General features: G+C 49.7%; 2 protein-coding genes and 1 long non-coding RNA gene across 5 annotated transcripts; 2 read left to right on the forward strand and 1 right to left on the reverse strand.

Annotated features, from left to right (window-relative positions):
• The first annotated feature begins 772 nt into the window (after nt 1-772).
• On the forward strand, nt 773-14,783 carry SSUH2 (ssu-2 homolog). 3 transcript variants are annotated; one of them, XM_054838252.1, is made up of 11 exons: nt 773-1,053; nt 1,666-1,747; nt 4,012-4,141; nt 5,087-5,147; nt 5,785-5,909; nt 6,536-6,598; nt 7,525-7,610; nt 9,093-9,185; nt 10,288-10,393; nt 12,265-12,372; nt 14,329-14,783. In XM_054838252.1, the coding sequence occupies exons 1-11, from the start codon at nt 897-899 to the stop codon at nt 14,473-14,475; spliced, it is 1,158 nt and encodes a 385-aa protein (XP_054694227.1). In that variant the 5' UTR covers nt 773-896; the 3' UTR covers nt 14,476-14,783. The 3 variants fall into 3 exon arrangements, with proteins under 3 accessions (XP_054694227.1, XP_054694229.1, XP_054694228.1); XM_054838254.1 differs by lacking the exon at nt 5,785-5,909 and having other exon boundaries at nt 7,525-7,594; XM_054838253.1 differs by lacking the exons at nt 773-1,053; nt 5,087-5,147 and having other exon boundaries at nt 1,072-1,747.
• Nucleotides 14,784-38,907: 24,124 nt separating this feature from the next.
• Nucleotides 38,908-72,296, reverse strand: LMCD1 (LIM and cysteine rich domains 1). Its single transcript, XM_054838335.1, has 6 exons — nt 72,185-72,296; nt 54,689-54,777; nt 52,510-52,765; nt 47,172-47,510; nt 41,404-41,619; nt 38,908-40,946 (listed from the first exon to the last, which is right to left on the reverse strand). Exons 1-6 carry the CDS (start codon nt 72,209-72,211, stop codon nt 40,788-40,790), a joined length of 1,086 nt encoding a protein of 361 aa, XP_054694310.1. The 5' UTR covers nt 72,212-72,296; the 3' UTR covers nt 38,908-40,787.
• Nucleotides 72,297-84,376: 12,080 nt separating this feature from the next.
• On the forward strand, nt 84,377-92,048 carry LOC129211567 (uncharacterized). Its single transcript, XR_008578871.1, has 4 exons — nt 84,377-84,451; nt 84,529-84,642; nt 88,072-88,168; nt 89,026-92,048. It is a non-coding gene; the product is annotated as an uncharacterized LOC129211567 (long non-coding RNA).
• Nucleotides 92,049-142,355: the final 50,307 nt, after the last annotated feature.

Raw genomic sequence — 142,355 nt, forward strand, 5'->3', positions numbered from 1 at the left:
TCTGTTCAGTCTAGACATGACTGAGATAATTGCAGTGAAGGCATCTTACTGATTTATTTTTCACAAGGAAGTTCTCTGTAGTGCTTATCCTCGCCAATAGCTGGAAACCTGTGGTCCTTCAGCTCAAGGACAGCCTTGTCTTCTCCTGCATGAGGGATGTGACATTTCAAATGAAGCATATAGTTTCTTATTTTCATAGGAAGAAATAACGGAGAGATTAATTTAGCTTCCCAGAAGAAAGGAGCATGTTCTCAGAAGAAAAGTCTAGTAAATCAAGTTGATGGATGACTACCCTCAGCCTCTCTCCGTGCCAGTCAGACTGCGTGTTGTTGCCAGGCTGGTGTTTTCCAGCTCCTCCACGCGCTCTTTTCTTGCACAGGCTGAATTTTCTTAATCAGCTACTGTGATATGAAAGGTCGCTGGATAAAAGGCTTAATAGAAAGAATTGTTTCTGTATGAAGCATCAGGAGGAGCAGTTGCTACCAGTGGTTATTTTTAGAGCGGTACCTAAGGAGGCAAACACCTGATGTCCCGAGCAGAGGCTTTGCTGCTCAGTGGAAGGAGCTGCCGCCTTTCACCTCCGTTCCCGTCCCGTTCAAGATGTACACGCGTGCAATTTTGGGCTCTCCAGCTCCAACTCCCCACCCGCCAGCAGAGACTGGGGCTGGGGGCAGTTCCCGGTGCCCCTGTCCCGCCGCGGGTGCAGCCGGTGTCCCCAGCCGGGGGCTGCCAACCCCCGCCGGGTCCTCAGCTCCGCGGCTCGGAACGGCCCGGCCCTCCCGGGCACGGAGGGAGCTGAGGACCTGCAGGGCTGCGTCCCCTACACAGGGTGTCAGTGTTGTTCCACTCCGGCGCAGGGACGGAGCTGGGAAGGACAGCAACTCCTCCGGCTACGCATGGCCCGGGGACACCCGCCTGGTCCCTGCGGGCACTCTCCAACCTCGAGGCTTCCTTGTCCCTGGGCTACAGGTGACCCGGAGCCGAGATGTCCCCCGACGCCCTCTGCACCCCTGGGACAGCCGGGTGACGGCAAGTGGAGTGTCCAGGGCAGAGGTACGTGCATGGCAGCGACCTCGTCTTTCTGACAGCTTGCACCCCTGTAACTTTTCTGACAGTGAGCAAACACCAGCAGCTGCCTAACCCACGGGGGTGCCACGCAAGGTGCACGGTCCCGTGAAACTCTCCCTCTTGTACACCGCAGCTACTGCAATGGGCACGTGCCTGTCCAGCTCGCAGACTCCTTTTACGCCCTGGGCTGCTGCTCCTGGCCTGCTTCTCCTGCAGACAGATAGGTTTTGGAAAGCAATTGGCTCTGACACCTGGCTGTGCTTCTCTCTGCTTGGAAAGTCATCAAGACCTCCGCTGAGTGGGGAGCTGGGACTGCTGCACTGCCCTGAGCAAAGCAGCAGGGTCAGCACTGCGGGCACAGGCGTGGGCACGGCTGCCCGACTCACCTGGGAGCCATCCCAGTGCTTTGCTGGAACGCCACTGGGATGAGCTGGGTCGGCAGCAAGTTCTGGCTGAGGCGTAGGGGATGTTTGGTGCAAGGCAAGCTGCTGACGCAGGAGTGGCTTTAGCTGCTGGAGCTGACCCTTCCTGCAGTTTGAGCAAAATCTGCCTTGGGTTTAAACTGGGCTTGAATTCCTCATCTGCCCTTTCCCGTAGGAGCAAAGCCCCTGCCACCACCTTTGGACCTGGTGGGCGAGCCCGGGGAGCAGAGGAGCAGGGTTCCCTTCGTGCAGCACAGGTAAGCAGCTGTGGGGCAAGCGTGTTTGTGCACCTCTCTTGAAAGCAGCTGAGCGCAGCCCCAGGGCAGGAGGTGAGCCCTTGTGCCAGCCCCCCACGCTGGCTGCGGTCCCAGGACCCCAGGATGGCAGAAAGGCAGCCCCCACCGCAGGCATCGGCAACCTGCGGCGCGCTCAGGGCTGGTCCTGGGGGCAGACGTGGACCTCCATGTCACCAACATCGCTGGCATCGTCCTTGTGCCACCTCTTGCCGTTGGTGCCAACCTGAGGTGGGTGCCAACAGCTGCCGTCCCTGTAGCGGGCGTCCTGCGGTGCCATCCCTCCGCGCTGGGCAGCGAATGTGGGGAGAAGGTGGACGGGTGTTTTGTGGAGCCAGCAGTGCGGAGAAGCAGCAGGGCTGGCTTGTGTGTGGGAGAGCATCGGGGCAGGGGTAGAAACTGAATTTGCGGCTGCGGGGCTGCCTTCCCCACAGCCCAGCGTCCCCAGCAGCAGGTCTGTTAAAATTTCCTCTGTCAGGGCACGACCAGAGCATCTCCTCAGTGGCAGGGCCCAAGCTCTTGAGTCTTTGGAATATAAGTACCACGTGGGTTTTGTGCTGGTCCTTCTCTCGGAGATCAGGTTATTCTGTCTCTTATGTATTGCTTATTGTCTTTGTTTCTCTCCTGATTTTCATCTTGAATTTAAAAAGAAACCTCAAAAGCAAAACAAACACCTTTTTCCTTTGCACATGGAGAAAAAGAAAAAAGCAGCACAGCTCAAAAAGCAACATTTGATCCCAAGTAGTAAAGGATGGCAGGAGTCTGCTCCTGCTTGTTTTCTTTGTTTACCCATGGTTCAGAGTGGGTATCTGGTGGTACTACATGTCTCAGCCTTAACATGAGGGGAAAAAATGACTGCGGGACAGTGATCTGCCTAAACATCTCCTAAACACAGACTTGAAAGAACAGGAAAGTGAATAAACAAATATGGGAGCTTTGAATTTGCTCAACGCCTATTTGTTAGAGAAACAAGCGTCTGTCAAAAAAGAGGAAGGGAATGTGAGGGTTCAGGGATGCTTGTTACGAGCAGATGTGTGTGACCTTTCCTTTGGCTAGCGGTGCTCAGGGGGGAGTGCTGAGTGCCGTGCCGGTGTCAGGGATGCTGCGGGTGGGCGATGGGGCCGGGGGAGCGCTGGCTGCTGGCTGCTGCCCGGCCAAGCCGCCCTCCTTCCCCGCGCTACCAAACCCAGGTAGCTGTAGGAGCTGTGAGATCGGCTCTTGCTCTTTATCGAGGAGGGTTTTCTTAATCTCAGCTGTCACCCTCCTGACAGGGAGGGTTCTTCGTGAATGTTGTCTGGGGTCATAACAAAACGCTCGCCAGCTCCCTCGGCTCTGAGGAAAGGATTCATTGCTGATTATTCCGACGGAGCAAATGCTGACATTATCTCTTCTGTTGCCACTTACTTCATGGTATTTTAATATGTTTTCCAAACATGTTTTAAATCAGAGAGATTAAAAATTACGTATGTCACAGTGAGGACAGACGGAACTGTCTCAGGCTTGGGCAGTTGCCGTAGGTTTTTCTCTCTTACTTACAAAGATGACTGATGAGGATTTTTGAGGAACCACCCCTGAGAACCAGCTCTATTAAGCTCACTTTTTCCCTTTTCTCATCATTTTTCTCTGTCCCTGTTGGCAGGGGAGGTGGGAGTGCCCTGCGCTGCCCGTGGCACCTCCAGGGACCTGCCACCCCAGCCACGCTCGGGCAGAGCTGCTGCAGGGTGCCAAGGGGGCACGGGATGTGCTTGGGGCACGAGTTACCTTTCTGCTGTTGTTCCTGTTAACTGGGAACAGAAAACAGTGAGGTGCAGAATAACCAGGTCCTTGGGTCCAGAAAAAGAGAGTGCAGGTTCTAATCCCGTGAGCTGACAGGGAAGCTGCTGATTTGCAGCTTGCCAAGACACAACGATGTTTCAAACCAGCTCTCCTTTGCCCAGGCTGCTGAAGGCGAGGGTTTACAGGCACGCACACGTACACACACACACGCTTATTTTAGACCGCTCTTTAATACTGACCTGATTGATATTGCATGAAGATATCTTTTGGAATGCAAATCTCTTGTTCTTTTGTAATGAGAAAGATGCCAGCAGTGATTGTGCAAAAGGTGGGTGCTCCCAAATGGGCTCTACTTCACTTTTTTGCAGTAGGCTGAATACATGGAATGTTTCCAGCTAATTCTTTAGGAGCAGTAAGAGTGGAAAACCTGTTTTGTTCCCGTTGCCTCCCAGCGTGCCCCCGATGACAGAGGCGGCGGCCAGGCGAGCCCTCCTGCACTTCGTGGCCTCCCGATGCTGCTACGGGAGCAGAGCCGCAGGAGAGCTGGCCATCCGGCGGCTGCGGCAGCTGGGGACGTACCGAGTGAGTACCCCAGACCTGGCGACTTGGGCCCCCCTTCTGCGCAGCTGGGATACCTTCCAATTACGCAGCGACGCTGGGCCACAAAGAACCACCCATTCATTAAATTAAATGGCTTTCATCCTACTTTAAACACAGACGTGTAAGTGCTTTCCAAGGAAAGTCTGCCTGAGAGCTGACTGTGGCTTTTACAGCTGAAAGGTCCGCCGTCCCTTGCAGTAAAGCACCGCCTCGGCCAAGCCCCTGCAAACCTTCTCTGGGAGCCTGGCTTGGGCAAGAGAGCCCTTTCCCGACCAAAGCCCAGGAACCTGCCCTGCAGCTCGGTACCGTGGGCTCAGGCAAGTGCAGAGCGACCATGTGTTCCCCCCAGCTGCGAATCTGTGCTGGTAATGTTTAATTCCACAGAAAACATGTGGGCTTGGTTCCCTATTGTCGTTCCTCTCACTGAGAATAGTTCTTGTGGATCTGGTGCTTGGCTGCGGTTAGCCTCTGGATCTGGAGTCGGTCCTGGTTTGGGGAGTCGATGCCCAACAAACCGAAACGGCGGGTTCTGTGCCAGGGTTCGGTGCTGGTGCTGCTGTGCCCCCCCCCCCCCCCTTTCTTGGAAGAGATAATGAAAGAGCCTTGAGGAGCAGGGTGCTGGGAGTGCCCTTTGACGGGCAGCTGCTGCTCTACGCTAGTGTTTGTTCCACTTCTGAGATTATTCAGATTACTCACAAACATTATTTGGGCCTTTCCTAAAAAATAAGCTACAGGATTCTCCAAATAATTCCAGAACTCACTTTTGCTGTGAAAACGCCAACCAATTTTTCTTATGCAAGTTGTACTCAGAGACGCAAGAGTCTGGGAATGTTCCTGAGCCCCGTTATTAGCAAGTCCCGGTTCAAATTTAAATGCCTGCTTTGTGCAAGTTGTCTTTGTGGTGAGCGCCTGATTTTTCTCTTCTAGTATCGACTGGAGACGTTCAGTGAGTCGAGGTTAAGCGAGTGGGCGTTCGAGCCCTTCACCAGTAAGTGACTGCCCCGTGTCCCACTGGAACGGCTCTCGTGGGACATGCCCACGCGTTGGAGCTAGGGTTTGCAGCAGCGCTCGCCATGCAGGGCTCGCGTGGCTCCTGGAGGTGGCTTGAGCCTGGTTTAATGTGCATCAGGCTTATCTGATCCCTTGTGGCCGTTTGCACTCTGCAGGGCCCGTGAAACTGGGGCAAAATGCTCTTCTCTGCAGGCTGTTTGCATTCCCCGCGCTGGGGGAGGCTTTGCCGTGTGCCCTGGCCGTCCTTTCCCTGCCTCTGCGGCTGTAATTTCCTACCAAGTGCCACGTGTACTCAAAGCTTGATTTGGGATGGGCACCTGCACACAGTCGAGCTCTTTACCAACCCGCTGAGGTCTGTGGGGGACCCCCCCCCGGTTTTTGGGTGCACTGGCCCGGGGGGGGAGGGCTGGGGGGACACGGGGGCTGTGCCGTGGTGGCAGGGGGATGCTCAGCACCTCAGGGTGCCCATGGCGTGGACCATAGGGTGGGTCCCTGGTGCGACCCCCACACGGGGTTGGGGAGCGATGCTGGCCGGTCCCCAGCAGCACCAGGAGCCGGCCAACGTCCGAGAACCACCTCCAGCAAGGTGGGTAAGACACGGTCCCCTCCTGCAGAGCCTGGAGCGGCCAGACCCCCCCGGGATGCCTCCCCGGACCCCTGGGACATGGAGGTGGGGGCCCCCCTGCTCTTCCAGGGCCAGACGCGGCGCTGCCGGGTGCCCCGCTCGGCGCTCGTCAGGGTGAGTCCTCGCTGGCTGTCAGCCGCTCGCGGGACCCCCTTCCCCGGCCGATGGCCCCCAGCCAGGGCAGCGTCCCTTCCCCGGGACCCTCGGCTCCTCGAGATGGTGACGGGCACCTCGCTATGGTTCTCCTTTTCTTGGGCTTTTCCTCATTAAATGCCAGGTAAAATAGTCAGAGATCCCTTCTTCCTGGTGTTTTCTTCCTCCGGAAGTTTGAGGACAGATTTTGCTGCAGCCGTTTCAAGAAACAGCACTGGAAAATCTTTCCTCTTTCGTTAATTTTTTTTTTCCAGCATTAGCAGAACATTTGTTTGCATGACAGTTCCCATTTAGCTTTTGACAAGCTCTATAGCTGGTCAATTTATTTTACTTTTTAAGTGATATGATGAATAAAGAAAAAAAATTACTTTCTTTTGCCAGCACTGCATAGACATTTGCCTTTGTTAAATAATTATTATTTATGACTCCTTTAATGGTTGTACAGCGCAATTTTATGGTGTTTGATTCCGCCCCTTTAGGACCAGAATTTTATCACTGAATTTTGATGCAGGAAGAGTGCATGTGCATAATATGAGATATCCGAAATGCCTGGACAACTCTGTGCATGAATAATCTTCTGCTTTCAGGACTGTCACAGGTGCCATGGTCACGGCCGGGCCAAGTGCGGGGTGTGCCACGGGGCAGGTCGGGTAAGGAGCTGGGAAACCTTCACCGGGCAGCCTGCAGTTCCTGTTCCTTTAAGTCTGGGCTTCATCTGCGAAATTACGTCTCGTGCTGTCCTATTGCTGCACTTACTGTGAGGGCTGAAGTCTGAGGGGAAGTTCTGGTTTACTCCCTGTGCCGCCCTGCATCCCAAAGCTGCTCCTGCGCAGTCCAGTTCCCGGCTGATGTTCCTGGGGTCTCTGCAGAGATGCGGATGGGGTTGTCAAAATCCTGCCCAGAGAGCAAAGATGTCTTACCCCATCCTCCCTTGGTAGCCTACGTGTTATAGCGGTGAGAGGGCCAGGAGGATTTGCCACTGCGCTGTTGAAATGAGGTCAGACCTTGGGCGTGAGGGACAGCAGACTGTTTGCTGTCTTTCGGGTATGCTCAGTTCTGTGTTCGGGGTTTCCGAAGGGAAGAGGAGGCTTAACCCAGGGGTGCGAGTGCAGCTGCAAATCTGGCCTCCTGTCTTTATCTGTTCTTCTGCACAAATATTCCCAAAGACAGCCAAAGGATATACTGTTATTGCACTAAAATTACCACTTAATTAATCTGATTAAATATGAATAGTTAAATAGAAGAAGTCTACTACTAACTATGTTAATAAATAACAGTAAAAAATCATGTTAAAAACCATAAAAATCAGTAAAAAAGACATTTTGGCTGAGATTGTGAGTCCAGTTTGCATCACGGCTGAGTTTGACTGGAACACCCAATTAATCCAGAGTCACAATTTATGAGCTATTTTGTGCATTCTTTTCATTTGCCGTGTATATACTCAGCATATACCTTTCTCTGCAAGCCTGAGTTAGCAATTATTCTGATAACACGCATAAAAGCTTTTGATTTATAAACCTGACGTGTTTTTATTCTGGCAGTCACCACCTATTTGAATTCTTTGGTGTATTTGTAGACGAGGTGTGTAACGTGCAAGGGATCCCGACGGAGGCTAAAGCAGCAGAAGAGATGCCAGCTTTGTTCAGGTACAGGTCGCAAAAGGTACGGTGGGCTCCTCTGCGCATCGCTTAGCGTGGCTCTGCTCGGACCGGCCGTGTCGCTTCCCTCAGGTGGCACGGTTAGTGGGAACCAGTCATCCCAGTCCCACTGGCACTGGATCTGCCCGAAGGAGGAAAATACTGGAAAGCTGGTAGAGGGAAAAAAGCCCTTAATCCAGCGTGTTTGAGCCGCAACAGCTCCACTTGCCTGCTGCTGGCAGAGGTTGCAGTGCAGAGCTGGGCGTGCTCTCCGTGCCTGTCTGCTTTTTTTGTTTTCTACCATGAAGATCACCTAACAGATAAAGCAGTGCAGCAGTAGCTTTATTCTCTGGAAAAAATGGTTAGAAATAGCCATTTCTGCCTCTGACTTTTAAATGAACTTCCACTTTAATATCTGTTATTCACTCTGTGTACCCCACTCAGCATTCAGAAACCAGGCTGGTACCCCAAACTCATGAGAGAAGCTCTTAAGCATTTGGAAAATAGCAATTTTTTGGCTCTCCTTTCTTCCATTTTTTTTTACCTTTCTGTTTCAAGACTGTTGCATTTCCCAGCAGGAGAACGTGTGAGGTTTTCCCATGAAAGCAGAAGTTCTCAGACCTTCAGGAGCTGTGGCAGAAAAGAGGCTTCGAGTCTCTCCGGGTCCATGTTCCAGCTCCCATCCCAAGTCCTGGTGGGCTCAGCTCGGTCAGAGCACGGGGAGCGGGTGGTGGGACGGGGTTAGAAGGACCCGGCCCGGGATGTCAGCAGCAAACTTTGGAGCTGCTCTGAGGTCTGGTTCCCGCGGCGCCTGGTCGGGGTTCGGCAGGTTTCATGGCCGGTGCAGCCTGGAGAATTATACCCACCCTCTGTTTTTTTCCAAACATGAAACTTAACAGGCCTAAAAATGATCTTTAAGTGACAAAAAAAGAGAAGGCACTGTTCTAAAACTGTTTTGTTTATGTGGCTCCATTAAGTTTAAAATAACAGAGATGGTATCGTGCATAATCATGGCAGTCATTTTAAAGCATGAATCCACTGGGGCTAATGATGGCTTGAAGAGCCTTAATGAATCAGTTGTTAACTGCTGCTAATCTGTGTTGCATTGATGCAATCAAAATGCTCCATGCATAAGCATATGCCTCCTGCATCTGTTAGAAGCACAGGCGGCAGCATCTTCAAAGTGACACTCGCCTTCTTACCGTTGTGTGGGGAAATTGTGATTATCCTTAATTAGATGTACAAATACATTCTTTGACTAATTCCACACTTACAAATAGATTTGAGGCTGGCGTTAGTCATTTGTTTTTCCCAGCAAATACACTGTATCCCTTGAGTCACAGACCAGGGGAAGACGCGTGCGGTGCCCGTGCTGTCATTGACTCCTGGGCTGCTGACCCAGCTGAGCTACGCCAACGGGCTGCAATGAATCACCTTCAGGTCCGCAGGCTCTGAAAGCGGGCAGCGCTGAGAGTCCTGTTTAAAATCCTCATTGTTGCATCCAAAGGTGCAATACCTGTTCTGGCCGGGGCAGCAAGACCTGTGCAACCTGTCACGGAGAGAAAAAGCTCCAGCATTTCAAGCAGCTGGTGATAACCTGGTAAGCAGCATGGGTAGAAGTTCAGAGCTGTGACTTTTATTCCTTATTTTACTGCAAGGCTCGGGAGCTCAGCTGTGCTCCCTAAGGGGGAGCTGAGAGCGCGTTTCTCTCCTTTGGCCAGGCAGAAACAGGGGCTTAGAGGGGCAGCTTTCGTCCTTAATGGGACCCACAGGGCGTGGTGGGAGCTGAAGTGGGTTCGCAGAGGCAGAGGACTGTCCGAGGTCACATGAAAAAGCACAGAAAGTCGGAAATGGAGACGGAGCGGCTGAGCCTCTGCCTGGGACGAGCGTGCCCAGCCCCAAAGCCCCGGCAGCCAGGAGCAGTGTGGGGCAGTGGCCGCGCTCCTTTTTTTGGGTTTGGTGATGACCCAAGGCTGCTGGCTGTGGCGTTGCTCTGGCATTTCCCATTTGGGAGCTGTAGTGCCGGGGAGAACAGATGAAGCTGAAAAAGATCTTAGCTTTGAGGTTTAGCTGAAAGCATTGCCTGCCCTGCTGGGTGCTTCCTGAGCACTTTCCCGTTTTCGTACAAAATGCCTTCAGTTACCCTGTGTGAAGACGTTCATTTTTCAAAACACCATCTCTGTCCATCCTGAGAGATGGAAACTGCCCCCGCCATGCCCGCCACGCTGGTGGGACTGCTGGGGAGCCCCAGGGCTACACTACCCCGACAGCACAGCTCTGCCAGATGAGACCTTCACCTCCTTTGGAGGCCATCATCATCATTAACCATGCCCGTGTCCTACAAGTAACAGAGCAAAATGTTCACTATGATGGGAGGCGTGGCTTTGGAAAGGGAATATAAGACCTCTCCTGCTGCAAAGGAGTTAATAGGTGTAGGAGGCTCTGAAAGCCATAAGGCAAGGTGATCACCATGAAGGTCTGATTTCAGGATTATTCATGCAAGAGTCATCCATGGTTGTTGCATATACAAGGTTATTAAGAAACTAATGGGGGAGTGCACAAAGGTTAGGCAGGCATGACTATTGTCCTCAGAAACCAGGGACCATTCAAGCATAGCTCAGGCATTTAGAAAGAGCCCGGAGATAGCTCGGTGCCCTACAACCAGCTTCGGATCATTCGGTCGTTTCCCCTCTCTCTTGCAGGAAGAACAATGTCTTTGAATTTGTTTCTGAGCATCACCTGAACTTCCCAGGAGAGCTGCTCAGCAAAGTCAGTGGAGAGAATATATTTAAAGATGAAAACGTGATGGTGAGTGCAACTTGTGGGGCCGGAGGGGATCCCTCCCGGAGCGGCTGTGAACGAGGGGTGTGTGAAATGGGTTCTGCCAGTGGCTGCTCTCGACACAGCCATAACCAGAGCCTTCTCCTGCAGCGGAGCTGCTGAGTTCCTGTTCACGGGACTCAGCTTTTCTCGCTTCTACAGTCAGGAGGAACGTAGGGAGCAATGCGATTATGAAATCCAGCAAAAGTGGGTCATCTTTCGTCAGCAGCTACTGGGAGATCACAACTTTGCTGCTCCGTGCAGGGGGACCGTGGGGCCAGGGAGCTGTCAGACTGGAGCAGAAATGCTGCGGCAGGAGCAGGGGTACCCGCAGGTGACCTGTGCGGTCTGACAGTGCAGCACCAGGACCGGAGCAACGAGGTGGCTTCGGTTGCCCCTAGGTAGTGCAGAGCATCCTCGGCTTCCTCTGAGGAACTGAGAGTTGTTGGGTTTTCTGCCTGACCAAATGTGGCCAACCCGTGCTGCAGCAGTCAGTGCCCGACCGCCCCAGGTTACTTTCGGTGGCTGTGGCCAGACTAGCAGAAATCCCACCCGAGTTGTTCTCCGCAGCTCTCCAGCAATACTGGGAGACCTGCAGCTGCACATCCATCCCTCGGGCTTTTCATATCGTCCCCTGCACATTTGCCACTGCCTGCACAGCGTCAGCGCCGTCAGCTGCGGGCTTTGCAGGGAGAGGACATGGGAGGGCAGCTCTTGGCCCTTGCCGGAGCGCCTGCGTGGCATTGCCGTCAACCAGCAAAGCCACCGGCCCGCAGAGCTGCCAGGAGCTCATCCCGCAGGCAGGAGCTGATCCTGCCAGCTTTGGAGCCACGGTCCAGCGCAGAGGTGCTGCTGCTGGCTGGGGCTGCTCGCTGGGCTGCTGTGGGGACAAGTCGTTCGTCAGTGCTGGACATCTCTTCTCCAGCTCCCGTGGTACAGGGCTCCCAGAGGGAATCTGCCTCCGTATACCTGTAAAAGCCTGAGCCAAACCAGTCGGGAAACGGCTGAGACGCAGTGCTCTCCTACAGCCAATGCCATTTCTGTACGGCTCAGTCCTCAGCTTGAGGGTTTTTTAAATGCGAATGCAAGTGAGGATTTAACTGTGCCACTTTATTATTTATTAGTTGTTTTGCAGTAACCTGTAGAAACTTTAGTCACGTACCAAGACGGGGAGATAGGCACCGTCCAAGCACGGAGCAGCTCTCCCCCAGAGAGCTATTACTCAGCGTCATGCATCTGCAGTGAAGACTTTGCATCTGGTGTTGCAGAATCCCTTTGGGATTTGAATGATGCTTCAGCATCTGAGTCACTCTCCAGCGAATGCTTTAGATCTGAAGTCCTATGGGCATTAAGATCAGTGGGGCTCTCACATAAATGGCTGTCGCTCCTGGCTATGCAAGAAGTAGCTGCACTCGTGAGTAGTTCTGCTTTGCCCACAAGCCCGGTATTTCTTCTGTAAATTGTCCACGTGCTGGGGGAAAACAGAGAGGCTTTAAAAACCTTTCAAATCGAACAGTGCTGCGCTGCTGGAAGAAGGTGACGGTGAGTCCTGTTGGGGCACAGAGTCTCAGTGTCACCCAGTGCCAGTTTTTAACCAAAGCCGCAGCCTCTCCCGGTGCTGTCCTGCTCCAGTGGCAGCACTGACCTCTGGCCGGAGGCACGGTCCCTGTTTTGGACACTTGTACCTTTTGCTGGGGTGGGAGGGACACGCCTTTGGCACTCTGAGCTTGGCATTTACTCTGTATGGTGCCATTATATCCCAGGTCTTTCCTTGCGCGTGCCAGCATCGAGTGAAAGGAATGCGTTTGTGCCAGACAAACGGGGTCTCTTTTTCGCACGGTTGGGTTTATTTCTTGCAGGTGTACCCCATCATCGACTTTCCCGATCCCGAGATCTCCCTGGCCTCGCAGCGAGCCATCGCAGAGCACAGCGCAGCCTTTGCCACGTCCTCCCGCATCCTCCGGCAGGTAAGGGGGAGCCGGGAGCGGAGCCGCCCGCGCGTCCCCCTGTCCGCTGCGCACCCCTGCGCCCGGGGGTCGGCTAATGATGGCTCGTTAGTGCGCTCAGTTAGACACAATAAGATGTTCAGAATAGTAACCGGTTTCATTTTTTATTTAGAGGTGATCTTTAGCAAATGAAAAAGAAATTCTAATTATCAAAGAAATCTTACGTATCAAGTGAAATACCAGGGAAATAATTTTTTAGAAATGTATTGAAAGATAAAGGTGATTGGTTATTATTTTTCCTGTTACCTTTTCAAAGCCCTCGCAAGCATTATTTAGTACCACTATTTTTGTCTTAGAAGCTAATTTTGAATAAACATTAGGATTCCACTCCATCTGAATCTCGCTAGAGTGTTGTAATCTCTGGTGTTGCTATTATAAATGTGATTGCAAATGCAAAAGTTTAGCTAGAACATACTGTCTTTTCACCCACAGGAAAGACGAGGTTTCACGTTAAAAATGCAAGTGAATGGAAAGACCAAAATAAACTTAAAGGGAGATGTTTTGATTTTCCATGTGGTCTGTCAAAACCAGCTCTTTGGCAAATTTCTGCCTTCCAACTTAATTCCAGCCTATAATTTCCACTTCTCAGCATCAAAGGCAGTTTGTGCACTAGATTGCTGCACACCAGCCAAAGCATCCTCTAGCTGTATGGGAAAGCAGGTGCTGAAAACCTCCCGCCCTGCCAAACGCCCGGCACCACATGGTATTTGTGCCGATCCGGGTTGCCTTCTGCCGGCGCTTTTCCCACCGTTGAATTTTTCATCCCCTCCGCTTGTCGTTGGCTGAAGTTCTTCTGCTTAATAATCAGCATCTTTTGGAAAAAGCTGGAGGGGGGAGGTATAAATCTCTTCTTGGCTTGGCTGACACTATTCTAGTTTCTTACGACGTTGGCCGTGTGTTGGAGGTAAATATCAGTTTACCACAGGTACCCTCTGGGGGTAGAGGGGCTGGAGCCCGGCAGGCTTTGCTGGGCTCACTGGGCTTTATTTAAAATGGAGACTGTGGGTGTAATTGCAAGAGGAGGTGAGAGCCAGGGCGGGCGCCTGCCCCTCGGCTCCGTGCGCGGTCGCTGCTGCTGCTCCGTGATGCTGCGGTTGTCCCGGCCGCTCGGGGCTCTGCTCCGGTCCTGGCTGATCACGGGTGAAGAATTCACCAAAACTTGGGTCTGGTGGGTGTTAGGGAAAGGCAGGAATTGCAAACTCTTTCTGCAGAGGAAAGGAAGGAGCAAAGCAGGGCTCTCCATGAGGAGAGAAGGTGCCACTGCAGCACGGATACCAGCCTATCTCCTGTAACTCAGCCATGAATAATAATCACCAGGTAAGTGGAGATGAAAGCAGCTTCCTTCCCCCTCAGACAGGGAAGGGAGCAGAGCCGCAGGAGTTAAATCTGCAGCAATTTCTGCTGCAGTAACACAGCACAGTGCGGCCGTCACCAACATCCCTTCCTGCTTCCAGGGGACGGCGGTGTCCACAAAGGTGGCGATTCACCCCCGCCGCCAGCGTTGGCTGGTGCACAGCCAGACTCCCGCGGCTGCCCCGAGATCTCGGGGCAAGGACAGGGAACCGCGTTCACACACAGACCTCCACCACGCGTGAGACGGGGGCATAGGCAACACACTGAGGACTGGAAACAGGGGCTTAAAGGATTTAAGGAATTAGCTTAAATAGCTATAAACGCAGTAGAAATGGTCTAGTGTACAAGGGCCAAAACATGCCAGCTGCTGCTAGGAAATTTTTTGATGGCTGTAGCGATGGGCTGGTTGATCTCCATCAGATTTTCTTTTCCCCTTCACAAAGCAGCAGCTTTCTCAGACCTGCGGGGCCGGTGGCTAAAAGCTTGGACGTGTTGGTCTAAGGCGAGATACAGCGTCTGCTCCACACTGCTTATTTAATTTGAGCTTTTCCTTTCCTTCCCCAGCGTCAAACAATTGAGTTAATCCCCATCACAGAAGTTCACTACCAGTATTCAGGGAAGCCTTACCTCTACTACATCTATGGGCTCGAAAACAAGGTGTATGCGCTGGACTACCCCGAGCGGTGCTGCTGCGGCTGCACCATCGTCTGAGACTCGGCGCAGGGAGAACCGCGCGGTTACGGCAGCAATCGCCCAGCGAACCCCTGCGCCGGCCGGGACTCGGGATGCTCCAGGACCTTTCCCACCGTGCTGGCTGTGCTTGCGTCTGCAGCAGAGGACTGCAAACAGAATGGAAAAGGGGAAGAAAACCATGACACCTCTCCCTCCAAACCACTGGTATCTCAGAGCTGGGACCAGGATCAGGCCTTTGGGTAAAGATTTCCCCCGTGGATGTTTTCCTGTCTTGTTGCAATGCCGTATCATTAAAGTGATGCACATTGACAGAGCCGTTTTCGGTCCAGCTATGCGGTTTGTGACCGGTGCCTTTCTTTCCCCATTTTATTTGTTGGTTTTCCCAAGTTTACTACATAATCTATGATGATATATTTCAAAATCTATCCAATTAGCAAATCTAACGTTAAAGGATTTCATTTTAAAATACCCAGTAATACCATCTGAGGGGTGGTCGTACCAATATGAAAATTATCGTCTAGGACTGAAAGGCTCTTGCGGGGTACGTGCTGCGTGCGATGCCCTGGGCGGCTGCAGGGATGCAGAGAGCAGGAGCTTGGGGGCGGATGTGGGGTCACCCCGTGCCTCAGGCTGGGGGACACAAGCTGTGCCCCTGGGGACGGGACCCCCTCCCAGGCCCCATCTGGACAAGGGACATGGGCTCTGGTGCCTGCAGGAGGCAGTTCTGCTGCGTCCTCCCCTTTCTCTTCTTTGTCACCGATCTTGCAACATCTCTCTCAGCAAAGCCTGGAGGAGAACCTCGGCTCGCTTTGGGGTTAAGGCTGATTTAGTTGTAGTGCAAACACTTGTGTTTGCAGCGTAGAGCTTGAGGAGATGAAGCAAACAGACCCTAAAAAGTTCAGAAATGTGCAAGCAAACAGACACCAACACTTGTACTTAAAAACAAACCAAAGAACCCTCCTCAGCTGCCCCGTGATTTTTTTACATAGTTCTGGTGCTGTTTGGGGCCTTACGGAGGGGTTTTGCATGGGTGGTATTGGCAGCCCCCAACAGACTGCTGCATCCCGCGGGCTGTGCTCGCCTGCCGCCCAGCGCTCCTGTCATTCAGCGTGGCTGAGTTGGGAGGTTTTCCCTGCACCATCCACGTGCAGAAACGGCTCCGGGGGCTGGGAAAGCTTTAAAAGATAAAGAGCTATATGTCAGCTTGGGTGGGGATTGTGAGGGGTGAGAGTAAGGAGAAAAGGACTGGGAAAAGACATGTAGCAGCCAGCAAATTTTAAACAATTGAGTTGAAAATTACTTTGTAAAGGAAGTGTTTTCTAATGCTATTTCTAAAATGAAAAAAAAAAAAAAAAAAGGTTTCTGCTAACGTGTAAACAGAGAAGATGAGAGGGAGAGAGGAGCTTTGCTGATTTTGCTGTGGGGGGAGACACAGGCAGAGCCCCCCCCGGCACAGAGCGATGCTCTCCTGCATCAGCCCCGCACCGAGGCTGCCCCCAGGGTGTCTCCGAGCCCCCAGGCTGGGGGTGCTGGGGTGTCAGCTTAGAGCTGGTTTCAGCCCATCGCCCACCCAGTTTTACCGGGGGATTTTGCCAGCGGGAGCTCTGTGCCCACGTGCTCCGAGGCCTCGCTTGGGCAGGATGCTGAGAGCCACGGGCAAACGGGAACGGAGCAGCAGGGCAGTGCGGCAGATGTGCCCCTGTGCAGCCTGCTCGCTGGGGTGGGGGGCTCCGAGGGGCCTCTGCCACGGCCGCCCAGCGCTCTGCGGCACGAGGGAACCCGGGCACTAACGGCCTTCTCATGAAAACACGTATTTTAAAGGGGTTTTTGGATGGCTAATTCTGGACTGGCTCTTTACCCTATGCATGGCCATATAAGTGTGCCCCAGAACAACACCCAAACTGTTCCTATCAAAAGTTTCTTCAATCTTTAAAAATCCACAAGGATGTCATTTCTGTTTTGGGCAAACCCTTCACTTCAGAGCTTCGAGACTCCAGAGCACAAAGGAGGTAAGAGCGGGTTTCCCTAGACAGCACTGCAGGATGCACATGTAAAGTTGTTCCTTCCTATCTATCTATCTATCTATATATAAAAGCATATACATATAAGTGTGTGCACTCACATATAGATATATATGCATTTTCTATAGCCAGGTGCAGTGGAGCAGGCCAGCACATACATCAAGCACGCTGCCCGCCTGGCAGTGACGGATCGTTTTAGGCACATGCATCTAATGCAGTTTTAGTCCAGCCTTACTCGGGTTAAACAAGTCCCTGACCTGCATAAGGCTGAAAAATGACCCGAGGAGCTGATCCTGCAGCTCATTGTACGGGTGGCCCAGGCAGCGCAGGGCAGTGGGTGCCGGTGTTGGTGCTGGCGTCCCCCGGAAAGAGCTGCAGGACCCAAGGAACCACCAGCCCTGGCCATTGGTTCTACGTTCCTATGATTCCATGCAGAGCCCATGCTGATCGCACGCAGGAGCTTCGCTGGAGTCTCTGCAGCCACAGCCAGGGCGCGGGTTTGTCTTGTTTGAAGGGTTAAACCCAGCTGAGAGCTGAGCTGTGGCCCCTGCTCCCACCACGGCTCCAGCACCCCAGAGTTCAGCCTGCAGCTGGGCACCAAAACCCATGGGGAGACCGAAACCGCTGCACATCGGCATAGACACGGCACCACTTGGTGCACACACACAAGGTAAATCGCTGAGAAGACCAACAAGAACAAAAGAGCACAGCAGGAGCTGGAAACGGCTCCCATACGTCAGGGGTTAGGGCTGGCAGGCGAAAAGGGGGATACGGGGGGGTGCTGGAGCTCAGCCTCGGGGTGCTGCAGGCACAGGGTGCGGGGCTGGGACCGGGAGATGGGGCAGTGGCGGGCTGGCTCCTCGGGGAGCCATCCTGCCCTACGGTGACCGGCTAGTGGGGAAATGCACCCGGCAGCCATCCCCAGGCAGGGTCCCGTCCTCTGCGGAGGGCTGGACCGGAGGCTGCCGGAGGGTACCTTGCCATTTGAGAAGACCACACAACACCATCAGGGCAAAGAGGAAAGGAAGGAGGGTGTTTTTCTTCTGAGCCACCAACAGAGAAGGACCAGACAGTTTGGATAAGCTTTAGAAGCAATCCAAATAGCCTAAATAATCATCAGGCCAGATTCCTTCTGGACGGAGCAGTTGCTAGTGGTTGTTCAGAAACAAATACAAACCCCACTTCACTCTCATCGACTCATTCTTGAAGCACGAGATAAACTTCATCCTCTCTGCTGCGGCTGCCAGGGCGGAAGAGGCCAAACAGTGGGCTCCTGACAAACAGCGCCCGGATCGCGCCGCGGCAGCCGACGGGCAGAGGTTCGGCTGGTCGGACACGCTCCGTCTGCAACGGCCCCGCGCTGCCGCAGAATGACTCGCCGTAGAAGTGATCTCGGAGCCTTCGGCTCGCTGCTTTCTGCTGAGGGCTCAAACCTGCCTGCGTCCCCGTGCTCGGGGAACGGCTGCGGCCACCGCTGCCTTACCTGGGCGGCACAGGAGGGTGCAGCGGGAGCAGCCAGAGGCTGGGGGGGGGCAGCGGGGCCATCAGCCCTTCCACGTGCTGGGCGCCCGTCCCTCTGCTCACCCGTTACCCAGCCGGGGGGGACGAGCATCCCTGGGTGACGGCACATGTGGGAGCAAGGGACCGACACCCAACATCGGGTGCCGTCCCCCCCCGTGACCGCCTTGGGGTGGGAGTCCTGCCATCCCTGGCGTTTTTTTAATAGAACTTCAGCTATATTTAGATCAAAAATAAATACATTCTTGGCTGGAGCACACTTTTCAATGCTTGATGAATGAGCAGGCCCTCTTTCACAGGAAACTACAAAATTCCTGGGGCGATGGCTTGCCCCTGCCAGGGCGAAGGGAAGCAGAGCTCTGCGCTCCGCTCTGCTCCGCCTGCCAGCCTGTGCTCAGCATCTTCCCTAGCAGAGAGGATGGTCGTTACTGTTATTAATAACCGCACTATGATGTTTATTATTAATGCTGCATGGGAATGAGGAAAGAAACTTGATGATGCTGACATCCTTATCCTGTGTTTTAAAGCAAGCGAAGCTTTGTAAGGCCCTGCCGGGTGCGGGCAGAGCACCCAGGCCTGGCCGGGCTGTCGGAGGTGCTGTTTGGGCTCAGCACCTAAGGGTGGCCATCTTCAGCTGTCCCTTCCCCTCGTGTTCCCCAGCACCACAGCTGGGGGGTTCGGGGGGCCTTGGCTAGTCCCCTGGTATCTCCTTCTGGACCTGCTGCCCAGAATTCGCCCAGCCTGCTCCCGAGCACACGCGCCCTGTGCAGCCGCCCGGGGTAGCAGCCGCCACGGGCGCAGGCTGCGGCTTGAGCACAAGGTTTGCTTGAGCCGATTCTTTCTTCAGCCGCTGCAGCACGCGTCTGAGTAACCCCTCGGTGGGGGCCCCGTCTGCGATGAAGGGAAAAACTCTGCCGGGTGAGTCCAAAGCTTCCCCCCCCGCCTTCCCTGCCCCCCAAGTCTTTGAGGGTTTATAGAACAAGTTCGATCTTTTGCAATTTCATCTGATACATGGGACAAATTGGTCACAGCAGTCACGCTTTCAGCTCACACCCTTCTGTGCTGTGACAGGGCAGAGCAGCATCGCAGAGGACAGCAGCTGATGGATTCACGGTGGGTTTGGCCCCCCCCCTCCCTGCAGCCCCCTCCCTGTGTTTTTGCTTCCAGCACCTTTAAAATAACATTTCTTCTATCCGCTAGAGCAGGTTCATTGCTTTACGTTGAAAAGCCAAAAGCATACTGAAGAAACTCTTCAAAAACCAATATCTTCTCAGGAAAAAAATATTCTCCCTGCATCGATCTGTCCATCGTCTCAGCACCGAGGCTGCTCGCACGCTGACCTCCCGGCACAGCCCGCTTCTGCGGAGAGCGCTGCACGGGTTAGGCTGCTGCTTCTCTCATCGTTCCGGGTCCCGGAGGGTTTTTTCCAGTGTCTGGGGCTCCACGTTCTCAACATGGTAATATCATATCTGTGTTTTGTGCTTGCTGATCATCAGTCAAACTCCCATTTTAGGACATATTTTCACTAAACCGCTGCCCTTATTTGGCCTTTTCCTCTCTGCGATTCCGGTGACATCACCCAGCAAGCAGTCGATCAAACAGCTATCGCCCAGCGAGTCCCCGCGCAGCAGGACAAGGAGCTGCTGAGGCGGGGGCACGGGGCCAGCACCCCCTCCCGGCAGGGACCTGGGGGTGGCGGGGCACCCCGAGCGGCGGGGCGGGGGGGGGGGGGGGGGGGCTGTGTTTGAAGGGAGCGTGCTCCACGCACCAAGACTGGGATGCACCGGGGCTCTGCTGCCGGTACCCGGCGAGCGTGCGAGTCCTGCCAGCGCGTGTGTAAATGACAAAGGACCACGCGACCCGCCGAGCCCCCGCTCACACACATCGCCATCAGACACGGCGTGTCACCGAGCACGCAGGGGACGTGGGCACCGCGTCAGCGCCGCTTCTCGTGGCAGAGCAGCAGCTCGGCTGGCCCGCAGCAGCGCCCGGCGATGGAGCGTTGGCTCCGGCTCTGCGGGCTGCAGCGAGATGGGTTTTTTCCACGTCGGTAATTTTCCTCTCCCTGCCTGCCCCGCGGCCCTGGCCCATCTGGCAGCAATATCGACTGGTGACGAGACCGAGTCAATTGGTGGCAGCTCTGCGGTACATTAGAGGTGCTATTTCCTCCGGTACGAGCCAGACATCTTTTGCCCTTGGAATAACAATAAACCAGTTTCACAGCTTCCATGAAGGTTTCTGTTCTAAATCCCGCTCCCCCCAAACCCCGGGTTTTACCAAGTAACCCACACGTACAACGTCAGACCGTTTCCAGCCCGGTTTTCTTTCACTGTCCCACTCACCAAGCATCGTAGCTGGCGACCGCTCGGCAGCTGGTTGTTCTTGCCTGCCGGCTCTGGCTGGAAGGGCAACACCGGTCCCGAAAATGTGCGACAGCGAGACCGGCACCTTAGCTGTCGATTATTCACCGCAGGGAACGAGGCGTTCTCCCACTGGGACGGGCTATGAAACTGCTACCCAAGTGCTGCCGTTGGGTGTTTGCAGGCAGCGGGGCTGTTCTCCGTGCCGGTGCTCCCAGCTCTACCGCCCGGCAGATGTGACGCTGCGCCGGGGCGGCTGCCTGCCCAGCACCGGGACGGCACGGCTGGGATGGCATGGGATGACCGGCTTTATTTCCCTGGGATGGCATGGGACGACCGGCTTTATTTCCCTGGGATGGCATGGGATGACCGGCTTTATTTCCCTGGGATGCCTTGGGACGACCGGCTTTATTTCCCTACTCCGGAACTTTCTTCCTGCCACGTCAGAAATTCACAGCCCAACTCTGTAAATCGCCTTTTGGCTGAAACCCCACTATAAAAAAATCCTGTGCCAAGAGCTAATTAGAAATAGAAAGAAGATTAATTTTGAAAAATCAGATTAAGTGGGATATTTCTGGGCTAGGGATATTTCCCGATTGCATAAACCCAAACAAAACAAAACCGCATATTAATGACTCCTAAGAGATAAACCAATTTATTTTGCTACATTTAAGAATTAATCTGAGTCATTTTATTACAAGAAGTGGTTTTGCCAGCTCGTGCTGCTGGTATTTCCGGCAATAAACTGGCTGAGGACTGCTCAGTTTGGGATGTCCATCACCACCGGCTGGGACCGGGCAGCACAGCGCCCATCGCTCTCGGATGCTCCTTCACTCCCGCCTCAGGAAACGCTATGTTTTAGTGCCAGGTACCTTGTGGGCGACGAACCGGCTCGGGGAGGTGTCCTGCGGGGAAAGGGAGCAGGACAGCCTTGGGGTCAGGGTCAGCTTTTGGGTGGGGATGTGGAGCTGCTGCAGGTGCCACCAGAGCCCAAACAGGACTCTGCCAGGGAGACAACAAGGAAGATAAAGCACATTTTCTAATGTAAGCTGCTCCGACCGTTTATAATGAGAACTTAGAGAGCAGAAAAACATTTTAAAAAAAAAAATCCATATTTGGGGCAATATTCACAAAGCAGCAGCAAGAAATGCAGTAATCGCTGCGGTAAGTCCGTGGGTGTTGGGTCCCCTTGACTTCTTGCATCTATTTTTGACATGGAGCAGCTCAGATGGTGAAGACATCAGCTCGCCACGCTCGCCCTGCTCTATGAAAAAACAAGGAAATACCTCTGCCATGCGCACACGGGAAGGAAAAAAGCCCTTATAAATGAATGTAAGGCTCAGCACAGGAAACCCTGCTGCCTCTCCCCCCAGGAGGCAGCTCTGCGGGCGAACGTGCTGGGGCTGGGGCTTTCTGTGTCGCTGCTCAGAGCAAAGCGGAGCACAGAGCAGCACAGCAGTGCACCGGCCAGGGAGCCTCCTGCAGAATATGCCGGGCTCCACGGAGGGTCCCGCAGCTCCCCTGGGCTGTTTCATTTCTAAGGAGATGCTAAAGATGCTGGGCATCCGCTCGCGTGGTAATGCGCGCAGGGCAGAGCCGCGCTCGTGGGTTACCTGCCGTGGGTTATCTGCCGTGGGTTACCTGCTGTGGGTTATCTGCCGTGGGTCACCCGCCGTGGGTTACCTGCTGTGGGTTATCTGCCGTGGGTTACCCGCCGTGGGTTACCCGCCGTGGGTTACCTGCCGTGGGTTATCTGCCGTGGTTTACCTGCCATGGGTTACCTGCCGTGGGTTACCCACTGCAGCAGGCTGCTCCTGCAGCGGTTTCCCTGCCGGGGCTCGGGGCAGGACCTGAACACGGGGCTCTGCGTAGGAAACAAATCTGCAGAGCCCAGCTGCTGTGCAGTTCAAGCCCTTGTAGCAAATACTAGTTGTAGGCTTGCAGTTCCTGGGGAGCACCGGCTTGTCCTGCCGGCTCCGTTGGGCTGCGAGGGCGGAGGCGTCCTCACAGAGCCACCGGGCTTTCTCCACCACGCCTGCTAAATCAGGGGAACGCAACAGAAAGACCTAACCTTTAATATTGTGCCAGGAAAACACTAATTAGGCACATTCTGTAACCAACGGCATGCAGCATTATCAGGCCTTTTTTTTTTTTTTCCTTTTTCTGTTCAGTCCCGGCCGTGTCACTGTGTTTCCCCGGACAGATGACATGTTTGCTCCCTGGGAGCTCGTACGGTCTGAGCGCTGTCAAAGCACAGCCTAGCAGAGAAGCGATTTTATCTTTTGCTCTCTGCTATTTTTGCTCCTTCAGGGCCGCCCTTGCAACAGAAGAGTAATTAGTAATTGGGCAGCAGCTCAAAAGAGGTTGTGTGATCATCTGCGGAGCTCCTCGCTTTCTCAGACGAGCAAATGTTTCTAACTCTTTATTGTGTGTAGTTCTTGGGTTCAAAATGACTACAAATTAGTTCCAGGGCTTGCTATCATAACGAAGTATGTTTTTAAGGACAAGAAAATACATTAATTGGTTTAGGCACTAAGAACATACGAAATAAATTGAATTTCATTTTGGGATTAAGGAGGAAAATCTAGGGAGGCTCCAAGGCAAATTTGAGAAAACATGATAGCTGCAGTTAATTGAAGTGTTTCAACCGCATTTTTTTCTTAACGGTTTGAAATTAGTTTCCCAGAATCGGGATCTCTCTGAGAGAGCTGTGATTCGGGCTCACACACATCACTTTACATTCGGTACTCCCAGACTAACTGGAATTTTGCATTCAGCTGCCCTTAAATGCAGGGCCAGGATGCGCGGGTCACTGTCAGCGCTTTATTTTTACCGGGCTTTTCTGCTCGTTCCCTTCCTTTCCAGTTCTCCGCTGGCTTTTTCCCAGCCGAACAACCTGGCGGCAGTGCTGGCGCAGGGACGCCGACCCCCTTCAGCGACCAGCGCCCGGGGCTGGGGGGCTGCGCCAGGGGCTGGGGGGGGCCAGGAGCACCCGGCGCACTGTGAGCACCCGGGGTGCTGCTTGCCCCTGGCCGGGGGGGGCTCATGGGGGCACGCACAGGCATCGGAACTGCTCGGGCCGCCGTGCAGTCACGGCTCCGGTTTCTTTGCTTCCATTTGTTTCGAATTCATAGAAAAATAACAGCGCCGAGATGTCCTGAGCGGGGCCCGCGGCTCCCAGCAGCACCCACCTGCAGCGGGCGGGTGGCCGGATACAAAGCCCCGCGTGGCTGCAAACCGTGGGACGCGCGCCGGGTGCTGGCGGCCGCTGCGGTGGGCTGGCACGTCGTCCCTCTGCTCCCACCCAGAGCGCGGTGCAATTTCAGTGATGCTTCAGCACCGCTTTCAGACGTGGCTTCTGCGCTAGCTGACGTTACCAGGGAAAGATTTATGAGCTGTATGAAATAATCATAAAAATTTCTATTTTATTCTAAGCCACTCAAAGGAAAAGAACTCCCTTCTGCATTAAAACAAACAGAACAAAGGAAACGCTGGGATCTTGTTCATCCTCAGAGGCACACGGTGTAACAGCACTCCTATAAAGTTAGTGCAAAACGAGGAACCTGCCTCTGGAGCAGGCCTTGGCAGGTTGCAAATTCTGTTTTATGCAGTAAATCAGAAAAAAAAAAATTCCTTTCATCACTATAACTGACATTTACTCAGCCGACATTAAAAAGTGCAGTTAAAAATGAGAAAGTCGAAATCCAGCTGAAAGTTACCCGGAGCCCGGGAAGTGCTGTGAACGGTCGTGCGGTCCCAGAGCCGCTTCTTGTGAAAAGTGTGAGAGCAGCAACGGCACACCATCGCGCTGGAGCCAGAGCGGAGGATAAGCTGCGTGAAATAACAACGTCTGATGAAATCTGGTGCAAGCTGGACCCACTCGAGGGCACCCACAAACTCACCAGCAATCTTCAGCGCTGTGCAACGGGGCTGGGGTTGGTGCCATCACCTGCGTGAGGTTTGTACGCTGCCCGGCCCCGGGACGCTCTTGGAGGGCAGCGCAGGCAGATCCCTGCCCAGACCCCAGACCTGGCCACCGAAGCACAGCGGGCACCCACCCTTGGCAGCCTCCAAAAACTCCGCTGTGGCCAAACGCAGCCCCCCCTGGCTCGGGACGGGTGCTGGGGCAGCCGCGCTCTCCTTTCCCACCGCTGTCCCCACCGCTCCTGGGCTCGTTGTGCTGCCCATACGCAGCACCTCGCTGCCTCCCTGCTTTCACGCAGATACCGGTCGCCTTTCACCCACTGGGGACGGTTGGCCTCTGCATGCATATTCAGAATTATCTGTGCAAGCAAATATGGGGGTGAGCTCTGAGGCAGGAGAAAGGCTTAAATTAATCAGTCTTTCAGCTGTGCCAAGGGAAGCAGAAGCACGGCTTACAGGGGAAGGTGGCGATGAGCAAACACCGAGCACGACCCTAAACCTCCGGTGAAGGGCAGGAGGAGGTGACGGGACACTGCTGAGATCTTCCAGCATCACCCCTGTACCGTGGAGATCAGGGTGAAAGGCGGAGCGGTCCCTGGGGTGCTTCCCATGCGCCCTGCGGGGACCCCCGGGGACCTGGGACCCCCATGGTTGGGAAGCCCACCTGCCCTTGGAGCGGGGGCGGCTGGGGACACCGACGGAGCCGCCAGAGCTGGAGGTTTCTGGGATTCGGGCAGAAGCCCCAGGAAAAGCTATTTGCAGCTGTCTCGTGCAGCTTTTTGCTGAAAGCAGTCAAAACAACAAGACAACTAAAAACCTCGCGCTCCGAGTGAGGGGCTGGTGTTCCCGCACAGATGTCGCACGCTCCGCTTTCTGCCGGCCGGCAGCGGGCTGCGTGAGCAAGCTGGGGGCTCTCCGTAGGGTCCGCGGTCAGCAGTTAATACCGAGGGGCTCGTTGCCTGCGGCCGTACTCAGCCCTTTGAAAAATGTATGTGATCAGAGGCCCGAAGCGATGCCACGGCTTCCTGTTACAACCAAATGCATCTGGTCTGGGTTTTCGGATTTATGCCCTGATCCCCGCCATGAGGGGCTGGCGCTTTGCCAACCCATTGTTTCTCAGTTGGAAACAGATGGTACGGGCTGAAAAATGCGATTGCGTTCAAACCCAATCCAACGCGTTTAACGGCAACCTGCTGGCCAGATGCATTTTTAGAGATCGGCCCCTCTGCCACCCGACGCCCTGTCCCCTGGGTGGTGGCCATGCTGTGGGCTTGGGGACAAGGCGCAGACCGACGGGCCAGCAGCACCCATCCCTGGTCTGGCCTCGTGTTCCCGGGGCAGGCAGACCCCGCGCTGGAAATCCATAATTTAATTTTTCAGAGCCTGATTTACCTCTGCCTGGAGTTTTTCTTCAAACGAAGGGAAATCGAGAACCAAAGGTGGTCTGAGAACTTAATTCTGACGGGACACTTACACCTTCTTGGAAGAGGATAAATGGATTAATTCTCACGTTCATGGCAGCCTCTCTAAGTCAGCTTGTTGGTGACTAAGAAACCATAAAACCAGCTACTTCAGGGAAGACAGTTATGCTGATACAACGTTTTCATCACAAGTGGTCGAACCTTGGAGTTTTGCAGGAGCTACTGATATTTCAAAATTTGTCCTGATAAAGAAAAAAAAAAGACGACGTTTTTCCCCAGGTAACAACACTTGTAGGAAAACCCTTGACTAATCCTGGCTTGCTTTTGGCGAAAGATCCTGGGGCAAACTTTCTGGTGCTGTAAATAGATATTCTGCCCTAAATCCTCTGTGCTTTGCCATGAAAAGTGTTGACTGCAGTCTCCATCTCGCCAGGACTTGTGCTTGCAACAGCCCTGACTCTGTCTCCAGGCTGTTTGCAGCCTCCAAACCCAGAACTCCTTACGCCGGGCAGAGCTTTCCCTGCCGCTACTCCACTGGCTGCAGCAAGTTCCCGCGGGGGGATGCAACCCAGGGAGGTTAATCAAAGGGTACGTTCGTGCTCCTTCAAAGCGCAGACGTGGCACACGAGGGGCTATTGGCTGGCGTATGACGACCAGAAATCTGACGCAAAAATCTAAATGCCATGCCTTGCTGAAGTGTTTAGAGCCAGACCAGGAAAAAAAAAAAAAAAAGAATATAAAAGGAAAGAAAGGTTTCCTCTTGGAGATTTAAGAGCAGGCTGCTGCCTCAGACAGATCAGTTACGTTCAAACTGCCCACAGGGTATGAAAGCTGAAAGGACAGGATCTCTGGAAAAAGGAAACCAAAACCAAACGAAATGGGGCCACTGGGGCCGTCTGAGGTGCTCGACTGCACCCGAGTCCTTCCCATGGGAAAAAGCGTTGCTGTGACACTGCCTCGATTTCCAGGGGTACCGAAAAGAGGGTCCTCTTTAAGAGCAGCTTTGCTTCCTACCCTGAACAAACAGCTGTGTCACAGTATTATGGGCTGGGCGTTTCAAACAGGAACCGGCAGGGAGCTGGGAGGGTGCCGGCAGCTGAGCGCTGGCTCCATCCCACCGGCCCCAGTGCGCTGGAGAATGGGCGCGAGCTGGGGAGAGCTGGTGCGGGTTGCGTGCCACCGGCTGGCACGCGGGTGCATGTGGCAGTTGCCATGGTTACTGGAAAGCATGTACCATTCGTTGAACTTTTATGGTCTAAATATTGTGCCTGACGGGCAAGTAAATTCCTGTACATTCCAAACAAAGCAGTTTCCTCGCTGGTTGCTTTCAGCTGTAAACATAGGATTTGATTTGTCTAAACTTTTATCCTTTTGGGGGGGGAAAAGTCTCAAAGGATAAGGTATTTGTAACTTTTTCAGTTTGTTTGTTCTAAAAAAAAATCAAAGGGCTCTTCTTTTGGCTGGTGCACGTCAACATGCCCATCCCTGGCACGCCGAGGAGGGCAAACGTGGGCACCGGGGCTGGAGCTAGGGCGGCTTCCGAAACCACCGGCAGCTCCTTAGGGTCTGCCAGCGGCCTCTCCTCAGGGACTGATTTCCTGGGGGTTGGATTATTCCCTCTTCATTCACATTTGGTGGTGCCTTGGGGGTTTGCCGAGTTGCCGGTGTAGCTGAGTTTTATCAAGAGCGTTGGCATTTCCCCGGGCAGCCCCTCACCGCGCTGCAGCAGGGCGGCAAAGAGCAGGTGACGGGTGTTGGTGTCCCTTTGCTTTCAACCAACACGACGTGTTGAAACAAAGCCTCACCCAGGGCCGTGCACATGGCTGTGACCGGGGCGCACCCGGGGGTGGGTGGCGGGGGGGCTGCTCCCGGGGTCCAGCCTGGAGCAGCCAGCTGGGATGCCCGGCTCGCCGGTGCAAGGGGCTGCTGGCGACCGAGGGGCAAGCACGCTGCCCGCTGAGCGAAGGCAGGTCTGTGGGTGGGGGAATCCCCGCACGGGGCCACAGCCACGCGGCTGGAGGAAGCCCCCCCGCTCCCGTGCTTTAGGGAAGGCGGCAGGCGACCTGTGCGGCTTGGGAGGGGTCAGGAACAGCCGTGGCTGGAAACCTGGCAGGGCAGCAGGTGGGGGATTGCAGTGCCTCCAAAAATCGAATCCAAGCCTAGGATTGCCCCTACCAGCTTTTCCCCCCGCTGTATGTAATAACGCAGGCGCGTGTCGGGAGCCAGCGAGCCCAACTGGCTGCGAGTGGTTCAGCTCTGCGGTTAGCATCCTGCGCAGACCCAGCCTCTGAGCGAGGGCTTTAACCCCCGGGCAGCCTGCTCCGCGGTCAGCGGCACGGACGGGTGCACGGTGCTGTGAGCAAGCCCACCGAGCCGCGGGTCACACTGCTGAGCACACGCTGGAGCCCGGTCAGCAGCCTCGGCCGTGGCGCGTGGTCCTCCGAAGGCACCAGGCTCCCCGGCAGCTGGGGGTGGCAGAACAGTAAGCCCCGCTGGAGCACTTGATCTCCCCTGAAAAGCCCCTGGAAAGTGGGTAAATGTCTCTAAGGGTTCAAATTCACATTTCTCGACCTGCAAACAGTAAGGTGGACTCTTACGAAAAATGCTAATGTCACCTAGAGCAAACCCAGGAACAATGAGAAGTATTTTTAGCGTGGCTGCGTAGAAGAATTATTGTGGGAAGCCGATGCCAGGACAGATCCTGAGTGCTGCGGGTCGGCGCAGCTCTGCTGCAGCCCCGAGGACCCCGCTGCGATGGCGGGTTTGGATGAGCTGCAGTGGAAGCCCTCAGACAGAGACACGGTCTCACAGAGGCATCCGTTGTCAGAAGGGCTTTTCTTCCTCCCTGCTCCCAATCTTTCCTTTTGGATAGTTTATGGCCAAGCTCTGCATTAAAGAGGTGTCTTAGAGATCTAGCATCTGGCCAGGAGAGACGGTGTTCCTGATGCTGATATGTCAGGGTAACACCTCCACATCCTTTGGGCAGTGTTAATATTTGGACAGTGTTAAAATATAACCGGAGTTTCTTAGTTTAGATTAATGCCCTGGCTGCGCCCCAGTCCTGGCCAACCTGCGAGACACCGCCTGGATTTCCTCCCGCTCCTAAAGCAGCGCAGGGCTTAGGGCTCGACATTGGCACTCCGTGTTTAAACAAAATACACATTAATATCTGCGGAAGTAATGCCTGAGGAATAGCTGCAGGAGCAGACATGATTAAGGGCTGTGGAGAAAAACAATTAAGCTGATCAGCCAAAATATTAGCAAAGCGACTCTGCAAATACCATTTTTTTTCCTCTCTCAAAAATAAAGGAGCCTGAGGTTGCTGGGAGCTGCGCTCTGAATATTCGTGGGGTATTACTGGTCCTCAGGCAGCACTGATTTGTGCTGAGGATAAGGAAGGCCACCAAGTGTTAACCTTTGCAATTTAGTCTTTCATTTCCTGCATTAGTACGCTATGGAAAAAGCCGAAAGTGGCGGTCATGGTGCATTAGTCCTGATAACGGCTGCGTGAAATCAGGCTCAACTCCCTTGTTCGCCCGCAGAGAGGAAGCCTGGCCCGAGTCTGGGGAGGAGAGGAGGATTTTCTCATAGCCGAGAGCACCACCGGGCAGGGGACGCACAGACCCGGGCTTGGGGACCATGGCACACGGATGGACAGACAGCATTCCCACGGGACAAACGCCGTGACCCTTCCTCCTGAGAGGCGGGGGCTGACCAGCCCTGAGGGCATCACGTCCTGCTTCTGGCTTTGTCATCTAGTCGAGACCGACCTCGGTCATTTAAAAATTCCATGCAAAGAGCTCGCTTCTCCCGTCACGCGGGCACCGGCAGGCAGGTAACCTTCGGTGCAAAACTTGGAGCCGGTCGGGTTCAGGCAGACCGCTCGGGAAGGGTTATTCTTCTCGCCAGGCTGTCGTCTTCCGGCACTTCCCGGGCTCTCCTGCCTGCCTCCCCCCCTTGATGGGCAGCTTTCCCTTTCTCCGTCTTTAGCAGGTTCTCTGGGCCCGGTGGCCAATGTGGGTTGCTCCGTGAGGGATGTCGGCACTGCATGGGACGGTGCTGCAAGCTCCTGCTGCCGAAAGCAAGCCATGCCTGCCCGGAGCAAAACAGCAAACTGATGTGGTCGTTGCTTCAAAGGTGGAAAACTGACTCACCAAACGACGCAGATCTTCCGGGCTTACACAACCTGTGTGAAGTGGGGATGCGGGAAGTATTCAGAAACCATGTTCTGTGGGGATCTCCCGCCCCTCGCTGGCACGCCTGGTCCCCCCATGGCAGCCAGGACGGGGGCGGGCAGTGCCCATGCTGCCCACGCTGCCTGCTGCCCACGCTGCCCACGCTGCCCACGCTGCGCACTGCCCACACTGCCCACGCTGCCCACGCTGCGCCCAGCCGGGTGCACCCCCGGTGCAGAGCAGGGTTGCTGCTGGCTGGTGAGGCAGCAACGCAGGAGCTGCGGGGCTGCAGCGGGGCACGGGGCGTGCTGCCCTCCCGTGCCAGGACACGCTGCCCTCCCTCCCGTGCCAGGTCCTGCACCCCCGTCGCTGCGCTGTCCCCAGCCTCCGCTGGTGCTCGCTGCCACCCCTGGCCCGGGAGGTGCGGTTTGGCACGGCGGGGCGTGGAAACACCCATGGAAAAAGCAACCCGAGCACAGCGTGGCTCTGTCTCTCCTGCGGCCCAGCTTGTACAACAGCCAGCTGTTTGCTGGCCTCTGCCTTTGGAGGAAGCGCTGGTGAATTAAAGGCCAAGGAACAAAACGTTTCATTTTGGTTTGTGGCATGTGTGCGTGTGCAAGGGCAGCAGGAAGCACGGTGAGGGCTCTGGTTAGCCCCGTCCCCCCAAAAAAGGACAAGGTAACTCCAGCGCCGTGCCCACGTAAGGCCACGCACGCAGATGCCTTACACGATGTACGAGCCCAGCCGGCTCTTGGGACGTTCCTGACCACAGTCCAGCTCCATAGGACAAACACGACGCAAAATCACAGTCCCTGCGCTACCGACTGCTGGGATGCTGCCCATCGCTGCTCCGGGAGAGACGGGGCCGAAGAGCCCCCCCGCGCTGCCGGGGGGGGGTGCACAGCCGGGACGGGGCCGTGCATCGCCCTCCTCGTGCACCAATATGCTGCAGACCAGCCCGGACCCAACGGCCGGGTCCCCATCACGGGAAACCACCTCGTCCCCAGCGCGGGGGAGCGAAGGCTCCGTGCCTGCGGGATGCAGGGGGGGCGATGTCCCCCGGGATGGGAGCGGGGTACGGGGCAGCCACCCTGCCTGCACCAGGCACGCACCCGGGCACGGCTGAGCAAACCCGTTTGTCTTCGCTGGGTTTGCAGAGCTGACTGACAGGCACGCAACGCTCACGGGAGCAAGTCTGATTTTTCCACCCTAACCTGTCACTTCTTGTCTCTCCTTTAGCTCCTCATCACATGGTTTAAAACGTCTTTTGTTAGCACAGGAACTGTGCTGTTGCCTCGGGGAGGGCTGGGCACGACGGGCTCGGCAGTTCTGCAATGCAGCAAGGGAATAAACTATGCATTAGTCGTGGAGAAGCTCAGGAACGTGATGGGACCTCATCGAAGCAGAGCTCTAGTACAGACACAAGGAAACCCCTGTACTTACACTGTGTATAAACTGGCCGATGGTGTTTGCAGAGGGGTCCCGCTTCTTGTCGTTGTCTGTCCTCCTGCATCCCAGGTGAGCCAGCATCCCTGCTCTCCCCAGCAGCAGTGGCACTGCCAGAGCTGCTTGTCACAACTCCGCTCTCTTCCAGCCACGGGAAGGTCCATCCCAAACCCCAGGGCATTTATGAAACCCCCTCAACATTAGGCACAGTCAATTTATCAGGAGTAGTTAATTAAAGGCGCCTTGTTATTAATTTGGAGATTCCCAGAGTATGCGATTATTCAATCCCTGTAACAGCACCAGAAAAGAAAAATTGCTGCAACAAGTTTTCCTTGGATTTGAAAAATGACCTTTCTTTTCTGAGTAAATTCAGAGCTGCAAAACCAGAAGGCCGGTGCCTTCCAGTTGAGTGGCTTTTGAGTCCCGTTCCACTAAAAGCGTTTCTTTTTAAGCCTTGTCAATCTAAGGAAATTTGTTTAGGCAGTCTCAAGGGAAGGTCTTGGCAAAGTATTAATAGGTTTCTTTTATGAAAGAGACCTTTATTCACTGGTCTTTAAGTTGGCCTGTGTCTCATTCGGCTTTTTGAGTTCGTGTGCAGAGAAAACATCTGTCTTTGACAGTCTCCATGCTTCAGCGCCGTTGTGGGGCTCCGAAGGAATTTGCTAAGCCAGTAATGAAACATCTGGCTCAACAATAACACAGCTGTGCACGGCGCCTTCTCACCCCGGGCGGTGCGGTGCTGCGCCCCTCGCGCTACGGGCTTCTCAACCGATGCTGCGGCTCAGTGCCTGGAACAGGCAGCGCGGGCAGCGCGGGCAGCACGCTGGCGGACGAGTCGTGCAGGAAAAGATAAGCAGCCCTGCTCTGCATGCTTCCTTACCCCAGATTGGTTGCAGCTTGCTTGCTAAAGTTGCACCGGGACAGAAACCGCTTCATGGCAGAGCCCTTCTCCCACCCTGGAAGGCAGCTGGAGCTCAGGCGGGGGCAGCTGGAACTCCAGAGGACCGGGGGTGCCTGCAGCGTGTGGGACCTGCAGACCTGGGCTCCCACTGCGGAGGTTTCACCTCGCTTCATCCCACGGCCGCCTTCCCACAGCTCTCACCGACACGGGCTACTCGCTTCGAGCCTCGCTGCGAGGGATGGGCACGGGGTACCCAGGCGATTCCGAGGGGGACAGTTCTAGCAAAGGTTGCAGAAAAGCAATGGGAGAATTGTCCTTACCGAGCGAGCGGAGCAGTGAAATATGTCAGCACTTTGCACAATTTAAAAAAAATTTGATTCAAAAAAAGCGTCTTCAGCCGCTGCAGCGCTGGTCCTGCAGCCAGCCGGACGATGAGGCACGGCGGCCGCTCGCCCTCACGTCAGCAGCCGGGGCTGGGCACGCACGTCTTGCCGGGGCTCCCTGTCTGCAAGATGGTTTCGAGCTGACACCTGGAAGTTGCTCGAACACGTACAAGTGGCCATGTGAACACGACCCGTCATGATTTGTTCGGAAGGCACTTTGCTTCCCAGGGAGACAAAATCCAGTTCCCTTCAGTTTTCTTTTCTTAGCAGTACAACGCAGTGCGTGGATATGTAACGTCGTAAATCCGGAATTCCTGCAGATGTGCAAGGCAGGACGGGAGAAGCACCGTGGGACCGGCACCGTGCCGTGGGGCTGCTGGAGCTGCTTGCACGCATCACCTCTTGAAATAAGGCAACAGTGCATAAAACCCTCATTGTGCAGAGATTTGCTTTTTGGGTGATTTGGCTGAAGAAGTTGAGTTAAAGAGTAAATAAAAGCTCAAATTAGATTTATATAGGCCTAATTAACCTCACTTTATATAGAATAACACATAGCCATATGAACTTTTTTTAGCTCAGTCCTAAAGCAGCCGCTGTTGCCAGTTCGGAACGGTGTTTCCACTGAAACACACCAGCACTTCATGAATACTTGTCTTTGCACCTCTACGTTTTTCTCTCTGGGGCTTTTAAGCAATTTTTGTTGTAGTGTTTATATAGCCACCTCAGTCTGCCTTCGGTTTATGTTTTTCTCACCTGAAGCCACTGAATTTTGAGTTTTATTAGTTACGGGTATCTGAAATCGCATTCTTTTAAGAATTGACTGCACTAATAAAACTCCTTAAAAGTTTCTGTTTAAAAGGCAATTGTCTTCCACCCAGCTATCAAATTCTTATGGAGCTACACTAGAGGTGAACAACTTCTCTACGGCTGTTCGTTACCACCAAGGTAAATAACAAGAATCCCATCGATTCCAACAAGTCAGGCCTGAGCCAATTCATTGGAGAAGTATCCTAGCAAACAGATTTTTGGTTGAAATGCGTTGTAAAGGAGACTGCTGCTTAGCTTTTCTTGCAGAGACCGATGTGACGCAGCCTGATCACCATCCGTCCAAACCTGCACCTCTTGGCCGGAGCAGAACAGCCTCCTCCAGCTTGGGGGGACGAGTCGTGCAGAGCAGAGCTGCTCTCGTGCTCTGATGTTGTGCGCTGCAGGGAAAGGTCGGGAGAGCTGCTTTCTTCCCCGCCTTTAAGGATTTCCCTACCTTTTCTGCACCCACACGTGCAGGGGGTGCAGAGCTGCCCCCCCCCCCGCCCCCCCCAGCCCGCACGTCGTCCGTGCCCTACGGCCACCAGCTCCCACCCTGTCGCTGCCCCCTCCCTCCTGATGACAAGGCTCCTTCTCCAGGGGTGCAGGGCCCATAAATAAATCTCAGAGCCCAGGTGTTTTCCATAGACCTCGAGGGGAACCTGTTGAACGGCCCCAGATCTGCCTTCCCCGTGGCTCTGCCTAGGGCGACCTGTGCGAGGCAGCGGTGGGACCAAGCCGTGGCGTGAGGCTCCAGGCAGCTTCCCGGTCCCTCTTCAACACGGATGGGTTGACTGACACCTCCTCCGGAACGCACAGCCCTTTGACAGCGAGATGCGGTCTTCCTGCCCCAGGGATAGCTAGTGTTCTCCTACCCATCTGAGCTGAGAGATTTTATTTCAAGTCTTATTGTTTGTCTTAGACTACACATTGCAGATACATACAAAGAATCAGCGGTCGCTTAAGCAAAGGGCTCCCTTCCTTCAAGCCCACCTCCCTTGCTGAGATGTATAAAGGCATCGCTCCAGCCACTGCTCGTTTCTGAATTGTTTTTCTCCCCACCCGAGCAGCGAAGGCTCCCCACGCTTACGTGCAGGGCAGCGCACAGGACCAGCACCCCCCCAGCCGGGGCCAATTCCCCCTCTGGCCCAGGGACGTGTGGCCCCGGGGTGGGACGACCCCAGCGGCGAGGGGGGATGCCCTGGGAAAGCTGGGAGGAGGAGGAGGGTGACCCGAACAGAGCCGCTGTCCTTAAACAGCCTCTGCCTTTTCCCTGGCAAAATCCTCCCAAATCACAAACAGACGGTCCCTTTTCCTTCCTCAAATATTTCTTAAAAAAAATAAAAAAGGGACCACAAAATGAGACGGCACTGCAAATATTTGTAGATTCAGATCAGTTAAGCTTTGAAAAACTTCATCTTGCAAAACTTCAGCTGAAAGCCCCCTGCCAGTGGTTATTTCCTCCCTGCCGGTGGGCTCTGCCCTCCCTCCCGCCCCCGGCTGGGTCTGCAGTCGGGGGGAGCAGGTGAAGGACCCCCGTGCCTGGCACAGCCCCCCACGCCCCGGCCGGGTGCGGAGGCTCTCCCCGTGGCTGCCAGACCGCAGGCACGGCCACCCTCCCCTCCAGAGCCGCCGTGCGCCAGTACTCGTTTCTCCCCCACTGGAGTTTATTTTTAAAGCGCTTCCTCTCCTAGGTCATCTCGAGAAAATATTGGGGGTAACTGCACTCACTAAGCCTGTTAAATAATTAACCCCAATTAAGCCTCAAGTAACGGCACTGGGCAATGAGTTACTTTTATCCCGGTAGGAATATTTACGCATCCACAGGTTTTGCAGTCAATCAGGATGGCTTTCCCAGGAACGCCGCTGCCTCGTGCCGGCGCAGCTCCCTCCCAGCAGCGCGGCTTCACGTGAGTCGCGTCTCTCCGCACGCCCTCGGCCCCTGCTCCGCCGCCTCGGGCTCTCTGCGTGACTTCGGCTCTGCCTCAGCCCATTTCACCGACGCAAACCGGCATCTCGGGCGCGGGGACGGTGACGTGCTCTGGCCGGTGACAGCAGCGGCACCCCAGACCTTCCTCCTTCCCGCGCTCCTGCCCTTCCCTCGGGCAGCACGCCCGCCCCGAGACCGGGAAGGGAACCGAAGCAAGACCTGGGAGACATTCATATCCAGAAATAGTTTATTTAACATTTTAGGAACATTTTCATGTATTGTCAGTCATCTTTAGGAGAACAATTATACGGAACATTTGAGTTGAAATTGGAGCTAAACGTTCACATCGGAGACCCAAAGTCCTTGTGTTTCCATCTTTGGCCATCTGTCGGAGGAACTGAAGAGGTTTGTCCTTCGCAGATTCACAAGCTAAAACACAGGCAGCAGTCACTGCAACGTGTGGTGCTAAATCCACCATTAGACAATGCAGCGCATCCCCACGGTTCCACGAAAGGGCTAGATCAGCATCAAAAACCCGCCAGGTGAGAGCTTCAGCTCTCACGGACTGCTCCGACCAGCAGACGCCAGCGCTTCGCAGGGGCTGTGCGGGACCCCTGGGCCACGCAGCAGCATTGGAAACGAGCGGCGTCCACGTCCACGGGGAGGTTTCCCAGCAGCAGCACGGAAATTCACGTTACGGGCAGCACAGAAAACGTTACTGGCCCGGTGGCACTGTCACCTCCTGGGAAAGGCGGCCGATGACCTCGGCACACCGTGGCCCTTGCTCAGCGCAGTGAGACCTGTTCCCACCCATGGCCGTTTTGAAACCCCTCACCCTGCCCCGTCTGCTCTCACCTGGCAGAGAGCAAACCTTGCGCAGCCCGGAGGAGCGGCTTCAAGCATCCCAACGCCTGGATTTTCCAGCTAAAGGAGCCCAGTGCAAAGCTTGGGGAGAAAACGAACGAATGAACAAGCTCACGCAGCCAGCGCGCCCGGCACACGGGACCAGCTGGGCACAGCGCGCCTTTCCGACCGAAGCCACTCTGAAAGCTTAACCCCCGTGCAGCATCCCGAGCTGTCCGTGCCAGTGTGAGCTGCTCGGCCGGGGCAGTCCAAACACGGCTCTTCCTCCAGCTGCCCGGCAAGTCCTGGGAGACGCCCGCTCAGACAGGGCCTGAGCACCCCATCGCACCCCAGTCCCCTTCCCTGCCCTGCCGCCTGCTTCCTCCTTAGCTTGCATTTCGTCTCCCCGTCCGTCCGCCCACAGCACAATGTGGATGAGCTGACTCAGCAAGCAGCATTGCTGACACCGTCCTCCGTCGGGGACCCTTGCCGCGGGCGGGGAGGGGGATCACGGTAACTGGGGGCTCGAGTGCTGCGCTGTGCACGGACCCCTCACCCGGGGTCCCACCGCAGCCCGTACCAGCTAAAGGTCACGCACGCAGCCAGACGGCGTACAGTGGCCTTTGTACGGAGCTTCTGTTTGAAACGATGCCACGGCTGCGGCACAAGATGCTTTCCAAAGTCACACAACAGCGTCTTTGCCCATAGCCTGTTCCTGTCATGCACAGCAACCCTGTGAAACACCTCGATTTTTATTAACTTGCTGGACAGACCCTCCGTGTATTGCTTGCTGATGGCTCTCGATGAGACAGCCAGCACCCCCCTGTACATTTAACTTGCTCAAAACCCAGAGCTCGTGACCCGCAGAAGGCAGCTGCAGCCTCCCTTGTTCTAGATGATCAACTATAGCAAAACACAGCCTAATGTCTTCACTTGGGGTGAATATCTTCTCGTGCTTACACTGAATTTCAGTTTTACTATCAAAACTGAAGACTCACATATGTTTTGAGCTGTCAGATGCATTAATTTCATGCTTTTGCTCCTGACACTTGAGAGGCACAGGATTTTGTTAAGCTGTTTAATTGCAATAAATTCTTAGCAGACAGTATTTTACAAGCTGCAAAAATACCTGAAAGGCTCGAGTGGATGCCAGCAGTCCAAAAAGCCTGAAGCAAGCATGTGTATGCCAAAACAGGGACCTCAGAGAAGAATTACCATTTACAGATCACAAAATCAAACCCCAAACCAGAACATGCTACAGTGGCAGCTTTTTTCCAAGTAGACAAACAAAGGCATTAGTGAGGAGGATTGTGTTAACGGCGACACACTGCGTAAGGAGTCGATGCTGCCACGTGAGGACCGCGGTCACAGTCCAGCACAAAGGTCCTGTCGCCGAGGACAGTCCTTGTACGCAAAGCGGACCAGACCTCTCCGTCCCTTGGAGACGATCCGGCGGCAGGAGGGCGGTGGGGACGACCCAGCGCTGCCCGCACAGCCCCCGGGAGCACAGCTGGCAGGAGGGGCAGGCTCTGCTCTCAGGGTAACACCTCCCCTCCCGCTGCCATGCCGGGGTGCCAGCCCTCCCCCTGAAACCCCGTCCTCTCCCCGTGCCTCCGCTCCGACATTTACCCGAGCTCCCACCATGCACATTCTTCTGCAGCAAAGAGCCACCTCTTCTCCACCACCTCCCTCTGAGGCTCTGCTGGTTTGTTAACCCTGGCAGAGGTGGAAGGGGGATTGATCCCCTTTACCCGCACACTTCCCCAGGCAGGGGAGAGGGGAAGGGACCCCAAGAGAAGAGGGGTCCACTGGAAATCCCACCGCTAAAGGGCTTACACGCAGGTGCTGGCCCACAGATGCAGAAAACACGCCAGCCGTGGGAACCTGGGCGCAAGCTCACCCCCCTGCGCACAGAAGCACAGGACCAGGGTCCCCATCCATACGGGTTTAACAACAGATGTTCGAGGTCCAGATGAGCATCCCCACCCTGGGGACATCCCCTACCCACCATACTCTGTCCTGGACTTGTTGCACACCACGCACCCCTTCGGCTAGCTTACTTGGTCTCAAATACTCAAAGGAAAAGACGTCACTGCACACTTTGTGGGGCTCGGTAGCGTCAGCGCTGAGAGCACAGCACCCAGCTCACAGGGTCTCCCCCAAACCCCCCACCCCACAAGCCGGGGAGCAGGACCCACTGCCTGGCACAGCCCTGGTTTCACGTCGGGCTGGGGAGGGAAGGCGGCTGCAGGGGGGGAGCAGCTTCGGTGCGGGGACAGCCAGCATCACCCCCCCCCCCCCACTGTATCGCACCCCCACAAGGACTGCGCAGCCAGCCAAGGCAAAACCAACACACCCAGGGAGAAGACTGCAGCACGCTGGGGAGTTTAGTTCATAATCTTTCACCTAGGAACTCAGGCTTGTGGTGGATTTTCTCCCCATTTAATTCTCTTCCAGACAGCTGTGCACCTACTGGGTAACGTAACCAGCTGGGGGTGCAAAGGGACACGGACTTGCCCTCAAGGAATGCTGTTTGGATGGTAATGCCTGTGCTGAAATAGCACCCATAGGTGATTCACACTGCTCCTGGCGCTGCCCACACTCAACGTGCGTGGTTTTGGCTGCCGTAACATCGCAGGGCTTAGAATAAAGGTGTGTCTTTAAGAAAAATAATAATTACAAAGATGTAGAGACACTTCCCTTGTAACAAAACAGAGGCAGTAATAAATTAAGCACTGAGCTTTATTTTTCATTCCCACTTTACTTAGAACCAAAGTGCCCGTATCCAAGGGACCTTTATTATTCCTTGCACAACTTCAGGTCTACACCTCCTCTCTTGACTTGCAGCATCCGACCGAGTTTCAGGACACCCCCAGGCACTCAACGCATCCACTAAATAACCTGAGGTGGACAAACGACCCCAGCAGCACATGCACCCCGGTACCCTGCCACACACACCCGTCACCCCCCAGCTACGGCTGTCGCTGTCACCTCGGGATGTTCTGCTCTGCTCTTTAACTACCCCCGCGTTTCCAGCAACATCAACCACGGAACAGCACGGGGCTGGATGAAGTGTAAGAGGGCATCACCCCCCACATCCAGATGTGTCTTTACACCATGTGGGTCTCACCTGCTCAAACACTGCAACGGATGGGCATCCCCTGGGGGGGCAGAGCCTGGCCTGCAGCTTGCACAGGTTCCCCCCGACTCTCACATGCAAGTTATTTTATCATAAGCAAGCAAACATCCGTAGCACAGAGCATGCTTTAAAGAAAAAACAGCATCTTCTGTAGCAGAAAGAAAACCTAGCAATCGTGAGCTCCTTGCACACTCACCTCTGCAAAAAGTATTCCAGTTCTCTGGCAAATAACACATTTAATATATGAAAAAAGGATCAAGCACACAGACATCTGCCAGCCTAGACTATCTGATATTTTCAGGGCTACCAGAAGCATTGTTTGATGTAGGGAACAAATTGGATTATCCACAGAGACTCGGCGCTGGATCCCGGGGCAGTGTCACCCCATCGGCTCCAAGGGGGTACGGGCACCTCCCTGAGGGACACAGAGCTACGCAGCATGCAGGGCGAGGGTGCTGCCGGCTCTGAGGGGAAGGTACACTGGTTTTGGGGGTGGGGGGGCACAGATAGGGTACAGGGAAAATCTGGCATTGCAGCAGTTCAGGCATACCCCCTCCCCCCAAGACAGCTTAGGCTGGAAAGCTGTTTTCCATAAAATCCCTGGTCAGACCCAGCCGAAATAAAGGCCACACTTTAAATGCTTAACGACCTCCCGAGTCGCGGCAGAACACAATGCCGCTCTGTGGAGACACGCTCGCCCGCAGGAGCAGGCAGTGGGGGGCAGGCGGGGGCCGGGAACGCGGCTGGTGGGACCGGCCGGGAATGCTGCTGCATCCCCATCCCAGGGCCAGAGCTCTCGGGGGCTGAGCCAGCCGGTCGTCCCAGGGCAGAGCTGCACCCTTCCCACCTCCCCGGGGTTAAACCAAGGGCCCCGCGGGCCAATTCGTTATTTTTTTACATTATTGAACACTTTGGAGGAGAAAGCTACAGTTATATGTTGCTGCAATTTTATATCATTTGCTTTCAGAAGGTAAGCACCCAGGTTAATCAAATTCCTCAAACCCATTGCTTTAGTACAGTTGTCAGCAGCCTGTTAGCGTAAACTTCCAGTATGGATTTCAAAAAATACCAACAACCCTTGTTTTTGACCATGACCATGGGTTTAGTATGCCAAAAGTTACTTTTGAGATGTGTTATTTCCAAAAGATTATTGCAAAATCTTAGTCATAAGAAGCTTGGAGAGACTTTATAAACACCAGCACAGCACAGCCCCTCCTTTTCAGTCCCTCCTAGTCAGATACGCCGTGTACCTCCCACCCGCAGGCGTACCAATTTCCTTTGCTTCCTCCCCAAGGAAATATTCCCCCGCAAGCTGTATTGGATGCAAGGGGGCACTTAGTTGCTTGCAAGTGAATAGCCAGGCTCTAATTTTTTTTGTAACCTTCCCTTTCTCGTGTACTCATCAAATGAGCCCAGTGCTGGTAGGACCTCGGGGAGCCCGCTGTGCCCCCGGGCTGCTCCCCGCTCAGAGGCGCTTGCTTTTGCTGCAGGTCGTGCACAGGAGGTTGGCGTTGTGCAGAGCGAAGGGTTTGCCGGTCAGCAGCGTCTCGCACTCCAGGCAGGCAAAGTGCTTCTTGTGCCAGGCCATCCCTTCTGCCTGCTGGTAGTCCTCCGAGAAGATGATCTACAGGACAGACACAACTGCTTATTGCCACCCTCTCGCCAAGCTGGAGCGCGGCAGGAGCAGGGAGAACCGGCCCCGCGCCTCCCACCAAGCCCGTCTGCCGCGGAGGCCAGGCTTTAGGAGGGGTAAGCAAAAGGCACGGGACTGCTCCCAAGCAATTAAGCCAAAGTCATGGGCTGCAATTAAGCACCATAAACCCATCAGGTTTTAAATGCAACTAGAGCTGGATTGTTGCTCTGAGATACCGTGTCACTAGCCAAGACTGGCATTAACGTCACGCTGCTTTACCCCATTTTCCTCAGGCACCTCCAGCTCCCCAGAGCAGCCGCAGCCCTGGTGACCAGCACCAGAAGGACACCGGTCCCAGACGCGCACCAGAGAAGCCCTGAGTTAGCCCGCGCCAGGACCCCAGGGCACGCAGGGAGCTCCGGGCAGAGGGAACCCGGCCAGTCCCTACCTCGTCGCAGCCGGCGCAGCGTGGCCGGAGGCTCTCGCAGTAGTGCCGCCCACACCAGGCGGCTCCGCTCTTCCAGAAGTAGATGAGGTCGACGAGGGGCTCGGAGCACCGGCAACACACGAAGCACGCCGGGTGCCACTGCCGGGAGTAGCCCGCCCTGTCGGCGTACACCACCGGGCAGTCCCCCGGCACCGCCTGCTTGCAGGTCTCGCAGCGCTGCAAGAGAGGCAGAGGGGTGAGCATGGGGCCGGGCGTGCAGGAGCAAAGCAGCAGCGCTCAGTGCACGGGATGGATGTTTACTTTCAGACATACGGATTCACGGCATCTTTTCAATACATCGTTCTTAACCGTACGGCTGGTAAGAAACATGGTCAGCAAAACGGAACACCACAATCTCCGAGCACGTCCTCAATGCTTCCTACATAGGCTGAAGGACCTATTGTGTTCCTGCTTTACATCCCAAAATGCCAAGGAGGACAGTGGAAATAAAACGTTTAATTCCAGGACTGCTAGGCTGTGTGGCTTAGGTTGCTTTTGTTTGAGCTCTTGTTCTGTGAAGGGAAAGTTGAGAACACCAAAACCATTTCAGAGCTGAATCAGCTTGGAAGGGACAGCAAACACACCAGTCTGAAACAAAGGTACAGCAACAGTGCAGCGAGGGGGAAGAGTGAGAACAGCTAAACTGAAGAGAAAGCAATGGTTCAGCTTGAGAAAAGCGCTGGGAGAAAAGTCTCAGTTGTGCAGCAGCGCTCAGAAAACAGAGAGCATCACAGGGCACCCAACGCCAGCAGCACCAATGTCTCCAAGTCTATTGCCCCAGATCCTGCGCGAACATTTGGACCAGTGGTACGTGTGGACAGCGTCAAGCCATAATATAAAACTAATTCTAAAACGTACATTTGCTAGCCCTCACCTGGAATACTGTTTACTTCCTTCCAGCCAGATCCCCAAGCAGGTGAGGACCCACCATCAGCTAAACATCTGGCCTTTGGGACCCCCCCAAGCTAAACCCAACCTTCACAAAAATCCAAAGGTTCTCTGAGAAAAATCCTGTAGTACAGAAGAAACACAGCATGCCAAAGACTGATATTTTACAGAGAGATTAGGAACTTTGGTCGTTTCTCACTGTTTTTCAATATATATATCTACACATAAGACAGATGTCACTACAGATTTCAGCACAGTGCTTTTGATTTATAACAGTCCAAACAGACAGAATTAGATTTGGCTAATCTGAAGATTAATTAGCATCTATGTGTATTACCCACAAGACCAACTGGGTTTACTCTCTCTCTGTGCCTGCAGAGCGATGCTGCGATTAGTTAAGAGCAAGCTTTAAAGCTCTCCTCTCCGAAGCTGAGTCTGTGCTTCATCACTCCTACAAGAAACGCTCCCAAGTAGCAGCTGGACTCTGTTCCAGCAGAGCCCGTGGCTGCAAGGCCAGGCTTCCGCTAGCAAGCTCCGCAGCGGGCTGGCTGGGGCTTGTACAAACCACAACACAGCGCGGAGCAGCTTGTGTGTCACACGTGTTGCGGTGTAAGCTGCTGTGCCCGACCAGAGCACTCGCACAGTGGCGTGTCCCCTCCAGCTCCGGGAGTTTCCCGCCCCACGCTCAAACAGCAGCTTCATTTACAAACGCTCTGATTTAAGTTGACAAGTTTCTAATAGGTGGGTCGTAGAGACACAAAGATAAAGTTTCTCAGCTGAAGGCAAACTGACCATTTGAGCTGCAGGAGGGCCCCGGGGATGGGCAGGGACAGAGCAGCGGGGTGTCCCGCACGGCAGCTGCGGTCCGTGTCCTAAGGAACACCACCCTGATGCCACCACGGCATGGGACCCTGGCGATCCTCGCTGCTGCAGCCCCAGACACAGCCTCTCTGGGGTACAGAGCGAGCAGGGGTCCCTCTGAGCTCTGCAAGTGTCCAACTAGAGCCGAGCTCCCCACCATGTCCAGCCCCTTCTGCCAGTTCATGGCTCGAGTGCTAGAGAGACCGTTCTCTGCGTCTGGGGAGCCTGCTTAAACTCCCTTCTCCCCTTACACAGCAGAAGGCTACGGGTCTTTCTACACCCACCAAGTGGCTTTTCTTTGTTCTGTTGCTATTATTTCCCGCACACCACGCACTTTGCTATCGCCTCCTCCTTCGCTTAGTCTGGATTTTCAGGAACAGCCCCACAGCGCCTGGAGCGGTTCCACCAAGCTGACGGGCATCTCCTATTTTACCAGCAAATCCCCTATGACAAGCAACGGCAGCACAAGAGGAGACACAAGATGTTTCCTGGCTTGGTTTTCCTGCGAGTCTGAAAGGGGATACGTCTGCTTACACTGCTCCTTCCACTCCAAAGGGCTGCAGACGCGTTCCCGAGCTCTCCCAAGGCCCCCGCCAACGAGGCGGTAAGCTCCAGCAGAAGCGGAGAAGCGCAGCAGCCGTGCTATTTTGGGTCTCTACGAACAAGAACAGAAGTACGCGAAGCTGCCGCAGCGGGTGCGGAGCAGCTGGCAGAGCAGCGCTCTCGACACACCTTGCTCGATGAATTCTGCACCCCTCAGTGTTTTTCCCTGCACCCCCGATACCTCCCCAAGGCACCGGATTTGGGCGGCTCAGGGCGCTAGAGCCCAACCCTGCAGCTGCCTCCACACTGGCACCCTGGGGAAGCCGCCAGAGCCATCCATCCAGCCCTGCTTATCTGGCAAGATCTAACAGCGAGAACAAACACGAGCAGCTTTCCAACTCCAGGCTCAAGTTTCTTGCCAATACGAACTGTTAAAAAAACAACTTATTTTGCTGTTTCTTTCTATGGCAATTATTCACAGGGCTTTTCCTAAGCATCATATAACTTCTATCCTCCTGCCATTTACAGAATAAATAAAAAGTGGCTCTTCAAAATTTAAGATGGGATTACAGCTTGGTACTCATTTTACATCTCCATCGTGTAGGGAGAGGAGTGAAGACTTTATTAGCAGAGTTACCAGAGATGTTGGCCAAGACAGTGTTCCTTTCTCCCAAGCTTTTTCAAACTCGCTCTCTCCGCTGGCTGCTATTTCTCAACGCCAGCTCCCGCAGAAGGAGCTCCCTGGGCACCACACGGCTTCCCCCGAGCACTCACTACATTGCTGGCCTTGAGCTTTTCAGGACAATGGCTAATTTTGATCAACCGTTTCAGGATTTGATTCCACCACAGTGGCTTATAACACCAGAGGACTCTCCGGTTCTGGGAGGGTTAAAGATGATTTTATGCTCGGTGGAGAGCATTCGGCTCGTAGGACAGACATGCTACAGTGATGGGGCCCCTCTCTGCAGCTGAGATGAGTTCAAAAAGCCATCTGAGCTCAGATGCCTCTCCTGGTGATTTACACTGGCCCTGGATGTTTGCCTTCACACACCAATTTCAACACAGCTGGCCTGAGTGTGCAATAAGGGGTTTAACAACCTTAGCACAGACCACACAAACACCCAAGGAAATCACTGCAGCTTGTTTCTTGGTGCAGCACTGGTGCTTTCAGGGTTCGTTCTCTTCTACAGCAAGGGTTGTGGCTTGGTTTGGTTTTGTTTTTTCCCCACACCTGATCTTCATAAATTTATAGTTCAGTCTCACACCTTGATCTGAAATAGGGTGAAGTCAAGCTGTTGGTGCTGATTAAGAGGTTTGGTATTTAACAGATTCAAATCTGTGTCCTACTTCTAATGGACTCAATATGAAGAAACATCACACAAATTGCCTGAGAATCAGGATCTCCAAAATAAGCTATTCAGGATCTCCAAAATAAGCTATTCAGCACTGTATTTTCCCCCTACGCCCCTGAACCAAAGGCACATGTATCTACTCAAAAAGCCTTCCTCATTGCTGCAGTCCTGCAGTCTGAGTGCCAGGGACAGACACGTTCCCAGCTGAGGACAACGTGCCCTGCAGCAGCCCTGGGCAGGCTGGTGGCACCCGTGGGCATCACCTGCAGCGTCCCCAAGAGCAGCGGTGGAGGGGGCTCGGGGGACCTCCTCAGGCTTGGGAGCAGGCGGTGTGTTTAACACCCAGGTTTGGGAGACACACGGGAGGTGGTCACACGAGTAGAGAGGTACCTAGACCTCCACACCTGTAGTGCGCTGATCTACATTTCAACCCTGAATGTGACAACATGAAAACCTCCAGCGTCGCTGGCTTCGTGCACTTCATTTCTAGTCTCTTTACATCCATTCTCAACCTTCATACAACTCGTTTTGCTCATGCCTGCTTTCAACCTCACACGTACTGAAGTGCTATATCTCTTTTTTCTATGGCAGAACTTCTCTTCCAGTACAGTTTTGTGAAAGCCAGTAGACCTTCTGGAAGTTTAGCACATTTCAGATCTTGCAAACAGGTCAGCTGCATTAATTCCTGCATGAGAGACCAAATTCAAACGAGCGGTGCTTTGTTAGAGCTGGAAACAGGAGGTCTGTCTTCAGCACGGCAAGAAACCGCAGTGCTCCGTAAGTCTGCTGCGAGCTGTGCCGAGCAGCACGTCGGTCCAAGTGGATCTCCTGCAACCGCTTTTGAAACTCTTCCATTTTTCAGCTAGTGCCTCTAGAAAAATGATGCTTTAAACTATGTAGAATAACAGCACAGTTATGTATTTATTTGGAAGGACAAACTTGCAGTCTAAATAAGCCCTCATTGCTAAGATGACTTTTATTAATATGTTTGATGGAAACCTTCCTTTTTTGGCTATTTTTTTAAGCTTAAAATTCTTTGTCCAATTCAATATTTTGCTGCAATAGTGAAAAACTTTCACTCTAACACTGGACTCAAAGTCAGATGCACGTTAATAGAAAAGGCCACAGCAGAGGGGAGACATTACCCAATATGGAATGAAAATGAAAACTGCTCTTAACGTGTTACAATCTCAGTGCAGTAATGGCTAGAAAAGTCTTGCCTTAAACACTCAGACACCATTTTTCTCCCAGCTTTAAATCCTCTGCTGCAAGTTACCCTCGCAGGGGCTGTACGAAATTCTCGCTCACCATATTTTGTAAGCATTTGTTCAACACCACAATGGCCGCTCCAGACAGCGCGGGGAGAACATAAATCTAAACGGGTGTTTGGGAATCTCAACTGTTTCCCTGTAGAAATGTATTTTTATGCCCAGAGACACGCACGCTCTGTTCAAAGTTCCCTGGAGCGATTACAGCCCCAGGAGCACCATCTCCATGTCCCTCTGAGCCACCACCCACCGTCACTTGTGGTCCTTCCTCTTGCGCTGGCCTGGAAGCCTAGCTGGAAACACCCACTAACGCGCAGGAAACCAGTTTCTGATCTGGAGCACCTTACTGACTCACAATCACGCGGGGCCGCGTCACATCCAATCTTTCAGACCTGCCAAGCATCCGCAGCTGAAATCACCGGCTCCTACAGCTAACGGAAGGTTTACTCACCTTGGTGGAGGGAGGGAGATGGTGAAGAGGAGATAACCCACCCCTGCCCATCCCTGATGGACGGGTACTTGTGCTCAGCAGGAGCAGGCGAGGGGTCCCACCAGGCCTTTCACAGTGCTGTACCAAAGCACGCCACGATGCACCTGAGCATCGCGGCTCTGCTCCGGTAGTGTGAAAAAGCACTGCAGCAGACTTGGAGAAGCCCACAGGGGCACTACTGTGAACAAGGAACAGATAACCCTGGCCGGTGCAACCTTCTTCTCCCTCTAGCTGAGTCCGAACCCGTTCCTGGAAAGCTCCCCAAACTCAGAGCAGAGCCGGGACACCCCCGCAGCCCATCCCACCACCGCAGAGCGCAGCACTTACGTAGAGCCCTTCCGCGGGTGCGCGCTCCAGGGCCCCATTGGTGGACTCGGAGGGTTTGCCGGCAGCGATGCTCTTGTCCTGGGGCTTCTTCTCCTCCTCCTTCCCGCTGCCGCCCTGGCCCGGCAGCGCCACCTCCCCAACGCCCAGTGCCTCGGCTTTGTACTTCTTCACAAAGTCTTCCATCAGCTTCAGCTCGCCCTCTGCGAGGCCGCGGCACTGGGACGGGTCCTGGTCATACAGCGGGAGTTGTCTCATCAGCTGCCGCCGGCGATAGTACGCCCCGTCCGTCCCCGCCACCGGCTGCATCTCCTTTGGGATCAGCTCCATGTACTGCATGGCCTGGGACGGCAAGAGCACCGACAGTTACTTGCTTTGCACGTGTGCTTTGCACACCTTACCTTACAGAGTGGTGGCAGAACACATGCCCCTTCCCCTTTGAGTTGTTCTAACCTACGCTTCAGAAAGAAAAGGCTGAACTCAGATGCAGGTAGCATCCAGGAGGCTACTGTTAATCATTTCATCCTCAGAAAACAGGTTGGGTGGTTTGTTTCAGGGTGTGTTTTTAAAAAAAAAACCAAAAAACCAACAAAACGAAAACCCCAGACTGTGCAGGAAACAAAGCAGCACAGACTTGCTTCGCTAGTTTCTGCCAGATCCCAACAGTTTCCCTTGCTGGCATTAGCATGCCACTGTTCCAGGGAATTTGATAACAAGGCTGTTGAAAAGCCCAGAAACCCATAAATGTCAAACCCAAGAGCAGCCAGCTGCCTCCTGCCCCGTGCCAGCACAGGGAGAGCTCCGGGGAGCAGGTCAGGCTGCACCAAGAGCACCCCATAGCCCTCACGGGCTGCGGGCAGCACAGTTTACAGCAGAAGATGCCCTTTTGTCAATTAGAAAAAAAAATCTTAATACAGGAAAAAATAGTCAGGTAGCAGCTGAGCCTGTAACACTGACAGCCACCAACTCTACCTGACTGTTGATTCTGCAGTAAAGGTGTTTGGTCACTGCAGCATGGAAAGTAAATACCAAAAAACTAGCCAAAATAAAGTCTCCACTCAACTGGCCACTAGCCGCTGTCTTAAAAGCGGAGTAAACCGTGATCTCGCGAGAGGTCTGTCCCACGCTGAGTTCGTGTCTGCAGGACGGTGGGGTCTGTACAGTTAACTTCTGGCCTGGTGCTAAGGGGAAGGGAGTTTTCCACTGGAGGCATTTTTCCTATTGTAGTGTGAAGAGCTAAGGGGCAGCCAGTTGGCTCCCTGCCATTCCAGTTTAAAGACCGGCATCCAGCTGCATTAGATTTGTTTCTTACTTGGTCAGCATCCGAAAACTGAATTTTAAAAAGTAGAAGCAATTAACTGTTTACTGTACATAGTCTGGTTCAATGTGGCCTTTTAAATACAGAAATGTTTGCACAACTCTGAACAACTCATCACATCTGTAAAAACTTCAAAGTCAGCTTCCACCTCAGCTACTTGCAGCCAGACAGCAGTGCTGCACAGTGCTGCAGGGAGAGATTCCTGCCTGAAGCCTTGCGACGGCAATAGAGAAATGATTTAATGGAGGCAGGGCTTCTTCCTTGTTTCTTGGAGTGGATGTTAACATCGTTGCACGTGATATTAGACATCAACACTCAGTATCTCGTGCCTCTGTGCAAAGGGTAGGATTGATATCCAGAAGTTTACCGGGGGAGGGTTGTCATCCCATGGGAGAAGGTGCTGCTCAGGAATAATAGCTGGTCAGAGCGCTGCAGGATGCTGCAGGAGTGATCTGGTGCACAGATGGCTTTCACAGAAGTGAGAAATCCTAATAGGAACTACAGAAGCTGGATACAGGAATTCCCTGACGGCTCCTCCTGGGCCTCACACAGGCACTGCCCCACAAAATAAATACACCGCCACTGAAATCTGGCAACCGGGAAGAGCAGCAACCAAAGCCTCCATGCGTACACCCCCAGCGCTCAGACAGCGTGCGCTCTGCAGCCCGCGCTGGCTTGGTTCAGCCGCAGCAAGAGCACTAGCAGAGTAGTAACATGGTAGGATCTTAATGGAAGAAATTCTTAATCCACTACAAGCGTGCCAAGACTCGCGAACACTTACACCAGAGCTACGAGAGCAGCCCCGCGCCAGCACGTGCAGCCGAGGCATCTGGTTCCACTCCAGCGCCAGACTCCCCACCACCAACACCGAACGTCTGTGCCGAAAGTGAGACAGAAAGCAAAGTCCCAGGCTTTCTTAAAAGCACAGTGGGACCGGTTGGCCGCAGGTGGGATCACGTGCAGGGGTCAGGGGCACATGGTGGGATTTCACTCCCTCATCAAGGGAATGCTTGAAGTTATAACTGCAGATGTTATAAAATGTGTCCAGAGAGTAGATCAGGGATAAAAATTCAACCTGACACCAAAAAATGAAATGAAGGATAATAAAAATCTGTTTCTTCTGCTGCTACCATGTATTATTACAGTCAAATGCTTTACTATGTTGCCTGAGCACAGATAATTGAGGAAAAGCATTTTAAGTTTTCACTGTTAACTACTGGATTTTGCAGATATTTTGTGATCTGCTCTCTTCCTTTCCCCAAGGACCCTGAATATCTACTTCATAACTTCTCCAGGCTCAGCTTAATGAAAACATGCTCTGAACTTCCTCCTGTTATTGGACCATCCACCTCAGGACAACAATATTACAAACAACCCCAAGTTTCCAGCCTGCCTTCAGCAGGAAATCACTGGAATGAGGCAGTTATGCACTAAAAGCTTTTTGGCCCAAATCCCCTTTGCACGATCCCAAGAATGGCTGCCATCCAGCACCTCTCCTAAAACTTTGTCAAGTCGCTCTTCGAGCCAAAATTTGTCAAGGTTGTCTTCAAAGCTGCTGCATGTTGTTTATTGAACCAAGACATCCTCCAGTCTGTTCGGGCGCTTTGAAGAGCTCCCAAAGCTTTCCCAAAGCACGCACCCCCCGAGCTGCAGGGACCCGGTTTGCTGCCGCGGGCCGGGGGGGCTGCCGGGCTCCCTGTGCCCCCCACGGATCACCCCAAACATGTGCTGGTACGGCAGTGCGGCCGGGGTTCAGGCCCACAGAAGAAGAAAGCGACCCAGGAGCAGCAGGGTTCGGGCACCTTTCGCAGCATCGCTGCGGCCAGCTTGCTGAGCAGTGAAACCCGGTTTCTGATAAACACGGGGCTGGGCAGCGCGCTTAACGGCCCAGCTGGGCAGGAGAGTGCCAGCATTGTTCTCCCCAGCCCTCACGAGCTCCCCGAGTCCCTGTGGGACCTGCGGAAGGCAAACACTGGTTAAAGAAACATTCCTGCCGGGCCAACCCCCTACAGAGGGAAGGGAAAGGCCGCGAGCAGCAGCGCTGGGATCGCACACCAGGCAGCTGGATACGCCGGGGCCTCGGTCCCTCCTTAAAGCCCGCTGGTCTGTCCCGTTGGCACCAGAGCCCCAGCTGCACCCCCAGCGCAGGCCGCACGCCACCCCCAGTCGGCCTTTCCAAGGAGGTGATGGCAGCTGAATTTTAAGAAGTAATCAGTCTGCCTCTCAGGTCTGCAGCTGCAATTTCACATTTGTTTCCCCAATTCGTCTTTAAAAAAATCTGGTTGCAATTTTCAGCAGCTTTAAGCTATTTGTTTAATTTGAAGAGCAAAAGCTGTCCACTAATGACAGCATAATACATGGTGGTTTCAGTACCACCACACAGCTCAGTGCCTTCCCTCAAGAAGCGCTCGGCTGGCTAACACTTCCCCACACCAAACCCCGCTTCCGTTTGTTCCCACGCAGCGGTATCGCTCGCCTGGAAGGAAAGCGGGCGCAGGAGGGAAGGTGGGGCTGGGGGCTTGGTTTTGGATCCAGCCCTCAGCATGGGACCACACTCCCCATCTCCCTTTTTTATCCCAAGTTCTCTTCAAAAACATTTCTCCCTAGGTTCTGTATCTAGACCACACTACGCTTAGCTGTGAGGAAAAACCCCAGCTCCGGTGCTGGATCTGGGGGGGGAGGCGTTCCTCAGGCAGCAGCGATGGGCAGCTGGTGCCCACACAGGCAGGATGCTCCTGCCGCAGCCTCACTGCCCACCACAAGGAGAGTTTAAACCCCCTTCCCCCTCCTCTGCTCATCCAGCAAATCTGAGCCGAAGTTAAAGACGACAGCATTACAAAGGAGTTAAGGCACGAAGTCAGCGCTGGCTTGGCTCTGCTGCAGCGTTCGGTGGCCGCTCAGCCCGGGCCGAGGCGATGCCGCATTCAAAGGAACCAGGGCTGCGTTTTGGGGGGGGCAGGTCAGGGCCCTCTGATTTGCAGAGGCACAGGTGAGCACTAGTTGCACTCCTGCTTAATAAACCTGAGATGCCAGGCCTATTTTAAGTCCAAGATTGTAATGACTACCTAAGCAAAAAAAAATTACTATATGAAAGATGACAGTTATTTTGCCATTACCATTAAAGCCCATTTCCATAACAATAATTTACAAACACAGCACTATTTAGGTGCAGCATTATTTCTTTCCACATTCATTTAATCTCCCTGCTTTTGAGACAGACTGAAGTATAATTTCCTGAAGAAACCTCCAGACAAGTGGAAGTGTCCCAGCTGGTACCTGCGCCCGTGCTGGCTGGTTCGGGACAGGCTCATGCCCAGATTTCCAAGAGATCAGACTCAACAAGCAGGGCAGGACGCCCTCCCCAAGAGGGATGTCAGAGCCCAGGGCAGCTCCTCCTGCCCAAATAAGCCACCCAAAAAGCTCGTCTCCACCGCTGCTCCCAGAAACCCAGTCCAGACCCATGTCGCTTTAGAAGCGTGGAGACGGTTCTCTGGAGTTAGCTCCTGTCCTTGCGCACATCCCACGGCTTTAACAGCCTTCTGCCTCCTTGGTGCCCTCCTAGGGGCATTTCGGGAGAGGAGCAAGTCCCAGCCCAGCACCCCGAGAAGGTCTGGAGGAATCACTCCCACATCCAGCCCGGGGTTTTGGAGTGTGCAAATGCCTGCGTGGGCTGCACGGGCGTTGTACAACTGGCAGGACAGCGGAGATGGGATCTCTCCTCAGCAATGTTTTTATTGGACATCAGCTTTACCAAAGTAGCGAGCTTTTTAGTTGTAAAACCCATTAAGACTTCTCCTAGAAATGTAAGCAAACCTATAAAAACCCAAAAGCAATCCACTCCTCTCTCCTACCTACCCTGGTTATTTACGCAGTTTTCCAAAATACAGAGTGTTATGTACATTTTTGCTCTCCGAGGCAAACCATATGTTTTACTATTTTTCCTGATAACTTTATTCCAGAGTCGAGCTATGTTCTCCATTAAGCAACACAACTACCAGCCAAACACGCTGTGGATTGTCTTACCAGCTTCTGGGTGAGCCCCGGGGGAGCCCACTCGTATGTGATGGTGTCGAAGGTGGGGTCCTTCCGAGAGACGATGGGGTTGGTAATGATCATGCGGTTCCTTTTGTAAATGCGGATGCCGTCACCTCCTTTCACCCGGGCGGTGAGCGTGGCATACTTGGAGTCTGTCAGCAGGCGCCCAATTTTCCGATCGTCCTCCACGTCTGAGCTCAGGCTGTGATCCTCCTGGCTGCATTTGCATGACTTGCAGATTTTCCTGCGGGTGACAAGCGAGATCATCCTTTTGACACGAGCTGGGTCGCAGGAGGCACACGATCATGCGACAGCTCAGCCACGGAGCATCAGCCTCTTCCAAAGGTCAAATGCAGACCAGGGTTAGGGCATAAGACACAAGGCTCCTGCGGCCTGAGCCGTGCACGGGGATTCAGCACAATTCATCCCGGAGGGATCGGCAGTGGCACGGAGCAGAAAGCTGCAAACCCGAGTGCTGTCCCAAGCAAGAGCAGTCGCAGCAGCGCTGAGAGCGGCTGCCTCTTTCCCTGAACTCTGAGAACCCCTTCAGGGATCACTAAATCTCCCACCCTCACCCGTCTCCAACAGCCGAGTACTAGCCTCGCCTCTTATAAAGCTTTACATGCCATTAAAAAAGTGACCACTAAAAGAGGAATTGATGCCTCAGTATCTATTATTTAAATTATAATAGCTATAAATCACAGACATAAGTCTATAAGACAACTCACTGCTGGCCGGCTTTCCCATCAAATGCTAACAGCAAAAGGACAAACTAACTCTGATGCAACCCCAAGTATTTCAGCAGGATCCTGGAACGAGCATGATTCAAACCAGCCTTTAATCGAGTCAGTTAAAAAATAGTAGTGATTCAACCAAATGAGCATTTTAAAATTTGCATTTCTACGCAGCAAGGTACTGACATGGGGAACCGAAGGCTGCAGGACACGATGCCACACCAGCACCGTGGAGCCCACCTAAGGGTGCCAGCAGCACAGAGCACCCACCTGCAGCCCGCAGCACCCAGCAGGGGCTCTCCAGGCTCACAGAAAAGAGTCTAGTGTTTTGCAAGACAACCTCAGAGGGCATTAATTCTATTCTAATTAATGACATCTGGATAGTTCCCTTCTGTTTCAAAGCCCCCTTTGTTTCTCCCACTCGGGTTTGTAAGCAGCCAGGGCAGCAGCCCACCGCCCTGCCCGGAGCCAAACACGCAGTACTGGTGGGCTCCAACCAGCTACTGATGTGGTGGCTATTTACCTAAATCAGGGTTTTTAACAGGGGAAACTAAAAATAAAGTATTAAACAACAAGACGCATCTGGCACTAAGCAGAGTGTTTCAGCTGTCAGGATGCTCAGGACAGCCAGCAGCAGCAGCCACCACAGTGCTACCAAGCAGGACGCAGCTCCGAGCCCTCGCCAAGGGCTTTGTTTCACTCCACCAGCCCTGCGCCCACGCTTGCCCTCAAGGATGAGGGTGACAGCCAGGCACTTGGCACAACTCCTACCGACAGCACGGGATTATCTTTTCGGTCAGCATTTCCCTGCCTCCAAAGCAAGCACGGACATGTTTGTTTTCGCTAATTCGTTTCCAAACGGTCTGGCAGGCTGGGGAGCCAGCGCGCAGAGGATCCGTGCTCTAGCACGCATGCTGCATGGGGCATTGGGCGGCTCGTGCTGAGCACACTGTGCAGCAGCTTTGGCACCGTGCCCCCCCTCCCGACGTCCCACTGAACAGCACCAACCACGCAGGGCTGTGCCGGGGATGGTCCCGTGGCAGGTGAGACCCTTCTGCAGGCTGGGCCACCGCGGCTTTCTGCTCTTCCCAAGCCACAGCTCGCTGCCAAGACCTGCGCCCAGCCTAGCAGAGAATCTCAACTCCCAGGGAGCAGGCAGCGTTAGCAGAAGCGGAAACCCAACTGCATGATGGCCTCAGCTTGTTTTAAGCACTTGTGGATGCGACTGGCTTAAAAAAAGAGCAGGACCAGGGAGGGAATGGAGAGCAGGGAGCAGAAGCATCTTCTCAGCAGTTGTCCTATCCAGACAGGATGTCCTTGCTGCACCGCCCAGCACCACTCAAGCGCTCTGCAGTTCTCTGCACTCGCAGGCACTGGAGTCTGAATACTGACAGGACAAAGGGACAGTGCTGGGGCCAGGCCCGAGACGTTACCTCCAAGAATGTGGCTCGAAGCCCATGCACATCCCTCTGCAGCGTAAACAAGGCACACCTCTTCCTGACTGCGGCTGGCTCACCGACATCTGGAAAAAGAACAGGACAGCAGAGTTGGAAAGGCTTTTTCCTCAAAGATTATCTGACAATAGAGAACTAATATTGTGCTTTGTCCTTCAGACATTGATTTCTTCAGCCATGCCTTCTGTCCTGTGAAGCCTGAAGCCTCCCAACACCATCTGACCACTGTCCGTGCAGACCTGCTACAGGTTTATGCGGGAACCCTTGGGATGAAGGTTCCCACCTTAATGAGGGAAGATGGCACATCAAATAGTGAACATGCACAGACCAGGCAGCCACCTTACTCTCATGTGCAGAGGCCTCAGGTCTCATTAGAAGATTATTTTGATTCAGCTTATACATTGTATGTGAATCTGTGCAAGTCAAATTTCACGTGGTGAGACATGGAGGTGCATTGCCATGACCTGGTGCTAAATTTGCTTTACTGCAGCTTGGACCTCCTTAGTCTTTCTACAGGGGCTCAAGTGTGTTTTGGGAACGTGGCCTGTTTCCAGGGCTTTACGGGTGGTTTCCACAGCGAACAGGAAGCGCAGCAGGGAAAGGGCTGCGGTTCTGCTGCTCTCTGAAAACAGAAGCCGGTTACATACCTGGGTGCTCGCTGCACAGCCTGTCCTAATAACCTCCCATCAGGAGGGAGACAAGTGCAAAAAACCACAACAGGAGCCAATAACACTGGAAATAGACCTATTTTAGCATCCGCACCATGGATTTATCACACATGGCTTTTTGAACATGAAGAATACAGGAGGGTACAACGGAGACAACAACAACATACCGCAGGAAGCACCAGGGAGAGGTGACACCACAGGACACTGCATTTATCTCAGCCTGGTTGTTTTTACAGGAACTCTGACTCCTGTCCGAAAGGAGTTTGCTCCCTGCAGAAGTGACTTGAGGAAAGGGCAGTCCCAGGACATCCCCCCGCACCAGCCCAGCAGCAGCGCTGGCAGCATCACAGGGGCTTCACCCCATCTCAGCAGATCTGACCCTGCACAGTCAGATTGAACTACGGGGTGGTCGGCCACCTCTGCAAAGACCGAGTACTTTTGAGTCTCCAGAAGCATTAGGAAGTGTCAGTCTCTTGCAATTTTCTGACCGCTCTGGGCCTCGCAGGCTGCATTTTCCATTAAGGTGTAACACATATGGGTCTCATCCCACCATGCCCTTTTTGGCACTTGCTCCTATTCATCAAGTTTTTGTAGAAGATCTTTAATCCCTCTCAAAATAGAAACTTGTTCTAGGCATTGGCTATTCATTTTGTGTACACATTTAAGCCCATCGGCAGAATGGTTGAGGCTGTGGAGGTTTCTACTGCCGGAGAAGGGTGTTGCCTGCCTATGCAGTATTAATCTAGTCCATGTGTTTCTGTGTTATGATAGTCTTTCATTACAAAATTATATGCTATTAAGTCAGTATTTGTTACACCACCTCCTGCCCCAGCTCCTCTCCCCCCTCGGCAGCCCACAGCCCTCATCCCTTGTCCGTGCACGCTGCTCCCCCTGCCAGCCCCATCCTACTGCCCCAGCAAGGCACAGCCTTGCCCAGCTTCCCATGGGGACAGGCACCGGCCATCCTTCCCAAAACCTATTTTCAAACATAGGGATCAATAGCAGTAAAAGAACAGAGGCTGTTTTTAAAGTGTGCATTTGGGGGAACGTGCTCAGCTCCTTCACTCTGCAGTGCTGCAGGCGGTTAGAACAAACCAATTCCCTTTCGAGGGGGCTGTGCAGGGCCCCCCCACACGTGGCCTGGCACTGCAGGCACCAGCCGGGCTGGCGAGCGGCCCTAAGCTCTGCCCAGCGGTGCTGGGCTCCACAGCTTCGTGCGGATGCTGAGCTGGCAATGATGTTGGCAGCCGCTCCTTCCTCCGGATCCACCCTTCCCGCTTCCAGCGCCAGCTCCCAGGGTCCTCAAAGCTCCTGCACAGACCCAGGGCACCCCCGGGCTCCTCCAGCTTCCAAACTCGTATTCAGCAGCTTTTGAGAGGAAAAGGTTATTTGATGGCTCTCAGTTAGGACAGGCACTGGACTGACTCGGAAAACACAGTGTTGGTGGTAAGGATGAAGCTTTTATGAACAGATGGTTCTAGAAACTTTTAAGGTGGACAAGCCTTTACATGCTTTTTTGCGCAGAACTATTAAGTCTCCATGCGAGGCTGCTCATCCTTGAGAGACACAGCCCAAAGGGCACGAAATGGCCCATCTCGGCAGTCCTGCGGGCAAGGTGAACTATTTCCCTTGTGCCTCAGCTTTCACCTGTAGTTTTCACCTAATTTTTCACCTGCAGTTTTTCCAGATATTTTGAAGTCAGTGAAAAGACCTCTCACCCCAGGAATTCATAAAAACAGTCTTAACATGCACACACACTCCACCCTGCCTCTAATGTCTAGAAAAATAGGACATTTTTGATTCTTCAGCTACATGCCAGCACTCCAGATCAGATAAAGACATTTAAGATTCCAGCACAGACCGCTTACAATCTTGCCAGCTCTGGAACCCTGTGCTAGATACCCAACAACTGGTGGGGTTTTTGAACTGACTCTGATCTTAATGAGTCAGACAGAAGCTGAGTATAGGCAAGGGACTATGAATGGCTGTTTATTTAAAATACAAACATCTGGATTAAATAAACTCATTTGGAAAAGTTTCATTACATACAAGGGGAGAAGCAAAGGGAAAGTGTTGTCAGTAGCAAGAACCAGTATGTGAACCCCAAAACAACCCGACACTTCAGAGCCCAGGTGTCAGTGCACAACTCGCAGCCATTCGGGGTGACCACCAGCCTGTGACACACACCCCCCCCCCCAATAGCTGAACCCAGCATTTCACTCTGGTACTTCAGTGTTAACAAGCCCCTTGCTTGGTAATTTATCCAACTTGATAATTTATTCTACTTATCCAAACATGATTTCTGCTTCACATCCCAGGTCCAAGTTTAATTGAGGTGAACTGCTCTTTACTCAAAGCCCATGGAGTACCTACTGACCAGTACTCTCCAGAACACCCTCATATCTGCTCTCCAGAGCGGGCTGGCACTACCCATCACCCCAGTTAGCTGGAGGATCCATGTCCAGGCTGCTGGATCCATTTTAGACACTACCCAACTCCAAATGCTGCCACATGATGGCTTGGGCCAGGCTGTCCATTGCCAAGGGCAGGGCAAGCATCCCGAAGCCTACCTGCTGCCAGAGCTGGGATCACACCACCGTGGGCTGAACGGCCAGCTCAGATGGACGGACAATCCAATGAGTGCTTCCGACCCAAGGGGCACCCTGTGGCCAGGCCGTCCCTGTAAGGCTCACTGGACCAGCCCAAGCAAGGCAGGCTGCTCCTCTCCATCTGCTGACCTGGCACCTCTGCCAGCACCCCAGGAGCTGCCACTGGTGTCTCAGTTACACATTTACTCAGCCCAAATACAGTAAACCAGATCACATTTAATACAGCAAAGTCTCAGCTCTTACCTTAAACTACCATTATTGTTTCACTTGAACAAACCCGTTGGCATCAACAGGCAATCCTTGCCTTTGGGTTATACAAAGGCTGAGGATCCATTTCCTTAAGACAAAACTACGGGAGCTCTAGCCGTTATTTTTGGCCACATACAGGTTCAGACGTGTGCTGTAAAACTAGCCAGCAGCCCTCCCATTTGCGCGCTGCTCTAGCCAAGACCAGACCACATGCCCTGGTGACCAGGAGCTCCAAGTCTCCTTGGGACCTCTTGTTTGCAGGTGTCAGTAGCATAAGGCTCCTCACCATGCAAGCCAGCTGTGAGTCTGGAGCTATAGGAAAACATGAAAAATTGAGAGGCTCTTCAAGGCAACACATAGCTCCTGAGATGGCTCAGGTTTCTCTGCCCTTGGAGGTGTAGGTCTCCAGCAGCAGGGGAAGGTGCTGAGATGGCAGCTCATCCCACCCACTGCCCATGGGGCAGCTCAGGTGGCCCCATGAAGTCTCGGGGACATCCCTGTGGCACAGGCAGACCTTGCCAGGGCAGCAGGAGCAGCCTGAGCCCCCTCCACAGAGGGACAGGGCACTCACCCACCAACTGCTGCATTGCCTTGCAAGCTCAGACCCCTTGGGCAGCATCTTCTCCTGACAAGTCAAAGCACAGCCACATCTATTTGGAAGACAGCGTTATTCCTCGCTCCCTCAGAAGTGGAGGGAGGTTTCAGCCACTCATTTCCATCTCTGTGCACTGGCCAAACATAACAGGCACCGCTGCCTGTTTTTTGGGCTGCCTGGTCAGCAGGACTTCCTGCCCAGATATGGAGCTTCTCCTCACAGCTCTGTTCCAGCTCCTCAAATATGCATAAAAGGAGATTTCTTTAAAGAAAAGACACACAAGACACTGCAAAAAAAAAAAACAAACCCAGTAAGATAATGTGAAACAAATGCTCCTCAACTATCTTAGACTCCACCTATGCCCAAGCCCATTTGGGAGCAGCAGTGTTAAGCAAGGTAATACTAAAGTTTAAGATAGAGTTTGAAGACATTTGTAATGCCTTTAAAAAAAGGCCTGTGTCAACAAACTGCTTGGAAGAAAAGCAAATTCTGCTCACCATGACTAGATATACAGTACATTTTAAGATTTCTGTTTTGGCTTTTTGTGTCTTATAGCATTCTTGCTATTAAAAGAGAAAGCAAGTCAGTGCAGAGGAAATTCTTAGGTAGTGAAATGACAGGAAACTGAGGCCATTCTACCCACAAAAACATCTCTGAACAATCTCAGAAATATGCCAGTAATACCATGGTTCACTACTATGCTGGCCAAAGGCAGGGCCATCCTAGAAACTGGTAAGTTTACTCAATGGTTGGAAAATAGAGTGATAATAATGACAAGTGACAAGGAAAAATCCAAACATGGCTCCATCTTGGGTTAGAGTTTGAGGACTCCTTTGGAAAGCAGCACTGAGCTTCCAAGGCAGGTCTGCCTAGATGGACCCCTAAGTTAGAAGCGATGACCAGGTCAGTGTCCAGCTCCACCAGCCTGCTCCATTTGCAGCTCAGCTGAGACGCCAGAAGGCTTTTTCCAGAGGCGTATCATCATCCTCTGACCAGCCCAGCACACCTTGGCAATGACCCTTTGCCAAAGGGTCTACTGAAGCTGGTTTGACAGTTGAGTTTGATGTGAGGGAACAGCCCCCAATGGCGCATGGAGAAAACACATCCACATGACTTAAATCCTTCCAAGTGTAAGCTTCTTTCCACTCTCCTCACCACCAGTCCGGTGCCAGAGATGTAGTACATCCAAGATGAAACTACAGACTAAACATAGGTAAGTGCTTCCCAGTGAAGGCTCCTCTGGAAACAACCAGGCTAATGGGCCAAACTTCTAGACCACAAGTGTGCTGAACTCAGACCTGGAGTGCTCAGACACTTGCTGTCATAAGCACAGGCCCTCAGAAACATCTCCTACCTTCCGGGGTTGCATTTACACAGGTCCTTTCCTCTTAGGTATAAGTGGATATATATGGACAGAGCCCCATTAGCTGTCATGGTTTTGTGGTCTCCCCACATCCAGTCTAAGCCTGTGGCAATGAGCAGCTCACTGCCAAAAGCAGCAGCATGGCTGCTGAGATCCTCCCGCAGACAGTGATGAGCACTGATGAGTACAGTAAGGACGAGTGCCTTGGGATGTATTTAACATCTTTGTACAGCCACAGAGGGTGGCGTGGCTCCAGGGATGCTCATTCCATGAGACCCCATTGGTTTATGGAATAGTGAGTAGAAGAAACTTAATATGATTTTTTTTTTAAAGAGCTTACAAGGCAGCCAGTTAGGGAAAGCTAACATCCTAACATCCTCTGCCAATAGCTGCTTTTGCTCTGAGGTTGGTTTATCTCAGGTCATTGCAGAATTGGGAAGTCCCACTGAATATCTGTAACAGATTAATCCACCAAGTGCCACAGGAACCCGTAACAATGTTCTGCTTTCCTTTAAGGACTTCAATGACTGATACACAAGGGAAATGGAGCAGAGTAGCAGCAGACCAACATCTAATGGAGCACGTGCCTCAGGCTGTTTCACCGCCTGCAGCCTGGTCCCCCCAGGCAGAGGCACCCACCTTTGCTGAAGAATTTGCTGCTGACACTGCTTCAGGGAAATGCAGTCGTGAGTCTGGCACTTGCTTTCTGGTGATGCTTAGTTTTCTCTCCTGGCTATTGGACTGCTTCTTACACCATCTTTCTTTGGCCATGCACAAGGCACAGGGTCAAGACAGACTTGATAAATCAGTTTTGACCTCCAGCAGAAGCAGGCTACATCTCATGAGACCACAGCACAGACCGGGGACTTGGTTAAGTGCCAAACAAGGTGGAAACAGAAAAGCAGAGCCAGCTCCAGCTGCTAAGTCAGTCACTGTAACAACAGGATGCTAGCTGAAGGAGATCCTTATCTGACCAGGGATGCTAAGACCATACTCCCTTGGGAGACCTTTAGTTCTCTTTTCTCCTGCAGATCCACAGGGACCTTGATCTAATCCCAAAAAGAGTTTTAATAGTGCTGCCAATGGGAACCAAACACCCCGAAAAGCCCAGGTATCTCCTAAGCAGGACAGTTTCACCATTGGTGGTACATACACCACATACCACAAGAAAACACAGGGCAGCTTCAGCCAGCAGCACTGGCCACCACACCACTGCTGGGGCAATGGACCCACAGGGTCATGAGCCCAGCTGGCAGATTAATCTGGAGTTGCATCCTCAGAGGATCTTGGGCCTGAAATAAGGTTCAAAAACTCAAAGCTCCCACAAAACCCTCCTGCAAGAGCTAGTTACATGCACAGTGATGGGGCACAAGGCAGGACACCGCTTGCTCTGACTTACTGTGCTCGATGCCGGCAGAGAGCTCAAGTACCATCAGAGCAGACTCAGGAGCAGTCTGAGGGGTAACCCCAGGAGCATTACTTCTCCTGGCACTGCTGCACAAGTCACCCGCTGCTCTCCAGCTCTGGAAGGGCTTTCGGGACCAGCTGCTGCAGCTCCAGAAGGCTCTGGCGAAGCAGGTCCCTCCTGCCTCTGCAAAGAGGTTTCTGGATCCTGAAAACACTTATTGCACAACACCTTATTTGGAGACTAAAAACGGCGATGGAGACACGTAACTACCTCAAGTATGTTTTCTCCTCCTTTTTAGGAAGGGAAGAGGAAAAGCTGGTTTCCAAAAAGTTACTACAACTTCACAACAGCCCTTCAGAGCCGAGGTCCTCGTTTCACCTCTCCTCACGGTCAGACCTTTCCCCAGCAAGTTCAGAGGCTGCACAGAAGGGTTTATATTGAAGACCCTCATGCAGTCTCAGCATTTAATACCCTGCCCCAGTAAATCATTGCCAGGGCAGAAGAGAGCTTAAGAGAAGCAGAGGGACCACACGAACACTTTGGGTGGGGTTCCTCCAGCTGCAATGAGTTGTGGAGATTAACAACTCCAACTCTGAGAAAGTCCTTTGAACAAAGAAAAAGGGAAAAGTCATATGATATTCACAGGGGTGGGACCAGTCTGCTCAATGCATCCTTGAGTTCAGGGATATGGATGGATAGCAATTCATTTGTCATCATTATTTGACTATAATAGAGCTAAACTTGCATAACAGGGAGCTAACTCAAACTTCCTTAAGGATTTCCAATAACTGGAGGGTGTAAGTGTTTACATCTAACAGAAGAGGTATCTATCACAGAGAGGGGAATGCTGCGAGCTCTGGAAAAGTACACCACCATAAGTTAAAGCCAAGAAGTATTTACATGGGCTGCGGGAGAAAAGTCAGCCAAGCCCAACAGCAAAATATTAACACATCCAAGGGGCTATGTTTTAGTTAAAAGCAGGAATAAAGCCAGACTCAGGACATACAAAAAAGCCTTTTTGGTTGCCTTTTCCTTCCTACCGTGGGTCCAGCAGGGCAGATTTACCATTATGGCCTTCTTACAACCCTGTGTTGCACCCAACTGTCCCTTCTCAGCATACCCGCAGTTGCCTCTCCTCCAGGAAGGGGGGGCCACCCAGCAGCACCTCTGACCAGAGCTAGGAACTTCTGAACTCCTCCCTCTTAAAAGTACCAGCAGCACATACAAAAATCAGCTACTGGCCAAGCAAAGCTCCTTCTGGCATGCCCAGGGACACGGTGGCGCAAGCCTCCCCGGCACAAAGCGCTGGCAAGCCCACCTGCTGCCAGATGACCTGTGCTGGTCATCCAAAAGAGCCCCCAGCCCCATGGAGACCCCGTGCTGAAGGGGGGCTGTGCCCTGGCTGCACCCAGAGCATCCTGCAGAGCATCCACTGGGGCTGCAAGGTCCAGTACTTGGGTCAGAGACTCCCACAAGTCCACAGGACACCAGCTGCAGGGACAGAGCCATCACAGAGACCGAGCCTGGGGTCTTAATGGTGTTTGAGATTGCCTTAAATTTAAGGCAAGGCAGGACACTTGTGTTAGCAATGGAACAGATCCTCTGCTGCTCCCCTCAATTTGTGTAGTAACTAGAACTACTCATTTCTGAGCCCATGCTGTTTTGTACGCTATTGGGAGTCCTGAAGGTATCAGTGTTTCAAATAGCTACATATAATAAAGGCAGTGCCTAGGTAATATTCACTCTGTACTAAGAAACCCCCGTCAAACAGTCTCACTCCTATTTTAATTTTCTAATTCAAGCTGAAAAGCAGATGCTCTAGAAGAAATAAGATTCTCAGTTATCTAGTCAAATTACCGAGATTGTTTTTCCCTTCAGTGGTTCCTATGCTGGCAAAAGGTTCACATCAACCTGAACTCACGGGTGATGGCTTGAATGAGGCCATTATATTTTAATCATTCAACTAGCTTTTGTATATACATTTAAATGCAAGGGAGTTCTGCCAACACTCCCTAGGGTATCAGTGTGTCACCACCTGCATCTCAGCACAGCTGAGGGCTCAGCTACCCACCACAGCTCCACACTCACAAGGTGCAACTGAAGTGCAAGTAAAAAAATATAATTTTTGGTGTAACCTAAACAATAGTCCAGAGTTTCAGGCCAACACCAAAGGCACTGAAAACTTGGCCTGAACATCCCAGTAGGAAAGGCTGTATGTGTCTGAAAAACCACAGCTTTGTCTAGCTATTTAAACAAGTAATTCCATTTAATCCTAAAATACTGCATTAAGGTGCTTTTACCATGCAGAAGAGCCCCAGTCAACCCTTTCCTGGGTGGCAGAGGTCCCCTTTCAAGAGCTTGGCCTCAAGCACCTTAATTCATGGTTTGGATGGGCAATCTGACTGACTCAGCACTTCCCCAGACAGGTTTCCCACCTTGGAAAACTTCAATGAATTCCTTGAAGAAGGGGATCACCTGCTTCTCATTAAGCCTGCCTCAAACTTTTTTGGGAAAACTACCCCAAAAGACATCATGGGAGAGCTCAAAAGTTCCAAAAAAGCTCTTTTGTGGAGTTGTTCCTCAGGATCCAGTGCTGGGCATGGCCTGGGGCAAGCAGTGCTGCAGCCCAAGAGGAGCAGCCGCTGATCCCACACCAAGCGTGGCAGAGACTAGAGATGCAGATGACTCGACCTCCGCTTGCTGCGGGTACCAGTGTGGGAGCCAACACCGCCCCAGACTTCTGCTTGGGAGGGCACAACCCCACTTAACTCATCTGAAACACACACTGTAAGGACAACCGAGATACCGAGGGAACCCAAACAAGCCCTGGGTGATACGACATACCAAGTCACAGCTGGAGTTCAGTCTGAGTCACCTCGGGGTTTGTTTTGGCTCATCCTCCCTTCTGGAACAGATACTCCACACATCTCACATGCAAGATCTGCTCTGCCGTTCATTAAGGAAGATGTTTGCTGCTTCTGCTTATCGAGCAGAGCCAAGGTATGACGTCTGTCTGACACGTGTCAGCTCTGCTCTCAGCCTGTGCAATGAGGATGGGGAAGTCAAAGCTTTGGACCAGTTGAGGCACAACAAGCCCTGCCCCAGGGGTGCTCCTGGGCATGGAGATTGCTCTTTCACTGCGTCGGCACTACGGACACACCAGAGGAGCCACAGCAGAACTGACACGCCTGAAACACCCTGACCTTCTCCAACAGTTTTACATACTGGGCATCACACTGGGTTTTTCCTTCCTGCTGATGACCAAACATCCTCCTGGACTCTACCTGCTGTCCGGTGAGGTCCAACTCCCAGCGTGCCCAGGAGCCAGCTCCCAGCGCTGGCACAGGCACTGTCCAACCAGGCGCGAGGGCTTTCCTGCCGAGGGGGACCTCAGGGCTGCGCAAGCTTCGGGGGTTTTAGAAGGGACTCCTTGAGTGTCTGCAAGTGGCATAAGTCTGTGCAAAGGCAAACAACTACTGTTAGACATGCATTAATAGACACACTTGCTACTGTAATTTTGACTGAACAGCAACGGATTGTTTTGTTTGCTTCTCATTTTCATAGACAGAAAACATCTATTGTAATAGTGACCTGAAAGCAATTTGTTTCCCTGCCAGATTCTGAGCAAGCACAATTACCCAAATTATCACACTCACAGGAAAAGAAAAAAAAATCACTCAAAGATTGTCTTTTATCTCAAATTCTCTCTATAGGATTTAAGCCATCAGGGAATGAGCTGGTATCATCTGGAATACTGGGACCACTTACTGATACTACACTTTGCAGAGTAAGAAGTTTGTTGCCTTTTATTTTAGCAACATCAAGACCTGGGAAAGGCACCGATATCTGAGAGAACTATTTCAACAGAGCTGCCAGATCTCAACCTACAGAATGACAGAGATACAGCAGAACCAGAGCCTCTGCAAACATCTCACTCTTCCAAGAGCACATAGTTGGCAGCATTCCTTTCTCCACTAACAATGTGTGAATTAATGATAAGAGAAGGGCAAACTTTGGAAAATAAGACGAATAGATTTTTCCACAAGCAAGACAGTGCTTCAGACACTTGGTCTTAATTATAAACCCAAACCAAGCTGCAAGTAGGTCTATGGAATGGGAGGAACCCACCCAAATTTAATCAAACAGCAGCCATACCTGAGCACTCTGGAACTCAGTAAGCGTCTCGTGGTAACCATCAGTTTCTTCACTGAGCTTTGTCCTTCCCTCCTCCAGCACGAGGAGAAGGTGCTCAGCTACCATCAGGAGGGGGGTCCCTCGGTGCACAGACACAGCACACTGCAGGAGCTGCTTCCATCAAATTTCTGTACACCACCACTGATTTAATCCTCCTACGTATCTTCTCAGCTCTACTGTTTGCACTGCATAGCTGAGGAGATCGAGACAAGAAAGCTGAAGAGGTGCCCAAGGGCACAAAGGCATCTCACCAGAGCAGACAAGGGCAGAGGCATGCTCATGCCACCCGTCCTGTACCTCACTGCATCGGCTCCAAGCTTTCCACAGGATCTGGCCACTATCACAAACCCCTCCGAAATCTCAAGAGGCCCATCCAGCTGCACAAGAGTGCAAAAAACCTGGCGTGGGCAGGTATGTTTAAGAGGAAAGGCTCAGGAAATCAGCAGCCCTCCGACAGCTATGGAGCTGTCACACCAGGACTGTGCTCCCACCCCAGATGTCCGGACCCCGGACAGGCACTTGAGCCAGGAGACCCCGCTCGGTTCCTGCACCCTGGTGCTCTGGATGAAGACGTGGGGCTGACGGGAGCCGCTGGCTGTCCTCGGCAGGCTCCCTGCTGTACCTGGCACTGGGGCATGTGCTTTGGTAGTCCAGGCAGACTTGGCAGCACAGGTGATAGGAACACAGGATTTATTTTTTTTTTTTGCCTGGAGCTTCATCATCTTGACACAAGTTACTCTTATAGAGAGGGAAAATAAAGTGAGATGTTTGAGTGACATGTTTCCAGGTCTTCAGAAAGAGCAAAGGAAGCAGTCCAAGTTAGTTTTGTGGCTGGTGACACCCTGAACCCTAACGCAGAAGCTGAAGGGCTGTGCCTCAGGTACTGGTAGGGCATGTGCAACCAGCCACCATGCTCTTGGGTAAGTTTGCTCTCCTCGCTTCCTCTGAGGACAGGAGATTTTTCACCCGATGAAAAGTTCCTTCCCAATGAAATGCTATCTGGAATAATTTGCTAAAGACTGTGTAAAAGCTAATCCTGACAGAATTTAGCCCTTTGAGTAGGTAAGGCAATGAACCCCCAGCACTTAGAGCTTCCAACAGACACATACAACTGTGCTAGAAATTAATAACGCTATTGGCACAGCAGTTTGTGCACTACGGCCACCAGCTGCTTTAGCACTTCAGTGCTTCTCACAGCACAAGCACAGTTACTTTCCTAGAAGTGTGTATTTTTGCATGTCCAACAGACACAGCTAACAGCATCCACAATTAAGTACTAGCAGAAAAAACCTTTTTTATCTGCCTTATTTCCTACTACTCAGCCATCCTCCCCCATTTCCCTAGTATTTGCACTGTTTGACTCAAGCGAGCCAGCCAGCACACTCCTGTTCACCACTGCCTGTTTTAATCGACTGGGATCACCCAGCCCCTCGGGACGAGGGGAACAGGCTTTCCTCTCCCTTGCCTCTGATCCGTTCAGGAGAGCCATTCCTGAACAGGTTTGAGATAACAGCACCCGGCGAGATAAACCTTAACAGTTTACAATGCCTCACCTGTCAGCAGCTAAGTGAAAGCTCCTATTTGTTTCAGTTGCATCAACCGCTTTTAACACACTTTGCACTCGACTCGGGAAAGCGCGCACAGCGACGCGCAGGGGGTGCAAAGCCAGCGTGCCCAGCATGAGGAAAGTCCCGCACTGCGGAGGGAAGGAACCGCTCTGGGGCAGTTTGGTAACTGGGGTGATGGAGTCGGGGGGTTCGGAGTAGGCAAGGTGGTACAAGTGTGAGGAATCAGGCTGGACACCAGCATTACAAAACTCTTGCTCTTCCAAACATTGCAAATAGCTGCCCTGAAATCTTTCCCTTTCTCTGAGCCCCATCTTTAAATGGAGAAGTAGTTTCAAGCTAGGACATCTGAATACCTCTTTTCCTGAATGGCTGAAATACAATATTTCCTTTTTTAAAAAAAGGAGAAAAAACCCTCAGCCTAAACAAACAGTCCAGACACTGCCTCCCTGCAGGACAAGAGGGATTTTGTAACTTGTACATTGTATTTTATGGGGCTCGATTTAGCTCTGAGTCCAAGTCCCAAAATAAGCTCTTAACCTATGTGCTGCTTTATGATTTCATATCTATAAATACTTGTTCAGAGCTAAGCAGGTTTCTGCATTAAGAGCAACATCTGTTTCCCCATGACAGCTGCAGCAGCGCTTCCTCCCCTGGGCTCCAACACAAGGACGCTGTTCTTGGAGCAGGGGTTTTGGTCCCACAAGTACACACCACCCTCCAAACGGGGCACACGGGGTGACAGCCATCTCCTCCGGCCACGAGCCATGTGGAACCGGTCACCACCACAGGGACCAAACCCCTCGCTCAGCAAGAGGAGGCTTCAGAGGAGGTACCAGCTTCTCACAATGAAGCTCTGAGCCTCTGCTAACAGAGACTGTAACCAGAAACAGCGAACACAAAAGCCTGCGAGGGATAAATAACTTCCAGTGGTCTAATTGTTAAAAAGTACGAGGCCCAACTTCAAGAGCAGAGGTGCAATCGCTTGTACAGTCACTGACAGCATTTACACAAACGAGCACTGCGGCGCACTGAAAGGACTCCTGCGATGGCTTTGCGGGCTCTCACAGCTGTTACAGCGTTTGCCATCTTTATCACCGCACACCCAAATTGCCTGAAAGTGGTTTTGGACAGAACAGAGCTCTCGGATGCGTCCTGCAGAAAACTACTCCTGGGCACAGCCCTGTTATTTGGGAGCTGAGCATCCCTCCCCACGAAGCCACCCACCGTGCTGAGGGACATGGCCATGGACTGAGCCCGAGCATCCCGCACACCTCCATCGGGCTCAGGAAAAGTGAATGAAAAAGCTGAATCGCCAGTGTATTCAAGTTCTTTAAAAAGCTCTAAATTTCCAAACTTTACAAAAGGCAAATTCCCAACCCATGTACACCTACAGCTATGTGCGTTGGAGTCTTCACGTGTGCAGATACATTGGTGAAGGGAGGCTTCTGCCTCTGAGACAGAGTCACCCAGACCCCTGCATACACCGGGCTGATTTATCACTGCAGCAGCAGCAGCGCCTTTTTCCTGCCTGCTTTGGATATTTGCAAAGATCCATGCTAAACAACTGAAGAAAACTGAAGAAAAAGTTAAGAACCAAAATTTGTATTAACAGAGTAAACTTTACCTTGGCTTTGAACAGTGCTTTCAGCTTAGTGGGTTATTTTCTTCTCCTGACAAAAATGGACTGAATTTAGTGAGAACAGTACACAAATCCTGCAGCCTGCGCAGTCCAGCTGAACCAGCTCCAGTAACACACGAAATGCCAGCCATCACGCTTTATCTTTGTTTTGAGTTTTAACTCTCCATTTAGAATTTAATCTAAACAACCCATTCGCCAAGCAGAATGCCATCCCACTCATGCTGTTTTAATTTCCTCAGAAAGAATCCCATAATACACTAGGCAAGACATCAACAATAATTAAACCCAGCAGTGATTGAAAATCAAATTTTCAGGCCCTTGCAACAAGCCCTAATGAGTTCCAGACTTGCCTTCCCCGACTTGCTCAAACTGGTTGTGCAACACTGCCAAGCCAAATTAAAATTTGACAGGATTCCACCCCATGCCCAGAAAAAGTGCCCTTCTCCTGATTCAAGAAATTAAACAACCGTCTACTGTGAAGACACCCATTTGTCTTTGCACATAGATTATTCAGACAGTGATCCAAGGTCTGCATTTTTTTTTCTTGTTTTTATTATGTCATTTCATATCCCCTTTGAAGTGCAAACTAGCTGGGACTCTTCCTTTTATATACTGCCCTGCCTGGTTCCAGCTCAGGTGACAGAGGACAGGCAGCTTCTCCGACGATTTACCCCAACACAGCATCACGCCTCCCTCGCTGCACAGGGGTGTTAGCTCAGCACTGCCTGCCAGGAGCAGATCTACGCCCTCCCACCGCAGACAGCTTGGGCTATTCCCTTCAGATTTAAGTGACATTAAAGATGGCATCTTGTCCTTTGCCCTTCCACCAACAGGAGCTAAGTGTCCAGCCGCACATTTCGGAAAGGCTCTGATGGTTTTTGCCTTCATGAGTCTTTCGGGTGCCCCGACGCACTGCTGCGCAGCCTCACTGCTCCGTCTCCCATGCGCGATGCTCGGGAAGCTCCTGGGAGATGGTCTGGTGCAGAGATGGCTTTGCTGGGGTGCACCGCTGCCCCACGGCACAGGCTTGCTCAGCCCTCCTGGCCACCCACGTCTAGCCCTGCTCCCCCTGCCAGGGACCCCCAGCCTGGGGCTGCTCTGGACAAGGCAGGAGTTGAGCTTCTGACACAAACAGCGACCGCAGCCCAGCAAACAGCAGCCCAGAGCTACAGCTGTCCGTGAAAAAGAGTCAGACCGATCCTCCCCAGTATGAGCTTCCCAAGGGCCTCCGACCAGCACCCAAAAGGTGCCCTCCCCACAGACGTTGCAGCGACCAGAATCCTACGGACATGCCCGAGGGTTATCAGCGACAGGGACCCGCTGGCAGAGGACACGTTGTTGAGGGTGACACCAGGAGACCTTCACAGCCGGTCCTCGCCAAGCCCTGGCCAGCCCCACGCCTGCAGGGACAGAGCCACCCCCCCGCCGCACGGGCAGCCTGCCCTCCCCGGCAAGCGCGGGCAGGGGCCCTGGGCAGGCAGCCACGGGGGCAGCAGAGCTGGCAGGAGGAGGGGGGGAGAGGAGGAGGAGGAGGAACGCCTCACTCCCACCCAAAAAATCAGGTATTTCAGGCAGGACAGAGCAGGAACATCACGCTGCAGAGGGTGCCCCGGCCACCCAGACAGTAACCTCCGCTGGAAACACCAACATTTGCCCAGGGCAACGCACAAGGAACACCCAGTTTTCCACAAAATCCAGCCAATAGTTTTCCTTGGGATCCCGCAGTGGCACAGTTCAAACCCAGCGGGATAGAGGGAGCTGCTCGAAGGCAGAGACGGGCCCACCCGTCCGTCCTGAGAGCCGGGGGGGATCTCCAAGGACAGCAGCAGCCAGAAACTTCTCACAGAAGGCCCTGGCAAAAGGCACCGTGCCCCCCCAGGAAGGTCCGGAGGGGGCCCTGCACCCAGCAGAGCTGGGGGGGTCCCGGTCCCAGGGCACAGCGCTCGGCACTGCCCGGTCAGGGCCATGGGGCATCAGGAGATGGGGTTACCACAGTGTGGAAACCGAGAAGCCGAGTTAAACATTAAGTGTTAACTCATCTCCTAATTATGCAATGACAAAGGTACAGCGAGTAAGGTCATAAGAGCAGCTGCTCCCTGACAAGCCGTTCCACACATTTTTTTATTTAGCAATTAAAATCCCTTCCATTCAGCTTAACACCATGCCAAAAAGGCATTTCAGTTATTCTGGTTCTTTTGCTCATCAAAGGACACTGTGGCAGCGATCCGGGATTTCCTGGGGAAAGCGAAGCCCTCGCCAGCCGGCGCACGAGGCACCAACGCTTCCCAGAAGGTCTGAGAGGAGACGAGCGGCTCCCCAGGGACACGGGCTCAGAGCAGCCGTGGGCAGAGTCCGGTGCAAGCTCATTTAGACAACAAAGAGTCACTTCTCCAGCAAAAGCTTTGCTGCTGTGGATTTCTTGTATGGAAATAAGGATAACCCAGAGGGATCATCGGACGCTGTGGCTGGGCAGACCCGGCTCACGCGCGTGTGCGGCCAAAACACACAGCTAGGTCTGCCCCATCAAATACAGGGAAAGTTGAAGTACTGCAGTGACTACTTCTGTCCACTCTTAGCCCTGAGCAGTTCATAACTCACACAATGCTCATGCTCTGGGACATTCCTTCTCTTCACATCTGCTGCTGCAGCTCCTCACCCAAAACCAGCACCCACCAGGTGCTGAGCATCGCTCTGGGGGAGCCCAGCGAGTTTTGAATCAGGGCACATAAATACAAGGGAAGGAACAAATGGAGCAAACTGCCACCGTGACCCCCGGGCTGGACGAGCGTTCATCACTCGGACCCAAGGGGGCTCAGCACCCCTCCGAACCGGTGAAATGCTTGAGCGAGGTGAGCAGCATGCGGGCACAGGCTCCCAGGGGCCGGCTACCAGCACCCCCAGGCTGGGGGTCCGCACCCGCACCCCGGCCCCCACCCACAGGGGCAGAGTGGATACCGTGCGGAGGGGAAAAAAAATAAAAATTTACAGCCGCGCCGGTGACCGCGGTTCCCAGGTGCGCGCCCGCGCCCCTCCGCACCCAGCCCAGCGCCGCTCCCCGGTACCGCGCAGCCCTACCGCCGGGCTCCCCAGAGCGGGGGAAAAGGGGGGGGGGTAAGAAAAGGGGGGAAAAGCACCCCGAGAGCACCCCGGTCGGTCTGTCCGTCCCGCCGGCGCGGACCCACCTTCTGCACGCCGGGCCCCAGCTCCATCCCGCGCCGCACCCGCCGCTCACCCAGGGCGCGCCGCCCGACCGGCGCCTTTCATTGGCGACCGCGGCAGCCCCCGAGCCTCCTTCAACCAATCCGACGCCGGTAACGAACTTTTCTGTCCAATGGCGTGAGGTCGGAGGGTGAGGGGGCGGTGCGCGCTAGTTAAGGCGCGCACGTGTGCGCGGGTGCGGTGCTCAGCGCGGGGCGGGGCGGGGCAGGGCGGGGCGGGGCGGAATCGCCCCGCCCCGCCCTGCCCCGCCCCGCCCCGCCCCCCCCCCCCCCGCCGCAGCCCAAAAAGGGGGCGAACCCATCAAAAATAGCGGCGGTGCCGGGGAGGGGGCCCGGGTTGGGGGTGACCCTCTATCCCGGATTGGGACACCCAGCACGGGGCGAAGGATTTGCCGATTCGGGGCAGGAAGGTGGCGGGGCAGTTCATCTCAGGAAAGAGATGTTGGGTGGTTTTAGCAGAAGAGACTGCCCAAAGCCACGTTTCTCTTGTTTCTTCAACGTGTGTTAAGTGTTGAACGACAATCTATTGCCTTTTGGGTTTTTTTAACCGGAATTGGCTGGGTTTTCCTTCCAGCTTCCCGCAAGCATCCCTGCTTTGGGCAGGGGGTCCAGCACAAAGCCCCTCTGTCCGGGTGAGGGGGCTCCATCCACGTGCTCCCCCCCTTTCCGCTGCCCCCCGCCATCCACGCTCCCTTCCCCGTGGTGTCCGAGTGCAGGAAAAACCCACGCTGAGATGACAGACCCCGGGATCCACCTGCCTCCTCGTCCTCTGCGGTCAGAGCGGAGCTACCGGGAGCACGACCACAGCTCGGGACTGAACTGCCTCCTTACTACTGGAATTAATAATAATAATAATAATCCTAAACCCTTGTGTTGGTTTAATGTCTCACATGGTGGTAGGTTCTTCTGAGATTTCTTGCGTAGGTTCCCGCAGAGAAGGGAAGCAGATACCCCGGCTCGTCTTTACCTGCAATCAGTTTCTGAGAGCGCTTCATGATTAATTAGGTCCCTTTTGCTCACCTGCTTCCGCATGTGACCCTGGCAGGATCTATTAGAGCCCACGTGGCGTTTTGTCCCCAGCACCTGGATGTGCTTTTCCGCAGTGAAGGAATACCATTTGCAGCAGCCACGTGCAAAGGAAACGAGTGAACGGCGGCAAAGGCTGGTACCTCGCTGGGAGGAGACCGGGAGCACCGCGCAGGCGCTTTTATTTCCCGTCTCCTGCTCACCACGCTCTTGGCTTCGGTCCTTGTACGGTCCTTCAGGCTGCGGAAGAAGGTAAGGGCTCTCTGCTGCTGCCGGCTACGGGATGTATTGCCGGGGGCCGTGTGGGGAGGGGTAACCCTGCGCAGTGCCTGGGGGGACCCGGGGGCTGAATGCTCCCGTCGTGCCCCCGAATCGCCCAGGGACAGCGAGGACATCATTCCCCAGGCTGGCGAATGCCAGGTGCTCTCCCTCTCCGGCACAGGACGGAGCGGTTGATGCCTCCCAGGATCCGACCCAGGGAGAAGGGATTCTCTCTGTTCAAGAGAAATAATGGGATGGAGCCGCGCAGGTAACACTGGCCAGGGACAGCAAACGGGCCGAAGGCACCAGGGCTGGCGACCCCTCGAGAGCGGGTATGTGTCCTGACACACAGAGAAAATGTCGGATTTTTTTTTTTTTAGAAGAGTTATTTAAACATCCTCCAAAAAATCTGGGTTAAAAAGCAAAGGCAGAAGAGAAATCGTGGAGACATAAAGTCCCTCTGGGGAGGGCGTTTGAACCTGACCTTCCAGAGGCATTTTGGGAGCAGACAGAGGGAACAGCACAGGGATATTGTTTTTCAAACCCGTGCCGTGAAGGGCTTGGCAGCCACAGGAAACGTTTGAAATGGCAACGGGGTGACATGACCTCACTTTCCCAATGCACACATGCACGTGGCACCCTGGGAAATAGGAAAGAACTTAGAAAAGGGATTTCAGGGAGCCACGAGGCATGGGGTGACGGGCCAGGACCCAGCGGGGAGCCGTGGCACTGCCCCGCTGCCGCCCAGCCCCAGGGACGGCTGCCCAGGTCCCCCCCGCTGCTCCTGCGCTCGCCCGGCGCCCAAATTTGCCGTGCTTCGGGTGAGCGTGGAGAGAAAGCGATCTGCTTGTGGGTGGCGAATCCGTGTTGCAGGGAGATGTGACGTGTAAAAGTGCTGGGTTGGGGATTTTTTCATTTCTTGGCTTTAAACGGCAGCTGTAAAGGTACGTGCCGGCAGGCTGCGGTGCCAGGGCAGCGACGGGTGCAGCGAAGGCTTTTCATCAGCGCGGAGGCAGCGCTCGACACAGCGTGCAGCCGGGCTCTGTGATTTCTTAATATTGGGAGATAATACAACCAAGATCAGAATAAGATTTAAAATCATCCTAGATGGTTATATTTACAATAAAATACATCTGGAATTGTTGTAATTAATGATAACACAAATAAATCGTGACAAGCGACAGCTAAGCGTAGCCAGGGCGAGAAGCCGTATCGAGGGCAGGTTATTTCTGACGTTCAGAAACCCCTTGACAAGCACCTGACAGCGGCTGCTCTCAGCGAGGGGAACCTCAGCCAAGCTGGACGGCGACTGGTTTAGTTTCCAGGTTTCCGAAGGATCCAGCCCATCATGAACAACCGCAGACGTCGTCCCCGAGGAGGAGATGTGCTCCAGCACCGCGGCAGGTTGCGAAGCAGAGTGAAGTGCGATCGGGGCAAGGTGAAGGGAAGTTAAAGCCGGCTCCGAGGAGGACCCGACCACTCAAACAGTGCCTCGGGACGGATGCCAGCACCGGTTATCACTGACGGCCTCTGAATAATGAGTCTGCGCTATACTTAGCTCTTTGCTAGGAAGAGACAAAATCATCCTATGACTAAACACAGCTAAATCTCTCCAGTAGTCATTCCCCATAAATTGCCGACAAATGGACGAAGGGGAAAGATGCTCAATTATGAGAAACAGAGATTTCAGCTTCCTGTTGATTCACCGGCAGCATTTATCAGGACAAAACTATCCCCGCAGAGGCATCACCAGACTATTGCTTCCTGAAGTGCACGCGGAGGTCAGCCGAGCTCTGAAGACTGAAGCCTGTACCACTGTACCACAGACAAAAAATAGTTGCTGGCTGGTATAATGGCAGTAAGAGGCTGGCATTAGTAATCGCTTCTTAACCAAGCAGAGCTCCGCGCTTCTTCTGAGAAGATGCTGAAGGTGAAGCCAGGCTTCCCGTCTCCTTTGAGTTCGTCGTTGCTGGTCTGCAAGGTCGGGAGTTTATTGGAGTCACTGAGGACAGGGGAGGAAAAGACGTATTGGGTCATCTGCGGAGGGCTGGCTCTCCTAGTGCACTGCTCTCCGTGATTTAAAACATCGTAAGCAATCCCCATTTCTCAGGTCAGAACCTGTACTTTCTAAGATGGATTTTGCAAGCTCTAACTCAGTTGAGTTTGCAGCTTTATTCCTCATTTATATTCCCGCCACCCGTATTGTTTCGGCCGTGGCTTTGAAGAATGGAGCACGCTGCTCCCCAGCCCTTCTGACTGTTGAATCTGCAGAACGAAGGCCGCATCCTGCCCGCCCTTGCCAAGCCCTGCACGCTCTCACCGCGTGCTCCCCTCGGCACAGCCCGGCTCGCTAGTGCCTGCATCAAGACCGTGTCTGGAGCCGGCAAGCCCGGCTCAGAGGCTGTGTCGTCGTGCAGCTGGGTCCCACCCAGCGGCGGGGAGAAGAGGATGGGAAGGGAGAGGAGCCCACCAGGTGCCGAGCTCCAGACAGGCGCTGTCCGAATTAAAACTCCCGGGGCTGTTGCAGCTGGCCGATGATTTACCGGGTCGGCTCGCTGGGCCGGAGCTTCCCCGTGCCCTCCTTCACCGCCCCCCGCGTGCCACCCCCGGCTGGGGCACGCGCTGCCCGCCGCACGCCCAGCGACACGCGGCGCAGACCTTGGCAGGGTCCGGCCGTGGCGTGAGCAGGCTCCAACGTGCTCAGAGCAGTCCGTAGTGCCAGCGCGGCCGGCACAAACCCACGTGCTCCCGCCCGTGCATCTGCCGGAGGTCTCGGCCACGGGGAGCGGGAGCCCTGCCTGGACACCAGCAGCCTGGCCGGTCCCGCTGCGGATGCTGTCCATGCTTACACGGAGCTTTATGGCCACACAGCGTAGATCAGCCGTAAGGACTGAAGGGAGACCGGTCCCTGAGCCACAACTTCATTTCCACGCCCCATCCTGCGTGCAGGGATGGGTGCTGGTGCCCCGCTCCCATGCCAGCCCCTCTCCTGCTCGGGCAGCTCCGGGGACGGGGACGAGTCCCGAGGGAGGCGGAGAGGTGACACGGAGCAAGGTCGGCTTGACACTGCCTGCCCGGGGAACGGGGCTCAGCCCGTGGCAGGGGGGCTTCGCAGAGCGGGCGTGCGGGGAGCGCAGTAGAAGGCTGAAGCCGTGCTGCAGGAGAGAGGCAGCGCTGGGGGAGCAGGAAGAGCTTCTTAAGAATTTCTTCATTTCTTCAGGAATCCCACATGGAGGAAAGGGCCAAATTTCTGCCTGGAATTGACGCCGGGCTGCTTTGTTGTGAAGACATAAAAGGCGTCGCTGCAGAAAGGGGAATGAAACCTTGGAGCCGAAAACGGGTTTTGCTGTTCGGCAGAAGGCCGATGACGGTGCCCGCCGGGGCTCAGCCTCACCCAGCAGTCCGGGCTGCTCTGCCCCGGCGTCCAGAGCTCTGCTGTTCGTTTCAAAGAGCTGCTTGACTGATGCAAGTGAAAATTTGGCCCAGAGACCACAGGAACGGCCAACAACTAGAAATATTTATGATGCCACGAGGTAGTCGAAGTCACAGACAGCACAGCCCGATGTGCTGGGGCCGAGCACCGCGGCCGCCCCGAGGCGGGCTCCGCGCGAGCTGGGGAGGTCGTTCGCGTCTCTGAGAGCAGAGCTTGTGCGCTGCAGATCAAGAAGCTGATGCTATGGTTAAAGGGATTACTTCAAACTATGCTGTGTTTTCTAGTGAGAGAATTTGTGGTATTGCATTCTTGGCTAGTTTTCAGTTTTTCTCTTTTGTACGAACATAAAGGGATAAATGAAGTAGAAAATACTGCTCCGCAGCTGCTTTTGGTTAAGTTTTTGCCCCTCTTCCATGAACATAGTAGTAAAACTACAGATTTGGTTGAAATATTTTTGAAGAAATTTCCATCTCAATCAGAGCAAGGCAATCAAAGGAAAAAGACAGAAAAATAAATGGAAGGAACTAATCAAAAAGGCAGAGAAATGACAATTAAATCCAGGCAGCTCCTTTTCTATGGCTTATTGAATAAAACAAGCCAAATTCCTGTATGTGCTGATTTTGCCCATGGTTGGTTGCAAGAGATATATGGTTGCAGTGGAAAGGAAAAAAAACCCCAAACACTCCATCAACTCTAGGAAATATTTTGTGGCAATATGCTATGTTTTTTTCACTGGTTGTGATCAAATGAGTCATGTAGTTTGTAGTCAAAAATAGATCCAGTAATGCAGATTAAAAAAAAAAAACAAACCAGCAATACATGTGGTTATGAGCACAGCTGTTACGATATGGGTTTCCTAATTTGGCTATATTCATGCAAGGTCTTTCTTCCAAAGCTTTACGCAGTTAGTTTCATCATCAAAAGATTATTTGTAGTGAGTAAAGCTCTTAAAATCATGTATCAGTCTGAGTCTCTGAACTCTGCAAGCCTATCTATAAGGTAAGAAACGACATATAGCGTTTATGAAGAAAATGAATCATGCTTTTTGCCCTTTTATTTTGAATCAAGGACTTGACTTTTGCCTTGGCCGCGCCGCTCCACCGCCTGGTTAGGAGGCGTGTGGTGGCTCGCCCGAGCCAGCCTGCGGCAGAAACGCCCCGGGGGCCGCGGTGCTGGCCCAGCCGCCGCCAACCGCATCCCTTGCCCGGCTGCCCGGGACGGAGGGGCTCTGTTCCACCTGGTAGGGAGACAGATCTGGGAAGGGATGAAATTGGATCTGGGTGAGCAAAAGCTCTTGAGAAAGCCGTGGGCGTACAGAAGGAGACTAAGAAATGTCCCAGAAAGGATGCTCCAGCGCGAAGGGCTGTATTTAGCTGACGTATGTGCCTGGAAAAGGTCAGCAGATGGATCTGGAGGGTGCTGGCCAGTCGTGCGCTGGGAAAGGCGGTGGAGAGGATGAGGGTGGTAGGGCGGACAAAGAGCAGCCGTTAGAGACGTGACCATGGGGGCCAGCTGTGGTCCCTGAGCCACGGCGAAGCCATCCTGGAGCAGGAGGGGTTCGGTTCGGGGCTGTAAATCTTTTAGCCTACAAATGGCAGAGACCTACCGATGCAGCAACCCCGGTTCCTTGTTTACGCGTAGATAGACAGCAAGTACGTGGAAATGAAGCACGCCCTTCTGTTTCGGTCCCGCATCGAGTAGCTGTGTCACCCTCTCTGCATGTGTCTGTATCCGGCTGTTCGAGCTGCCTTCGTCTGAGGACTGAGGTGTTGCAGCTTTTAGACCTCCACTACCAGCGTGAGAAACCTTACAAGTGCAAGAAACCGAAAGTAATAAAAGTAATTTTGCAGATCATCGCAGTTAAAAATTGGAACCATTAACAAAGTAGAACTGCCCTTATCTGCTGCTACTCTTTAGAGTCTGGTATGTAGTTTTATGGATTAAATAGCTTTTCATTTTGACACTAAGAGTCCTCTTTTAACTTTCCAACTTTGTTTCTGAAAACAATTCAGAAATCTCAGAAAGAAACATACTCGAAAACAAAGATTCCTCCTCTGCAAAGTACCTTCTTAGTTGAAAACCAGCCCCCAAAAGTCTCTCTCCCAGCTCCACCTTCAAACCCTCTTTTGAAGAATTTAGGAGTGGGCTTTTACGAGACGTGCGGTGATGCCCGCCAGCCCCGCCGCACGCATCCCTGCACCCCCAGGACGGACGAAGGATGAAGTCCTTCTCTCAGGATCCTTTATGAGGCAAATACTAATTTTCATGTTCAGGTTGTGACCATTTGCCCACTTTCTTCTTTTTTTGTCGCCACTCACAGCGCGTACCCGCGTGTGCCTCACCGATCGATTGCCCCTGTAATCATACGTCCCGGTTGGAACGATCTGCTTCTGCGTGGTAACGTGTTGCCATTTAAATGGGTGTCACGATGCCTCGGTATTTCCCTTTGAAAGGCTGCCATATCGCTGCCACTACTCATTGTAGAAGGACCCATTGTAGTTTGATAGTAGGTGTCCTGTTTTCTTAAATTAATGATATACTGCAGAACTGCTAGCGTACATTTAAGTTGCCATTTACTATAGTAATAAATATTAATCAGCCTCTAAAAGAAGAAATGTGCCATTGTTGGAAGGAAGTAAAAGAAAATTTTATGTTACCCTAGGCTGTCTTGTTTCTGCAGGAACACAAGAAAAATGGTGTTTATCATTTGGTATTTCAACGGAAAAACACTGTAGGCCCTTTCTAAATCCATCTAGCTTAACTGGGTGCTCACAAGTTCAAAAAACAGCTACGGATTTAAAAGAAAGTATTTATTTCCCTATAGTTTAGCTTCAGTTTATCAAATGTTCTTGCAAGTTGAAACCACGCAGCACTTAAAAATGAAAGGCATCTCTGTACCAGTCGGGCCGTTTCTGGGCAGCGGCAGATGAAATCGCAGATGTAATAGTTTCCGTTATTTGCTCAAACAGCGGTAAGGACACCGAGCACCGCCAAAGGGTTCCGATCCAACTATGAGCTTGCGTGCCTGGACCGCGAGCCCAGCCCCACGTGACGACGCTGCCTCGCAACGAGAGCCCGTTCGCCAGGGTGGCTCCTGCGTCGTCGGCTCTGCGCTATCCCTTACCTCACCCAGGTTTTTCTCCAAATAAATGGGAAATCTCGAGTTCCTTTCAATAACAGGGGAGCTCTGCCTCCCAGCTGCAAAACTTCAGTTTTGTGCTGTCGCCAGAAAAACATCTTCTCCTTTGGGGAGGCTTTTGTACTTCTGTTAGTTCTACCTATTAATCAATAAACTCACTTCTTTAATTAATGTTTAACCAAAAATGACTAAGACTTCAGACCACCCCTGGAGACCTGACAGAGTGAAACCTCTTTGTAACCACGACGCAGGTTTGGGGCTGGTGACGGGGGGCAGGACCGGGCCAGTTCCACCTCCTTTTCGTCTTGGTGTGTGATTGGGAATCAACTGGCCAGTATGAATTTCCTCTTTTTTTCCAGAACAGCAGCTATGGGAGCCATTTCAGCGGCACCGTGAGCGTGCAGACATCTTTCGGGGGGCAGCGCGGTGAGGCTGGGGTGCTGACCGCCACGTGCACACCCGTCTGCAGCTGACGTGCCTGCCGAACCCGGCTCAAACGAAAGGGAGCAGCTGAGGTTAGCAGCTCTTTTCATCATGAGCCGTGCATTCCCCCTCTTTCTCCCGTTCATTTCAGAGCAGATCATTCATGTTCTGTTAGCGCAGCGTAGGATTTATGGCTGTGATTTAGTAGGTACGACTTACCTACTCCTGTCTCAAACACGTTGCCAGAAGTCTGGCATGCAACCCCCTCTGACATTACATGGACATTCCCGGTATTTATCTCCATTCCTCCATTAGTTTTGTGTTAATCTTGTTTATTACCTCGTTGCTACTCTTTAAAAACTGCCAGCTCGTTCATCTCGCAGAGGCTCCCACTCAGATGCTGTCTGCTAATTTGATTTAAGGGGCTGTAACTCTTCCGACCTGTCGCTGGAAAATATGCCCTCCTTCGGCTCAGCGCCGCTCCAAGGAGCTCGCCGTCGGCATCAGCACCGAGATGGAGAGGCTATCAAAACACGCCTCTGCCCAAAGAGTCGGGACGGGAGAGAAGCACGTCTGAAAACGACGCTTCGCAACAAGAGCCCTCCTGTTTTTAGTAAGTTTGGCCAAGGGCCGTAGGGACGGGCGAACGCCCGGGTCAGACCCCTGCCCTGCTCTCCCAGCCAAAGGCTGCGGGAGGGGGAAGGTAGACCTGAGATTTTCCAGTCCCAGCCCAGATGTGGGGACCCTGTGAAGCCATGACCTCCCACCGACACGCTCGTTTCCCCCCTCTAGATCATCTCAGAGGCTTTTCGGGTGATTATTTCTCTGTGGCCAGGGTGTACGCACACACACGAAGCGCTGCCTGGAACCAGCGAATGCTGCTCACTGAGCCACCGTAGCAGTTTTGCGTCTTCTGGGAAATGGAAACTACTTTTTTTTTTTTTTTTTTTGAGATCTCTATCAATCACCTTTGGGGCTCTCCCAGCAGAGCTTTTCCTAACCATCCCGCTGCACCCTAGCCCCAAGCACCCTCCTTCACCCCCAGAGCGCTGGGAAGGTGATGGGAAAACAGCCCAGACACACGGGAGGGAGCAGTGCTGAGGTGGGAAAACTAGCGATGGAGCCGAGAGAGAGGGCCAGAGGGGCTGGACAGAGGACATGGGACGACTGACACCTGCTGAGCTCCTTGTTGGTGGCACTGGAACCTGGAATTGGGAATAAGGGAGAAGATGTTTCATGATTTTAAAAGATAAAGTTATCTCGGTTCTCCGATTGGGTCTTTGAAACATCTCCCTCCTGGGAAATTCATATAAATGAAGACATACTCAAGTTACCATCTAAATAACGCCAATATATTAATATTTTAATTCCATAATGTAGGCTCAGTAAAATAAACAATGCCAAAACGTAGAACTCGGTGATGCGCAAAATAGAAAGTCTCTTCTCATTTGCCTGAAGCAGAAACCATCATGTTTCATTTCAGTGAGATAGCTTGCTCTGAGGATGATGGTGCGGAACATTTTTCTGTGTATGCATCATGAATGGAGCCGAAATACTCTTGAATAATAGCAGTTGATCATAACATAATAGGAAAAATGAGAGAATGATGTTACAGCTTGCAGCATATCTGGATCCTACACAAACAGACTTAATCTGCTCTGCAGACGGGGGCTCCATGACCATTACGACGAAGTCTGTGTCCTTTTGTAGGACCCAACATAGAGATTTGATGTACAGCAAGAATGGATATCCTGTTAAACTCCTGCTATTCTAGCCAGCATGCTAAGTTGATGCTGATGTTGACTCACGCTTTTCTACTGGACGTGAGGTAACAGACAATGTCTCACCTGCTCTAAAGCTGGCGTTGCACGGCCACGATACAGGATCTCACATAAACCATTGCAACACATTTGAATCTGCCGAACTCATTGGTAATCGATGAGTGTATTGGGTCCTTGATGTTTGTGTTAGGGATGAGGAACTCTAAAGCTGCTTTTATGGAAACATCACATGATGGTCTGAGTTATAATCTGGAGAAGGTGCTGTTGGATATTAAACTTACACGCGAAGTACTGGGAGAATTTGGGAAGGAAAGAAAGAAAGAGAATTGCTGGTGATGGTTGGTTGGGACCATTGTGTATCCATCCATCCATCCATCCATCCATCCATCCATCCATCCATCCATCATCACAGCCTGACACACGCACATTCACAACGTGATTTTGGAATGTGGCTATCGGCTGTGGACGAAGCCAGATTTCTGGCTCCTAGCTGCATAGCAGCATGTGGAAGTAAATCTGGGCAAAGGAATTTCCTTGTACCTGTCATTATAAAATTTTATACAGCATGGTTCCAGAGGAATTATTTATCTGTATAATCACATCAACAGCGGAGGAAACAGAGTGCTACATAAGCATTATGCAGAGAGATGGTTTTGCAACCGATATTCATTTGACTAAGAATATGATAGCGCAGCTCCACGTCCACGTGGCTGGACATTGGCGTAAAAGAGCAGAGAGACAGATTGAATTACCGCAGTCCCCACCAGGCGACAAAACCCGATTAGCTCAGTAGACGTAGGCTGGGAGGAAGGCAGGAGTGAAGCCTGAAGGATGTTGAACAGACCAGTACACAGGTAAATGGAGTTTGCCACTTCTAGGTGGATAAATTCATTTTTTATAAGCAATAAATAATAAAATAAATGACTTTGCTAATGTTACTGTTACAGCTTGAGCTAGTGTCTGATCATTGGTCTAATGCTTATAGAGAACAGACCTTCTGCCGTTCAGTGACTTTTGGTTTTTTGGGTTGAATTAGGTAACCAGTAAATGGTGATTAAATAAGGGATATTCTTATGTTACTAAATAAAATAAAATGGGACTAAGGAACACATTAATGCAGCACATGCACGCCCCGTAAGTAATATTCCTATCTGCAAGAAAAGCGACGATATAGTTCTGCGCATAAATATTGGGGAAGAAAAGTTAGGAGAGGTGCGGCTGAAGACAAAGCCTGAACTGGAGTTCATGTCAGTGCGGGAACAGAGGCCACGCGACGCAGAGACCCAAGTGTACGTTCCCGTGCCCTTCTCCCAGCAGCAGCACCCATCCTGTCCTGCTGGGAGCCTGCGGGGTGCCCGAGCCGAGGGACCTGGAGCCTTTATGCGATTCGGATTAAACTGGCAAATCGGCTAAAAAATTGCTGCGGGGAGAAGGGATGAGGAACTGGCGGCCAGAGGTGGCACGGTCTCACTCGCACTGAGCCATGTGGTGCTCCCGTTGGACCGCGTCCTCGGGGATCTGAAGGCAGCGGTGGCTGCCGCTGGCCGGGGGCTCGTTGAAGGCTGAGCAGAAAGCGGGGGGACATCGGCTCTGGGCACCGGGGACCCGGGCAGCCTGCGAGAGGGCAGAGCCCTCCCCGAGCCTGTGAGGGCTGCCGTAACGGGTCGCCGACTTCTGTCGTATTTGTAATTGCTGTTTGGTGAGGGGTACAGAGCTCTGTAGTCTGAGGGGGAAAAAAAAAAAAAAAAAGGCAAGCAAGCAAGCTGGAGTGTAAGTTAGCGCTACCCTGGGATTTTTCTAATTCATTTTCTGGCCTCAGTTACGGTTTTATGTGTCTCTTTCCTTTAAGCAGTCAATAAAAACAGTCCTTGCTATGGCAACTACCTCCTTCATCATTTAGACAGACATAACGCACCATCCTAAGGACACTCATGCCAATTAGCGCTGAAAACTTTTATAGCCAAAGTATTTTAAAGGAGTTACTCAGTTACATTAGCATTTTCCATTAACATCTTTACTTTTAGTCATTCAAAACGTGTGTTAGTGCTCTGGGTCCAACTCTCTATGGGGATAACGAACACTGGAAATTTTGCAGGGATGGTGCTTCCTTGAGAGATGCGCAGTGGGAGGGAGCGTCCCGGCCGCCGACGCACACACAGAGCACGTCCGTAAGCACTCGCACTCGGAAGTCCCAGCAGAGCACGATCCTGAATCAAAAGACAAACCTGCTTTTTTTAACTTTCAGCTGGAGCATGGTACATACCATATTTGCGAAACAGAGCTTGGCGCGTCTGCATAACTCATTGCTGTGGAAAGAGTCATCAGGATGATGTATTGAAACACAGCCATCTCCATTATGGTATGCCATGTATGTTTTTAAAAGCTATTTTTAAAATTAATAGTACTCTGTAATGCTGATAAAGTAGAAAGCATTTATAATTTGTTGCGCTCCCAACCTCTTTCTAAATCCACATTAGTCTACTTTCCACTTGACTGAAGTCTATTTTTTTAAAGATATGATGGTTTGAAATTTATTAATAGTGTATTAAGGGAACAAAAACTTTATTATTTAATGGATACATCACTTAAAAGTGTTATATAAGGGCTGTTGTGCTTACTTTCCACCACTAATTTACGTCTCAGTATTTTATGTCGATGCTCCTAGTCCTCACTGCCACATTCACGCTTACCTCACCGGCTTCTTTCACTTGGCCAAGGGGTTGAATAAGGAATGGCTGCGCGGTACAAGGGGACACAACACCTTCGAAAGCTCTAGCTGGTTCATGCACCAGAAAGAGTCGACGTGCATTAAGGAGAATTTCAAGGCAAGGTATTTAATTCCTCGGTGAAGGCTCCAGGAAACAGCACTTTGCAGCACATTGAACGTCACGCATATAGCTTTGAATTTTTTAACCATCAGGTTTGAAAGACCTGGATTTCCAAGAAGCTGAGATTCAAACGGTATGAATTATTCTTTAGCTTTCTCCTTTAAACAGGCGTCTCTCTCCAGGCCTGTGACTAACACAAAGCACGGGACCTTCTGGCCATTCACCTCTTTTCCAGCTTGTGAAGTCCGGACCCGCGGGAACCGACCTGCAAGCGGAGCCGCTTGCTGCCTGCCGTCCCCCCGTGTCTCCTCTCCACGCCCTCGCCATGCACCCCGCAGCTCACACCGCCCTGCTCTCTGTCTCCATCCCTGAACGCTTTGCAACTACTGAGCACTGAGCATTAGCAATTATTTTTCTACCGCGTGCTAATAAGGAGCCGGACCAGGCAGAAACATTTCTGCTCAGGAAACACCTTGACGTGCGAGCGTTGCTGCCGAGGGGAGCTGCAGGTCTTCGCTTCCAGGAGATTGTCCAGGTCTGTCCCCACCTTGGGTTGCCCCAGAGCCCCCGTGCGAGCCCCTGGGTCGGTGCCCCAGAGCGGGTGCTGCTGGCAGCAAACCTCTGCCAGGTGAAGGTTGGGCTCACAGGGTGCAAAGCTCATCCCCGAGGACGGGGCACCTGCGACTGACTGCACCGGGACACGGTTAAACTCGGAGTGATCTCGTCTGCTGCCAGAAGCGCACCATACAGGATACTTGATGCAGTGGGACAAAGACTAGGGCATAAATATGACCGAAAGAATCTATCAAAATTATTAATAGTGTTTTTCTAACCTTTTTAACGAGGAGATACTCACTTCCAACAGCACTGCCAGTGTTGGCATCCTTGATTTTTTTTTTTCCAGAGAGGTTTAATTGAGCTAGGTATAAATAGCATATCAGTAAACAAGACCTTTTGGCTCTGTGAATCATGTCTAAAATATTTGCAAGCCCTCCACAGCCTCTCTGATGGTGAAGAATGTGCTCATTAGGCTGGTCCAGATGCATTCTGCGATCCAGCGAGAACCTCACTTCTCCAGCAGATAAATCACTGCGATATTAATGTACTTGTTTGCAGACAACAAGCAGCACAAGGCTAAGGCAGCCGCTCGAAGGACCTTGGTGCGTGTCTCTGTTAGGACTTCTCAGATTCACAGAGTTCCGCCCAAAAAGTTTTGACACAAGAACTGCAGGGACTCGTGTTGATTTTATTCCATTTAATTTACCCCCTGCCTCTGAGTATTCCAGAATGACTCTAAAAAAATCCCATAAACCAACCTGTACTGAAAGCAAAATGGACACTGGAAAAACCAGCAATTTTTACTCTGAGTTTACTTACTTGGGAATTTCTCAGCTGACCACTTATAAGACAAGCATCTCTATTTAATCTTGCTTTGGTAATGGAAATGAATGGTCCCCATCGTCTTCAGGAATGCATTTTGTTTTCCTTCAGTAATCTCCATGGTATTAATTACGTATGTTCAAGTGTATGCGGAAGTGTTTGCAGCATTGGAAACTCTCTCTTTATTTCTAAAGTCAAACTAGACATAAAACCATGTATATATGTGGATACATACCTACATGCCACCTAATTACCTAAATTATAAACCAGACTTGTAAAACTGAGGTAAAAAAAAAAGAGAGAGAGAAGACCTCGAAGGTGAAGGGTACATAGAGTGTTTTTTTGACCTGAATAATAGAAGTGAGATGCCTAGATCTAAAAATATTCCTGAATATACATAGACCCCAGATTCTTCAAATTTCCTTCAAATGCAAATATGGGGATTGGAACTTTCCTTATCTTGCCTAACTGCTCCTGGAAATTTAATGTGTTGCATTTATAGACCGCCTTTAACCTGCGGATTTCAAAGTGCGCTGCTGATCTTAATTAAACCGATTGTACGTAGGGTCGCAGAAGGTTTAGAAGCCTTGATCAAGGTATGGAAAACAAGTTGGTTAAAAAAGGAAAACGAACGCGCCCCAAAAGGCTGGTAGCACACAAGTCACCTGCCCAGACGACCTGCTGATGACTCCTTCCAAACTCCGACGGCATCCTTGCTGTCCAGTTCCACCTTGCGCTGAGCAGCTGTAAGCCCACAAGCCCAGAGCTACGCTAGTTGTGATCCCCGTCGGTACCCGCTACCTGACGCGCGTTTTACTGGCTGCCACTTTTAAGTGCCCTGTCCCCCGAGAACAACACACATAATAACAGCAGTAAATGTATTTTATAAAGCTTCCCAGCTCTGTTTCAGAGCAATTGCGTTAATACATCGGATATTTTATCACTGCTGGTGGGGATTTAACAGGTCAAAACCGAAACCATGCCTGGCATGAAACATGGCCCAGCTGCCCCTCAGGGATGGGGATCCGGAGGGTGGTTTTGCTGCGGGCATTTCCTCCCCACCACACGTGGTCCCACGGGGTGCAGAGCCGTTCTGCTCCCCCTGGAAACAGATACGCCCCGATGAGGAGTGTTAGTGCAAGCCCTGAGAGTGTCAGCGCTGCCACTCTGAAGAACCTCTGCGCAGCTCTGCGCAAAGGGGCTCTTGGCTCATAAATGCTTCCCGTTTTTCCGAGCTATCACCTATCATCTGGTTTATTCCGAAACCTAAAAAACCTTCTGTCCGTTTAGGGCGAAACCTAAGAGACGCGTACTTGCCGCATGCAGGAGATGCACCCCGAGTTCTCACTGGTGTACGATGCGCCGAGCCTGACCCCAGCGCTGCTCGGCACGCTGGCAGGTCCCACTGCTTGAAGTAATCTCCCATTTCTTTTGTCAGCTCTTAGATTAGGAGGTAATAAAAATCTCAAGCATAATGGATGATTTTATTTTGGTAGTCTTAGTGCTAAGTAAACTCAGAGATAAGAAATGCAAAGGCAGTCCATAATCTTAAACTATGTATTAAATGATTATTTTGCAAGTATTTTATAGGTGAAGAGGAGAGCAGCCACTCCCAACTGTGAGTCCCTCGAAGGAAGCCAAAGCACGGGCTGTACTCGGAACAACACGTGAACTAAGGTTTGGCTGAGATTTGCTCGTTCATAAATTGCAGTTGGTATTTGCAGTCAGAAAAACGCAGGCTGAGATTCTTTTTTGGAAAAAGTGGAAAGGTTGAAAAAACCCATTTTTGATCATTTCAGATTTCCCCATTGTCTAATTGCTGGTAGCGATTTCCCCCGCTCTGTAAGGCACCCAAGCAGCCAGCCCTCTTACCCCCGCTCCGGCAGCCCCCTCCTCCCCGCAGGCAGCGGGTGTCCGCCCGGACCCCCAGCCCTGCCCGGCGCTTGTCCCGTGGGACGACCCCCAGCTCGGTGCGTTCCCAAAGCCGCCCGCAGGGCTGGAGTTGGGATTTCCAGCCGAGCCCTGCAGGAAGGCTGGCTGCCCTTGGCTGAGGTACGGAAAGGTAAATTGTTATATATAATGAATTACAAACCCGGTATGTTACGACATTTCAGAGGGCGTGGAACAAGGTAGGTGTGTTCTGGCTGCCCCTGGCTCCCTGGCAGGGTTCAAGGCCAGGTTGGATGGGGCTTTGGGCAAGCTGGGCTAGTGGAGGGTGTCCCTGCCCATGGCAGGGGTGGCACTGGGTGGGCTGGGAGGTCCCTGCCCACCCAGACCAGGCTGAGATGCTGGGATGCTATGATCAGTTTGTGAATGTGTGATCTTTGAGTGTATTTGATCGCGTAGTCTCAAATGCACACCGTCATGTACCACTTTTAAAAAATAAAAGATGTATTTTAGTTCTACTGCCCATTTCCAGGCACTGCACTTTCATATGCTGGGAAAGCTCATATATTCCAATGAATCACACACTTTTTCTTGTATAATCATCTGGCACGGTAGTAACAATTCACTTAAACTACTTGTAATCATAGGACAAGCTCCTCGGTGTCCGTAAATCAGCATCTCTCTGCTGACTCTACTGAAGCTACACTGATTTACTCCAGATCTGAAACGACTATATTCATTTTTTTAACTGAACCTTATTCTTTGCTGATGTGACATCTATGAAGGTCGCAGATATGTCTGTGTGATGCCGTATGAAAGGAGACAGCACAAGGAGGTAGTCTTCAGTAAAAAAAAGAGACAGTTGATTCAGAAAAAGTCCCAGTACCGCTACGCACGTGCCCGTACTCCTCCATCACTTGAAGGCACTGACTGTACATCCGTAAGCCCAGACGTGGACGTGCCGTTCATTCACCCCGAATAACGCTGCTGAGATTGTCAAAAAAGGGGGCTTTTAGTACAGGCTGTGGTAATGCTGCTGGGATTTGGACACAAGGCTGTTAAGAGCCATTTATCACGTTTTTTCAGTATTTCAGAAGTACTGGTTTTCTTGAGAAAACAGAAGTTGGACTAATGCTCATATGCAAATTGCATCTTGCTGAAATCCATGAAACTGCTCGTAGACTGGAGAACTCTTCTGAGTAAAGCAGGGTCCCCGCTAACTTTATCTGTTATTCACCATTTTCCTTACTGAACAACAAGAGCTTCTTTTCTGTCTAATTAGAAGGACAACATCTCGTTACTTCTTCGCGGTGTGATGAATTCCCCAGACACAGAAGACTAAACTTGGCAGTGGTGTGAAATGGCCCTGTGGTCAGGAGCTCCGTCGGTGGCTGGAGGTGGACACGCAGACTCACCCAGGCTCAGCAGTGTCCCGGGGAGCCCGCGGGCTCGGACACTAGCCACGGGCCAGGCTCTGCTAGCCGTACTCTAGCTTGGGGAGTCCCTCTTCCCTCAAGGAGTCAGAGGGAGAAGAAATATTGGATGGTGATGTACTCCTCTTTGTGGATTAAAAGACAAAATCTAGCCGTATGCTCATACTCAACCTTTATATGTAAATTAGAATCAAGAAGCACCCACCCAAATATTAAGAAAGTCCTGATTGCATAAGAACTCCATTAAGTAAGGTAGCATCCGCCACCTAGGGAGTCACGCAAGAAATGCAGGGAAACACCTATGATTAAAATTGTAAATAAAGTTTTCCACTTAAGTGTAAACAGCTCATATCCAGTTTCCCCTGCACCTGCCAGGAGGCAACCGGATCTCGGTGCCAAGGCCATCGCCGAGAAGGGATGCCACCCTTCCTCCCACAGAAAACTCCAGAACGGGGCAGCAGAGCTCACGAGCACCACTTTGTCTTCACGGCAAATATTGCTGTTTTAACATGGAAAGAGAACAGGAGTGCACCAGTGAGTACTGCTGACCAGGCCATGTGCTTGCGTCTTGCCGATGATGTCCAAGCAGCAGGACGAGGAGCACGGAGAGCAGAACATCGGCAGCCACCAGAGATCCCTGCTCTGGTTCGGCCCCATTCTCCAATGGAGCCATGCACACGCGTTGTCTCAGTTTGTAATCCTTACACTGGCAAATTCCTTCCCTACTCACAGAGCAAAGCAACGAAGATGGAGACCCTATGGCGTGCAGTCTCTGAATGAGGAGCGGGTGTCAGCCCAAACCCACGGGCACGGCACGGGCTGGGGCAGGGCAGCGCCTGTCCCACCACCGCCGAGCACGGTCCATGTCTCGGGTTATGAAGAACACGCTGCTCGATCTCACTTTTTGGTTAATAATCTTGGCTTGTGCTAGCTGTTTTTAACCTGATGTTCCTCTTTTTCTCTCATCTATCTCTGTCCGTTTCTTACTGTCTTGAAAAATAAAGCAATCGTCACTGGAAATGCCAGGTCAAGACATGAAAACAAAGAGTTTACTCCTACAGTAAGAGCACAAGTCCTCATGGTAAACTCCGTCCGACAATCTCTCGATCACCACTACAGCAAAAACATAAGTAATTTATTCAATAAATTCTGCCTCATTTTCTTGTCACAAATTGCCAGTATTCACTATTCAGTTCTTCACAAAGTAATTTCTGCAGACAATTCTTGATCTGAAGTTCATTTGTAGTTCATCTTCAGAATTAATTTCTTTTTGTTGGACACATTAATGGCATATTACTTGTAATTCTTCTAATGAGGCTTCCAGCATGAACACTTGCATTTACAAGTTCAAAATAGGTTTTATGAAAATATTCCCCACTTGCTTAAAACTGATTTACAAAAATGTCCAAGTAAATTGCTAAATATTCATGAGAAGTGGATATAAAATACCCCTGAACAAAAATGAAATCAGCCAGCCAAATATTTCTGGCTGGGAGAAGAGGGAAGCTGGTGGGACATTAAGGTCCCCCTGTTCGTTGTCCCATCCAGGGGACCCCATGGTGGATGGACTGCTGGGTCACCACCACAGCTAACTCCAGCCTGGTGACTGTCAGTTTTTAGGTCTTTCCTCAACTGTGGTTATAATTCCTCCATCCTAATTCCAACACAGTCACAGTTCATGTAAGACATGGGTTGACCTCTTGGAGCCGTGCTCCATTACTGGTTTCGGTTCAGCAGCATAACAAGGAGAAAGCTCTGCCCAGAAACCTTGTGAATAAAGGGGAAGACAAATTCTTTTGTTCTCTGGATAAAAGAGATGTGTGCAGGCTACGGGAGATGCCAGCTGGGGCTGGGTCTTCCTTCTCACTGCTTTCTCACCGCCTAGCCCCAGAACCGCAGTCTGGAGGCCAAGGTGGTGGCCAAGAGCTGGTCCCGCTCTCGGTGGGCTCCCCCGTCCCTGGCATCCAGGGAAGAATTCCAGGGCTTCACATAAACCTAAGATTTTTGTGGCGTGTGGAATGTTGTTTCTTTTTGTGGGTTTCCTTTCCCTCCTCCGTGACCGCTGTCACGCCGTCGCTGCGCTCAGCTCAAGGTACCTGCAGGAGCTGAAGCTCCGGCGAGCGGCTGCTCCCGAGCAGCCTGCGGAGCTCCGTCTGACAAACGCATTTCTCCAAGGCGTCTGGTGAGTGCTCTTCCCTACCTCTGTTTTCCCAGTAACATTCTAGGTTACATGTTGTCTCTTAGCAGACTCATTTTTAAATGCTTTTAATCTTTATCTACAATTTCCCGTAAAAATCTTCCTACATTGACTTTTTAAGCCATTCTGTCGGAGATGTTGACTTTTCTGTGTTAAATAAATAGGGAGTTAATTAGCAGCTCTACTTCTGTATTGAATCTTGACTTTATTCAGTTCAAAATCAGAATCAATAATCCCTTGATCAAGAACATGGAGATGTTACACAATAATATTTGTCATGGCTCTACTGAGAACAAATGTGTTTGATGCTTCTGTAGGGATGCCGAAACAAAAGTGGGGTTATTTTCGTCAGAGCCTTTGCCAGGTTTCTCTGAGCTCTGGGTCTATCAGAAAACAAGGGACCTTATTTAAAAGCTATAATCTTCACCACTGCGTCCCGCAGGGGAAGCCCCTGTCCCCTGAAGACCGAGGCAGAGCTCTCATTAAGAGCCAATATACTGGCTCCGGGTGATGAGGGGTTACTGATTGCTTCTGCACCTCTTTGAAAGCAACCCAGAATCCCAGCATCCCAGCCCGGTTTGGGTGGGCAGGGACCCCACAGCCCATCCAGTGCCACCCCTGCCATGGGCAGGGACACCCTCCACTAGCCCAGCTTGCCCAAAGCCCCATCCACCCTGGCCTTGAACCCTGCCAGGGAGCCAGGGGCAGCCACAGCTTCTCTGGGCACCCTGTGCCAGGGCCTCAGCACCCTCACAGGGAAGGATTTCTGCCTTATATCCACAGAAAAAGGCCTTCAGGTGAAACAGCGGTGTCCTTTTCTCTGTTTTAGCAGGAATGCTTCTGCGACGGCTTTGGCACTTGCCATCCCCTCTCGTAAAAGCCGGTGGGACCGGCGGCAGGAGCTCAGCCGGGGTGCAGGCTGCCGGCAGGACCTGCGGGAGCTCCCGGGGCCGCGGGCTCACCCCCCCGGCGTGCGCAGAGCTTTGTCACCCTGCCCGGGCCATGCGGAGCAAACCCCAGGGGAAGCGCGGAGCTGAGCAGGGCCGTGCCGACGGGCTGCGCGCGTACCTGCACGGCCGTTTCCAGAGTGCCTCTCCTCGGCACGACGCGCTGATGTAATCCTTAACCAGCAGCATAGCTCGTGCAGCCAGGGATAAATACCATCTGGCTCATTAAGATTTTGTGCTGCAATATCGTAGATTTGTCCCCGTGGAAGATGGCATATGTAACTGCGATGTGCGCTTCCCCGGCTGCCGGCAGCCGGTGGGGAACTTTGCTCCGGTAAAAATAAAATCAGCTGAGCAAGTCTCTCCCTAATCCTCTCTTATTCTTTGAAACAGCCAGGGCTCAGAGGGATTTGCAGCACGTTTCTGAGGAGGAAATACTGGTGATTAACATTCATGCCAGGGCTACTCCTCGTACATCTTTAATCTCAGTTGCACAAAACAGCGGCCAGATGAAGGGGAAGTGCCGGGATCACAGGGGAACAGGTACCTGGGTCCTGCAGCCTGGAAATGCTTCCATCAAGGCCTGCTTGCGGCAGAATAGCTTACAGGAGATCTGTTAGTATTTGGGGTACAAATATTAAAACTGCATAGAAATAATTACAGGTCGAAGAGGACTGAGAGCTCTGTGCGGAGGTTAAGGCTTTACGCTGCCCGGTCATGCCAGAGGTGTCAAAATGAATCACGTTTTCTGGAGGAGAATTTGTGTGAGCTTGTATTGCTCTAATTTCTGAAAAAATCAAAGAATATGGAGAAGGGTAGAAAACTGCCAAGGCTCGCACCAGGGCAAGGCAGGGACGGAAGGAAGCGGTGACGTGACTGAGGACAGCGGGCGCAGCCCTGACGTACCGAGCCCCCGCGCTGTTGCATCCCCCGTGGGAATGGGCAGCCCACCCACCTGAGCCTCACGTCTCCTCTTCCCCCTTAGAAAAGCACTCGGGGGGGCACGAGTGGCGAATTGGGAGCCGCAGAGAAATGCGGCGTTCACCACGTGATTACGCCAGCAGATTTCCCTCGCAGCAAGAACATTTCCTCAGTAAAACCTGGGCAGCAGTATTTCACATGATAGCTCATCCTCCGAAGAGCTTTTATTCATATTTTAAACTTGGCCTTAATCCTGTTGTAGCTACTTAGTGAAAATGAGTAATGACAGATCAATTGGAATGTTGATTGAGAAAGTACTGAAAGGTCTGGCTCCGAAAATGGAAAATCTGAGTATCTAACAAGATAACACAGAGACCGCTCCTTAGATAGTAATGAAAAAACATCCTGTAAGTGAGCCTGGGCGATTCTTTACATATTTCTTGTTCACTCCTTCGAGAACAATCTCTGTCCCTTAAAAACAGAGGAGAAATGGGAGAAATGTTCTCAGCGCAGAGCTCCAGCTGGAAGCAGACCTCCAGCCCTTCCCGACCCGAGCCTCGCGCATCAGGGCTCAGGATGGTTTCAGCACAATTGCTGCAATTTCACACCCGTTTGTGACGTTCCTGACGCGCAGGAGTGATCACCTATTCCGGAACTGGGGTTTCACTCAGTCCAGCGAAGGCTGCAGTAATTCTGTCGACTTCACCGGGTGAAGCGTCCACTAACTTCAGCAGAAATCAGCTCAAGCTCTAAGTTGGTGATGTCAAAACATGGACACGTATATTATTAATTTTACAGATTTATATAGTTATTTTGCATATTTTATGGCATAAGCCTTTTCTATAATTAGGTATAAAGACTGTTTGCCTTTAAGGAAGCAACAAAATACATCAAGTGTCTTGATAAAAGTCAGCAACTCGTGCTTTTAATTACACACTACTTTTAAAGTCAAAAAAACCCCCACCAACCCCAAATGAAACCAAAATAAGCTGTTTGTGTTATGGAGAACAAAAATGTAACTGTTTTCTTTTAACAGAGTGCATTTTTAACATCGATTCAGAGCAATTTCTAGAGTTTTTAAACAAGACTCATCTCTGGAATTAAAGGAATTTTGGATTTTGTAGTGAAAAATAAATTATTTGGAAAGGAAAATTATAACCATACAGGAGGCTTCTTGCCCTGATGTAAAATTGTTGCCTATATAGTTCCTCTAATAATATTTTTCACGTCTGTGTTCTCCTCCACTCAAAGATCACGTCGATATTCCCAGGGACAGGCTCTCCTATACCTGTGTTTCCACCAGAAACGCCCACTGGCGTTGTTAGAAACTGGGAAAAAGGGGCCAAAACACAGCTGTCCCCAGCTCACGGGCAGCTGCCCAGAAACGACACGGCTCTTGCACTGCCCCTGCGCTGTAACACCGCTGCGTTTCCCCCGGGAGAGATGGAGAGAAGCGCGGTGCGAACCCGCGGCGCGAACCCGCGGCGCAGGGCGAGGTAAATCATGGACTGTGGCGTTGTGACCTGCCGGAGCAACCGCAAACACGAGGGAGGGCAGCCGTGGGACACAAACCCACCAGCCACCTGTATTTCTGTTCAGCAGGTCCTCCAATATCACCTAAAATTATCTTTTGATCCAAAAAGTCAATATCTGACTCCAGAGCTTAATATTTCCTTACGCTACAGAGCAGCGTATCAAGGACCAGGCTGCCCGACGAGGAGCGACGGTGGGACCACAGGCAGCTGGACGGGCACCGATGGGCTTAGGGGCTGCGGAGCCGGAGAGATATCAGACGTTCTCCTGCTCAAACGCATTTTAGACGGGAGCCAAGTATTGCTGAAGGAACGGGCAGGCAATAAAGCAAATGGGTTTGAATGTGACGGAAGCTTTACTGAGGTGAGGTAGTCCTGAAAAAGGCTGTGCGACGTGTCTGAGGAGACAGGCGATGCTGCGGTGGGGGCTGCTACGGGTGGAAACTCCTGCACCTGCCACGGGTGGCAGCTGGCAAGTTTTGAATCCCCAGCACCCCAGCCCCGCAGTGCCCACCGCAGCACTGCCGCGCTCCTGCTCCTCGCTGGGGCGGGACGTTCTGGGCAGAGGTGCAGCCCTGAGCAGGCGATCAAACCGGGGACAAACTCCTTTTCTTTCCCACACCGGATGTTAGAGAGTGAGCGGGAGCTCAGCAGGAGCCGAGAGGGGCCACTGCTCGGCAAAGCACGATGCTACCGTCAGCGTCCTCCGGGCAAGGAGGTGGCTCTCGGCCGTCCCTGGGGTCAGCGGCTGGCAGCGCTCGCCGGAGCGGGACGTGTGACCACTGCTGCAGTAACGGTGACGGGGAAAGCAGAGGGGATGAGGATGTAATTTCTGGATGTAAGTCCCTCGCCAGTCCTTCTTCTCGGCACAACGGCCCATCAGAAGAACATCTGAAACCTCAACTGCTCATCACGGGGGGAACCTTCCGCTTCTTCATCGGTTTACTCCGATGCGATCGGAAGAGCTGACCAAGAGGAGACGCAGGAGCTTCACAAATGATTCATCTTTATTCCGGCTTCCCAGGGTGATGTAACTCACTGTGACAGGCTCAGGGAAATATGAAGCATGAGGCATCCGCTGGGAAATGTAAAAGGAAGTTGCTATTCCTGCCACTAAACATCTAAATATTAAATGGGCTTTACAAGTATTTTCCTAGTTGTTGAACAAATTTAGAGCTTGAAACATTTAAAGGAAGGAAGGGAAGAAGGGAGGATGAAATTTTTTCCATATTTCTTTGAAAAGCAAACACATTTACTTTAGACTTTTTATATGCCACCTGTAAAAATAAAGTAGCATCAGCCATTCTAGGATTTGTGGCTTATTTAGCCTTTCACTGCAAATTAACTGCATGGTTGTTAACATCTTTGCGTCACTTGATTTTTATTAGTAGTATTAATTTATGTATTCTTGACATGTGATTTTGCAGGTCAAGAAGAGAAGTGGCTAATAATACTCTCAGCGAACAAAATTAGCTTCTCTGTACAGCAATGGAAAAGCTAGTATTACTCTCCAGCATAAAAAGAGTAACTACAGAAAAAAGGAGGGAAAAGCAGCGACTATAAAATCTTTCTGATCTGTTTATAATATTTTGCTTTGACTGGTGGACTCTACTGATTTGGTTTTGGAAAGTTGTTAATAGGCACAAGCAAAGGTTAAAGGGTTCAAACGGAAAGCTGTCTGTCAGCACATGTCAATAGACTGGACCAAAATACAGCTCTTAGGGAAAAAAAAAGCTTCCCTGTGTTTGAACCCCCGCGGCTGGACAGCGGGCTCTCTCGGACAGGGACTGTCTCTGCTGCTGTCAGCATCCCCCGAGCAAGGTCCTGCCTCCTCGCCGGGTAACCCCGGCTGTGCCTGAGCTGGCCGCGGTCCCTGCTCCGTCCCGGGGGATCTGACGTTACCCCCCTAAATCAGCGGTGGAAGTTCTGCTGGCGTGAATTCCTTTTCTTACAGGGCACGTGAGTGCTGCAACTTGGAACATCCTTGTTCCTCAGAGAAGCGTACAAGTGTAAAAGCAGGGATATAGCAAAGCACTGGTGTCCCCAAAGCTGTGACTTTCTAAAAAAGTTAATGTCCAGGTAATAGGAGGAAGAATGCAGGAGCAAAGAGATGATGGATTATTCAAATATATAGCAACAGGCATGAAAGAGATGCTTACAGAGCCAGACTAATGTGGAGATCACAGAATCACAGAATCCTTCTGGTTGGAAAAGACCCTTAAGATCCCCAAGTCCAACCGTTGCCCCAGCACTGCCCAGCCCACCACTAACCCATGTCCCCAAGCACCACATCTCCACGGCTTTGAAATCCCTCCAGGGATGGGGACTGCACCACTGCCCTGGGCAGCCTCTTCCAGGGACTGACAGCCCTTTGGGGGAAGAAATTGTTCCTAACATCCAACCTGAACGTCCCCTGGTGCAACTTGAGGCCGTTTCCTCTAAATCAAAAGGTCTTAGCTATCCATTCATTAGAAGTTCATTTCCCAGGTGCACTTGCCTAAATCCAGCATCCTCTTCTTGCTCAAATGCTCTATATTGCTTTTAAAAAACAAAACTAAAATGTAAGTTTGAAGAGACCAGAACAGAATTATTTCTTTCTTTGATGATCTCTATGTTTGGAACACCTGAACTGAGTTAAACTTATCTTTTATTAAAACTCTCTATTGAATTTGTCTGTTAAGAATTAACACTTGACAAGAGACATCTTTCTCCATGAATAGGTTCTGCCAATTGTGAGACACGTTAAGGGGGTGAATGAGAAGATCAGGGCGCGTTGCTGCAAGGCAGCGAGTGGTGACTGCTCGGTGCTCAGGTCCTACGTCTGTTCCACTGCCAGGCGTAAATTCGAGGAATCAGCCGTCACAGTGAAAGCGTGTCCCTACGGATACTCTGCTGCATGCTCAAGGGTACGGAAAGTCTGTGAACCACAGACACTAAACAAGAATTTCAGCTCTTTATCCCATTCCCTGTTATACCCAACGGCCAGCAAAGGGTGTCCGCGTGTGAGCAGCATGGCCCAGACGAAAGGCTGGCACGTACCAGGGCAGGCAGAGGAGTTTTTCGGCGGCACTAAAGGCTTGCTGCTGGGCAGTAAGACCTTGGGGTACGGGCTTGAGTAGCCCGAGTCACGGGGAGGGGGTCTCACGCCTCCATAACAGCTTTCCTGGAAACGCTGCCCTGACCCTTTGCTAAGCCAGGAGTCAAACAGTGCACATTGCAAAGGCAGAGTGCGGAAGCGCAGGACGAGCACCCAGGCTCCTGGCTGCTGCTCAGTCCCGTCCCACCTTCAGGGCACCCTTAAATTAAGGTACTATCTCCAGGGCAGCTCTGAGACAAGCTTCTACACCTTCTGTCCTTTACGTTTCTTCCACTTTTCCACCAGGCATAATTTCAGAAGGAGGGGTGGGGGCAGAGACAGAGCCCTGCAGCACTTCACCGGGCAGATCCGCATCCTCTGCGGGGGGAGCTGCGGTTCTGCTCCTGCCGGCGGTGGGCAAGCGGCTGGCGTCTCGGGGATCCCCCCTGGCCCTGCCATACGGCTTTTACCCACTGCTGCTCTCTTAATTAGACTGTAGCCCCTTACAGGCAGGCCTTATTTATAATGTTATATTTTGTATTTATTTATTCTCACTACATGTTAAACGATAATAACAGGTAGCTTAAGGACAGACTCTATTGGTTCCTGTTCCTTGCTCCTACTTCAATGTCTTCTCTTAGGCATTATCCAAATTAATTCTTTATTCTTTACCCAGCAATGATCAAACACAGATGTTTCATAGAGGAAACCCTGGAGCAGGCAGCTAGAGCTTGACCTGAGTCCTCTTTAAATCAATAGGAAAACTCCCAGAGAATTAAGCGTAAAGTAATCTCTACATAAACTCCCTCCTTAGTCTTCAACAATTAGAGGCTGATTCAGAGCCTGAAGGCTGAGAAGTTTCGCCTAAGAGCGTGGCTACGTAGAATCCCTCCTTCCTCCTTAGACAGGAGTGCCCGCCCGGGGTACGGCGTGCGGTTTTGAAAACCTCAGTGTTTGTACAATACGGTTCTTTTCTTTCATACTTATCACTCACCTCCTCTTACAGTTCCCAAATACTTTTAACACACAGATACTCAGATTTTTTAACTAAACTGCATGAGTGTGAATATTTTTATTACTCCACTGGAACGTGAATTTGCCCAAGCCAAATTCAACTGAATGTGCCTTTAATGACCTTTATGAGCCAGCTCAGCCATATTCAGATGAGTAATCCACAGTAGCATCTTTGTTAGACTGCATCAATTTACATCCAGAATGACTTTGCTGTCTAGACCACAAATATTACCATTGTTGCACGAAACAGGGCAGTCGGTCCTGGTTTCTCTGCCTATGCCAGTAAGCAGCAGTACTGAAAAATGAGCTGGCAGGTATGTTCAAAGAGAGTGGTTCCCACGCGATTTAGGCAACCACAGACCTTTTAGCACCCTTGCACAATTTTGCAGGCAGCTCCGAGGATGGGCATGTGAGAATTCAGCTAGGTCTCTGAGCCTATATTTGAGATGAGAATTTCCCTTTTACTTCTTATAGTAGAGGAAATTAAGAAACTCAACCAACAGCACACGAATCCACAAAAGGAGGAGCTCCAGTTGAATGCATGAACGTGGCTTTTTCCTTCTGTCGGAAAGGCCTTTGGGAGGGCTGAGGTGCTGTCCCGGGCCAGCTGCAGACGGACTCCCCGCGAACAGGTTCGCTCCGGTGCGGTGTAGAAGTAGCACTTCTACGGTGCACAGCGTGACCTGAGGCCGGCGCTGACAGATCTGGGCACACTTACACCAGACATCTCTAACAGGATTGAAAAGTGAAGAACAATATCCTCAATATTAGCCTCACGTTTCCATTCTTAGGTAATCCTTCTCCGGATGACTTCTACAGAAAGGAGGAATAGTAAACGGGAGAAAGCCCTCTATGAACTGACTTTTTTGTTGGTGTGTGACCCAGTATTGCACAGGGAAGACTTGAATATATCTGTGTGATGGATGATTTTTCATAGGAAAGATGAGAGCAACAATAATGTCGCGTGACGTGGGACAAATATACGGAGTTTCCGTTATTGAGTATGTGACAAAAATAATCCTTTTTCCCTTGAAAGCATAGCTGAGAAAATTTAGGCAGTGGGCACCGGCATGCTGCAAATGTAAGTGTAATGAACCAAGTGTCTTTTGTGATTTACAAGAATAAGCGATGCTATTTGTTTATCATGAGGCAACACTGCAGTTTGGGAATACAAAAAGCAGCACTGGTATCTAGATTATTTCTATATTTTGAAGTAATGCACTGCAATAGTGGTCGAACTGCAGATTCACACGGTGTTGGGGATGCAACATCCATACTACACGTTTGGTATTTTCACTCCATCTAGTAGACGCTCTATGGACTAACACACTGGCAGCTGGAGCAGATAAGGGGTGCTGCTGGAACACATCTTCTGGTTTAGTGTTTTTGGAAAGTAGTGACCAGTGCCTTTCAGAAACCTCTCTGTGACGCAGACCAAAAGGGATTAAGTGAGAATGTCCAGGAGACTCGGTGCAGAAGTGGTCTGTTCAAACGACAATCCAACCACGGGTGCGCTTATTCGGTTGTCGGAAAGGAGAAGCATCCAAGGGCTGAAAATCAGAATACTCAACGCACTGCACACTCTGCATCCAAACCTCAAGATGAGTAAGAGTGAGATTTCGCTCACCTGTTACTATTGAGATCTCAGTTGGGCTTTTGGGTTCCAGCTCAGAGCCAGGAATAATCCAAACTGGTCTGCAGGTGGTTTGCAGCCCTGAGTGCGCTGTGCCTACGGACAGCCTGCTCACACCCAAACCTGAAGGTGGGCAGAGAGCATCGCACGTACCAGCTGAGGCTTGCATGCTTGACTCGTAGCACAGTATAAATGTTATGTCTCAAGCACGTCTTAATCGACTGGAGATACCACGTTAAGCTGCGACACTTGCAAATGTTTGTCTACACCTTGCGTATCCTCTCTTTCTCTTCACTTCCCTGTTGTACAGTTGTTGTACAGTATTTTCCCAATATTCCCTGTGCTACCACCGCACTGCTTTCTTTGCAATGATATCTTCACTTTCCCCATCCGCTACGACTGTAGGCAGTATTGAAGAACCAAAATCTCTTCAATGCCTCCGTTTCCTCCTGCCCGGAAGGTAAGGCTCGCAGCCCCCTTTCCTCCAGACTGGCTGCTATTGCCCAGGCCCAGGACACCCCCTGCCCCCCGGTCCACGGCTGGACCCCCAGGAGGTGGCACTGTGGTAAAACACTTCATTTGACACGCTGCTGAAACCGGGACCCAGCGGCTGCATGAGCGCAAACGCCTCATTTTCAGGGGTCTCCAGAGCTAGGGAAATAGGTTGGATTTGTGGAAGGGGTATTGATCTCTAATGGCACCGAGTCTGCTGTGAATGATATTTTAGAGGATTAGCCTGTTAGTACAACTCTGCAAAGCGCGTTTAGTGCTAACTGACATACACCTTTACGCTGTCTGATGCTTTAGAGCTAATGAAGAAACGCCAAGGTGACCACATACTTATGAATAAAACCTTACTACTCCATGACAGAGCTTGGGACACCGCTCTGTTTAGAAACTCACAGCAGTGCAAGCAATTATCTAGAGGCAGAGTTACGCCAACCTTTCGTGTTCACAGACACAAGGGAAAGGGTCGATGTGTGAGGATCAGTTCAAAGATTCTGCCAAGCTGCGCTGTTTCCTGGGACCGAGATTTTGGTAGGTCCCCTTTTACTTAAGTTATTGTTCTGTACTTCTCAACGCTGAAAGCAAACCCACTTGTTTCTAAATGTAAATCATATTTTTAAAGCCATAATGTTAACATGAGACATCTGAAATTTAAAAACATTGATATGCGTTCACAATAGCTGGATAATTAATGTCAGTGTTTACATAGTATCTCTCATTGCACAAGATCCCCAAAGGACTTTGCAGATAATATCCTGCAGAAGCTATTGTAGCCGTAACACAAAACATCTGGTCCATGGCAGTTTAAAAATTCCATTTTAATTCCAGCTCTGCTTCCCCCTGAAGTCAATGGACTGTTTTGCCTCCCAGAGTTGAATTAAGCCCTTTGTTTTCTTTTGGTCCTTGAAAATAAGAGAGAAATGAATTACGATAGTTTTGTTCAGCGTCTCTTACAGAGACCGAGTTTTAATTGCCCGTGCCCTGCCCAGATAGCTGACTGGCACATGGAGCGAACGCGCCTGGGGTTTCCAGATGACATACAGCCCGATTAGAAATACAGTTTCAGGGTACTGCGGGACATCTAGAATTTCCAGATAAGCGTTGCAAGGCTTCATAGCCTTGACAAAGACCTGAATAAACCTGAATATATTTGGTACCTTATGAGTGGCAGTAGAAAACAACCCCCCAAAACTGTTCAGTCTTTATTCACAAAATGACGCAAGTGCCCCAGCCCTGACGAGGGTGATGAACTCAACAGCAGGACCCTCCAGTACTGCTGCTTGACCCCAAAGGACACCTCCAGCCCAGAGCAAGTGCTGGAACAAACTGGGTGTGCACAGGAGGAACGCGATTCCTCAGGCTGCTTTTAGCCCATGGGAGATGTACTTTGTACACCGGATCCGGTGCATTTCCAGCCTGATCCTGTGCATTTCCAGCTTGATCCTGTGCTGCTCTGTGCCAGAGCCGGAGCCCGAGCAGGGCTGGTGCCGTCGCACTGGGAGCACTGGGGGGTGCTGGGAGCTGCTCCCCGCGCTCCCCGGAGCTCACGGCAGCGGGCTGTGGCAGCAGCAGCGGGGTGATAACTGCCCGAGGCTGGCTGAGCGAGCGCTGGCGCAGCCGGCTGGGATCTCTCATGTTTCCACTGCTTTTCACTCTGGTCAAGCTTGAGAAGACTTCTAGAACGCGTCGGTCCCGACTTGCAGCCTGCGTATGGCTGGGCTGGGGAGGTGGACTTCATCAGGATAGAAAATGCTGCACACAGGGGAGCATGAAAAACTGAGACAGAAAGGTTGCTCTGGCAGCTTTGGTGCAGTTCAAAACCAGAAACACCAGCTGGCTGGAGACCTGCCGATAAAGCTTTCCTTTCTCATTTGTCTGTGTCGCCCCCTCAGACACTCAGCCAGGAGCATTTTTGAGCAGGAAGATGAGTGGGTAGATATTCGTACGCTATTCCTGCCTCCGCCCTGCTGGTCAATACAGTGGGGTAAATCCAGCGAGCAGGAGCTCCGCTTTCAGGCTGCCGGTTCCCCGAACGGCAGAGTCTGGAATCGCAGCCCTTGGTAGTCACCCGGGATGCAGAAACAGGAATGTCGATATAAATTGTTTTCTCCCCATCACTACGAGATGCTCAAACCTTGGGCACTTTATTTGACAATACTTAGGTGTTTTCTGGAAAGGTGTAAGGTTAAGCCTTTCTGCTCTACAGCCAAAGGTTGCAACCGGCTTTTCTGGAGAATACAGAGGCAGAAGATGACAAAATTGTGTCAGAGGCACAAAAATCTCTGAAAACTTTGAGGAAAACTTCCCTATTCCTCTGTGCTGTAAGTCCCTCTGTATATGAAAGAAGATGGAGGGTAAGAGGGAGAGAGCTGTCTAGGAGGGAATGGAGTGGGAAGAAAGGAAGCTTGATTGTGAAGAGCACGATAGAATATGAATTATGTAAGCAAACAGGCAGAAAATGAAAATAATGAACAAAAGAATAGGCTGGCAAACTTTACTAGAGCTGCAAAGTGTTTCTGTTTAAATCTACTTTTATTCCTGGTGATTCACAGAAGTAAAAGTTCAAATGCACACTGGATGTCCCCCCATTTTTCCTGCACGGTTCACGACTGAAATACAACGTACAAATCCAGTGGTACTCGACTGCTTTAACTGAGGATCTGTCCCATGGGAACAGTGACCCCTTCTGCTTTCCAACGCGGTTTGCAGTCATGCGAGCGGACAGGACAGCTAACTGGGGCAGACAGGGTATGACTTTCAACGATACCATCTGTATCATCCTCCAGAATTTTTCAGATTGCTGTTAATACCTCAAGCAGCGAAGCTATGTCCCTACAGACAGTAAACCGAATGAATTTTGCTTTTCTGGACATTTTCCTTCGCCGTCTTGTTTTTAAAATGCTAGAGGCCATTCACAGAATTTGCTGAGGGCAAGTGCTGCTTCAATTGCATTGCCTTTGCTACCGAGGACTGTAAGGCAACATAAAAGTCATCCTCCTTGTGTCCTTTTACATCTTGTAGACTGTGAATCTCCACAGAGCACTGATTTAAAGAGCAGCATATTCTTTGCCTTTGTGTTGCCAACGATGAGACGCCTCATTCTGCTGCAGGGGATTTTGCTGGGTGACTCTCGAGGGAGGTACTTCCACTCTTGCTCCTGCAATCCACTCCAGCGACAGCCTGAGAACGTACGTCTTAAGTCAGAGGGAGGACCACCGCAGTAGCAAAATATTAACTTATCCAAACTCCTAGTGGTGTCACCTAAAGGATTAAACTTCCCTTAATTCTGCTAAAATCTTAGTGGTTACTAAATGACTATCATTAAATTATCCTTAAAATTATTTCCACTTTTATATCAAGCATACACAACATTTTTCTTGGCAGAGCCGTTCAACTCATGCTGCATGTCAGAGGCTGAGTTTAATTCTTTGTGAATTTGCGTGGTGTTCATGAAGGGGAGAAAATCTCTGCATGGGATTCTTTCTGGGAATAAATTAGTCAGCCCCAGTATCTTCAAATGGTTTAAAATGTCTTCGTGTGAATTTCTATCAAATATGTTTCCAGATTTAGATGAAACACGTATTGAAGGAAAACCTTCCAGGAAGCCTTTCCGTGAAGATCAGGGATTACAACAGATGCTTGTGCTGCAGCAATAACACGCAGGATCGCATATAGCTACAGAGAGGTACTAAAGGCTTGGGAGAAATCCCGCTGCCGTTGCAGCGAAGGGCAGAGCTCATCTCTCCACTTATCTCAGTGGTAGCAGCATTTCCCCTTGGCGCTGCGGTTCGTACGTTAACGCTGTCCCCAGCCGGCCCTGGGAAGGGGCTGCGGGGAGGACCTGTGTCTGCAATTGACACTCGTCAATTCTCTATCAACCAACCTTAAATGAGCAGGCTCTTAAAATAAGCATGCCGTGCCCTGAGCTGGTATTCCTGCAAGGAATATGGAACAGGAACATCTTGGAGAGATTTAAAGAAGATGTCCATGTGATAGCATTGTACTGCTGCTAATTAAACCTCTTCTGTCGCTGCATGCTTCGGTTGTGTTCTGAAATCTTCTGCCACCGGACACGTGCCCGCCGACCAGAGCTGGACGGACCTGATGTACAGACATTTACTTACGCAAGTCACTTGTACCTGAGCACTCTTTGGGGGGCCAGAGTTATTCAGAAGGCTTTCAAAGGAGTCTAAAAGCTGCAGTCACACAAATCCTGTTGAAATTCAGTAGCTGCTGGGTCCTTCTGCGTTGGAAATCAAATACAGTTTGAACTTGCCTTTACGTTTTATCTCCTTTTCTATTTAAAATGTACCTGCTGCATCCGACCTTGTGGATCATAAACCCTCTTGGGTCGACATGAATTTGTGGCACATCCATTACTGCCCTCTGAATTTGGTGCTGTTTGCTGGACTCTGGTAGGTTCGTATCCAGACTATTTTAATCTCTTCCTCCAAAGCAACTTTTCCATACCCCAGGGGCACCTTTTATTTGGGGCTTTTACATTCTCTGGACTACGTGATACTACCAGGAGATCTGGAGTGTCAGCACACTGTGAATTCCCTCATGACGGTGCCACTGGTACACAGCTATACTTTGCTTTAAAACCTCCCGTCCCCGAGGTGCTGTCTGATCGCCTGTCAGGCGTTTGCAGCTGGATGAGCAGCAATTTTCTGTAGCTCAGTATGGCGAAGACAGGGGAATTTTCTTCAGCTCCATGGAAGCAATTAGCTGCCACAGCTCTCGGTGCTGGGGGAGGATTTTTGCAACTTGACCCTTTGATGTTTGGACCCAGAAATGATTCCTTTTTTTTCCTGTCATCCAGATGAAATTTAGCTTATCCCGTGCTTTCATCTAGAAGCAGCTGTTGCTGCAGAGGGGGGACAGAAGTCACACTGACTCTGCACCCTTATAATTCACTGCTGGTTGAGAAGCAACTCAGCCCAGAAACACGGGGCTGAGCCAGCCAGCTCCCGCTTGCTTACGGGAGGTACGAACCTCTTGGTTTCTGCATCAGAAGCAGGACCGAAAATACCCTTTTTATCTTCACACCAGTAAAGAGCGGAGCTTTGTTCTGGGACCAGTTGGCCTAGTGCGAATGCAGGAACAGGGCAATTTTAATAGCAATATACACAGGAGTACTTTAAGTTCGCGATATACCGTTGGCAAAACAACGCAGCTGCACTGATGAGCATATCACAAGGCCTGGCCCAGAGCCTTTCCGTATCAATATTTCCATTTATTTCCTGTGGCTTTGCAAAAGGCACCTACAGAAACAAGCCCGAAAGTGAAGTGGATGCAATCTGATTTATACCTGAATAACTTAACATCTACAATGGAGAAATCCAATGAAATATCAGCAGTGTGCAGTCCATAAAAGCATATCATTTAACTTTTTAAAGTCATAGCAGGCACGCACAGGAGTGGGCACATGAAGCTGCATGAAAGTTTGGATCCGTTCCTGCCTGTTTTTTATGTAAGAGAAAGAAATCCGCACAGCGGGTTTGTTCACCCCAAATGGGCAAAGAGGGGTGGGGGGAAACACCCCAGCAGACAGACAGGAATACCAGGTTGCAGTCATGAACTGTCAGGACAAAACAGATAAACATGATTTTTTTACTACTAGGTCTTTCCATCTTACCAATTCCACAGGTGAGGACTTACGCAGGTTTTTCTCAACCGTTTTATTGACTTTTGAGATGAAATTTACTCTTGAGCAGAGAGACGGCGACAAGGCAATGTAACCTGAGGAGCACCGGTGCATTGACTTAGGCGTGAGTGGAAGCGGCAGGGGACCGTGACAAGAACTGTCCCCTAAAGTTCTGCCCTTCCAGGTCTTCTGGATCACTTAAGAAAAGGAAACTGAAAAGGAGTAAGTAACCATGTTATAAATGGTTATTAAATAATTTGCTTAGCCCCTTTGAGAAAGTGCTTTACTTCTGGGGATCTGAGCTCAAGCAACGTCAATTAAAAATGACCTTGTAAAAAAAAATAATGATTAGCTCAATTTCTGCAGTGCTGCTTGTTGGTAATAGCCAATTTGTGAGTTTGTTCTGTGTAAGCCTCAGAATTTTCTTCACAGTTAATAACTGGTTCACTGCTCATGTGACACAGCTTTATGGAAGCATTCACGTTCTCCAGGATGGGGAATGGATGTATAGAGACATGGCTCGTGATTGCTTCTCTCAAACCGTTTCGTCTTTATTTCACGCAGCCAACAAACATATCAGAAACCTTCTGAGCAATTCAGCCACCTAGTTGAATAAAATACAGTAAAAGTACTTCTACCTCATGAATATACTACAGGAGGATGTAGATAATTCTAACAATATTGCAAGACTACTGTTTCTTCCCTCATGAAGACCTTCCCTCCTCCCCTAGCAGAGGGGATAACAAAAAGAAATGTATTCCAGTTGTTTTGGAGAACAACAGCTGCCAACCACTGGGGGGAGCAAGACTCGCACACCGCTGGTTTGGATAAATCTGCGTTTGGCTGTACGGGGCTATTTTGCTTCCCTTTAAAATCCTGTTCCTAGGGGAAAAGAGTCCACCTCTACAATACTCTGTTGAGTCATTCTATTGCTTTATCTGTGCTGAAAGTGCAAGATTTCACTCACAGACTTTGGGATGTGGGGATTAATTTATTAGGGGTTTTTTTTAGACTTTAATAGTTGTACTGTGAAGACAAGAACTAGTTACCACCTTTAAAATTTCGGTTAGGTTCAAAGTTAAGATACAGCCTCACGCCTTTTCCTGGACGTTAATAGTGCTGGGCTTATTATTTTTGGTTCATTAAGACATTTGCATATTAATATTTTATACAATATGGGTCTACTCTGTGTGAGTCACTAAAGCCTGCCCATACACTGGAGATGAGCTGGATTATTAAAATGTTTGGTACTCAATAATACCGCAGGACCTTTTGAAATGGCAATATTCAGGTGTCTACATTTTGAGCAGCGTTTCAGGGAGAGCCTGCGTTATTCTTATCCCTTGCAAATTACGCTGGGTGCCACTTCATTGATGAGAGAAGTTTGAGTTACTACACGGTTCGGGCTCCTTGCTTTAGAGATCACCTCCCTCCCCCTGCCACGGCAGGGCAGTTGTGATTTGGAGTTACCGTAAGAAACATCGTTGTCCTTGTGTAAAGGGGAAGAAGTGGGTGTCAGGGCAGTCAGCATCAAACCTACTCCAGAATTCACTTCCCAAAGTGGCCTCATCAAGCGCAGGTCATGCTGCGAGACCCAGCTGTCCTCCCAGTCGCCTTCTGCGGCAGGGGCACCGACCACAGCAAGTGAAGAAATGTAACACCAGGAGTCTGACTATTTGGGGATTTTTTTAACGTTGATGTAGTGCATTTTGTATGTGTCCTGCAAGTTGGCATAGATACTTTTTATGTAAAATTTGGTTTAAATAAGTCATTCTTTATCCGTATACACTGCATTTATTCAGCTTTTGGAAGAAGAAAAGCTAATGAGATAAACCACAACGAACAGGCTGCTCTGATGCGATTGCGTTAGATGCTATCGGACTCCTTACACCTCTCTCCTTGCAAAGGCCGCTGCAGCAGGTACGTCCACGGTGGAGAAAACCACTTACTTCTGTCCTGCCTCAGTAACCTCTTCCCAAGCACTACTGGCCTCCTGCCTTCTTCTAGCGTACTGGTGCTCCTTTCCCTCTCACAAGGTTAATTAAAGATTAGGATCATCAAGAGACCAAAGTGATCCGACTGTGATTCACACGACTGCCAGGATTCCCAGGCAGGAACGTGTTTCCTTTACCGTGATGGACCCATCTGTTTAGACCACAACTCTGCAAAGTGCTGAGCACGTGAATATTGAATGGGCGTTCGCTGAACACAGGGATGGGCTGTAGCTTGCTTTGGAGACTGACCATAGGCTGAAGCATTTATTCACAGAACCAGCATGAAAATGGACCACATACTAAGTTTTACTACTACATCTGAGTACATGTGAGCTGTGTGGTACAAGTAACTCTGCAGGTGAGAGGGGCAGCCTTTGTAACCTTTCTGCTTAAACTGCCAGTAAATGAGATAATTGTGAATCTGACTACTGGTAGTTTCACTCAAAGACACATAAAGTAAATGGAAAAGCTCTTACTGACCACAATGGGATCTGGACCAAGTATTTATTTCCAAAGATCCATCGAATAATCCTGGGATAAAAATAACCTGTAGCTGCTTCTGACTCAAGCCACATTTCAACCAGAGATGCAGAAGTTCTAAGTTCCACCCTGTCCCCTGAGCCACGCTTTTCTTGCCAAGTTTATAGGTTCAGCTCTTGTTTTGTGCAGTATGATTATTGGTGTCACAGCTCAGTTTAATTATAGATATTCAGTTATGTAACTCCCCTCTCTTGAATGAATGACTTTTTTCCTGTTAAGGACTTTATAAGTAGAGACTGTGACCCTGATGGTTAGGAGGTACACATATGTCCAGGGGAAAAAAGTCTAAAAGCTTGTTCAGGAAAAATGAGTCTCCAAGAGACTTGAGCGGAGTAATGGCCTTCATGCATCATGCATGCAGACATTTCACACAGAAGCATGGAGCCACTATCCCTTCCCATAAGATTTCCTGTTTGCTTCAACTACAACAACATTGAATTGTAAATTTAATTTAAAAAATCTAAGGTTCTTTTACCTTGATATTAAAAAACAAACCCAAAAGACCCCACTCCACTGCAATTACAGAAGCAATACTGTAGGGGATCCTGCTAGAAAGAGCAAATTTGTCTAACTGATAGCCAGGAATCTGTTTTTGCTAATGATGTCTGTGCAGCAAACCTGGTGATTTCATTAAGGGAATTTTCCTTCTCCCTTCTGAAAGGTGCAGAACATGACTGGTTCCTTTATCTATTGGATGTTTCCTGCGTCAAGCAAAAAATCTTGACGTTTTTACTGTTTTTAGCCGTGAAAAGGCATACTGATTTGATAAAAGATGCATTAATAACTAGAGGGAGGAACTTAGCGCAGGGTAGTCTTCATTATTCTGCCATACCATTTGCACTCCAGCAGCTCTGGGTTAATCTAAGCCAGAGCGGGACGCGGCTCCGGCAGCCCTGCGCTGTGCTCTCCTGCGTGCGAGTGGTGTGACAGCACCTGAAAAACCATGCAGCATCCCTTCACGCTGTTGCCATTATCTGCAGTCACAGAGCCCGCATGTCCTGATTCTCAGACCAATGAATCATCCGACGATGCCGTCTGCGCTGCTGCTGTCATTTTCTGCTTTATTCATGGCCAGCACCTTTCGTGCATATATCCCACATATAAATAACCGGATTGCAAGAACCAAACCAACATAAGATGTCACAATTCTTTACGCACCAAGTGAGTTTCTAGCTTATCTGAAACCAAGGACAACCTCCCTTCTTGTTGAAGGCAGCTCATCTGGAATTTTGTCCAAAAGATAATACAACCCAGAACACTGTCTGCAGTACTGACCACTCTATCCTGTCAAATGCTGAGGGCTATTATGTGTCCCTTACAGCAAGAAAAGTAAATCTGGATAGAGCAGCTCTGGTTCTCTCTCCGTCCCTGCACAACAAATTCTCTCCCGATAAAAACTCCAAATACATCTGGTTTCTACATTTGCAAAATGCCTTCTGTTACCCCATATGGCTACACATTGTTAGCAGCACGGATTTCTCTAATGACAGACAGGATCTCGGAAGGTATACACAAGGAAAAGCATCCTACCTTGTTCAATGCTTTGAATTATAGAAAACTAACAAAATATAGGAACTCCTAGAACACAAACCCTCATCCCTCTGCCACAGAAGCAAACTCATACATCTGAGTTTAGGAGGTGCTGCTAGAAATTCTAACCAAACACCTATTTTTAACACCTTAGCACTTGACATCATAACCTAGCACGAGTAGCCAACTGTGCTACCCAAATTCTCTTGTTGTTTGTACTATTCAGCACCATTCCTGCCTCTTTATGGAGTGCCTGGATGGTCTATAGCTCTCTCAGTAACAATGGCTCATTTGTTTCATTCTTGCCTGGCAAAGACATGAATAAATAAATCTCATACTTCATCACAACCATCCAGAAACCCCTTGTACTAAGGGCATTTTAATTCTCATGATTGGCAGGTTGTGTGTTTAGGAAACAATGGGAATGTTCCCCCCTTGATGGTGCAGATGGTGTGTTTTTCTGATGAGGCCTGAGTGTGAAAGAAAAATAAACTTCAATTAATAAATTAATTTTAATTTTAATTATCTCAATAAATTATCCAGCTATTTCATTCAGAATTTCTGCTCTTTGTAATTCAGAACCAGATGGGAAATAACCAGTTTACATTCAACTCAATGCTTATTGCAGCTGGTGGCAGATACTTTCAAGGGTAGAATCAGTATCTGATGAAAACAGGCTGTTTTGCATGCATCCACAAAACTCTGGAGTCTAGTAACTGGGCAGCTCCTCAGCACACACCGAGCAGGTTGGCAGTGCATTCTGACAAGTTCACAGGTCTCAGGCTGTAAAATATGATGAAATCACTTTATTGGCTGCAGACAACTTGGGATTTATTTATGTATGTATGTATTGCTTTGCAACTCTGCTGTGTGTGATAATCTCCCATTCTTTCCCAAAGGGAGGCAGGCAGGTATTTGAAATAAACGTTGAAACCAATAGCAGTAAAATCCTTTCTCCAGAACATATTCTTTCTTTGAGTCAATAGGTGACACAAGCTGTAACACTTCACCTGCAGGTCACTGTTTTCAATCTGATCTCCGTCAGTAATGACCAAGCACTATCATCCATCTTCTCCTGGGCAGCCTATGCAAAATAACCGACGGATGGTGTCTGTGCAGTCCCTGGAAGACATTTTCTACACTCCAGTAGTTACTGGCACAGTTGCCACCAGTTAACTCTTACTGGCAGTGTCAGAACGGAAGGGAAAACATGGGCTGGACAGAAAATGACGTGTCTCTTCACCATCCTGGTTCAGCTCCTTTGTGTAAGACCCGAGTCATGCTGATAGCACTGCCTTCCAGGAGTGTCTTACGCATGAATTAAAAGGCAAATGCTTCTTCCCCAGCAAAATACGATCTTTCTACTCTTCTACAAATATTTTCATGATGTTCCTACTAATTAAGAGTTCCCAGTCTTTAGATTTCTCAGTGCCGTAACAATTTCTGCTTCACAAAAGTAAAGAGGAGAAAGACCCATTATCTAGATGAGTTGCTAAATTACGGAATCATTTTTGGCTTTCCTAGACCGATGATCAGTAGTGTGTTGAGGTGTTTGTACGATGTTCAAGATACGCTGCAGTTCAATTACCATTCCACATACATGTAATGGAGCGTGTACTGTCATAGCCAATATGAAACGCAGGAAATCCTGAAGAAAAGAGAACCTTCCTGGAGAACTTCCTATGATTTGTTGGGGCCCCCAGAAATGCCACTTTATCACTTGTTACGTGCTGTACTGTAGCTCTTCTCGTGCGCGTTTCACATTTTTGTGCCAGGCAGGTGCCTATGATCCCAGTAGTAACAGAAGGGATGATACTGAAATGCCTCTCCGTATCACTTTTGAACCCAGAGCTGATTGTCTGGGGTTATCGTTTGTATCAAAGAGTGCAGTTGTCACTCAGTGGAAAATCTCAAATCTGTCAGATTCTTCTTTTTAACATTCTCCTCCTCCTCTGAATCCCCTATGTATTGAGAGCAACATATTTCAGAGACACTTCCCTCCTTTACTTACATACTGAATATGAAACTTGATTGATTCAAGACCCACTCTTTGCATTCAGCCAAAAGTCAGTCCCCGTGTTTATCAATTCAAATTTTATTTTAATTAGCATGAAGTGTGACACACGTGAGCCCTACAGGGACCAGGGAAAGGAATGTTGTCTTTAAAAAGAAGCTTCTTGAACTCAAAATTCCCTGTACTCTTTCCTTCACCTGTGGAAAACCCAGGTTCAGACCCCAAAGAACAATGTGAATGTTTGCTCTGGTTTACTAAATCCACTCATTTCTTTTTAGTTCTCCAAAATTCAGACATATATGGATGAAACAGAATGTAGATACACACGTCAGGGAAAACTTGGGTTAATTTGTCTCTGCAGTCTGTGTTGACACTAAAGGGCATATGAACTTTTAAACTTTCCTCTGTTCTTTTCATATACCCACAGATTCTTCTCAAATACCGTCCTGCAACACATTGGCTTCTTGCTCAACCCGATGACCTCTTTTTGGTGACTTCCTTCTATCAGCACAATAGCTCACATGCACGCTGGCGTTTAATTTTTTGCTGTTAGTGAGCCTACAAAACCATTTTATAGTACGTATATATTAAGATCTGTGTTTACCTGAGGCTTAATGAGCCTTCTTGAGTTCACGATGATGAATCACCCCATGCAGAGAGGCGTCTGGGAGGAAGAAACTTCCTACCCTGCTAGGGAAGTGTTGGCAGTAGAAGAACTTTGGAGATTTCAGGTCTAACTCCCCAGATGACTACCCTGTTCCTTTTCTTTTGCTTGCCTTTGCCATTTCAATTCCGATGGTAATGTCTGAGGTACAGGCCTTCTGCTGGAAACTGCCACCTAGGAAGAACTGATGATCTAAAGCCCAGAGACTTAAGTTGTCCTGTGTGGTAATAAATTACTCCGCTTCATAGGAGGAGAAACATGCCTTGTGCCTTGGCTACTATCACATTAGAAGACTAAAAAAATAAATTAGATTATTTATTGTATTCATAAAATCATAGAATCATTTAGGTTGGAAAAGGCCCTTAAGATCATCGAGTCCAGCTGCATTCCTGGATAACCTAGCTTCCAATTGTTCCGTGCAGAGCAAGAGCAAAGGAAGTAAGCATTATCCACTGGCAAATCAGAGTTCTTGCAGCATTTTTTTTTAAGTGTTCAGTATTTGCAACAGGAACAGCTTATTTCAATTTTTTTTTTAACCTATGGCTCACAACGCTGAGTTCAGTTAACTCTCGGAGCCGTTTTATCTGCCAGCTCTGCAAACACTCCTCAGTGCACGGCCCAGGGAAGGTCTGCCAGTGCCTCATGTTTCTAAAGAATCGGAATTACTTTTATGAAATGTTTGAAAGTAAAATGGGATTGTATAACAGTATAAAGTCCTACATTTAAGAAAGAGAAAAGGTAGCTGTGTCTCAGAAAAGTGGCTGAAACATGATCTATTGTGTGATGCAGCAACGTGTGCCCGTTATGGTATGGGTCGTTTTGCTAAAATATTAAATACCTTTCAGACAGACACTTGCCAGGACCGGCTGTGCCTGCCCGAGCTACTTTCTTTAATATTCAGCACTGTGCCGAGGGGCTGTTAGATCTGGTATTTTAAGTGATGCCCTTTCAGGTGACACTTGCTACCCTGACATGTCAGCCGCAGTCCGGGCCAGGCCTCAACATGGAGGATAAACGAACGCCTTGTGCTCGCCTCCCATGCGCCTGCCGGCAGCCCTGCCGAGCACACCGGCCCGGGGTGGAGGATTCCCCAGCCCAGGCCCTGCCGCTGCCCCTCTGAGGGGCCGCTCGACGGCGAACGCCTCCGGCGGGGCCCTGCCGCCCTCCGCGGGCTGTGAGGGGCCGCAGCACCGGGCCCATCTCTGCGGGCCCCGCAGGCTGCCCCGGTCGGCCCTGCCCTGCCGGCTCGGGCGGAGCGCGGCGCAGCAGAGCGGAGCGGACAGCCGGTACTCGGGCCGGCCAGGGGGTGCTGCCCTGGCCCCGCGGCCTGTCCTCACCCGGCAGCCTCCTCCTCCCCCGACGGGTGGAGAGGGGCATGTCTCCAGGGCAGCGGCTTTTGAGGAAAAGCATACACCCCGTTTTTCCTGTTGGGATTTTCCGGACTCAGCAGTTACAGCGATGGCGTAGTGCAGGTGGGCTTCGCTCGGGCTCTGCACCGGCCCCTCTGGGGACACGCCGATGGGGGGGTGAAAACCCGAGTGCTGTGGGGCTCTGCGGGGAGGTCAGGTCGTTCATAGGCTTCTTATGGGGCGAGGGTAAGAAAATTGCCTCGTTTGCCTCATTCGTATTGTGTCCGCTTCCCCATTGTTGAAATGCAGATTATTATTTTATGCTAATAAGAGAACAAAGTAAATATAAGGCATATTTTTGTTTGTAAAGCTCCATGTGCAAATCCCTCAAATTGTTTATCTGCTGTAAAAATATGAAGAGGCTTTGCCCGCAAGAGTAAACGGTGAAAGTCTGATCTGCGTGACCTTGCCTGCGTTTTTCAGGGAGCCTGAGGAGGAGCAGAACCGTCCCTCCGGCGGGGCCGGTGCCGGGCAGCCAGCAGCCGCCATGCCCGAGGTGCCAGCGTGGCCCTGGCCTGCGGCGTCCTGCCTGCGGGGCTGGGCTGAGGCGGCCGCTGGCTGGTCCCGTGGACCCCCCTCTGTTCCCTCTCCCACCCGCCTGGTTCCCAACATCCTTCTCGCTGGCAGTGGCAAAATCCTGTGTGGGGTTGTTGGCATTTTTCTTCTTTCTTTTGGAGGTGGAATCACCTGATCAGAGTGTTAAGAGGCAGAAGGTATTTCAGAGAGGCAGACTGACTGAAATCATGTGGCCCGTTTTGCTGATTTGTTAGCTCCGAGTCCCACTGCTTCACAGGGTGGTTGCTTTGGCTGTCAGAGCTACGGGACTGACTTATGCTCTTATGGGGTGAAATTAATCTCCTCAAAAAAACCCTGTTAAATGGATGCAGTTCATAGAAAAAATGTGTTTCAAAGAGGTCGGTGACTGATGCTTTGAGGTACTTCCACAGCCTTTCTGCTCTCTCCTGGCCTTTAGGTATCTGTTCAAGTATTTCTGGGATGCTCTTTGAAACATTTTTTTCTTTTTTTTTTCTCACCAGGAAAGTAGCAATGTGGTAAGAGTGATACATGCATGGAGACTGATAGCTTTGGGTCACTGTAGTTCTCTAGCATTCAAAGGATATTCCTACTGTAGACAGCCTAAATTAGAAGAAAAATGCAGATTTCCAGGGCTGACGGTTAAGCAAGCAGTGACAAAGTCTGGTTCATCTCTCTGGAGCATATTTGGTCCTATATATCCTGACAAGCTTCATTCAGTCAGTATTTATTATCTAAGATAGGTGAAATGAGAACCTGAGATCTAAAAGATGTGGGTTAGAAGATAACTACTTTCACTGTAGTCTTTTGTGCATCTCACGGTAACTGCTATTGCTTTTTGCAGCGATACCCAGTAGAGTTCCATAGGAAGCATCTCAATTTTTTTGTCAGCTCCAGAGGTTTTGGATTTCGCTTGACTGCAGTAATTTCAATGACAGTTTCTGTCCTGTTGGTGTAACTGACCGGGTGTAACTCTGCACATGCGTGGCATGAGGGGGGATGTTGCCGTATCATTCGTCGCCTCTTTTGTCAGATTTGTGGGTGGCACTTTGAAGCCAGGTTCTGACTTTTTATAACGGCAGTATGTGCACTTTCACTTTTCTCAACCCAGCTTGAGGTTATAAGTTGGCAATGATTCTTTGTTATCCAGTAAGGAAAGAAATAAAGCCAAAATCTGCTCATCTGGTGAGTTTGGCCTAAGAAATGTACACTCAGTGGAGGCTGCATCTGTGGTTTTCTAGGTGGTACCTGGTCAATGCTTTGCCAAGCATCTCTGCAAAATTCCTGTCGCTGCCAAGCTTTAGCACGGGCAGACATTGAGCAGTATTTTTCACAGGTATGAATTTCATCCTAGATGCACGTCTCTTCCAAACAACTACATCATGCAGAGTAATAAACTCATATCAGCAAAAACAAGAGCCAAAACAGAGTGCTTCGTGGGTTTTGTTCCCACTTAAACTGTATGTCTTCCTTCTTCTGCCATGCTTAACTGTAGGGCTTCCCTTGAGGTTTATTTGGGCTGCGTTTGAAACTAGGGGCAACTTGAGGTTCCTTGTAACACACATTTCAGAGGAAGAGGGAAGGTGAATTTCTCAACACTTCCAAATCTGTATGAGGGAATCAATGACTTGGAGGTATCATCTGTGCTTCCACCTAGAAAGCTAGAGGACAAAGGCAATCATCTACTGTGTGATTTGAATGAGGACCTTGGCAAGCAGGAAAATTTTTCCTGCCACTATCCTGGCCTATAGATGAGCCTGCAAAAAAGAGCAAGAAGTGAGAAAAAGCCATAGATATTGGAGTTCTCATTCCCAGTGCTTGAAAGGCCCCAGGCAGAAGTAATTGGAAAATACTTAAGATCTTGTTGGTATAAGATAGCCACATTTTGTCATAAAATTATACTGCAATAATCTTCTTTACTGATGTGAAGAAGCTTGGTGAATTTAAAAAAATACTAATAAAGAGTAGTTAGGAATGATTCTGTCTTCAGTGGAAATAATCACGTTACTCGTGCTTGTAATGCAGTATCTAATATTACAGCGTGCTGCTGCAGCATTCTTGCCTGTTGGAAAACCAGTGTGGAAGAGTTGTCATCAGGAGCACAGAGCTTCCACGGTCATAGTCATAGGTGCTGTTATCAGCGGGGAGCCTGAAGGAGTTGTAACAGATCTTAGATATTCCCTGCAGGGAAAAAAGGTGTGTAAGAGTGTGTCTGGGTGTGGGAGGAAGGGGTTGCAGTGCTGTATCCAGCTGATGGGAACAAACTGAAACTCTGTAAGGCTGAATTTACTTGAAGAGCAAAAGAAGGTAGGCACCGGTCTGACTTCTGCCATGACTGAGGAACGCTGGTACACTGCAGGTGGTAGATGGTATATAACTTGTCTCTCTTCTTTCATATCGGGCTCTTCTAAATTGGTCCCCAGGAGGAGTTACTCTGGATGCGCTTGCAGTTCCCAGCGGCAGCATTACACAGGGGTTTGGTTTGGCACTTGGTTTGATACACTCCCCCGGGCTCCCCCCTCGTTTCAGCACGCTCTCTGCAATGCCCTCATTAGTGGGGTGCTTTTCTAATGGTACCCGGGCTGGCTGCCCCCGGAGCAGCGGAGGGACTCTGCAGCACTGCGAGGAGCAGGCCTGAGCCCGAATTCCCTGCAGTGCTCTCGGGAGCATCTGCAGCAGTGTTGCCCATGTGCTCTCCTGAGGTCCTTTTCAGCTTTGCCTTTCTGTGACTCCACAATGCCACCTGCATATTTTACTATGTTTCCTTACAAGGGTCTTCTCATTCCTTACGCTTACGTTTCTATGGCATTTTTGCGAAGAAGGCGGGAGTTATTCTTTCCTCGTGTATCATGATGTGTAGTTGGTGTCACGAGATTTTTCAAGGAAGGGGAGAAAATTTTTCATATAGTTTTTTGGCATGTTACTTGATCTCAAACTTCCAAGAAATTCAAAGGAAGGCAGGGGGCTAATTATATACCAGGGGTACGTAGGCTGAGGCACAGAAACTCGGTGATTTGCACGCTGTTTCATGTGAAAGGGAGGGCAAAATCTGCATCTCCCTACATCAGAGACAGTGGTATAACTGTAAAACTTCAGAGACTTTGTGGCATTCCTTATAGATATCTTGTGTTCTGGTGCAAATTCTTACAGTACTTGAAGCAAATTAGCATCATCTAATTGGATAAATGATGAGAATGTTTACACTTAGTTTTTAAATACCTGTATCTATGGCTTGGCAAATAACATACATTTCTGAATATTTACAGGAGTGGCATGTTAATGTCAAAGCATGTATTGCTTCCTTTTCAGAAGTTCTGTCCTTAATCTGTTCATTGCGTTTCATTACCACCTCTAGGTCATTAGTGAAGTGACACCCAAGGGGGAAGCGGGAAATCAAATGACAATGTAGGTGATGTCTGACATTAGCCAAATGTCAGGCTTTCTGATGGAAGCATCAAAATTAATCTGAAAATGTTACACCAGTTTTAGTCATTTTCCTAAGAGATTGAAAATACAAGAGGCAGGCTGATGACATTTTGATTATAGTCTCAAATTGCAAAGACCTTACAGAACATAACTTCTCCTCTCACATAATTAAAACCTGCTGTCACCTTGATCTTTATTATATTCTTCCATGTCCTGGCAAGTCTCTTGAGTTTTGCCTGCTATTGATCCTTGTTGTTTGAGCAAATTTGACATGTCAATATTGCTCAGATGAGCAAATGGTTCTTTCATTTCATATTTAAGGGTAAAGATGGGGGGAAAAATACATGGTAGAAGCAGCACTGTAAGGTTATCAAGTAACCGGTACCCAAGTAAGTGCTAAAAGCAAATTCAAGTCATGACTCATCAAAACACTTAAGCACATGTCTAGCTTTAAGCCCGTGGGTTAATCCCACTGCCTGTGATTCCTGAGGGGGTCCCTGGGGCTGTCCTTAGGACCAGGTATGCGGTTTGTAAAGACAAGCCTGCAGGTGCAGCCCCAGGTCACCTCCTGGTGTGTGCCAGGCTCTGCAGGGCTAAGTGTGGCTCAGCTGCTCTGTCTGCGAGCCTGCCCCCGGCTGTCCCAGAGCCAGCTGGGTCAGGGAGCAAGTCAGGATCGTAGATGCTTTCGCACCCACTCTCTGAGTGTTATGGATACAGCCATGGGCTGCTGTGACTGCTTGGGGGTGTCAGTAGACTGCTGAATCCAGACCCGAGACCCATCTGAGCCTGAGGAGTTCTTGTTCTTCATACTTGAAATGAGAAAAACCCTACCCTATATAGTTACTATTTAAGCTACAGTAAATGCATCCTCAGCGTCTAAGGAAGTCTATCAAATATATAAGCCTGCTGATCTCAGGATTGGCAGTGTCTTAGAACCAAAAAGTAAAATTTATCCTTGCTACAGCAGTCCTCGCGTGCTGCTGAGTAGTGCAGCCTATGGTTTATTAGCCAGGGAGAGCAGAAGGAAAGCTGGCGGTTGCAGGCTGACGGGCACCATCGCATCAACCTGTTGCTTGAGCCCTGCTCCAGGAAGACCAGCTGGTCCTTGTACTGCAAACGGCCCCATTCGGGTGCTTCCTCTGCAGTGGCATTGGGTCTGCTGCCTCATGACGACAGCCGTGCTGAGCAGTGGCAGCACATGAAGTTTTGTCAACCGATGTACGGCACTTCAGGAAAAGCTTGCCTTTCAACAGATGCCTTGTTTTAGAGCTCCTGCTACTGCTTTATCTGCACACTAACCCAAGAAAATGAATTGCGTGATGGCCAGAGAGAGGAAGATTTTTCCCAATTTAAACCATTTTAAAGCATATTTAGTTCTGCCATCTGTCGTAAACAGTAAAGCATCCCGCCTGAATGTATTATAAAGTGGCATTTTTATGGTGACAGGGAGTATAACGGGCTCTAATGCAGCTGAAGGATGCTGTGTACAGCTCTAGTGGTAAAATAGCGTAGTTCCAAACGTGCTGCAGTGGAGGGGCTTGGGAACCCCAGGTTCAGCCGCTGAACAGGTGAGATGCTTTGCAGAACAACTCTGTGCAGGTCTTTGAGGGAGGGATTCAAAGTATAATTTCAGAAGGAGAATTTCTGGCCCATTAGAGAATGCTTGCCAACCCTTTGGCTCTAGCAAGGCCAGAAGTTAGTGTAGTGGCCCTACACCAGGCAGCGGTTCCTTCCGTGACACAGAACACATGAGTACATCTGCTTTTTCTGTACGCACTGCTCTTTGCACTCCCTGAGGTTTTAGTTTTTTCCTGTCGCCCTTTCCAACATACATGTATGAGGACTAAAAGGATGAACTTCAAGTTTTGGTTTAAATCTCAGAATCTGGAAGTTGCTGCTTACGTTATTAAGGATGTTTACACCATTTGTATGAGAACAGAAGATTAATTATGTCTGTCGGGTCTAGCTCCTGACGCTGAAGATGCTTATAGGTAGAAGCTATACAGCTGCAAGCGCCAGTAGACTGTTTTAGTACAGCTGCTTTCAAGTAAGATCTTTTGTTGTTTGAGATGCACTTCCCTGCTTTATCTGCTGCACAAATGCTTCCTCCTTTTGAATTTTTGTCACTGAATAAACATTATTGAAGCCTGGCAGAGTTCAGTCATGCCACTGCATTGCATTTGTGAAGGCTGACATCACCAGCGCTGGCAGGGGACATTCTTGAAAAAGAAAGGTTTTATTACTGGATCCTCAGCTGAAACTCCAATTAGTTCTACTGATGCAAAGAGCTGAAGAATTACAAAATACTGTGAGCTTGTGGATGAAAACTTATGTAAAATTATTGTGAAGGTTTAGGCTTTTGTTTGAAATGAGCAGTGAGTGTTTTTCCTCTCTTTCTTCCCTTCCTTTGTAACTACAGTCATCTCAGTGAAAACAGCTTTCTTTACAGGCGATAACCATCCCATTTCCTACCGTTTTCTCTGCAGTAACGCAGCTGAAGCTGTGCGGGTGTGTTTTACCACAAGGATCGTTCTTGTGAAAGAAGAGATGCCTCTTCCCCTCCCACCTCATCGAAACTGCTGTGTGTGGGTGCTGGGTAGCTCATCTGATGTTCCTGGAAAGCATTGGATGTATTGGGAGCGCCCAGATCCACTGCACTGTCTCACAGTGGGTGTCTCATACCAAGAGTGGATGTGGTCAGTGTTATTTGGAGCCATGGCATGCTGGTTTCGGAGCACTGTCCCGTTGGTGGGGAACAGAAGTGAATTCTGGCTTGTAGGGTTTGGTCCTTGCCAGCACTGAAGTGACCACTTGTCATTACAGATGAGTTTGATGTCTCTGCTGCAGGACCAGGAGAGCACCTCTGTTCCCAGGAGACCTGTCAAATCTCTACCAAGACATCAGGATTCCTCCCCCCCTTCCAGTTCTGAGAGGTGTGCCCAGGAAAGATGAATGGAAATTGGGATAGATGCAGTGGAGGACTGTTAGGATGTTGGTGGGAATGCAGAGCCTTTTGTCTGTGAAAGAACTAGAACTTTCATGGAAAATGTCATCCTTCTGTCTTTTGCGGGGGGAACACATCCTAATTAATTAGGGGCACAGAACTTCTGGCACCACAGATAAGTGGTTTTCTACGCAGCTCTAGTTAAAAGGATGATTAGCTTGATGAAATCAAAGATCAAGGCCAGTTGAAGTGACTGTAACAGGAGGGCAACTTACACTACCCAGCCAAAGAACTGGAGTACGTGGCAACAGGACGGGTCGTGGCATCTGCAGGTCCTTACGGTTTGTCATCTCTGGAAGTGAATGAAGGCTCTTCTTTGAACTGACTTCATGAAGAATTTTGTAGCAGGTTTTTCTGGCTTCAAATGAATGGTGGGGCATGTAAAACAAATGTGTGTAATGCAAGATTATTTTAAAAATAGTAGATTGTTTGCCTGTTCACTGCATCTATGGTTTTGGTAGTAAATTCCGTTGGAATGGGAAACAAGGGAGACTGTCCCAAGAGGTTTTTCTGGGCTGTCTTATCCTAAAGATTTGCACAGGGTTTCCTGTCAATAGCGCTTTCTTGCTGGTGTTTCTCCTGACAAATGCCTTTTGAAAAGTAAGTGGGTTTTAATTCATCTGTGCTCAAATTTGCACACCCTTAATGCAAAATGGGTGCACCAATATCACTAGTGACAATGAGTTAAGCTCAGTTCAGAGTTTGCTCAATGATATTGAAATGTGGAAGACGAATGCCCAGACAGGAAAAATCCCACAACAGTCCTGAAGCAATCATGGAAAAAATGATGCGGATATTTGGACTTTACATTTTAATGAGACTCTTTGGAAACCATAAATCCATTTGCTTTTCCTCTTCTAGGCTTACAGAAGGGAGAAGACAATGACTGCAATAGAAATTTTGGCATTAATTTCGGTGAAGAAAAGTGTTAAGTATTAAATTCCTTTGCAGATACCGTCTGCATATAGTGAATAAGTAGAAATAGGTTTAAGAAACACTGTAAAATTAAACTTTATAAGATTACTTTTTTATGGAATATGCAGTAGCTGCCACATAGAATAAATGTATGTTTTTCATTATATTTTTATTATGCATTTAAAGCACATTAAGGAGCAAACAACCATCAAAGAAAAAGAAACTTATTAGATTTAGCAAGTAATCATATCAGTTTTATGTATGGTTATATTTCTTGAAAACAGGGAACGATGCATGTCAGATGTCCTTTCAGGCTATTTAGTAAGCCATTTTTCTTTGGGAGAACAATATTAATGGCTGTTTTGCTATGTTCATGCTATATTGCATGAGCATTTTGTCTTTTTTATTATAGTTTCTTGTAAGTGTGCCATTACAGCTTGAGCAATCCAGTAGAGCATCTGGAAAAATATATTGCTTTGATTTTTGTCTCTAAATGGGCATTAGTTTGTGTGTGAGCTTCTAAATTGTTTAAACATTTAGGCAAACATTTGAGGCTTTGTGGACGGTGGTGAAGAGTCATTTCACATTGTCCTCCAGAAATGAAAGTTGTGCAGTTATGCGAGGACTTCGGTGATTGGTTAACCTGGTTTCGGAATATTTGGTGATCTAAGATTGTTTTTGTCTTTCAGTTTCTCTTTTGTGGATAATGTTATTTGTCATCTGTTCTTCATCACTATTAAATCTGCCCCAGATTTTGGTCCCTCCCAGACAAACCCCCATCGATTCCTTTCCTCTGTGTCCACCAGCCCCGAGTGGCTCTGCCCCCTCCCACGATTGATCTGCTCCGGAGCTTGCGGCCATCAGCCTGCCCCGGCTGGCGTTAGGGCTGCTTTCGCAACCGCGTGTGGAAGGTGTCCGGGCTGTGTGAGTTAGGCTGCTGGAGAACTGGTTCTTGGCTATCCCTTCAGAATTATTTTATCCCTTGAAATTAGAGGGTTATGTTTCTGTTCAGGAGACTCTTCAAGGCATCTGTGCTGTATGCCGTGTGTTCATGAGCTGTGGGCACATGAGGCTGCCCACGCTTCAGGAGATGTATTGGAGAGGGATATTTTATTAGTGCTTGCGTGTATCTGAGTTTCTCTGATCGGTGTATCTTTGGAAAGGATGACGTTTGCCATTGCTGGTCCAAGATGTTTGAAAATCTTATAAGCTGATTGCCCTTCAGTGATCTTGACGCCAGTCTTGCAGCTCCGAGAGGGTCACGGGTGTTCTTGCAGCGCCATGGCCCCCGCCTGCCCCAGCCCCCGAGTCCAGACATCCCGACCGGAGGCAGAGGAGATGCTGGGCCTGTTTGGATGGATCGGTGCCTGCCGAGACACATGCCCCAGTGTGGGCTTACTGAACTACTGCTTCCCTGAGGCTTTAGGGGCTGGTTACAAGACGGGCATTGTATTTTGGTGCCTTTATATCAGTGCTAGAAGGAATCTAGCATTGTCTAGTGACTCGGATAAAATACCCCTTTGTTGGGCTCAGTAATACATCGTACTGAAGTTAATGTGGGTACTGAATGGGCACTTAATGGAAGATGCTGAAGTGCTGAAAGCCAAAAGGGCAATACTTGTTTTCATGCTGAATCACTACAGTAAATTTAGCAATGAGACTTGACATTCTCTGCCTAATAAGAGCAATTTTTATGCTCAAATTGTGACTCTTTTTATATAAAGGAAAAATAATGTTAAGCAGTAGTGTTCAGCTTTATCAGCTTCACAGTTTCTACAAATGTCAAAGTACTTATTCATTTAGTTGACAAATGTCACTTCAGAAGCAAATTATTTCCTAGTGGCAACCTGATTTATATTTGTGTAACACAATCCATTTTTTGAAAAAGTGTATTTCTTTTAAAGAATTGTTAATTAATTTAAGATTCATTCCCCTGAAAGTCATTTGGGATTCCGTATTTTCATACCACCTATTATTAGAGCAACATCCTTGAATTTCTACTTCACGGAAGCTCCTTAAGCAACTTTTCCATCATGTATTAAACATTATAGGGTTATTAATTCCTACATTATTATAGGAAAATAAATTAAGAGTATTCTGCAGTAGCGATCTGGGGAGTCCTAGACAAGACGGAGCTCTGTTGCTGTAGGCAATGAGCATAGCTGAAGGGAGGCCGCAGGAATTGCACTTTAAACCCTAACGAGGAGGAGTTTCACGGGTATGCAGGTGGTGATGGACGAGGTCCAATGGCTGACTGCTGTCAGTTTTACTTATAGCTCTGTGTCAGGTGCCCCTGAGAAAGCCAAATCACACTTTTATTAGTTTGAAGCAAAAAGCGCCATGTATCTATCAATGAAATGGTCTCGGAGCTAAACTACACAGTTGGACAGGTTTTTATGACCCACTGTATGCTTTGTGTAGCATTTAATGTGGTACGGGCTAAAATTCGTTCACATCAAAGCATCTTCAGCACTTAAGCAATAAGTTTGTGAACATTTTCAAAACATGAAGGATAGTCCCTAAAGCTATAAGAAAACCAGTAAAAATGTTATAATGAATACATTACTTCTTCCTAAAGCACCGTTAAGGGGTTTTGGGTTTTGCATTTGCCTGTGTTTGGGCCACCATGCTGCTAGAAAAGCATTGCTCCTTTCTTGCTCCTTCCTTCCACATGACCTTTGTGCTTTTTCTGAAACTTTTAATCAAAATCCATGTTGAGTTGCATTAAGCTGTTCCGAAAAGTGTGCAGAAGGATGACTAGTGCTTTTGCAGCAGGACATCTTTTGCAGCTGTGGGACTGCCTGGCTTGAGTATTTAAATAAAGATAAAGATAGCGCATTTCTTCTGATCTTCAAGAACATACTCTGTAAGACCGAGAAATGCCAGAGAAGGATTGAGGAAAATTACAGACAGACACACCACTGTTTATAACACTGAATTGTTGTTTACATTGCTATGAAACTTAAAGGAATTCCCTCTTTATTTGAATGAAATGACCAAGAAAGAACAGTAATCACAGGGAAGGACATTAATTTGCTAATTCAGAGATAAAAGTCTGCTTTGCTTGAGTGATAGGAAACACCAGAGTGAACGCAGCAGCGCAGAGCTGGCTTGGAAGAACAATCATCCAAATGCTGCTTCTGCAGCAGAGTAGGTAATGTTCACTTGCTATGGCCGTGGCTGCTGTCAGAATAAGTTCTTTATTTTGCTGAAGCTTCAGCTGGATTCTGATCTGAGACAGGTTAGCCTAGTGTGAGGCAGTGTTATTTCATAGAATTTTGGACTGATGAACAATTGGAAAAGTGTTTTCTAGATTCTCTCAGTGGTTCACTTAGAACAGCAAAGGCTTGTCTTTTATTTCCCAATCGATATGATCCTCTGATAGATACTGTTTATTTGAGCATAATTTCACTTTAAATAGCAGCCACTGCTTGGGAGGTCTTGGCCATGAAATAAAGGGAGAAAATGTGATCACCGTTTATATAAATACTAGCTAGTGTTTATTTCCTGTCCCAGAAGGATGGGACAGTACAGGTATGTGCCTTTATAGAAATGCTAAAAGATTTATCGAGTAATGCCTTTAAAATGTAATCTGTGCGGTCTGTTTCAGGAAGAAACTTCCTTATGCTGTTGAAATGGATTCTGTTTCCTGGCCGCTGCTAAGGGATGAAAGTTTGCTGCGTGTCAGTGGGGCTAACGCTAGGGATGTGCGACAGTCATGCCTGGCCATGGTTGTGCCATGCGTTGAGTAACCGACTGCTTACAGCTGCAAAACTCACTGAAGTTGTCCTCGGTGAGCTTGGAGTAGTGCTTAGTATCTAAATATTGTTTCTTTGACGGTTGTGTTTGGGATTCCTGTCATTATTTTCCCATAGTAAGCATCTATTCTTTTATAGGTAATTTTCTTGAAAAATTTAAATTAATTTTTAGACAGTTATCATGCTGTTCATGTAGTTAGGGTACGTGTGCCATCGTGTCATTAGGACAGTTAATTACACTGCTTAATGAGGTTATATCCATTTCCTTATTAAGCATAATGAGAAAAATGTGACACACACGCACACAGGCAATTTTGCAGGACCAATTTTTCAGATGATGGCTTTCACACCATTAAGAAAAATGACAGAAATGCATTTGAACTGTATTGCAAGGTGCTTCCAAACTGGCTTTGGTCAAAAATGTTTTGAAAGAGAAAATTGAAAGAGAGTCTTCCATTTCAAAACTTTGCATTTTACCATCTATTTTAAACCTTTAACCCTAAGAGAAGACTGAACAGATTAATTATATAAAGAGGACGATGACGACTCCCACAGTGAAGCTCCTTCCACCAGCCTGAGGTCCTGCTCCCTGTGCCGGGAGATGCTGTTGTGTTGGGCACTGGTGTAGCAGAGGGGAATTGGCTGTTTGGTAACGGTAACTGTCGCAACTGGAGGAGTGTGGGATTCAGCTCATTGACGGGGTGGCTGCCAGACACTGGAAGTCCAACCTAGTGTCTGATCTTGATTTTGCTGGTGCTGGTGTGTCCTGTTGCCTGGAACTGGGGCAAATCGTGAGGCTGGCTTCAGGTGAGCTAATAGTGGAGCATGTTTAGTGAGGTTAAAGACTCCCAGCAAGTGTGGGGAAGGAGGAGAAGCGCTGGAGTCATGACTGAAAAGAACTGCAAGACAAGACACTGTACAGAAGCCAAGGGAAGAGGAGAGATTGATGAGGGGGTGTGATCAGTAGTGCAGAAAGCAATGGGAAGGTGAGAGGGAGAGAGTGGAGGAGTCAGGTGGAGAAGCTTCAAGGAAAAGCATGTTTCCTTATTATTGCCTTAAGTTTATTAGCTGTAACATTTCCAAAAGGTTATGTTGAATCCATAGGAACAAAGACTAAGGGTGTTTGTGGTAGGCTTGAAAAGTAAACTGCTTTGATGAAGAATTCAAGTATCATTTTTCTTGGTTGGGTGTTTTTATACAGATGATGCATTGTGTAACACTTACTAATGCTGAAATACTTTATAATTCTGTCATACCCGGTGAGATAATTTCTTTTTTTGGAGGGATGCTAACATTTCATCGCTTCCCAAAATCCTCCCCAGAATGAATTTGTGCTGAATTATGGCAGTTTATGGATGCACATAAAGTAGCCCGGTATGATGCCCGCGTGGAAGCCGGCAGGTCCACATCAATCACAGCAAGGCGAGTGCCTCTGAGCAAGGCACGCCGCAGAAGTTACTATTGCCTGTAGCTGGTTTTGTTTCTGATCCTTGTCGTCTAGTTTGCTGTTTCTTCAGAGTCAATGCTAATCAAGGGAAGGTGGGTGATTTTGGGGAATGTTCGGCCTTGGGCCCTTTGGGTAGTAACTCTGTCCCCACCATGTGGTTTGGGATGCTTGCACCTCATTTCAAGAGGGTGGTGTGGCCTCCCTCCTGCTGTGTCTCCATCCAGTTCTGCAGGGTCTAGTGAATTAAGCTACCAGCCTGTTTCTCAGCTGGTGAGGTTCCTTGGTCCTCTCCAGCCTGCAAGGGGGAATACCCCGTTGTATTCCTTGTGTCTGGGAAGCGGCTCTTGGATCCCGCCTCTTGAGGAATGGCTCCTGGTTGGAGCAGGGTGGTCTATCTCTGCTGTTGACTCCAGTGTGCAAATTCACCTGGGGTGAAATTCTGCCATACACCTCTGTAAAGCCTTTGATGTGAGCTGTGTGCCATGCTGGTGTTCCAGAAAAGTTCAGAGAAGGGATTTTGTATTGAGCTTGGTGGGGTATGGACTGCTTTTTCTCAGCGATTGAGAGCAGCTCTGGCCTGTATGGGATGGAAAATATTGGTCAAACTCATTCTCATTTGAATGTTGTTTTCTAACTCGCTTTTCTAAAGCTGAGTCAAAGGTTTCTTTTCCATTTATTCCCTTTGTCATATAAAATTGGTGTTGTTATTTTAGTGCCTAGCAGCCTCTAATCGTGGGACCTTGGTGTGCCTGGCTGCATGCAGACAGAGTAGGAGTAGTCCTTTGCTCCAGAGCAAGGCTACAATTTAATGGCAGAGATGGATGTGGGGTAGTGGGAGGAATATAGCACGTAAGCAAGATGAATAATGTGGAGTCAAAATTATCTCACTGTCTTCAAGGACTTAAAGAATCACAGAATTAAACATATGTGCTTGAAGGCTACCCGTGTGGGTAAGTGCTGTTCTAAACTGGGCTAAATAACGCACCTGCTGGCTTTCTTGGATTGACACCTCCAGGCGTGGACTCACTGGGTTTATTTTGAGGTTTCTTATTTTTTTGGCTTTAGTTTGATAGAACTATTTGAGAAAGTTAACATTGTGTATGTGCTGGGTGGGCTTTCTGCCCTTGAAAAGCTGCTTTGAATTAATGTCTCTGAAGTGTTAAGAGGGTTATAAAATGTGTTGTATGACTAAGATGATGTAGCTTAATCCTGCCACCTATGGTAAGCTTCTGTTCCAGACCTCAAAAGGGTATTGTGTGTTCTAAACTGGCCTATTCCCTGGATTTTTGGGGTGGAAAAATTTGAAATTATTCATCCAAAGGTTGAGCCTGCAGACATCTCCCATCCAACTGGTTCCTTAGGCATGCAGACTGCCAAAGGCAGTTGGTACTGTTTGTGTGATCTCTAATGAGGATAACAAAGCAGAAGGAAAAGGAAGTGTTCTGCGTCGCTCTTAGAAGCCAAAATATGAATGAATTTCCTTCTGCCTTAGGATCAGTGAGCAAAGTAGTTACTAGAGACTTCAATGCAATATTAAAGACAAACAGATTTGACAAACTTTTCTTTTCCCCATGGAATTTGTAGTAAATAAATTATCTCATCTGTTTTCTGTTTATTAACCAGGACTGTATCAAATTAAGTTCTTCTAGTATTGCTGCGAGATGGAGATATAATCACTACAGCTCTATTTAATCATTTCTCTGCCAACATCAGCTCACAGGCAGTGCGACTTGAAGAATTTGCAGGCCCTGTGTTTGGCCACATGTGTGTGCATGTGCAGAGATCCTATTTAAAGAAATTGGAAATACCTGCTAGAAAGCTCTTTTATTCTCTCTTGCTTCATTTATTCCTCCTCTTGGTACTTCTTTTCTCTTGCCTACAACTTTGAGACAACATGATCATTTATGACCAATTAAATGTTTTTTTGTGCAGAGAACTGTTTTCTGAAACAAAAATGGATTTTTGTCTAAATGAAGCTTTTGAGAGTTGTGGTGTTGGGTTGGAATGCAGTGCTGGAGGCTGTCTGGATCCATCCTCCCGCTCAGAGTGACCGCCCAGCTTAAGATTACACCAGGTTGCTCAGGGGCACGTCCATTTGTCCCTGGAGGTTCTCCAGTGCTGGAGATCACACAGCTCAGGACAGCCTGATGGGAAAGCAGGAGTTCTTGGAGAATGGAAGAAGCCCCTAAGACAGGTTAGGAATAAACTGCAGGCTTATGTATTGTCCCTCCTGCTGGTTTTGCTGAGTCTAAAAACTGTTAGTAGCCTTGAATAACTTGTTTCAGAAAACTGTTGGTACTTGGAGAGGTCCATGTCCCAAAACTGGTTAGTCCTTCTTGGCTCGTCTATAATCACTGTTATTCCAGAGTTGAACACGGGATTCAAATAGTACTTGAGTTGTATTAATGTGGTGCATTCATTTGATCCAGTTAACTTTAATTCTTTGTTCAAAAAAAAACCCCCAAACCCCACCTTTGTTACTTTTCCCAGGTCACCTTTTTGAAGCCTGCATTGGCTTTAAATACGGCTTTTCGTTATTGTAGGCTTTCCATTTGTTATCAGTCTTTGCTTGGGAGGGTACCAGGGCAACCTGTGTTTGTTATTGCTCAAGAGCAATCTGTTTTGTTACACTTTAATGATATTTCAGCAGCTCTCAGTACGCTTGTCAAAATAGTGTGGCTTAGGTACTCAGGAATATCCAATGTGTGACAACAGCCCGTTAAACGCAGAAGTGCTTTTCTCCTATAAAGATGATAGATAGCAAAGATCTTTTTCTTTCTCTACCTCATGGTCTTAAATAGAGAACAAAGCGTTCCTTAGAGCCGCACTTACGAAAAGGTCAGTAGTGCCCGTGTGCCATTACACGCAGAGTTGTGTGTGCTTTAGCACAGCCATATGGCGTGACCCGAGTGGTGCTTTCTCGTGCGCTCATACTCCTGAGCGTTCCTTGCCGTCTGCTGTTCCACTGACAGTCTTCCATAGATTTAGCTGGCTTTCTTCCCTCTTTTGTGGGGTGAGTGTGCTAATCGTGCCTGTGATAAACGTTTTGTGACGCCTCTGAGTATTTAGGTTGTGCCGACTGCAGAGTAGAAACCGACTGCTTTTTCCTGTTTGGCTTTAGTTCCTCTTAAGTGCAGTAGGTATTCAAGTAGTGCTATCAGTGGGTGACTTTTCAGTGAGGTTTTTGTATGGTTGGGTTTTGGGTTGGTTTTTTCCTCTTCCCTAAGCACTTTGTTCTCTCCTTCCTATAAAACAGCTTTTTAACAGCAAATGTAACATACTGGCAGCTTGATGATCCTCATTGTGCTAATTTTATTTCCTTTGCTGGAATATCTTTCTCTACCTTTCACAAGCCATATGTGTTTGGTAACTAAACTCGACAACAGTTTCTGACTCAAGGAGTGTAACTTTTTGCAGTATGGGACTCTGGCAGTGATCACTTTAGGTATTACTGTGATGATAATGATAGTTCATTGCTAAGTGCCTTCTAGAACTGATTGAAACCAAATTCCTCATGGAGAACTTGCAGTCTAAATTAAAGCTGATGTTTAGAGGGAGGTCCCATCCAAGAAGATGTCATCACTGCAAAGATGATGACTATATTATACTAATATTTGCCTTTTCTGTAATTCACTTTAAGGCAAACTGCAGAAATAAGTGAGTTTAAATGAGAGGCTGTGGTTTGACAGACTGGCGTGGAGGATACGTGCTATGTTACATGCATATTAATCCCCGGGGTTCCTATTGACTTGAAAGATTCAAGTTGTTTTTATTGCAAGTAAACATTACACAGCCTGGTCCTTTATAGTTTACAACTTATATTAAATATTGCACATGCAGAATTTAAATCGGCTATTAATTGTTTGTCATGTTTGTGTGCATACTTGTGCGGCAATAAGGATGGCAATTAAGTATTCTCTGTGTACTCTGGCAATAGAACAGATCCATAAGCAGATGTTGCAAGAAGGAAGTTTATATCAGCTAATAACACAAACTTTGCAAGTAGGAGGATGGTTAAATACTGGAGTAGACAGTCATTGGATCCCTATCCTTCCCTGTCCCTAGGGTTTTCTGGCGGTGGTGATGGTGTGGTTTTTGCTTTCTTTTTAAGAACAGGTTGTGCTGGGATGCCTTAAGTACAGCTACTGCTGCTTGGTGTCAGTCTGATGGACTGCTGAAGTATTTTAGACCTATTTTTTACAATGATACAACAATTTTATGCATATAAGCACAACAGAAAGTCTTTATGCGAAGTGACTTGAAATGTTTCAGTTTTTTAATACCTATCACATGATTAATAAGTATCCAGAGTGCTTCTTTCACATGTGCTGTGTTTAAATAAAATGTTCTTCTGCTGTTAACCCATTTTAAATGGTTCCATTCAATATTTGTATTGTTACTGATATTGGATTTTTTTTTGCATGTGTTTTTTGTCAACTACTGAAATGTGATTTAGAAATCCAATAATAATAATGTGCTGGAGAAATATGGCTATATTCACTGAACAGGAATAACCCAGTAAAGGTATTGCTTTAATTTTAAAGCTGACCTTTTCTGTTATTTAGTAGAAAAATCCACGATTCCAAAACGAAATAAAGCTTTTTTCCTGGAGAGGATATATAGCCTACAGGAATAAAAGATTGAGGGACCGTAATGCTTTCACTGTGCTGATGCAATAATAATAAGGACATTTTTGATTAAATGACTTCTGATTATGTTAGTACCAACACACAGGTGAAAGTTGCCTCTGCAGTCAATACCTGGGACAGTTTTCTCCCAGCAACTTTTATCCGAGATGTCGATTGCATTTGACGCATCACCCGAACAGGACTGCCAAACAGTGCGATCTTTCCTATTATTTAAATTAGAGGTTGGAGCCTTCGGGGGCTAAACCTTATGTTCACGTTTCTGTGGCAGATCTGAAGCAGCTTGGGACGTCCACAGCTGCCGTTGTCCTTATTTCGGATGATGGCACGCGTGGTTCCGTACCTCTTACGGACACCAGGGACATGCTGTGAAGAGCAGACCCCCTTGCTGTGATCCATGCGGAATTGGAGCTACCTGTAACCACGGGTGCCATGAAGGCAACTTGTGAAGTGACTGTGGAATGGAAAACACGGTGGGTTTAGGCTGTATAAAACCTACTGGCATCAGCGTGGCTGCGGAGGACGCAGCAGGGCCCAAAGAGCCGTGCAGGTGCTGCCTGCAGGTGCTACCAGGAGAAGGAGCTGCGTGGAGCTGACACGCACTGCGCCTTGCCTCTGCCGTGGTGCACGTCCCGCAGCAGCATTTAGACGGTGAAGCTGGATTTGGGACCATAGGTTTTTCCTGCCAGTACTTCCTTTTTGAACAGGATATCTGGGATTTGATGAACAGTTTTAAACTGTTGTATAAAACTGTAAATGTTTCTGACGAAACTTTATTTATGAGAAAATAAAATGAATCCTTTTCTAATAGGTTTATAAGAAGAGATGTGCCCCTATTCTCTGTTGTGAAAAAGCTCTGTCAAATTTAGTATAATTTTGTAACCATTGGGAAGCTTTTTGAAGTCATTCTATATAAAATCCTATATAAAATTTAATAAAAACCCTAACATGTCAATAAAATTATGCAAAAGGATGCAAAGTACTCCAAAGCGGAGGTTCACTTTTTCTGTTAAATCCAGTATTGACAATTTCCAAGCTGTCTATAAAAATATGCTTATATTCCTTTATAAATACCATGTAACAATTTATATATAAATATTTTATGAAAAAATTTTAACACTTTGCTTCAAAGCAAAGCTTTTGAAGCTTTTCCTAACGGGCACATAAGAATTGCTTTTTTCAGTCCCACTCTGTGTAGATTTTCCCTACTTCTTTTGTCGTTATGTAGAGTGTATTCATGGTTTCTGCTGAAACAGAGGTACCCTCGAGTTTCTCAATGAAATCAAGCTAAAGTTGGGGATGTGCTTTACTGTATTGCTGTATCAAGGCCTGAAGGATTGTTCTGGAATAACGGAGGATATTATTTGGGAATAGTATGGTCAGACAGCAAACTGCATTCCTAAAAAAACCCAGGAGGTGTCGGTGAGGGCTGGCCGTAGTCTTTCCACGTAGAGCAGCAAGTACTTTCCTCTTCAACCGATCTATCTTGGTTTAAGATCGATCCCCTGCCCCCAACAGCAGAAACAGAGAAATAAATGCCTCTTCTAACGGCTTCCAGCCTTAGGGATGAATGGGGTGAGGGCAGCGTTAGTGGCACCCGATGCAGAGTGGGAGCTGGGCGACTTCTGCAGCACGGCAGGGGTGGGCGAGGAGCCGGGGGCAGTCCTGGTCGCTGCCCAGCCCTGGTCCGTGCTGTTGCTCCCTGCCTTGAGCTGCAGGGAAGGAAAAGAAAACCAGACTTTGCGGCTCCTTTTTTAAAACTTCCTAAAAGAAGAGGAAGAAGCAAGCCAATTCTATTGAATATCATGTTACTTATTTTCAGGAAGAAACATATCTCCTGAGGAGACTCTTCCTTAGCTGTTCAGTTATAGATTCCTATTCTATTGCTGATCGGGTGGCTTTAAGGACACTAAATTATGTCTCTGTCACTGATTCTGGAAATGTCTGGTGAACTCTAGCTTAAATCAAGACAGGCCAAACACTGGTATGTACCCTGTACTGAAAATTCAATTACCTCTGCTCCCTCAAGCTCAGCTGTCAATGTAACTTCAGTCTATCAGTATCTTGAGAACACTGCTTTCCGTTCATATTCCTCCAGATGCGCTGTGCTGCTGCCTACCTCCTACCAGGTCTGGACACAGAATCCTGTTTGGTTTAGGGGTTTTAAATTATTCACTGGTTTGTGGTAGTGATGCTTTAAGAAGAAGGACGTAAAGTAAGGCTTGAGTCTGTAGAAAGATAGGAACAAACCTGTAGGGCTTTTTTGCTGCTAAGGCTACTAAAAAATATTAAATGAAGCATTCGTTTCCAGACTTTTTTTATTTTTAATAACAGCACTTTCTCTGAATTGTAACTGAATTGCTTTAAGTCCCTGACCTAAAAACCCCACAGAAATGAGATGCTGTAAATTGGTGGAGGCCAGAAAATACACCACTGCCAGCAGATCATCAAAGTATTCCTCGAGTGCACCTGATCATTTCATAAATAAGCCGTTCATCCAGCCTCACTTGCTTACGCTGCAGCTGTGAAATGGGTGGTTTAAATGCCAAAATCAATAGAAAACAAACCCTGTAGCTGTTTCTTCTTTCTATTTGGAGTAAAGATAGCCTGTGAAAGTATTAATCAGTAGAAACTTGTTAATTCAGTATAAACATAAATACACCAATCAAATGTTCATTTCCTAATCTTTTGTATTACTCACACCATTAGCACTAGGCCCCATTATCATTAACTGCAAATGGCTTGCATGAAATACCATCGGCTGTTTTACTATAACTACTTCTCTCAATCATTTACGGACTCTTGCCAAGTACCAAGTCGCAATGAACTAGTTAGGTTAGATTTTTTTTTTTTTTTTTTTTTTTTTAGTTATGTGTAAGATAAAGACAAAAAGGCCTGATCCATCTTCTGGTGACATCAGTGCTGATGAGTACTTCTGCTTGGCCCATGAATACATACAGAAGATAAATACAGTAAATATGAAGTGACACGTGCAGATACATATGGATGGCAGTAATATGGATCCTGCCTGGAGGGGAGATTCCTTTCTTTGCTGGCTCTGTGCGAAACAAACCCTTCACAGAGGTGAATTCTGGGGCCGTTTCTTCCCCTTTCTTGAAGATCATGCGGTTGGTGCTGGCTAAAGAACTGATCTCAAATCCCTATCTGATACCAATTCCAGTGTCTGGTAGAAGTAATAATGCCATTTTCTTTCACATGCTCAGTTGAAGGAAGTCAGTTAGATGTGGTAGTTTGTACTGGCCCATAGAATGCCACATCACCCCATACTTTTGTGCCTTTACGTACCTCTCAAATATGTATTAGCAAATATTTGTTTCAAAATAGGCCATTATTCAGAATTTGTCTGCTGAAAACTTAGAGGCTTATGCTTTAAGTGTCATAAGTGTCAAGCTTCTCTCAGTGGTAAATACTTCCCTTTTCGTCTATATTATATGGGGAAATGTATATGTACATTCAAACCACTGCTCCTTTTGGAAGTTGTTGTGCAACTGAGACTAGATCTCAAAGGGATGTAATAACCAACAGTCCATCAACAGGGAGATGATTCATTTCATACGGAATATAGCACCCATTCCAAGTAAGGGTGTCTCTGATGAATTTAGAGCTGTGAAGTTGGCACCTAAAATACAAAATGGGCACTTACGTGTGTGCTTTCTTTCTAGCTAATATGTGGCTCAGTAATTAAGATTTGTCAGTAGTCTTTTTCTAGACAAATGGAAATAAAAAATTGCAACTGCAAAGAATAACTCGGTGACTCACTTTTTGTGATCTGTAAAGCTTGAAACCACTGCTAGTCTGTGAAAATACTCGTGTCCACAGATAGTTGCTGTTATAGGGTTGACCCCTGAGATTAGCAGGTCTAGCAGGTTCTTCATGAGCTGTATTTCTAATGCCCTTACTGGGACCCGTTTTATTACCTGCTGTTGATGGGAGGTAAAAGGTATATGGTTTTCCAAAAGTGGTTGTATTGGTTGACTTCAGGTACTAATCGGGCAGGCGGTGAAGAGCAATAAAGGCGGCTGAAAACCTTCACATTGCTCTGAAAACCCCTGTTGTAGTGAAGGACAGTGAGACCTTTCCAAAGCAAAGTCTTTTTTGATGATGAGGATGATGATGACCATGGGGTAGTAGAAGTTCACTGATACTTTGGATCCTGGCCCTGACTATCATCCAAATTGGCTTCTCTAACTCTGAATTTCTATCCACTGTGAAGTGGCACTTTGGCAGATTTAAAGGCACAAAGGCAGTGATGGGGACCAGGTGGATTTCAGAGAGCGAGGCCAGAGGAAGCCGTTATGATTCTTAGAGGTTTCTCTTGTGCAATGTGAGCTATGTGAATTCACATACTGAATTCTGTACCAGTCAATTGTGGATGGCCAAGTCTTGTAAAACCCACAGTGTTTACCTTAAATATTAAAATGGCTGAGAATCTTCCCCTAGTAATTTCTTTAACCTCGAAGACAAGAAACCTCTAAAATCTTGCATTGCATTTGAGATTATATTTTTAGTGAGATTATCAACTACTTGTACAGAAATTAGAATATGACCCATCGTGTTCTCCTCCCATGCACACAGCTTCCATACACGTACCTTTCTGGTATGTGCCATAGTTTTGCGGATCACAGGATATTTCGGGTTGAAAAGGACCTCGGGATGTCTCTAATCGAACATCCTGGCTCAAATTGGAGTCAGCTATGAGATCAGGCTAGGTTGCTCAGGGTTTGAAAGTCTGCAAGGATGGAGATAATCTTGTATTTATATCTGTGTATACGTGTATGTTAGAGAAGGTATTTGTTTGATTGCACTGTGAGTCAGTAATGCATTTTGTTCCACCATATATGAATGCGTGTATGGTTTGATATAATTTCTATCCATACATATTAGCAGGCAGTTAGACAGCACATGGTTTGCTCTCTGTCCCTCTCCCCTCCCTCCATCAGTAAGCTAAATTGTTCGACTGTCTGATCCATCATGAAAAGAGTTGCTGTACAGAATTGCCTACATTAAAGTGTTGAGGAATCAATACAGGCGGTGACCTTTAGTGAAGCTGACATTTACTGGGGTGGATCAGCTGCACACACAGTACATGACTGCTCACTCGCTTGCTTGATATCTCTCCCCAGAGTTCTGCTACGTGATTTTTCTTCTTTTGATGTCTTGCTCTGCCTAATTTTTATCTAAAGGGTTTTTTGGCCATATGATTGAAGGGAGGACGACTGAGTCTGTCTTTGACCTAACAGACCCTTTAAAGGAGACTGTGCAGGCAGAATAAAATGAGCTAGGTTTAAATTTCTAGAAGTGAGGAATGTGAAAGAAATCAGATTTCTCGTGTAGGATTTGTCTTGTGCTGTCGTTTCCCCCTCCCTGTGTGTGCCTACTCCTGGTTGTTTCACTACTCCTGTGTGTGTCCCCCCATAATGTTTTCGCCTGGTGTGAAGTCTGTAAGCAGTAAACATCCTTCGGTGTCATACATTCCTCTTCTCAGCTGGATGCTGGAAATTTTCCTTTTCATCTAGCTCAGCTTACCATCTGATACCTCTGTGAAATTTTGACATGGGTTTGACCTGTGCAGGTTGGAGGATAAGCCACCCTGCAGTAAGAGGAAGCATGGTTGTATTTTCTTACAACTCTTAAGACATAAGGGAAGAGTGCAGCACCAGAAATGTGAGTGTGGCTGTTAACCACAAGGCTGAAGCCAAGGTAAGGGCTCGGACTGCAGCGCTGGTCATCCGAACTGCCTCCTGCTGCGAGGGGGAGCTTGGGGACAGCCTGGAACCTGGGAACCGCTTCTGCACTTACCCTGGGAGCAGCCTCCTTGCAGGAGCAGATGCTCCTCTTGGTGCCCGATTGAAGTCCTAGCGATGGGTGAGACTCTGGTGCTGTCTCTCGCAGCAACCGAGCAGTGTTTTGGTTGGGGTGTCTTGTGAAAGGAGTGTTGGTTCTGTTTTCCCCATAAAATACAGAGACAGGCAAGCAGTCTCCTCTGTCTTTGTTCATCCTGGGGCACAAAGGCAATCCGAGGAAAGAGGATAATAAAAGTGCCAAGCAGTGTGGCATGATTGCCAGCTTGTGCTCTGGGGAGGCTGGAGGAGATGCACTGGGTCAGGGTAGATGTGCTTTGGCAGGTACTACAGAGTAATTGTCTTGAGATAAAAAAAGACCTGTCTCGAGGCGAGGCAGCACTGTTCAAACAGTCATATCAATACGGTTCTGCAGTACACACTGGTTGCCAGTAAAGTAATAGGAGTTCATTTGACTGTTCTTGTGGTGTTACATATTCTACCTGAGTTTCTGGGAGTAGCAGAAGGAATACTCTAAGTAGTATCTTACTTAGTGTGTGTATTTATATCTCTTAGTATTATCTCAGTGTATGTATATACACTGAGAAACAGTATTTTCTTAAAAGTTTGGCCTTTTTTGTCCTAAGGTTCAACAATGTAACCTTCCTAATTTGAAAATAAACATTTTGTAATTTTTTAGCAAAGTGAACTTATAGTTTACTTAATTGGGAGTTCCTGATGCACAGCCTCACTAGACATGAAGTATTTATTGTCTGTTCCTTCCTTTCCGCCTTGCCCTTTTCTTCCTTCCCACAGCCGTACCTCCCCGGCCAAAGCAAAAGCACAAGTGTCCTTTCTTTGGTGAGGAGTTTCTTCATCTCACTTGCTGCAGCTCTGTAGGAGAACTTGTACCCAACACGTTCCTCCTGCTCATAATGAGCTTTCACTCAAGTCACTGATCAATAGCAGGAACCAGCAGGTCTGTCTCTATTGCTTGTTTTCTCTATCTTGAATCTGCCAAGATAGATTAGACTATTGCCAAGGTCACTCAATACGTTGCAAGTGAATGAAAAGATATCTAGTTGACTTTTTTAGGACAGGACTGCGAAAAGGTGAGGCTGGAGCTAAACTGAGTGTACAATGACAGATTAAATCTGCATCAAGGTCACAGAGGGTATTTTTAAGTGAACCTTCAACACAGCTGAGCAAGATACATGTCCCCGGTCGGTGGAGAAGTTATTACACTGCTTGCTAAGGCAAAGTATCTTGGCAGCACACAGATGGGAAGGAACAAACAAGGAATTCAGGAATTGCAATGAGAGAGAAACTCGGGCATAGCTCTCTGGAAATCAATAGGATATTTACATCTTTTTCTGGTGGCAGACTGAGCTGTGGGGAGTCGCAGGAGTAAGAGCAGCCTTGTGCTAATCCCTGCACCCCAGAGGCAGGGGTGTCCTCCCACTGATGGGAGGCAGCAGGACGACGTGAGCAGTGAGCACCAGCACCAGCGCCAGGTTTAAGTGACTGACGTGCTCCAGAAGCCCCCTGTGCACTGGGGTTCTTCTATAGCTGAGGGGTAGCTTCTCCTCAGAACAGAAGAAAATTTAAAATAAAAAAAAAAGAGCATGAGTCAAAGAGAAAGGTTTTGCATTAGCAATGACTAAAATGACAAAGAAGGAAGGTTTGTGGTTAGAGGTAATATGTGTTGTTCCACCAACTGCTGTAATGGGGACAACTGTCTTCATGGCTTGTGTGTCTGAGAGCTTGTCTTTTTTTTTCCAGTTCCAGCAGTTGATCTAGTAAAATACACTGTCTGTATAAATCTTCTAGCCTCAGATCATTCTGTCTGCCTCAGAACAGCTAATAACATAGCAGACATATTTTCCTAATATAGTTGCTTCATTTAATGGATTGTCATGGCCACTCAACCCAGAATAGTGCTTGTCCTTAGACCACAGTATCTGTGCATGTTAAGAAGTCTTCCAGGAGAAAAGTCTGAGTCGTGGGTTTAGCCAGTTTTACAAATAAAACTGAAAGAATTGCTTCCATAGAAACCAAAAAGAAATCTCCACTAGCTGTTCATCCCTAGGTTTGGACTTAAGACTTTTCCAGAGTTTGAAGCTATTTGATCTGTAAGAAATGAAATTCAGTTTCTCTGCACGGAGATGAAATGTAGCTGTGTCCAAGATACAACTCTGCTTTTACACTTAGTAGATTAGTTTTTTGGTTAATTTCAGCTGGTTATTCCTATGCTTTTAAAGAGCAGCGTGCACTTAATTGCTGTCTTGGCCTGGAACCAAAGCGGTTAGGGAAACAGTGATGAACATAGCAGGAGTCTTGGAGATTTGCAAGTCATTTCAAGATAACAGGACCCTTCTGATTTCCTCTGCTCCTCCATGTCCGTGGGGACACCCTTGCAGGGCTGAGGCCAGAGTATCAGTTGACATTAAGGGATGAAGGAAGTTGTGTTAATTGTTTGAACTGTAAAAGGGAATCTCATACAATTATCTGTAAGAGAAACCCCAACAGACAATTACAAACTGTCAAAACTTTCAGTCTGCTACGGTTGTTCTCTGTGTGACCTAAAGTCTTCAAAGGCCTGCAAGATTTAAAACCTATTTAAATAGTCTGACTCTATAGTGACCGAACTGTTAGCTGAAAAAAAGCAAATAGAAAAGACTGCAGCTTTGAGTATGTCTGTACTTATCTTATAGCTTTATCTTTGTTTCTAATTGAATTTTAAAGATGCTGATCACGAGTCACTGGATGAGGCCAGACTAAAGCTCCAGTCCAGATGAAAATGGAGCAGCGGGACTGAACTTCCCTTTGAGCTGCCTTTTGACTTTGAAACACAAAGCTCCTTACCAAAGCTTATCAAGTCAATGGCTTCAATTTGCCAGTCTTCACGTGCGCCGAGGTTCAGTCCGTCAGGGACTTGACCATCAGAGCGTCCGACAACAGTCACCAACCATGTCCTGGAGTTGGAGAAACTACTTTGCTTAGAGAGTTCAAGGCAGACCGATGATTTTCCAGCAGTGCAAGTTCTCACCTGACTGTCTCTTCCCTCTCTTTTCCTGCTTTTGCAATCCAGACTGGGGAGTTGGATTTTGAATTTCAAGCCTTTTGGCATGGAGTGAGGTGAGTGCCAGAAGTTGCTGGTGTGCGAGTCCTGCTTATGGCTGGGGTGGAGAGTGCTTGTCCTTCTCCTCTTGCATCTGAGGGGCTAGATTTGCTGTGGGGTAAAACAACTTCTCACGGGTCTACCAGAAGGATCTCGCCTGAAATCAGTTTAGTAATTTGAGGAGAGCATTTTCTTTTCTCAAACCCCTGTTTTGAGGTAACAACCACCCATGGATTTGAAATGCAGCTTCAAGCACTTGTTTTGGCC

This window comes from Grus americana, chromosome 11 (assembly GCF_028858705.1).
Source record: "Grus americana isolate bGruAme1 chromosome 11, bGruAme1.mat, whole genome shotgun sequence".
Classification (NCBI taxonomy): Eukaryota; Metazoa; Chordata; class Aves; order Gruiformes; family Gruidae; genus Grus; species Grus americana.

Excerpts from the sequence above, each read along its gene's own strand:
- LMCD1 (XM_054838335.1), bottom strand. The coding sequence starts at position 72,211 with ATGGAGCTGGGGCCCGGCGTGCAGAAG. Across the intron at positions 54,778-72,184 it reads TGGGGCCCGGCGTGCAGAAG|ATGTCGGTGAGCCAGCCGCA; the intron begins GTGGGTCCGCGC and ends TTCTTTTTCCAG. Across the intron at positions 41,620-47,171 it reads CACCCGCGGAAGGGCTCTAC|CGCTGCGAGACCTGCAAGCA; the intron begins GTAAGTGCTGCG and ends CCTCTCTTGCAG.
- SSUH2 (XM_054838252.1), top strand. The coding sequence starts at position 897 with ATGGCCCGGGGACACCCGCCTGGTCCCTGCGGGCACTCTCCAACCTCG. Across the intron at positions 1,748-4,011 it reads GTTCCCTTCGTGCAGCACAG|CGTGCCCCCGATGACAGAGG; the intron begins GTAAGCAGCTGT and ends GTTGCCTCCCAG. Across the intron at positions 5,148-5,784 it reads GGCGTTCGAGCCCTTCACCA|AGCCTGGAGCGGCCAGACCC; the intron begins GTAAGTGACTGC and ends CCCCTCCTGCAG.